This window comes from Pristiophorus japonicus, chromosome 7, assembly GCF_044704955.1.
Source record: "Pristiophorus japonicus isolate sPriJap1 chromosome 7, sPriJap1.hap1, whole genome shotgun sequence".
NCBI classification, from domain to species: Eukaryota; Metazoa; Chordata; class Chondrichthyes; family Pristiophoridae; genus Pristiophorus; species Pristiophorus japonicus.
The window spans coordinates 10,620,947-10,765,125 of NC_091983.1; the positions used below are offsets into that span (position 1 = coordinate 10,620,947).

Below are 144,179 nucleotides of genomic sequence, written 5' to 3' on the forward strand. Positions count from 1 at the left end.
AATGCTCCACCTCACACTCAACAAGCTCCCCGCTGGAGTGGAACTAAACTACAGAACCAGTGGGAACCTGTTCAACCTTCGTTGTCTCCAGGCCAGATCCAAGACTGTCCCAACCTCTGTCGTCGAACTACAGTACGCGGACGACGCTTGTGTCTGTGCACATTCAGAGACTGAACTCCAAGTCATAGTCCACATCTTCACTGAGGCATACGAAAGCATAGTCCTTACACTAAACATCCGTAAGACAAAGGTCCTCCACCAACCTGACTATGCCGCACAGCACTGTCCTCCAATGATCAAGATCCTCAGCGTGGCCCTGGACAACGTGGACCACTTTCCATACCTCGGGAGCATATTATCAGCAAGGGCAGACATCAACAATAAGATTCAAACCGCCTCCAGTGCGCCAGCGCAGCCTTCGGCCGCCTGAGGAAAAGAGTGTTCGAACATCAGGCCCTCAAATCTGCCACGAAGTTCATGGTCTACAGGGCTGTAGTGATACCTGCCCTCCTGTATGGCTCAGAGACGTGGACCATATACAGTAGACACCTCAAATTGCTGGAGAAATACCACCAACGATGTCTCCGCAAGATCTGCAAATCCCCTGGGAGGACAAATGCACCAACGTTAGTGTCCTCGATCAGGCTAACATCCCCAGCATTGAAGCACTGACCACACTCGACCAGCTCTGCTGGACGGGCCATATTGTTCGCATGCCTGACGCAAGACTCCCAAAGCAAGTGCTTTACTCTGAACTCCTACACAGCAAGCGAGCCCAAGATGGGCAGAGGAAATGTTTCAAGGGCACCCTCAAAGCCACCTTGATAAAATGCAACATCTCCACCGACACCTGGGAGTCCCTGGCCAAAGACCGCCCTAAGTGGAGGAAGTACATCCGGGAGGGCGCTGAGCACCTTGAGTCTCGTCGCTGAGAGCATGCAGAAACCAAGCGAAGGCAGCGGAAGGAGCGGCAGCAAACCAGTCCCACCCACCCTTTCCTTCAACGACTGTCTGTCCCACCTGTGACAGAGACTGTAATTCCCGTATTGGACTGTTCAGTCACATAAGAACTTACTTTTAGAGTGGAAGCAAGTCTTCCTCGATTTCGAGGGACTGCCTATGATGATGATGATGAGTTGGGAGATCTATAGATGGGATGCTAATCTTCAGAAATCTGTTGCAGTCATTTTTACCCAGAGATTAAAAATATGCAGTTTAATAAAATGACTGAATTTCAGCAGCATGTAATGCCAGTGTGAAATATCTCATTTAAAATATTATTTTCAGCATTAATGACATGATTAAAATTAACACAGTACAGTGAGTTGGCTCATATGAGTTTTCTGTGTTTGAGTCTCACCTCCCTTGGTGTAAATTTATTATCTGATTACAATCCCTCCAAAGCTCCTTAGGGACCTTTCCCTCCATTAAAGGCGCTATATAGAAGCAAGTTGTTGATGAATGTGAACTGGAGCTTGGAATGTTCTTTAGTATTAGTTAAAATTTGAAAAATACATTGAAAGATCAATGTGTGAAAGTAACCCTTTAGTTGTGAACTTATTCCTCTCGTGAGTTCCTACTAGATAGGATTTCTCTCAGTTTATTTTAAAAAGGGGATTGGCAAAATGATTTGCGACTTAAAAAAATTTAGCATTTCAATAAATAGAACAAATTCTTCACTTAGCAAAATAATTTAACTGAATTTAGTTTTGTAAATTACATTGGTGATAAAGCAGGACGCAAGGACAATTTGTAACATCACAGCATTAAAACTGATGGTTATACAAGGAACAAATTCAATATTCAAAGTGCCAGTTAAATATTGTTTACTTATGTATGTTTTAAATGAATTCTGTTCTCATTTGCACTTTCTATTCTTTAGTGGTGCACTTTTCAACGAGTGAAGATTTCCTCTATGCATTGGCTGTAGCAAAATACTTATAATCATCCATATCATTGACATATTAGGGTTGTTAGCAAAATTGAAGCCCATGGGATAAAGGGGGCAGTAGCAGCATGCATACAAAATTGGCTACGGGCTAAGGACTAGAAAACAGAGAGTTGTGGTCATTGGCTGTTTTTCAGTCTGTAGGGAAGTCTAATACAGTGGTGTTCCCCAGTGTTCAGTACTAGGACCACTGCTGTTTCTGATATACATTAGTAACTTGGACTTCGGGGTACAGGTCACAATTTTGAAATTTGCAGATGGCATGAAATTTGGAAGTGTATTAAACAAAGAAGAATATAGGCAGGCTGGTGGAATGGACGGTCATATGGCAGATGAAATTCAATGCAGAATACCTTTTGGTAGGAAGAATGGGCAGATACAATATAAGCTAAATGGTACAATTTTAAAGGGGGTGCATGAACCGAAAGACCTGGGGCTGTTTGTGCACAAATCTGTGAAGGTGCCAGGACAGATTAACAAAGCTGTTAATAAAGCATCTGGGATCCTGGGCTTTATAAATAGAGGCATAGAGTACAAAAGCCAGTAAGCTATGCTAAACCTAAACAAAACACTAGTTCAGCCCCAACTGGAGTATTATGCCCAATTCTGGGCACCACAGTTTATGAAGGACGTGAAGGCTTTGGAGATGGTACAGAAGAGATTTACTAGAATGGTTCCGGGGATGAGAGATTGCAGTAACGTGGATAGATTGGAGAAGCTGGGGCTGTTCTTGGAACAGAGAAGGCTAAGAGGAGATTTAATAAAGATGTTTAAAATCATGAAGGGTTTAGATAGAGTAAATAAAGAGAAACTGTTTCTGTTGGCTGAAGGGTTAATAACCAGAGGGCACAGATTTAAAGTGATTGGCTAAAGAACTAGAGGTGACATGAGGAGAAACTTTTTAATGAAATGAGTGGTTAGGATTTGGAATGTACTGCTTGATGGGGCAAATTCAGTAGTAGCCTTCAAAAGGTAATTGGATAAATACGTGAAGGAGAAAACATTTCAGGGATATGGGGAAAGAGCGAAGGAATGGAACTAACTGGATTGCTCTTCGAAGGAGCCAATGCAGACTCTATGGGCTGAATTACCTCCTTCTGTGCTGTACTATTCTATGATTCTAACAAGTCATTTGGTTCATCAAGTATTTTCCTGCCACCAACAATATTCAGTCGATTTGTTTTTGGGATGAGATATTAAAATTGCTTATGTTGTTCAGACGGATTAATAAGGGACAGTCAGGACGGATTTTTTAAAGGCAAATCGTGTCTGACTATGCTGATTGAAGTAGCGTGGGATGTGAGATTTTGCCCAGAATATTATTAAAGCGAGGTTCCTTCTCTCCAAATATCCAGACCTTGACATAATGGCCATCTTGATAGTTTAACTGCTGATCAATTTAGCCTGATGTTTCCTGTCTGAATGTACAAAGGAACAGGAGATGACTTGGATAATCTTAGATAGTTAATGTGACCTTGCTAATAGTTGCTAATGTGTTAGCTTTGGTGCCTCCATCATTCTGGCCAATCTGCTATTAACACCTTTTATGGGATGTTGCCTACTCCTCGATTGTAAAAAGAAATCAAAGACTTGCATTTATATTGCGCCTTTCATGACCACCGGATGCCTCAAAGCACTTTACAGCCAATTAAGTACATTTGGAATGTAGTCACTGTTATAATGTGGGAATAATGTTATATTGTCCTGAATAATCTTCAATATTGGCATATTATAATTGACCCTGAGATGTTATCATTAACTTTGATGGGACATCTGGCAAAGGAAATTCGAACACAAGACACGTGTAATCTAAATTTTGTAAGAGCTGCGACCTATTGGAGATTAAATAAAGCCACTAATGAGGTTTATAAACCAAAAAAGAGCACCAGATTTTTAAGAGTTTGTCTGATTCTCTCATGATCTGAGATGGTGGAATGGCAATATAGCATTATTGTATATATGCTTTTAAATGGCTGTTGTTGCTGCAAAATTTGTCCACGGACAAAAAGGTCACGCTGAAAGGAATTTGTGGGCCAGTCAGTACAAAAACATAAGAACATAAGAAACAGGAGCAGGAGTAGACCATTTGGCCCCTCGAGCCTGCTCCGCCATTTAATAAGATCATGGCTGATCTGATCATGGACTCAGCTCCACTTCCCTGCCTGGTCCCCATAACCCTTTATTCCCTTATTGTTCAAAAATCTGCGGATCTCCGCCTTAAATATATTCAATGACCCGCCTCCACAGCTCTCTGCGGCCGAGAATTCCACAGATATACAACCCTTTGAGAGAAGAAATTCCTCCTCATCTCAGTTTTAAATGGGCAGCCCCCGGCGGCAGTCCGAGAGGCGGGAGTTTGTGGCATTGGTGAGGCCTACAAAACGCCCAGCGGCAGCGAGAGGCGGCGGCAGTCAGAGGCGGGAGTTCGTGGCGTTGCTGAGGGCTACAAAAGGTGTGCTTGTACAGCTCCAGCCGGGAGAAAAAGCAAAAAAGAAGTAGAAAGAAATCAAAAGGTCACGTCACAGCCAAAGGGGTAAGTGATTGGTTGGTAATTGGTGAGTAGCTTTTCTTTTTATTTTGTATATCAGTAAGTAACCTGTTAACAGTGTTGTCGCCAAATTAAATGTATCTAAGGTTAAGTCATGGCAGGAGAGCTCGGGCACGTGATATACTCCTCCTGTACCATGTGGGAACTCAGGGACACTTCCGGTGTCCCTGACGACTACGTGTGCGAGAAGTGTATCCGCCTCCAGCTCCTGATGGACCGCGTTGCGGAATTGGAGCTGAGGGTGGATTCACTCTGGAGCATCCACGATGCTGAGAATGACGTGAGTAGCACGTGTAGCGAGTTGGTCTTACCGCAGGTGAAGGGTCCACAGCCAGATAGGAATGGAAGACCAGCAGGAAGAGCAGTGCAAGGAAGGTAGTGCAGGGGTCCCCTGCGGTCAACCCCCTGCAAAACAGATACACTGCTTTGAGTACTGTTGAGGGGGATGACTCATCAGGGGAGGGCAGCAGCAGCCAAGTTCATGGCACCGTGGCTGGCTCTGCTGCACAGGAAGGCAGGAAAAAGAGTGGGAGAGCGATAGTGATAGGGGATTCAATTGTAAGGGGAATAGATATGCGTTTCTGCGGCCGCAACCGAGACTCCAGGATGGTATGTTGCCTTCCTGGTGCAAGGGTCAAGGATGTCTCGGAGCGGGTGCAGGACATTCTGAAAAGGGAGGGTGAACGGCCAGTTGTCGTGGTGTACATTGGTACCAACGATATAGGTAAAAAAAGGGATGAGGTCCTACAAGACGAATTTAAGGAGCAAGGAGCTAAATTAAAAAGTAGGACATCAAAAGAAGTAATCTCGGGATTGCTGCCAGTACCACGTGCTAGTCAGAGTAGGAATCGCAGGATAACTCAGATGAATACGTGGCTTGAGTAGTGGTGCAGCAGGGAGAGATTCAAATTCCTGGGGCATTGGAACCGGTTCTGGGGGAGGTGGGACCAGTACAAACCGGACGGTCTGCACCTAGGCAGGACCGGAACCAATGTCCTAGGGGGAGTGTTTGCTAGTGCTGTTGGGGAGGAGTTAAACTAATATGGCAGGGGGATGGGAACCAATGCAGGGAGACAGAGGGAAACAAAAAGGAGACAAAGGCAAAAGACAGAAAGGAGATGAGGAAAAGTGGAGGGCAGAGAAACCCAAGGCAAAAGACAAAAAGGACCACAGTACAGCAAAATTCTAAAGGGTCAAAGTGTAATAAAAAGGCAAGCCTGAAAGCTCGGTGCCTCAATGCGAGGAGTATTCGGAACCCAGGAGAGGGCTCTGAGCTAGTTAGAGTGGGTGAGAGCTCAGATGAACAGGACCTCAAGAAAGAATGCAAAAGGCAGGAGGCAACAGAGCAGAGTAGCACTGGGGTAAGTGTAAACCACAAGGTGATAGGAAGGGACAATATGTATGAATATAAAGGGGCTGCAGGAGGGGTCAAAACTAAAAATCATGGTTTAAAAACTAGTATTAAAACACTCTACCTAAACGCATGCAGCATTCGAAATAAAGTAAATGAGTTGACGGCACAAATCATTACAAATGGGTATGATTTGGTGGCCATTACAGTAATGTGGTTGCAGGGTGGCCAAGACTGGGAATTAAACATACAGGGGTATCTGACAATTGGGAAAGATAGACAAGAAGGGAAAGGAGGTGGGGTAGCTCTGTTAATAAAGGATGATATCAGGGCAGTTGTGAGAGATGATATTGGCTCCACTGAACAAAATGTTGAATCATTGTGGGTGGAGATTAGAGATAGTAAGGGGAAAAAGTCACTGGTGGGCGTAGTTTATAGGCCCCCAAATAATAACTTCATGGTGGGGTGGACATAATCAAGGAAATAATGGAGGCATGTGAAAAAGGAACGGCAGTAATCATGAGGCATTTTAACCTACATATCGATTGGTCAAATCAAAGCGCACGTGGTAGCCTTGAGAAGGAATTCATAGAATGCATACGGGATTGTTTCTTAGAACAGTATGTTACAGAACCTACAAGGGAGCAAGCTATCTTAGATCTGGTCCTGTGTAATGAGACAGGAATAATAAACGATCTCCTCGTAAAAGATGCTCTCGGAAGGAGTGATCACAGTATGGTTGAATTTGTAATACAGATTGAGGGTGAGGAAGTAGTGTCTCAAACGAGCGTACTATGCTTAAACAAAGGGGACTACAGTGGATGAGGGCAGAGTTGGCTAAAGTAGACTGGGAACACAGACTAAACGGTGGCACAATTGAGGAACAGTGGAGGACTTTTAAGGAGCTCTTTCATAGTACTCAACAAAAATATATTCCAGTGAAAAAGAAGGGCGGTAAGAGAAGGGATAACCAAGGAAATAAAGGACAGTATCAAATTAAAAACCAATGCGTATAAGGTGGCCAAGGTTAGTGGGAAACTAGAAGATTGGGAAAATTTTAAACGACAGCAAAGAATGACTAAGAAAGCAATAAAGAAAGGAAAGATAGATTACGAAAGTAAACTTGCGCAAAACATAAAAACAGATAGTAAAAGCTTTTATCGATATATAAAACGGAAAAGAGTGACTAAAGTAAATGTTGGTCCCTTAGAAGATGAGAAGGGGGATTTAATAATGGGAAATGTGGAAATGGCTGAGACCATAAACAATTATTTTGCTTCGGTCTTCACAGTGGAAGACACAAAAACCATGCCAAAAATTGCTGGTCACGGGAATGTGGGAAGGGAGGACCTTGAGATAATCACTATCACTAGAGGGGTAGTGCTGGACAGGCTAATGGGACTCAAGGTAGACAAGTCCTCTGGTCCTGATGAAATGCATCCCTGGGTATTAAAAGAGATGGCGGAAGTTATAGGAGATGCATTCGTTATAATCTACCAAAATTCTCTGGACTCTGGGGAGGTACCAGCGGATTGGAAAGCAGCTAATGTTACGCTTCTGTTTAAAAAAAAAAGCGGCAGACAAAAGGCAGGTAACTATAGGCCGGTTAGTTTAACATCTGTAGTGGGGAAAATGCTTGAAGCTATCATAAAGGAAGAAATAGCGGGACATCTAAATAGGAATAGTGCAATCAAGCAGACGCAACATGGATTCATGAAGGGGAAATCATGTTTAACTAATTTACTGGAATTCTTTGAGGATATAACGAGCATGGTGGATAGAGGTGTACCGATGGATGTGGTGTATTTAGATTTCCAAAAGGCATTCGATAAGGCGCCACACAAAAGATTACTGCAGAAGATAAAGGTACGCGGAGTCAGAGGAAATGTATTAGCATAGATAGAGAATTGGCTGGCGAACAGAAAGCAGAAAGTCGGGATAAATGGATCCTTTTCAGGTTGGCAATCGGTGGTTAGTGGTGTGCCACAGGGATCGGTGCTGGTACCACAACTGTTTACAATATACATTGATGACCTGGAAGAGGGGACAGAGTGTAGTGTAACAAAATTTGCAGATGACACTAAGATTAGTGGGAAAGCGGGTTGTGTAGAGGACTCAGAGAGGCTGCAAAGAGATTTAGATAGGTTAAGCGAATGGGCTAAGGTTTGGCAGATGGAATACAATGTCGGAAAATGTGAGGTCATCCACCTTGGAAAAAAAAACAGTAAAAGGGAATATTATTTGAATGGGGAGAAATTACAACATGCTGCAGTGCAGAGGGACCTGGGGGTCCTTGTGCATGAAACTCTTTTTGGAGTTTATCTGCAAAACAAAAAACATTAAACCATGCCACCCGACCTGGGTGACACACCAGACATTTACAAGGCCCCCTTTTTTTTTCTTCTTTTTTTCTCTCCTTTTTTTTTGTGTTTTTCTTTTTTTGTTTTTTTTTGGGCACTAAAATCACAATTTTTCCCCAGTGCCCCCTATAAAAGGGAAGGGGGACACTAAAAGCACCGGCAATTAAATCAAATTAAACTTTTAAAAAATTTCACACGGCGAGTTAGCTGACCGCGGCAGGACCCGAACCTGCAATCTTCTGATAACATCACAGTTACAATCGAAGTCAGATGCCTTATCCATTAGGCCACACGGCCCCTAGAGAGAATTGAGAACATTGATTTAAAAGCATCACCCAAATAGGGACTTGAACCCTAGACCCTCAAATTAAAAGTCTGATGCTCTACCGACTGAGCTATCCAGGCTCTATTCCTTGTGCATGAATCCCAAAAGGTTAGTTTGCAGGTGCAGCAGGTAATCAGGAAGGCAAATGGAATGTTGGCCTTCATTGCGAGAGGGATGGAGTACAAAAGCAGGGAGGTCCTGCTGCAACTGTACAGGGTATTGGTGAGGTCGCACCTGGAGTACTGCGTGCAGTTTTGATCACCTTACTTAAGGAAGGATATACTAGCTTTGGAAGGGGTACAGAGACGATTCACTAGGCTGATTCCGGAGATGAGGGGGTTACCTTCGTTGGAGTTCAGAAGGATGAGGGGTGATCTTATAGAAACATTTAAAATAATGAAAGGGATGGACAAGATAGAGGCAGAGAGGTTGTTTCCACTGGTCGGGGAGACTAGAACTAGGGGGCACAGCCTCAAAATACGGGGGAGCCAATTTAAAACCGATTTGAGAAGGAATTTCTTCTCCCAGAGGGTTGTGAATCTGTGGAATTCTCTGCCCAAGGAAGCAGTTGAGGCTAGCTCATTGAATGTATTCAAATCACAGATAGATAGATTTTTAACCAATAAGGGAATTAAGGGTTACGGGGAGCGGGCGGGTAAGTGGAGCTGAGTCCACGGCCAGATCAGCCATGATCTTGCTGAATGGCGGAGCAGGCTAGAGGGGCTAGATAGCCTACTCCTGTTCCTAATTCTTATGTTCTTATGTTCTATTCTGAGACTATGTCTGCTAGTTTTAGTTTCCCCTATGAGGGCAAATATCCTCTCTGCATCCACCTTGATGAGCCCCCTCATTATCTTGTATGTTTCAATAAGATCACCTCTCATTGTTCTGAACTCCGATGAGTATAGGCTCAACCTATCTTCATAAGTCAACCCCCTCATCTCCAGAATCAACCTAGTGAACCTTCTCTGAACAGCCTCCAATGCAAGTATATCCTTCCTTAAATACGGAGACCAAAACTGCACGCAGTACTCAAGGTGTGGCCTTACCAGTTGTAGCAGGACTGCTCTGCTTTTATACTCAATCCCACTTGCAATAAAGGCCAACATTCCATTTGCCTTCCTGATTACTTGCTGTACCTGCATACTAACTTTTTGTGTTTCATGCACAAGAACCCCCAGGTCCCTCTGTATTGTAGCACTTTGTAATTTTTCTCTAATTAATTTGCTTTTCTATTTTTCCTGCCAAAGTGGATAACCTCACATTATACTCCATCTGCCAAATTTTTGCCCACTCACTTAGCCTGTCTATATCCCTTTGCAGATTATTTGTGTCCTCACAATTTGCTTTCCCACCCATCTTTGTATCATCAGCAAACTTGGCTACATTATCATCGGTCTCATCATCTAAGTCATTAATATAGATTGGAAATAGTTGAGAACCCAGCACCGATCCCTGCGGCACCCCTCAAGTTACTGTTTGCCAACCGAAAAATGATCCATTTATCCCAACTCACTTTTTTCTGTTAGTTAGCCAATCCTCTATCCATGCTAATATATTACCCCCAACCCCCTGAACTTTTATGTGGCATCTTATCGAATGCCTTCTGGAAATCCAAATACACCACATTCACTGGTTCCCCCTTATCCACCCTGCTCGTTACATCCTCAAAGAACTCCAGCAAATTTGTCAAACATGATTTCCCTTTCATAAAACCATGCTGACTCTGCTTGATTGAATCATGCTTTTTCAAATGTCCTGCTACTGCTTCCTTAATAATGGACTCCAGCATTTTCCCAACGACAGATGTTAAGCTAACTGGTTTAAAGTTTCCTGCTTTCTGTCTGCCTCCTTTTTTAAATAGGGGTATTACATTTGCGGTTTTCCAATCCACTGGAACCTCTCCAGAATCCAGGCAATTTTGGTAGATTAGAACCAATGCATCCATTTCTTTTAAGACCTTAGGATGCAAGCCATCAAGTCCAGTGGACTTGTCAGCCTTTAGTCCCATTATTTTACTGAGTACTTCATTAGTGATAGTGATTGTTTAAATGTTCCTCCCTCCCTATAGCCCCTTGATTATCCATTATTGGGATGCTTTTAGTGTCTTCTACTGTGAAGACCAATACAAAATATTTGTTCAAAGTCTCTGCCATTTCCTTGTTCCCCATTATTAATCCCCCAGTCTCATCCTCTAAGGGGCCAATGTTTATTTTAGCCACTCTTTTCCTTTTTATGTACCTATAGAAGCTCTTACTATCTGTTTTATATTTCATGCTAGTTTGCTCTCATAATCTATCTTCCCTCTCTATTATTTTTTTAGTCATTCTTTGCTGGCTTTTAAAAGTTTCTCAGTAGCCTTGGCCATTTTGTATGCCCTTGTTTTCAATTTAATACCATCCCTTATTTCCTTAGTTAGCCACGGATGGTTATCCCTTCTCTCACAATCTTTCCTTCTCTTTGCAACATATTTGTGTTCAGTTATGAAATATCTCCTTAAATCTCTGCCACTGCTCATCACCCATCCCACACTTTAATCTAATTTCCCAGTCCACTTTAGCCAACTGTGCCTTCATACCTTTGTAGTCTCCTTTACTTAAGCTTAGGACATTGGTTTGAGATCCAACTTTCTCACCCTCCAACTGAATTTGAAATTCAACCATGCTATGGTCACTCATTCCTAGAGGATCCTTTAATAGGAGATCATTTATTAACCCTGTCTTATTACACAGTACCAGATCTAAGATAGCCTGCTCCTGGGTTGGTTCCACAACGTACTGTTCAAAGGAATTATCCCAGGCACACTCTATGAATTCTTCCTCAAGGCTGCACTGGCCAATTTGCTTTGTCCAATCAATATGAAGGTTAAAATTGCCCATGATTATTGCCGTTCCTTTTTTATAAGCCTTCATTATTTCTTGACTTATACTCCGTCCAACAGTGTAGCTATTGTTAGGGGGCCTATAGACGACACCCACCAGCAACTTTTTCCCCTTATTAGTCCTTATCTCCACCCAAACTGATTTAACATCTTGATCTTCTGAGCCAATATCGTTTCTCACTAACGCACTGATCTCATGCTTTATTAAGAGAACTACCCCACCTCCTTTTCCTTTCTGTGTCCTTCTGAAAAATAATTAGTGGGAACATTGGTTGGCATTACTGGCTTTATTAGAGGGAAAGCTACTTTACTACTGATCAAAAGGATCATATAGTTAAAAGTTTAATTACTGCTAATTTTGTTCCAGCCTCATATCTTCAGCAACAGTAATTAGAAATGTACAGCTTAAATTTAGTTCTGTTGATAACATTTTAAAGAGATAAATATTTCAATTTTGTTGCTAAGGTATCTTGTATTCGTATTAATTTAGATATTACATATTTTTATGTGTTGCCTTCTTAATTGGATGCACACAACAATTGTTGGCACAATAGTCCCAAGAAATTATGGCATAGCATGTCACTGACGCCATATTTTCCTGGAATTTCTATGCTAGAATAATGGCATATGCCACAGATGTGCCATTACTATCTCACGTGTTTTCAGAAAAGTTCAGGCCTTACAATCAATTATCTCAAAAAGACGAGCCTTTCTGGATTCCAATCTTGCAAACTCCCTATTTCCTTAATGAATGTGATGCATATACATGCGTAATAATAGCTAAGTGATTCTAGACAATGTTAATTTGGTACCATCTTTTGGAAGTAACATTAAAACAAGCCCTATCTGCCTAGTTCAGATGGATGTAAAAGATCCTATATACTTTTCACAGAAGAACAGAGTGTTCTGGCCAACATTCATCTCTCAGCCATCTCTGGTCATTCATTGCATTGTTGTCAGTGCTGTGCACAAATTGTCTGCCATGTTTGCCTATGTAACAGTGACTGTACTTCAAAAGTAACTTGGTGGCTGTAAATTACTTTGGGATTTTCTGATATTGTGAAATGTGCATTATAAATGCAAGTTCTATCTATCTTTATCAGTTACAAAAGCAGATAGCTAAACTAGAACCAAAGATCTTTCGGATATGTACATTATTTACCCATATGTGCAATATTTCTCAGTGCATTGAATGAATTTGCCCTCCAGATGTCTGTATAAAGTTTGAGTACCAACAGGACAAATCACTACTGATTTTCATTTAAAATCTTTTCAGTCATTACCATATGTTCCACTTCCTCTTTCATGTCTTGTATATGGAACAATCCTAGACTATTGTCAATTTCTTAAGCATGTGAGACAAGGAAGCAGGAGGATGATCAAGGAAACCATTGCTACAGCAAAACACTTTCCATGTTAGAGGGCATATCGACCAAAAAAATAACTCCACATCAAGTGGGCATATCCAGAATGTTCATTCTTACAGATTTTTTCCCCTTTAATTGATCTTCAAGAACTTACATCGATTTACATATTTTGAGACCATTGTACATTTTGATAACACATTTGGATCAGATCTTAACTAGTAATATCTTTATTCTAGTTGCCATACCTAAGAGCGATATGGGCATATATAAGACTGTTTGTTTGGTTGGAGGGGGAAGTTGCTTTCCTACAGGTTGGCAAGTTTCAGTGTAATTTATATGCGTAGGTGTCTAAATCCAGAGAGAGTACCAGAGCAGGAATGTTAGTGCTAACTGGTGTCCACTGCGTGAGGCAGAAGGTTGTGGGTTCAAGTCCCACTCCAGGGACTTGAGCAAAGAACCAAAGGTCATTTGAGCACATAATCTAGTGCAGTACTGAGGGAGTGTTGCACTGTTGGAGGTGCCGTCTTTTCACGGCCAGATCAGCCATGATCTTGTTGAATGGCGGAGCAGGCTCGAGGGGCTAGATGGCCTACTCCTGTTCCTAATTCTTATGTTCTAACACACGGATGTACCTATAATTAGAGGTATAGGCTCCTGACTGGCAGCCCGTTTGGCATTGTAGTAACCGCCTCTAATCTCAAAACCATGATCTTAGATAATATCTATTGTCAGCAGTGAAGAGGGATATGGGTATGTAAGATGAAGGTGATTAGTCATTTTTTCAATCACTGCTGACATGACTTGTTAAATTTGTTCTGGATTTGGTGTTGGTCTTTGTAGTGAAGTGAGAGCAAGATCCATAGTTTGGAATGAGAGAAGACAATTGGCAAGGTCCTCATCCAATATATATCTTATATACTCATATCCCTAAACATGGACTTTATGCAGTTCATGTCTTACATACCCATATCCTTCTATCACTACTGACAATAGATATTAGTCAAGATCATGGTTTTGAGATTAGATCTGGTTTGTTTTCTTCCTGGATTAGCAATGGTGCTCGCACCACTTCATTATTTATTAAAGAAAAGGTTGCGTTGGATATGGGACAAAGAGCAACAGAATGCAAGCAACGCTTAAGCAGTAGTGCTCTTCTCGTCCATTATAATCTGACTTGTGAACTAAGACTATCATGTGATGTCGCTGGGTGTGGTGTGGGAACAGTGATCAGCCATGTTAAGAATGATGGGCAGGAAAAATCAGTTGCCTTTGCATCGCGTATGCTCAACAAAAGCAAACAAAATTATGCCCAGATTGAGAAAGAGGCTTTGGCAATTATATATGGTATTGAAAAATTTCACTGGTTTCTTTTGGGACACCAATTCACACTAGTAACCGATCACAAACCGTTACTAGCTATCCAAGCCCCAAAGGCAGCCGTTCCATCTATGGCAGCTTCCAGGATGCAAAGATGGGCTATTTTATTGTCTCAGTATGATTACAAAATCGAGTATTGCACGTTGAAGCAGAATGCAGTGGCGGATACCCTTTCAAGGTTGCCTCATGAAGATTCTGAAATTGGCCGCGAACAGTCCATCTTCACTCTAGATGTCGTTGATGAGGACTTTCCGGTCACCGCCTCTGTTATTGCAGAGCGCACACAGAAAGATGCCATGTTACAGCGGGCCCAAGAGCACACCCTGCGAGGGTGGTCTGAAGATCAGATGCATTTAGACGAGATGATAAAGCCCTTTTATCATAGTCAGCGTGAATTATCATGTGAGCAGGGATGTCTAAAATGGGTCCTGAGAGTAGTCGTTCCCAGTGCTCTATGGGCCAAAGTCTTGACGGAACTTCGCGGTGAGCATACTGGCATCGTCAAGCCTCTGTGGTGGTTGGTGTACAATGGCCAACCCACATTAAAAGAATCGACGCACAGGCACCTTCCACCTTCAATATGTAGTTCAGGACCTGGAATATCAGGTCCCTCATTGAAACACCTAAGAACTCATCCCTTTTTGGTGTGGAAGCGGGTCTGTGGAATACGATGGACTGCCTAATACTATACTATACTACTAATACTAAATTGTCGTGCTTTCAGGAGGGTGATCAAGTCAGAGTTCTCAGTCCGTCGAAAAGGGCAAATGGGACATTGGTACAATTATTCGGGTATATGGCACCAAGCAGTACTTGGCCAAAATTGGTGAATCATAGAAATTTACAGCAAGGAAGGAGGCCATTTCAGCCCATCGTGTGCACGCCAGCCGACTAAGAACTATCTAGCCGAATCCCACTATCCAGCTCTTAGTCCGTAGCCCTGTAGGTTACAGCACTTTAAGTGCACATCCAAGTATTTTTTAAACGTGATGAGGCTTTTTGCCTCTATCACCCTCTCAGACAGTGAGTTGCAGACCCCCACCGCCCTCTGGGTAAAGACATTTTATCTCATATCTTCTCTATATCTCCCTCCCAGTTACTTTAAATCAAGACCCCTGGTTGTTGACACTCTCTGCCAAGGGAAACAGGTACCTTCCTATCCACTCTATCCAGGCCCCTCATAATTTTATACACCTCAATCAGGTCTCCCCTCAGCTTCCTCTATTCCAAAGAAAACAGACCCAGTATCTCCAATCTTTCCTCATAGCCAAAATTCTCAACTCAAGGCAACATCTTATAAATCTCCTCTGCACCCTTTCCAGTGCAATCACATCTTTCCTGTAATGTGGTGACCAGAACTGCACACAGTACTCCAGCTGCAGCCGAACCAGTGTTTTACACAGTTCAAACATAACGCCCTTGCTCTTGTATTCTGTGCCTCGACTAATAAAAGCAAGTATTCCATATGCCTCCTTAACCACCTTATCTACCTTGCCTGCTACCTTCAGGGATCTGTGTACCTGCACTCCAAGGTCCCTTTGTTTCTCTACACTTTTCAGTGTTGTACCATTTAATGTGTATTTCCTTGCCTTGTTAGACCTCCCCAAATGCATTACCTCACACTTATCCGGATTGAATTCCATTTGCCACTGTTCAGTCCACCTGACCAGTACATTGATGGCCCTGAAATTCCGGTCAGAGGTTTTCTTCGGACAAATGCCTCCAACCCAAAACTTTTCTACCAATTTACCTGGTGGTCCAGGAGCCGCCTTCGATTCCGGTCGGAGGCCTTCTTTCCACGCGCATCGCAACGCGTTCCTGTCTTCGCGATACGGACGGGAAAGCTTGAGTCACGTGAGTCTGGGCAACCAATCACGGTACAGTATTCTCATTGATAGTAATGGGAACTCCGATTTCATTGAGAATAACCCCCCAAAACACCCAAACACAACAGAATAAATTAAAAAAAACACCATGTATTTAAAATTAATTGAAATTAAAGTTTATTAAATATTTTAGAAAAATGTTTGTATTTTATTTTCACTGTGTTTTAATAGGGTTTAAAATAAACTTACCTTAGCGGACAAGGTTTTTACTATAAAAATGTGTGTTTAATTTTTATGTGTTTTAAAACTCTGGCTGGTAAAAGTAAGCAATGCGTCTGCTTTTACCAGACGTAAGAGTTTGAAGGACATTCGCTGGGCAAGAGATGGGCAAATAGCTCAATCTCGCCCGCGCGAATGTCCTTCTCCCTGGGATGCGGAAGATCTGTCAAGAGATAACTTGACAGATTGGAAAAGCCAGTTTTCAGCGCATGCGCATTGCGTGCCGAAAACTGGCTTTTGCGAGGCCTCGTCGGGTCCGTACGCACTTCGTACAGACCTGGCAAGACTGGGATTTCAAGCCCAATATCTTAGAAACATAGAAAATAGGTGCAGGAGTAGGCCATTCGACCTTTCGAGCCTGCACCGCCATTCGGCCCTTCGAGCCTGCACCACCATTCAATATGATCATGGCTGATCATGCAACTTCAGTACCCCATTCCTGCTTTCTCTCCATACCCCTTGATCCCTTTAGTCGTAAGGGCCACATCTAACTCCCTTTTGAATATATCTAACGAACTGGCCTCAACAACTTTCTGTGGTAGAGAATTCCACAGGTTCACAACTCTGAGTGAAGAAGTTTCTCCTCATCTCAGTCCTAAATGACTTACCCCTTATCCTTAGACTGTAACCCCTGGTTCTGAACTTCCCAACATCGGGAACATTCTTCCTGCATCTAACCTGTCCAATCCTGTCAGAATTTTATATGTTTCTATGCAATTCCGTCTCATTCTTTTAAATTCCATTGTATATAAGCCTAGTCGATCCAGTCTTTCTTCATATGTCAGTCCTGTCATCCCGGGAATCAGTCTGGTGAACCTTCGCTGCACTCCCTCAATAGCAAGTCCTTCCTCAGATTAGGAGACCAAAACTGTACACAATATTCAAGGTGTGGCCTCACCAAGGTCCTGTACAACTGTAGTAAGACCTCCCTGCTCCTATACTCAAATCCTCTCGCTATGAAGGCCAACATGTCATTGGCCTTCACCGCCTGCCGTACCTGTATGCCAACTTTCAATGACTGATGTACCATGACACCCAGGTCTCGTTGCACTTCCCCTTTTACAAATCTGTCACCATTCAGATAATCTGTCTTCCAGTTTTTACCACCAAAGTGGATAAGCTCACATTTATCTACATTATACTGCATCTGCCATGTATTTGCCCATTCACCTAACCTGTCCAAGTCACTCTGCAGCCTCTTAGCATCCTCCTCACAGCTCACACCACCACCCAGTTTAGTGTCATCTGCAAACTTGGAGATATTACACTCAATTCCTTCATCTAAATCATTGATGTATATTGTAAAGAGCTGGGGCCCCAGCACTGAGCCCTGCGGCACTCCACTGCGTGCCATTCTGAAAAGGACCCATTTATCCCGACTCTCTGTTTCCTGTCTGCCAACCAGTTCTCTATCCACGTCAGTATATTATCCCCAGTACCATGTGCTTTGATTTTGAACACCAATCTCTTGTGTGCGACATTGTCAAAAGCCTTTTGAAAGTCCAAATACACCACATCCACTGGTTCTCCCTTGTCCACTTTACTAGTTACATCCTCAAAAAATTCCAGAAGATTTGTCAAGCATGATTTCCCCATCATAAATCCATGCTGACTTGGACCGATCCTGTCACTGCTTTCCAAATTCGCTGCTATTTCATCCTTAATAATTGATTCCAACATTTTCCCCATCACTGATATCAGGCTAACCAGTCTATAATTACCACCTTTTTCTCTCCCTCTCTTTTTAAAAAGTGGTGTTACATTAGCTACCCTCCAGTCCATAGGAACTGATCCCGAGTCGATAGACTGTTGGAAAATGATAACCAATGCATCTACTATTTTTAGGGCCACTTCCTTAAGTACTCTGGGATGCAGACTATCAGGCCCCGGGGATTTACCTGCCTTCAATCCCATCAATTTCCCTAACACAATTTCCCGCTAATAAGGATATCTTTTCATTCCTCCTTCTCACTAGACCCACTGTCCCCTAATACATTCGGAAGGTTATTTGTGTTTTCCTTCGTTAAGACAGAACCGAAGTATTTGTTCAATTGGTCTGCCATTTCTTTGTTCCCCATTATAAATTCACCAGAATCCGCCTGCAAGGAACCTACGTTTGTCTTCACTAATCTTTTTCTCTTCACATATTTATAGAAGCTTTTGCAGTCAGTTTTTATGTTCCCTGCAAACTTCCTCTCATACTCTATTTTACCCCTCTTAATTAAACCCTTAGTTCTCCTCTGTTGAATTCTAAATTTCTCCCAGTCCTCAGGTTTGTTGCTTTTTCTAGCCAATTTATATGCCTCTTCCTTGGCTTTAACACTATCCTTAATTTCCCTTGTTAGCCATAGTTGAGCCACCTTCCCTGTTTTATTTTTACTCCAGACAGGGATGTACAATTGCTATCAAGCCCCAGGGATTTATCGGCCTTCAATCCCATCAATTTCCCTAACACAATTTCCCGCCTAATAAGGATATCCTTCAGTTCCGCCTTCTCACTAGACCCTCGGTCCCCTAGTACTTTCGGAAGGTTATTTGTAAACATTCGTGTCATCTGCAAACTTATTTATTTCAGGAAGGTTCATGCGGATCAAATGTTGCTAGCGAGTGATAATTATGAGCCAGACATGAACATTGATCAGAATCAGTTGGCAGATCCAAGTACATCAATGGATAAAACGGTCACGCCATCCATATCCCCACCAACTCAGATGCAGCTGACTGAAGGCGGTTCTGCGGGTATGGGACAATCTCACAGACCACTCTGCATCTTCCGCGGGTGGAGGTGGAGTTGGGTTCAGTTGAGAAGATCAATGAGGAAACGCAAACCAACTCGACAGGATATTGATAACTAGGAATGTCAAGATCTTGGGAAGAAAGCTATCACGAAGATGTAAGGGTTCCAAGGAAACTCAAGAGGACAGGAAGATAGAGGTCAGGAATGCTGGGCTACATGCCCTGAAAACAGAAATTCCCCAAGACGGTCTCCGAAGTCAAATATGAATATAGAAAATGGGCATAACCAGCCAACTGCAAAGAAATGGAGGTCGGAGCAGGAGGAAGCTAAAAGTTTACAAGATACTCTGGCTCAGCAGTTGAATTGGTAAAATTGTAATCATGATGAGTAATCTTTTGAAATATTGTATAAATACTTTGCTTCTAAAAAAAAAAGGGGGAAGCAGTATAATGTATGCACCTGTGAGTATGCTTACAGGTTTGTAGAGCTGTTAAATTTATTTGGAAATTTGTAGATTCTAGTGCCCTTGCCAAAAGGGGGCACTTGATTTAATGTTCTACTTCAAATAGTTGTAGAGCTGTTGAGATGAGTGTGGATTAATCAGTCACGTGATGTTCATAAGACTCAATAAAACCCTAGCAGTTGAGTTCGGGGGAATCCACGATGAGGCAGGTGGTTGTGAACCTGGTGGATGAACTGGTAATGTGTAGTGTGATTGTTAAGCCTTTTGCTTATAAAACACCTAGTTCTTAATAGCAATGAGTTGCTATGAATTCTTAAGCAAAGAATCCATGAAGTAAATAGAGTACAGGTTGGTTAAAGGACTTAAAACGGAGAGTAGTAATAAACAGATCATTTTCAAGTTGGTAGGTTGTTACGAGTGGGTTGCTGCAAGGATCAGTGCTTGAGCCTCAGTAGTTTAAAATCTATATTAATGACTTAGATGAAAAGACCAAGTGTAATTTTTCCAAGTTTTCTAACAATAAAAGCTTGGTGGGAAAGTAAGCTGTGAGGAGGGCACAAAGGAGTCTGCAAAGGGATATAGACAGGTTAAGTGAATGGGCAAGAAGGTGGCGTAAAATGTTGGGAAATGTGAATATTTTTAAAGTGGTAAACTATTAAATGTTGCTGTTCAGAGGGATTTGATTGTCATTGTACATGAAATACAGGTGGTTAACATGCAGGTACAGCAAGCAATTAGGAAGGAAATGGTATGTTGGCCTTTATTGCAAGGGGGTTGGCGTACAAGAGTAAGGAAGTCTTGCTGCAATTGTACACAGCTTTGGTGAGATCACATCTGGAGTACTGTGTAAAGTTTTGTCTCTATACCTAAAGGAGGATATATTTGCCTTCAATGGTGCAACAAAGGTTCACTAGATTCCTGGGATGAGTGTTGTCCTATGAAGAGAGATTGAGTAGAATGGGCCTATACTCTGTGGAGTTTAGAAGAATGAGAGGTGATCGCATTGAAACATTCAAGATTCATAGAGGACTTGATAGGGTAGATGCTGAGAGGCTGTTTCCCCTGGCTGGAGAGTACAGAACTAAGGGCCATAGTCTCAGGATAAGGGGTCGGCCATTAACGCCAAATATGAGAAAACATTTCTTCACTCAGAAGGTTGTGAATCTTTGGAATTCTCTACCCGAGAGGGCTGTGGATGCTGCCATTTGGTATATTCAAGGCTGAGATCGATAGATTTTTGGACTCTAAAGGAATGAAGGGATATGGGGATCGGGCGGGAAAGTGGAGTTGAGGTCAAAGATCACCTGTGATCTTATTGAATGGCGGAGCAGGCTCGAGGGGCCATATGGCCTACTTGTGCTCCTATTTCATGTGTTATGCTCGTTTTCCTGGTGCTTGTACGATATGCTACCCCAGTAGCTACAGCTTGGGAGGTTGAAAGTGCTGAGCTTCCATTGAGGATACTTCAGATGGCCTGGGAGGGTGATCAGAAGTAGCTCTGGGCTGAGAGGGCCCGGCTACTGACTGCAGCATCTTAGCATGGACTGCAGCAGTCTAGGTCGGCTATGTTGAGGTCCCGGCAAAGGTTCTGGTGCGTGTCTGGCAGAGGAGCAGGCACAATATCATCCAGAGTGCAGGAGTGATGCAAACACTCTGGAAGCCCCTTTTGACAGTGGCCGCCACCTGAGCTTCCTTGCCAGCAGTGTGAGCGCCCATAGTAGCCCTATCAGCTGCCATGAAAGCTGGCAGATTTAAAATGTTTTATTTATTCATTCACTGGTGCTGGACATTGTCACATTTTGGGTTTTTGCTCTTTTGTTCGCAGAAAGGATTTTGGGATTGAAAGTGTTGTGATTTAAAACAAAGTAATTCACCCAAGTTTTTAAAAAAGTAGACAAAGGCTGCAAGGCATTGAAAATGTGCAGTAAAGCCAGATAGAAAGAAAGAAAAGACTTGCATTTATACAGTGCCTCTCAAAGCACTTTACTGCCAATGAAGTACTTTTGAAGTGTAGTCTCTATTGTAATGTGGGAAACACGGCAGCCAATTTGCACACAGCAAACTCCTAACAACAGCAATGTGACTGTAAAGTCCTGTCCCCTCAGTACAGATTCACACGAGCCATGTAGTGAAGTCAAGGTCACTCTGGATCTGCACCTTTTATTTCACAGCTCTGGAATGCTGCACTTGCCTGAGACCTGTGCTTATATACCTGTCTCTTGCAAGTGCACCCCCGGTGGTAAGGTATGATGGTGGTTACAGGTCATATCTTATTACAGTCATGTATAGCATGTTAGGATACAGTTATAGAAATAATGTAAGATACATGACATCACCCTCCCCCAAGGTCTTATAAGTTCAGTCTCTCAGGTGGTCTACGCTCTCGCGTGGAGCGTCTGAGTTGTGGTTCAGTTGTTTGCCTTGGTGTCTGTTTTTCTTTGGGTGTGGTTGCTGGTATCTCGCCTGGGCTGTCTGTTTCGATTGGTGTGATTGTTGTTGACTCGCCTGGGCTGTCTGTTGGGATTGCCCTTTCCTCAGGTTGTTCCCTCTGTCTGTCCACCAGGTGTGGTGCGAGTTCCACATTGTAGTCTGCCTCTGGTTCCGCAGTGCTGTTGGTAAATCTGCTTTTGACTTGGTCTACATGCCTCCGGCAGGTTTTGCCATTGTCCATTTGTACTACCAGTAGCCTGTTTCCTTCCTTGCCCGTTACTGTCCCTGCAAGCCATTTAGGACACCTGCCATAGTTTAGTACAAACACTTTATCCCCTATCTCATTCTATCTCCCCCTCGAATTTCTGTCATGGTACTCAGTCAGCTTACGGCGCTTTGTCTCAACGATTTTGTGCATGTCTGGGAGGATTAATGAGAGCCTTGTTTTTAAAGTCCTTTACATCAATAGTTGCACGGGAGGGATCCCAGTCAGTGAGTGCGGACGAGATCTGTATGCCAACAGCAGTCGCAACAGGCGACCCTGCAGCGTGGGACCTTGGATTTTAAGCATGCCTTGTTTAATGATTTGCACTGCTCTCTCCGCCTGGCCGTTGGAGGCCGGCTTGAACGGTGCCGTCTTGACGTGATTTATGGCGTGGTCAATTATAAAGTCTTGGAATTCTGCGCTGGTGAAACACGGACCATTGTCACTGACTAATATGTCACAGATTCCATGCGTTGCAAACATGGTTGCGAGGCTCTCCACAGTGGTGGAGGTTGTGCCCGAGTTCAAAATGATGCATTCGATCCACTTTGAAAATGCATCTACAACTACGAGGAACATTTTGCCCATGAATGGGCCCGCATAGTCTACGTGCCCCTGCGACCACGGTTTAGTAGGCCAGGGGCTCAGTGGAGCCTCCCTGGGGGCATTGCTGAGTTGGGCACAAGTGGTGCATCTTCGGATGCAGAGCTCCAAGTCCGCGTCAATACCAGGCCACCAGACGTGGGATCTGGCTATGGCCTTCATGAGAACGATCCCCGGGTGCTCGCGGTGGAGCTCCCAGACAAGTGCCTCTCTGCCTCGCAGAGGCATGACTACTCGGCTGCCCCACATCAGGCAGTCTGCTTGAAGTGACAGCTCATACATGCGCCTGTGAGAGGGTTTTAATTCCTCGGGGCAGGCATCGCGAGCCTCTGCCCAGTCACCGGTTAGGACACATCTTTTTACTAAGGATAACCTGGCTGGCTGTCCAGGCTCCGATTTGGCGAGCCGTCATGGGCGAACCTGTGGACTCAAAGGCATTGATTGCCATGACTATCTCACAGTTCTGTTCATCAGACCCTTCCGTGGTCGCCAGGGGTAGCCTGCTGAACGCGTCGGCACAGTTGTCTGTGCCTGGTCTGTGCCTTATGGTATAGTCGTAGGACGCCAGAATGAGTGCCCACCGTTGAATTCGCGCCGAGGCGTTGGCGTTTATTGCCTTGCTCTCGGATAGGAGGGACGTGAGGGGCTTGTGGTCGGTTTCTAACGTGAACTTGGCCCCGAAAAGGTATTGGTGCATCTTTTTGACACCGTACACGCACGCGAGCGCATCCTTCTCTACCATTCCGTACCCGCGCTCCGCCCGCGAAAGTGACCTGGAGGCATAAGCTATGGGTTGTAATTTGCCCGCCTTATTGACATATTGCAAAATGAACCCGACCCCATACGCTGACGCATCGCATGTGAGAACTAGCTTTTTACCTGGGTCAAAGAAAGTCAAAACGCTGTTGGAACACAGAAGATTGCGTGCCTTATTGAAGGCGCGTTCCTGGGCGTCCCCCCAAAACCAATCGCACCCCTTCCTGAGTAGCACGTGGAGAGGCTCCAGCAGCGTGCTTAAGTTCTGCATAAAGTTCCCAAAGTAATTGAGTAGCCCGAGAAAGGCGCGCAGTTCTGAGACATTCCGGGGCCTGGGTGCCAGGCGAATTGCTTCTGTTTTGGACTCTGTTGGGCGGATTCCATCAGCGGCAATCCTTCTGCCCAAAAATTCAACCTCTGGTGTGAGAAACAGGCACTTGGATTTCTTGACTCGTAGGCCTACCCGATCCATCCGCTTTAGTACTTCCTCCAAATTACGGAGATGGGAGTCGGTGTCCCTGCCCGTGATAAGTATGTTGTCTTGAAATACAACTGTCCCCGGGATGGACTTGAGCAGACTTTCCATGTTGCGCTGGAATATGGCAGCTGCCGACCTGATGCCAAATGGGCATCGATTGTACATGAAAAGGCCTCGATGTGTGTTGATGGTGGTGAGTAGCTTGGATTCCTCGGTCAATTCTTGCATCATATACGCAGATGTGAGGTCTAATTTTGAGAAAAGTTTACCTCCAGCCAATGTGGCAAATAAGTCCTCCGCTCTGGGCAGCGGGTACTGGTCCTGTAGGGAGACTCTGTTTATGGTAGATTTGTAGTCCCCACAGATGCGTACGGATCCATCAAGCTTCATGACTGGGATGATGGGACTTGCCCAGTCGCTAAATTCCACAGGTGATATAATGCCTTCCTGCAGAAGCCTGTTTAGTTCGTGGTCAATCTTTTCCCTCATCACATAGGGTACAGCTCTGGCCTTGTGATGGACCGGTCTAGCATCCTGTGTGATGTAGATTTTGACTTTGGCCCCTTTGAAAGTGCCCACACCTGGCTGAAAGAGATGTTCAAATTGCTTTATAATTGTTGAACAGGAGGTCCGTTCCTCTAATGACATGGCATGGACATCATCCCATTTCCAGTTTAGTTTTGCCAGCCAGCTTCTCCCCAGCAGTGCTGGGGGGTCTCCGGGGACAATCCACAGGGGAAGTCGGTTCACTGTCCCTTTTTGTGTGTGACAGAGAGCATGGCGCTGCCGAGGACTGGTACGATTTCTTTGGTTTAGGTCCTTAGTGTGGTGTCGACCCTTGTGAGTTTTGGTCTGTCTCTTTTATGCAGCCACAGTTGTTTAAATTGTTGATCGCCCATGAGAGATTGACTCTCTCCTGTATCCAGCTCCATGTTGACAGATATCCCGTTGAGTAGGACCCTCATCATTATAGGAGGCGTCCTGTCGTAGGAGCAGCGGCCATTGATTGTGTTGACCCGCTGTATATCGGTGTCCCGGGTACTGTCCCCACCATCTTCTGGTCCGCTTTCCGACCTATCCGATTCGTATACCAGCCGAGCTGCCGTTTTTTTGCACATGCGGGCCAAATGCCCTGTATATTCACAGTTCCTGCAAACAGCCTGCTGAAATCGACATTCCCTTGATGAATGCCCACCCCCACACCTCCAGCGCAGACTGCTTGCAAAGAATGAGCTGCATCTGGCTGATCTCTCTTGAGCTTCTCTCAGTTTGTAGTTGATTGCTCGCATTGTGGGTTGATGAGGTGTGAACGGCCGTTCCTGTGGCCCTTGATGGCTTCTGTTGCCACTGCTTGCTGTCGAAAGCATGTTCTGCCGGTTTTGTCTGTGTGTGGGGGTAGCAGCTTTTCTAATGCTGTGAACTCCTTGTTCCATTATTTCGTTAGTTGTCGTACCTGCATTGTAAATCAACCTCGTTTCTTCTTCCCCTACCAAGAATGTCTGTGCAACCAGTGCTGCTGCCTCTAAGGTCAGGTTCTTGGTCTCTATGAGCTTTTGGAATATGCCTGCGTAGCCTATTCCTTCAATGTAAAAGTCTCTCAGCATTTCTCTCCTCAGTTCATCAGAGAACTTACATAAACTAGCCAACCTCCGAAGTTCCGCCACGAAGTCGGGTATGCTCTGGCCCACACAGCGTCTGTAGTTGTAGAACCTGTGTCTGGCCATGTGTAGGCTGCTCGCTGGCTTCAGGTGGTCTCTTACCAGTGTGCTCAATTCTTCAAACGACTTGCTTGCTGGTTTCTCAGGTGCCAACAGATCTTTCATTAAAACGTATGTTTTCGAGCACAGCTGGTCAAGAGATGGGCTCTTCTCTTGTCTGCCGTATCGTCGCCTAACCAGTCTTTGGTTACAAAGCTGTGCTGGAGCCTTTCTATAAAGTCCTCCCAATTGTCTCCTACATTGTATTTTTCATCTGATCCGTTGTTCGCCATTCTGTGGATTCTGTAATCCCGTAACCCGTCGTCACTGTAAAGTCCTGTCCCCTCAGTACAGATTCACACGAGGCATGTAGTGAAGTCAAGGTCACTCTGGACCTGCACCTTTTTTTTCACAGCTCTGGAATGCTGTACTTGCCTGAGACCTGTGCTTATATACCTGTCTCTTGCAAGTGTACCCCCGGTGGTAAGGTATGCTGGTGTTTACAGGTCATATCTTATTGCAGTCATGTATAGCATGTTGAGATACAGTTATATATAATAATGTAAGATACATGACAATGACATGATAATCTGTTTTTGTTATGTTGATTGACCCCTGGTTCTAGGCCCCCCAGTCAGATCATCCCTGCATCTACCCTGTCAAGCCCTGTAAGAATTTTGTATGTTTCAATAGCACCTCTTATTCTTCTAAACTCTAGAGAATATAGGCCTAGTCTATTCAATCTCTCCTCATGGGACAATCCACCATCCCAGGAATTAGTCTGGTGAACCTTCATTGCACTGCCTCTATATGGCAAGTGCATCCTTCCTTAGATAAAGAGACCAAAAGTGTACACAATACTCCAGGTGTGGTCTCACCTGGGCCCTATATAATTGCAGTAAGACGTCTTTACTCTTAAACTCAAATCCTCTTGCATAAAGGTCAACATACCATGTGCTTTCTTAATTGCTTGCTGTACCTGCATATTAACTTTGTGATTCGTGTACAAGGTCACCCAGATCCCTCTGAACACCAACATTTCCCAATCTCTCACCATTTAAAAAATACTCTGCTTTTCTACTTCTGCTACCAAAGTAGATAACTTCACATTTCTCCACATTATATTCCATTTGCCATGTTCTTGCCCGCTCACTTAGCCTGTCTAAATCCCCTTGAATCCTATTTGCATCCTCCTCACAACTTGCATTCCCACCTAGCTTTGTATCATCAGCAAACTTTGATATATTACATTTGGTCCCATCAAAATTATTGATATAGATTGAACTGAAAAAGGATAAAACCCCTGTTTCGGATGAATTGTATCCACGCATTTTAAAAGAATCTAGGGAAGAGATCGCAAAGGCATTACTAGACATATTTAATCGTAAGAAAAAAGAACATAATACCTTTATTTAAGAAGGTGGATAGACCAGTCAGCTTAACATCGGTGGTAAGAAAAATAATGGGAGTCCCTACTAAACGAGAGAATAGAAGAACATCTAGAAACAAAAAGTATAATAATGAATAGTCAGCATGGATTTCAAGGGGGAAAATCTTGCTTGACCAACCTTATTGAATTTTTTGAAGAGATAACAGAAAAAGTTGGCAATGCAGTAGATGTAATTTATCTAGATTTTCAAAAGGCCTTCAATGAGGTATGCCATAATAGACTAATGAATAAGGTCATAGAATGGATACAGAGAGAATGTTTCCACTTGTGGGAAAGAGCATAGTTAGAGGCCATCAATATAAGATAATTACCAAGAAATTTAATAGGGAATTTAGAAGAAACTTCTTTAGCCAAAGAGTGGTGAGAATGTGGAACTCGCTACCACAGGGAGTGGTTGAAACAAATAGTATAGATGCATTTAAGGGGAGACTGGACAAGCTTATGAAGGAGAAGGGTATAGAAGGTTACGCTGATAAATTTAGAGGAGGAAAGACGGGAGGAGGCTTGAGTGGAGCATAAACGCTGGCATGGATTGGTTGGGCTGGATGACCTTTTGTGCCGTATATCCTGTGTAACTGTAATAGCTGAGGCCCAAGCACTGATTCCCGTGGTACCCCAATCTGAAAATGCCCCATTTATACCTACTCTGTTTTCTGTCCGTCAACCAATCCTCAAACCTTGCTGGTATATTACCCCCAATCCCATGAGCCCTAATTTTGTTTAATAATCTCTTGTGACACCTTATCGAATGCCTTCTGAAAATCCAAATAACCACATCCACTGCCGCCCCCCTCCCCATATCTATTCTGCTAGATATAACATTAAAAAAAACAGATTTGACAAACACTATTTCCCTTTCATAAATCCGTGTTGACTCTACCCAATCCTATTAGCCAGTGGCTCAGTTGGTTGCACACTCGCCTCTGAGTCAGTCTAATCCTATTATTATTTTCTAAGTGCCCAGATACCACGTCCTTAATAATAGTTTCTAGCATTTCCCCTACTACTGATGTCAAACTAACTGGTCTGTAATTCCCCATTTTCTCTCTGCCTCCTTCCTTAAATAGTGGGGTTACATTTGCTACCTTCCAATCCGAGGGAACCATTCTAGAATCTATGGAAGATGACAACCAATGCATCCACTATCTCTATACCCACCTCCTAAAAGCCTAGGATGTAGACCATCAGGTCCAGGGGATTTATCGGCTTTCAGTCCCATTAATTTCTCCAGTACTATTTTTCTACTAATACTAATTTCTTTCAATTCCTCATTCTCGCTAGACCCTTGGATTTCCACTATTTCCAGCAAGTTTTTTGCGTCTTCCATGAAGACAGAGACAATGTATTTGTTTAATTTCTCTGCCATTTCCTTAGTCCCCGTTATAATTTCTCCCATCTCACCCTCTAAGGGACCTACATTTACTTTTGCTAATCTTTTCCTTTTTACTCGTATTCTATTTTATCTTTCTTTATCAATTTCTTGGTCCTCCTTTGTTGAATTCTAAAATCCTCCCAATCCTCAGGCTTACTGCTCTTTTTGGCAATATTATAAGCCCCTTCCTTTGATATACTATTTTTAACTTAACTTGATGGTGGGGCCCTCAGGAGGTGGCCGAGATGGATCATCCAATCGGCACTTCTGGCTGAAGACGGTTGCGAACGCTTCAGCCTGGTCTTTTGCATTCACATCCTAGGCTCCGCCATCATTGAGAATGGGGATGTTAATGGAGCCACCTCCTCCCATTAGTTGTTTAATTGTTCACTACCATTTATGACTGGATGTGGCAAGACTGCAGAGTTTGGATCTGATCCATTGGTTGTAGGACGACTTAGCTCTGTTTAGCATGCATATAGATCTGCATTGCAGCTTCAACAGGTTGCCACTTCATTTTTTAGATACACCAGGTGCTGCTCTTAGCATGTTCTTCTACACCCCTCGTTGAACAAGGATTGGTTGTCTGGCTTGATGGAAATGCAAGAGTGAGGGATATGTTGGGCCATGTGGTTACAGATTGTGGTGGAATATAATTCTGCTGCTGCTGATGGCCCACAGCGCCTCATGGAGGCCCAATTTTGAGCTGCTAGATCTGTTATGAATCTAGCATATTTAGTACAGTGCTAGTGCCACACCACATGATGGGAGGGCATCCTCAGTGTGAAGACGGGATTTCTTCTCCACAAGGTCTATGCGCTGATCACTCCGACCAATACTGTCATGAACTGATCCATCTCCGATAGGTAGATTGGTAAGGATGAAGTCAAGTAGGTTTTTCCCCTCGTGTTGGTTCTCTTACCACCTGCCGCAAGCAGACTGGTAGCTATGTCCTTTGGGACTTGGCCAGTTCGGTCAATAGTGGTGCTACCGAACCACTCTTGGTGATGGACATTGAAGTCCTGCACCCAGAGTAAATTCTGTTTCCTTGCTTGCCTCCAATGCTTCTTCCAAGTACTGTTCAACATGGAGGAATATTGATTTATGTGCTGAAGGAGAGTGGTAAAAACATAGAAACATAGAAAATAGGTGCAGGAGTCGGCCATTCGAGCCTGCACCGCCATTCAATGAGTTCATGGCTGAACATGCAACTTCAGTACCCCATTCCTGCTTTCTCGCCATACCCCTTGATCCCCCTAGTAGTAAGGACTATATCTAACTCCTTTTTGAATATATTTAGTGAATTGGCCTCAACAACTTTCTGTGGTAGAGAATTCCACAGGTTCACCACTCTCTGGGTGAAGAAGTTTCTCCTCATCTCGGTCCTAAATGGCTTACCCCTTATCCTTAGACTGTGACCCCTGGTTCTGGACTTCCCCAACATTAATAAGAACATAAGAATTAGGAACAGGGGTAGGGCATCTAGCCCCTTGAGCCTGCTCCGCCACCCAACAAGATCATGGCTGATCTGGCCGTGGACTCAGCTCCACTTACCCGCCCGCTCCCCATAACCCTTAATTCCCTTATTGGTTAAAAATCTATCTATCTGTGACTTGAATACATTCAATGAGCTAGCCTCAACTGCTTCCTTGGGCAGAGAATTCCACAGATTCACAACCCTCTGGGAGAAGAAATTCCTTCTCAACTTGGTTTTAAATTGGCTCCCCCGTATTTTGAGGCTGTGCCCCTTAGTTTTAGTCTCCCCGATCAGTGGAAACAACCTCTCTGCCTCTATCCTGTCTATCCCCTTCATTATTTTAAATGTTTCTATAAGATCACCCCTCATCCTTCTGAACTCCAACGAGTAAAGACCCAGTCTACTCAATCTATCATCATAAAGTAAGCCCCTCATCTCCGGAATCAGCCTAGTGAATCATCTCTGTACCCCTTCCAAAGCTAATATATCATTCCTTAAGTAAGGTGACCAAAACTGCATGCAGTACTCCAGGTGCGGCCTCACCAATACCCTGTACAGTTGCAACAGAACCTCCCTGCTTTTGTACTCCATCCCTCTTGTAATGAAGGCCAACATTCCATTCGCCTTCCTGATTACCTGCTGCACCTGCAAACTAATTTTTTGGGATTCATGCACAAGGATTCGCTTTAGGAGAGGGGTGCGCCAGGGATGCCCCATGTCCGGCCAGTTATACGCCGTTTGCGTGGAGCCTTTCCTGCGCCTCTTGCGGACGAGGTTGACGGGACTGGCTCTGCAAGGGCCGGGCGTGGAGGTCGTCCTCTCGGCTTACGCCGATGACGTGCTCCTCGCGGTAGAGGATCCCGCTGACCTGCGGAGGATGCGTGAGTGCCAGGAGATTTACTCGGCCGCGTCCTCCGCCAGGATCAACTGGGAGAAATGTTCCGGACTCCTGGTGGGTCAGTGGCGGGTGGACTCCCTGCCGGAGGAGCTCAGGCCTTTTGCCTGGAGCACGACCCATCTCCTCTATCTGGGAGTCTACCTTAGCCCCGACAAGGGAGCCTGGCCGGCGAACTGGCAGGAGCTGGAGGCCAAGGTCACCGCTCGCCTAGGGCGCTGGATAGGACTGCTCCGAGTGCTGTCCTACAGAGGTCGAGCGCTCGTCATAAACCAGCTGGTGGCCGCAATGTTGTGGTACCGGCTGGTCACTTTGACCCCTCCTCCTGCGTTTGTCGCCAAGATACAGAAGAAGCTGGTGGACTTCTTCTGGAACAACAGGAAGCACTGGGTCTCTGCCGCGGTCTTGAGTCTCCCGCTTGAGGAGGGCGGTCAGTCGTTGGTGTGCGTCAGCGCCCAGCTCGCGACTTTCCGTCTTCAGACCCTGCAGAGATACCTTTACGTCGAGCCCCCTCCTAGGTGGTGCGCTCTGGCGAGGTATTTCTTCCGCCAGCAGCGCGACCTCAATTATGACACGCAGCTCCTGTTTGTGAACTTGGGGGGTGCCAGGACCGCCCTCCGGGAGCTGCCTGTCTTTTACAGGGAACTCATCAGGGTCTGGAACAAAGTCTCCACCAAGCGCAGCTCTCCGCCGGCTGGAGTGGCGGCCGTCCTGCAGGAGCCGCTGCTCGGGAATCCGTACCTCCACGACCAAGGTTTTAGGTGGCGGTTGGACGAGAGGGCTGTGGCTGGTGAGGTGACCAGGGTCAGGGACCTGCTCGATGGCGGAGGAGCGGGCTGGATGGCGCCAGACACGCTGGCGCGGCGCCTAAATTCTGCCAACGTCCGCCACGCGGCCGATGCCATCGAGTCGCTAAAAACAGCTCTGGGCCCTGACTCCGTTAGGTGCATCGAGGAGGCTCAAGCACGTGGGGAGATCCTGTCCGAACTGACCCCCGTCCGGACGGAATTCCTCATCGGCGCCAAACCCCGGAACCTCCCTCGGGGGCCGGCGCCTCACAACTTGAGCCACCTCGGGGAAATCCCCTCCGTGCCTTTCAGTTCCGCGCGGAGGGGTTTCCTGTACGGGCTGCTCCTGCACACCCTCAACTTTGCCATCCTCGCCAGCCGTCCGGACACGCCATGGCATACCATCTTGCCGTCCGGAGGAGGCGGGGGTCCCCGATGGAGGGCACTCTACACAGGGGTCCTCCCACTATTCATCGGGGACTTGGCCTGGAGGGTGGTGCACGGAGCAGTGCCGTGCAACAAATTTTTAAGCCGGTTCACGGACTCCCAGGCCGCCTGCAATTGCTGCGGTCTGGAAGAGTCCGTGTTCCATGTTTTTATGGAATGCACAAGGTTGCAGCCCCTGTTTTATTATTTGAAGGGGCTGCTCCTGAAATTCTGGCTGCACTTCAGTCCCACTCTCCTGATCTTTGGGCACCCTGTGCGGAGGGGAGCGGCTAGGTCCGAAGGCCTCCTCATAGGACTGCTCGTGGACACGGCCAAGGGTGCCATCAGCCGGTCCAGGCAGCGGGCGGTTGAGGGGGTCGTTCAACCTGACTGCCTGCCTCTCTTCCGCTCTTACATCCGGTCCAGGATGTCCTTGGAGATGGAGCACGCGGTGTCCACCGGTACGCTCGCGATCTTCCGCGAGAGGTGGGCACCGGAGGGACTGGAGTGCATCATCACGCCCGGCAACCAAATTTTAATTTGATTTTACGTTTTAAAGTTTAATTTGTTTTAATTGCCGGTGTTTTTAGTGTCCCCTTCCCTTTTATAGGGGGCACCGGAAAAAATTGTGATTTTAGTGCCCAAAAAAAAAAGAAGAAAAAAAAAGAAAAACACAAAAAAAAAGGAAAAAAGGGCCTTGTAAATGTCTGGTGTGTCACCCAGGTCGGGTGGCACAGTTTAATGTTTATGTTTTGCAGGTAGACTCTAAAAGAGTTTCATGCACAAGGACCCCCAGGTCCCTCTGCACCACAGCATGTTGTAATTTCTCCCCATTCATATAATATTCCATTTTACTGTTTTTTCCCCCAAGGTGGATGACTTCCCATTTTCCGACATTGTATTCCATCTGCCAAACCTTAGCCCATTCGCTTAATCTATCTAAATCTCTTTGCAGCCTCTCTTTGTCTTCTACACAACCCGCTTTCCCACTAATCTTTGTGTCATCTGCAAATTTTGTTACACTACACTCTGTCCCCTCTTCCAGGTCATCTATGTATATTGTAAACAGTTGTCCCAGCACCGATCCCTGTGGCACACCACTAACCACCGATTTCCAACCCGAAAAGGACCCATTTATCCTCACTCTCTGCTTTCTGTTAGCCAGCCAATTCTCAATCCATGCTAATACATTTCCTCTGACTCCACGTACCTTTATCTTCTGCAGTAACCTTTTGTGTGGCACCTTATCGAATACCTTTTGGAAATCTAAATACACCACATTTAGGTAGGTGGCACTCAGTAGGTTTCTTTGCCCATGTTTGACCTGATGCTATGAGACTTCATGGGATCCGGAGTCAATGTTGAGGACTCCCAGGGCCTCTCCTTCCCCACTGTGCCGCTTCTCTGGTGGGTCTGTCATGCCGGTGGGAAAGGACATAACCAGGGATGGAGATGGAGGAGTTTGTGACGTTGGCTGATTGGTATGATTGTCAGGTTTTTGCTTGACTAGTCTATGTGACAGCTCTCCCAATTTTGGAACATCCCCAGTGGTAGTAAGGAGGATTTTGGAGGGTCAACAGGGCTGGTTATGTTTTTAATGTCCTAATTTGATGCCTGTGTTGAAGCCAAGTGATCCGTCCAGTTTTATACAACTGAGTAGCTTGCTCGGTCATTTCAGATGGCACTTAAGAGTCAACCACATTGCTGTGGGTCTGGAGTCACGTGGCCAGACCGGCAGGTTTCCTTCCTAAAGGACATTAGTGAATCAGTTGGGTTTTTACAACATCAGATAGTTTCGTGGTCACCATTACTGATACTATCTTTTTATTCAAGATTTATTTAATTAACTGACTTCCAATTCCCATGATGGGATTTGATCTCATGCCTCTAGTCCAGTAACATAACCACAATGGTATCATACCTACCAGGGAGCAAGGATGCATACTGGGTATGCCACAGAGGACTCTGATGCAGACTTCAATGGGCCCAGGCTACTGAAGAATGCTCATGGGCATACACCGGGAATTATCATAAGACACTCCATCATGGTGACTCCACTGTACAGAACTGACCACTCGATCGACATTGGACAGACTATCCTCCAAGTTCTGCACAAAGCCAGTAGACAAGTTGAAGGTTGATTCCTTCATGTGCTCACATTGTGCGCAAGCTCGCTGGTAGGCTGCCCAGTGCACCAAGCAGTATGCCTGGGTCCTCAGTCTGCTCTCTGATAGGCTGCCCCTGAGCCTTCTGCAGCCAAGTCCTCTGCAGCATAACTAGCATGCATCCTTGCCCTCCCTCATGCTGGCACTTATCCTCTTGCTCCTGCAAACCTGAGTCACCACTTGCAGATCTCTCTTCTAATCCAGCCTCAAGTCTGCGTGGTTTCAGTATCTGAGCTGGTGCTTGCAAGAGTCCGATGAAGTGGTGGTGCATCTTTAGGCATACTGGGCTCCTCTTCCTCCACTAGCTGAGGGGCATCAACATTCTCAGCAGCTGAAATGGAAGTAAGGGACAAGGGTTGGCTTGTGGTGTGAGAGAGAGCAAAGAGAGAACTGGGTGGTGAAAGCATATGTAGCTGGTCCTGCAGAGTGTGGGTGAGGGAAAAGTCAGAAGGGACAAAAAGGATTAGGTATAAAGAGACTCTGCACGACGTCTCCTCCAGTGTTGCCAGTGGCCACTGCATCCATTATGCCCCTTCCCATTATGCTGTCTTCAAGGAGTGTGCAGTGTGTTACCTTGTATTGTGCACCTTCCCTTTAAGAGGTCCTGGACTCACGATATCACCCCTGCCCCCCCAATAGTTATGCTATTTGTGGAATACCACTTCTGTACCGTCAGTCATTGACCTAGTAATTGCAGGCGGAGACTTTCCGCAGGCGGATGCCTCCGACCTGAAATGTTTTTACGAAAGTACCTGGTGGTCCCGGAGGAGCATGAGATTCCAGTGGGGAGGCCTTCTTTTCCCACTCTGCGAAGCGCGCTCCCGTCCTCCAGGTTCCCATGCAGAAGGTGCAGTCACGTGTGACTGCTCAACCAATCGGGTAAAGTATTCCACAGCTTTCTCAATAGCAATGAGAACTTCGTTTCTACGAGTTCTCATTGCTATTAATGAGAAAAAAAACACACTAAACACCAATTAAAAACACCTCAATTAAAATTAATTGAAATTAAAGTTAATAAATGCCTTAAAAAAAAATCAGGAAAATATATTTTTTCTAAATTTTGTAATTAGGGTTAAAAATAAAATGTGTTTTTAAAATTTTGTTTATGTTTTAAATGTGTTTTAAAACTCTTAAGCCTGTAAAAGTAGGCTATGTGCCTGCTTTTATCAGACACAAGAGTTTTGAGCACGTTTGCTGGGCAAGATATGGGTAAATCCCGCAATCTTGCCCTTGCAAATATCCTCACTCCCGATATGCGTTGGATCGGTCAAGCTCCAGCTTGTCAGATCGGAAAAGCCGGTTTTCAGCGCATGCGCATTGTGCGCTAAAAAACGGCTTTTGCGATGCCTTCCCGGGTCCGTAGACACCCAGTACAGACTCGGGAGGCTGGGATTTCCAGGCCAATAACTTTGTTTTTCCTCCATAGATGCTGCCTGATCTGCTGAGTATTTCTAGCATTTTCTGTTTTTAATTCACATTTTCAGCATCTGCTGTACTTTGCTTTTGTATTGGAGTTCTAAGAGTATTTAGCAGACAAAAGTTTCTACCTTACTGTGTGAATGTTTAAAAATGTATAGAGACATTGAAGTTGAGAACGTGGGAATTGTATAGGGACAGTATAAGCTAACAAAGAATTCATGGAGGAATAGCCATGACATCTCAGACTCGAGACTGCGAAATATTACAACACTAACACATATTGAAACAAAACCCACAGCTTGCAGAAAAACCTCAAGGTCTTATTAAATCATGTTATTAACCTGAAACATTAACAGAAGGACTTTGTTTAAAATCAGACCATACTTAGGTCGGCTTATGAGTGGACAAAGGGAAAGAGGGATCAAAAGGGATAGGCTGGACTAGGATGTCACTCTAGCCCTATCTTGTTATCTTTTGCCGAAAATGTATAACCGTCGTCCCTTTGCAATGTAACGTCACTTTGTCCGTAGGAAGTGGGTGCGATCTATCAGGAAGCATTCCTTCTGTCTGATAAGGTCCACGATCGGGATTTACTTTTTAAATAAAAGCTTGCTTTGTTTAAAGCACAAACAGTATTCGTTTCAGTAATTTTGCTGAACCAGATTGAAGGAAAAGAATCCACATTTACAACTGATCCAGTGTTCCACCTTGGAATTTGCTGTGCACATTCTGTCTGATCAGTCATTACACACTTTTCATTGAGCTTTCAAATTTCTGTTAGAAGTCTGAGGTAGTAAAGAACAGGTAGTAAATAATTGGTTCAATGGTCAGTATCCATCCTGGCAGCGTACTGTTGGATGCATTATTTATTCATACATATATATTAGACTGCACTTATAGTTGTATACATTTGTGGGATTCATGCTAGTCTTAGATTAAGAAAATGTAATCAATATTCTGTAGACTAAAGGTGCTGTTTATTCATAATAAATTCTCGTCACCAGGAAACCCACCTTCTGATCAGTAATTTAATTAAAAGGACCATATCTAATAACCATTATATATCAGACATCAGAAATAAATTTTAAAATCTAATAATAAATGACTTACCACGAATAGTCTATTTAATTCCTTTATTTACAGACTGTTTGGAAGTTGTGGATGCTATTGGTTTCAGCATTTAAAATTTACACAATAAAAAATCATGAGCTGAAAATGCTTTGGTCACTTTTCTTTTTGAAGTCACAGAATTAGATACAATTAGATTATAATGAGTCTAGATCATTAGGTAATTTAACAATGGAGGCACTTTCAGGTCACATGATCAAGGTTAAAAAAGTACAAAAGGTCACAGGAGAAATGTTCAGTGATTGACTGCCCAGGATTGGACTACACCCTTCCCGAAAATGGTGAAAAAGAGAGCACCAAAGACATCAATCGCAGCAGCAATGTAGAATACGGTTCGCCATTCTGCAATTGTATGCTGTGGAGTAAAAGGTGAAAATAACATTGAACACTAAATTCTGACTTAAGAAAAACTCAAGCATTAGTCATTAGTGATGACAGTATTAGAGAAGACAGTAAGATGTCGTGTGTCCTAAATATTATAAATTAATTTTTTGTAAATGGTTTTATGATTTCATTACAAATAATGCAGAGGAAATCCTTTATTTGATAGTCTTGTGTATTGTCAAATAAGAGACATTTCTTTCAGGATAAACCTTGATATTCTATGCAGGACACAGCTCTACTCTCAATGCACAAGTGTGGTTTCCTCGTCATATTTGACATTTCAACCTGGTTATGAAGTTATTCAGAGGAGATTTTCAAAACCATTTCAATAACTGGCACCAAAATTGTAAAGCTACTTGCATAATCAGTTTTCTGAAGTAATATGTACATAAGTAATATGTACATTTGCTCATTACTATGACACAGAACAGGACATAATATTTTACTTATCCAGGTGTCCCTTCTAAACCCACTAGCATTTTAATAATTGAGCACGTTATTGCTTTCAAACAAGGAGATTTAGGCTGAAACAGTTGGTTGATGAGAAAGTTATCATGCAGTGTTTCTCACTTGGTAAGAATATATATAAACTTATACTTACATTGTACGTCAAGGTTTTGGCAACAACTGGTCCTACCATTCCTGGGATTGTGGCAAATGTGTTTGTGATTCCAAGTAAAATTCCTGCATACCTAGTAATCATTAAGCACCTTGTTTAACTTCCATAATAAACTTTTGTACAAAAACTACAAAAAAATTAAGAGCCCCCTGCCCTCAACGTCATCCCATGATATAATTGATGAATGGGAGGCTCCAGCACCAGTTTGGTTCTGCAGCTCAACCAACAGCAGTCACACTGGAATCTGACAGTGGCAATGAACATTGGAGCACTAAATGCAATGCGACTCAGAGTGGGAGGAAATGAACTTGTGTAAATCTCACCCTTCGGTCAGTTTCCAATCTAAACCATGCTGAACAGTGTGCAGGCCATTTTATCATCCTATATAGAGAGAACTGCTCAGAACTATAAATGTTTAAAATGCAGGAGGAGGCTATTTGGCACACCATAGCTGTGCCAGCTCTTTACTAAAATGCAGTCCAAAACAAATCCCACTGCCCCGTATCTTCCTCTGCTTCAATTATTTATCCAATTTTCATTAAAGAAATGTAATAGTCTTTGCCTCAACTACTCGCTGTGGCAAAGCATTCATGCTCCAACATCCATCTGTGTAAAGAAATTTCTTCTAACCTTTCTCTTCATTCTGTGACAACTGATGACCCTCGTTAGTTTCTCTTTGATCAGAGGAAATCATAGAATAATACAGCACAGAAGGAAGCCATTCAGCCCATTGTGTCTGAGCAATCCAGTTAGTCCCACTCCCAGGCTCTTTCCTCATATCCCTTCAATTTTTTCTCCAAGTATTTATCCAATTTCCTTTTGAAGGCTCTTATTGAATCTGTATCCACCATCCCATCGGGCATCCTAACCACTCATCGCCAATCATTCTGGTATTCGACCCTTTAGCCAATGAAACGTTTTTCTTTATTTACTCTATCTACACCTTCCATGATTTTAAACAACTATTCACCTCCTCTTCACCTTCTCTGCTCTTAACCTTATTCACTCTTAAAATTCTTTATTTTAAACTCTGAAGTGCATTAAATTACTGCCTTCACTGCACACAGTATCTATCTTAAGTCCTGCTGAAATCCATGAATGGATACCACACTGCAAGCAAGATATCAACTGCTTCAATAACCAAATACCATCAACTTTGTAACACAGCTAGGATGACTCTCTGATTGATTAATTCCCATTCACCATCAAACTACAAAGTATTTTCATTTAGCCTTACATGCAGGCACTAGAGTGAATGGCAGGAAAGCAAATTAGCTGATGGCAGCTCTTAAAAGTAAAAAGATTTTTAAGCAGTAAAATAGAAAAAAAGGCGCACATTTTATTACTACGCAAGGTTGGAATATAGATTGTATACACATATATCGTAATAAAGACCAAAAGGTTGCAGTTTCAGTCGAACAACTATCTATAACTGAACCCAATTACCAACACTGAACTTTCTTCAGTTCAAATGACTGCAGATTTGTACAGAGACAGAGAGGACAAAATTGAGGCTTCTGTATTTTGTTGAGAGCTGTACATTTAGCAGACAGAAGAAAATTATATCTTAAAACAGCACAAGACATCATTTCTAAATATTACAAGCAGAGCCTTGGAGGTTTGCCCAAACAATTCAATGATGAATCTGAAGTGCCAAGTGAAACCTGCCAGTCAATCCTTTTGATGTGCATACAATAATGGAGGTTAACTAATCAAACAATAGTAAAACAAAATTTGCCAAGACTAATTTTCAATTGAGTTCAAATGAGAAGCACCATTCACCAATTTATATGTTTAATATATTTAACACAGCAAAACATTCCAAGATGGTTCAGAAGAAGGAAAAAAAAATCAAACACCGATGATCATGAGAAATGTTCGGGGAGGTAACTGATGGTGAGGTTGAAGAGATGTTGAGAAGGATCTTGATGATGGGGAGAGATGAAGCCGGGTAGAGGAGTTTTGGGAGAGAATTTCAGAGAGCAGGATCGTGATGGCTTAAGGCCTTGCCAGCTATAAAGTGACGAGGGAATATACAATATAGTCCATAATGCAGAAGAAGAGGCTGAACTGAGAAATAGGGCTGGAGGGCATAGTAGAGGAAGGGTTGACATAGAGAAACTTATAGATGAGGACAAGAATTTTTAAATCAATGTGTTGGGGAACCAGGTGCCAGGGGAAGTTGCTAAAACTGGACTGGTCTTAGTACTGGATAGGATTGCAAAGTTCTGTGTGAGTTGGCGCTGTGTGGAGTGGAGCTTGGGAGGCTGTTGAGAGTTTAAGAAATAAAGCCTGGAGGAGTGCCAATGATGTGGTTCAGGATTTTGGTGTTGGGGACAAGGTATGGACTGAGGTGGCTGATATTGTGGTGTAATTAGACTTATTACATGTGGAATTTGCAACTCAGTTCAGGGTTGAACAAAACACCAAGTATGCATACTGAGCAAGCAGCTGGAGAAGGGATGGAACTGGGCGAGGGTGCATAGTTTCTATCTGATTCTGGATGGCTGTAGTCTTGCCAATGTTTAGCTACAGGAAGTTCTGACATATCTACAACTTAATGAAGGATAACCAACTGTGCTCTGTGTTGGGACCATTACCAGATCTAATTTGTATCAATGATTTGAATTCAGAAGCTTAATGTAAATTGGTCAAAATTGCAGATAACACCAAACTATGAGAGACAGTGCAATTGGCAGAGGTAGTCTAGAAATTACAGAAAAATTGTACAAAATATGCAAATTGGCAGAATAATAGCATGTGAAATCTAAAGCAGACAAGTATAAATGAACGGAAACAAGAAAATGGCTGACATTAAATACCTGGGACATATTCAACCAATATAGAGCAGCAATCAGCAAAACTAAAAGAATGGTAAACTATGTAGCCAACACAATAGAATACAAGTCAGAGAATGGCAGGCTACAAACTTATGATGCTCTGGTCAGACCACACCTCGAGTTATATGTCCACAAGGACCATTGAGGCTGATCCCTGGAGTTATGAGGAAAGGTGGAAGAAATTTGGACTTTTCAGCCTTGACAAGTGGCAACCAGTAACTAGTGGGGTGCCACAGGGATCAGTGCTGGGACCCCAATTATTCACAATCTATATTAACGACTTGGAAGAAGGGACTGAGTATAATGTAGTCAAGTTTGCCGATGATACAAAGATGGGAGGAAAAGCAATGTGGGAGGAGGACAGAAAAAATCTGCAAAAGGACATAGACAGGCTAAGTGAATAGGCAAAAATTTGGCAGATGGAGTATAATGTTGGAAAGTGTGAGGTCATGCACTTTGGCAGAAAAAAAAATCGAAGAGCAAGTTATTATTTAAATGGGGAAAGATTTCAAAGTGCCGCAGTACAGCGGGACCTGGGGGTACTTATGCATGAAACACAAAAGGATAGTATGCAGGTACAGCAAGTGATCAGGAAGGCCAATGAAATCTTGGCCTTTATTGCAAAGGGGATGGAGTATAAAAGCAGGAAAGTCTTACTACAACTATATAGGCCACACCTGGAATACTGCGTTCAGTTTTGGTTTCCATATTTACAAAAGGATATACTTGCTTTGGAGGCAGTTCAGAGAAGGTTCACAAGGTTGATTCCAGGGAAAGGTTGAGTAGGTTGGACCTCTACTCATTGGAATTCAGAAGAATGAGAGGTAATCTTATCGAAATGTATAAGATTATGAGGGGGCTTGACAAAGTGATGCAAAGAGGATGTTTCCACTGATGGGGGAGACTAGAACTAGAGGGCACGATCTTAGAATAAAGGGCCGCCCATTTAAAACTGAGATGAGAAGACATTTCTTCTGAGGGTTGTAAATCTGTGGAATTCGCTGCCTCAGAGAGCTGTGGAAGCTGGGACATTGAATAAATTTAAGACAGAAATAGACAGTTTCTTAACCCCTTATCCCCTTATCGTTTATGGAGTGCGGGCGGGGAAGTGGAGCCGAGTCCATGATCAGATCAGCCATGATCTTACTGAATGGCGGAGCAGCCTCGAGGGGCAGTATGGCCTACTCCTGTTCCTATTTCTTATGTTCTCATCTGTAATTATTTTGTGAATAGATTTACAAAGCAATAAGCTTTACTGTATCCAAAAAATTGCCAGTTTGCCAATTTGATTTGTACTTTCCTCCACCTCTGATCAATAAAGCAACGTTATGTAATAAATTGTAAAAGACTTTTGGCTGGAAATTCGCTAGGATACCGCCCCTCGTGAGGTTCGGAACGGGGGCGCTAAAGGATTAGTACCGGCATTCGCGCCGCTCGGCAATTTGTGTGCAGTACCGGTGGCGCAGAGTACCACCATCCGGGAGCGTCGTGCCAGTGTACAACACCCTTGGTATCGGCCTGCTTTCAAAATTTGTTTTGCGCTGAACCCACAGCGCCCCATAGTGACACCGTCAGAGAAAGCTGGCGTGCACAGCTGTCCCGACGGCGGTGATAGAAAGAATGAATACATGTAAATGTGATTGTTTTTTTTTAACTTTTTGCGATTTAACTTAATTTGGAGTGATTAATATGTTTTTTGTAATGATTTTTTTTGCCGGGAGGCCTCTCTTAGGGCGCTACGAAGCCAGCGCTTTAGATCCAGATATTCAGTTGCTCACCCGGCATAGCACCCTGAGATAAGTGTGGAACGCTTCCCTTAGTGCTCCACTCCACTGTCAGGGCACAGCTGCTGAATTTTCCGGCGCTAAATTTATCCACCGCCCGACATTAATGCCCCAAAAAAACCATCAAACTAATTTGAGCCCAAAGACTTTGAGAATGGTCATAGAATCATAGAATGGTTACAGCACAGGAGGCGGCCATTCGGCCCATCGAGCCCGTGCTGGCTCTCTGCAAGAGCACGTCATAAGAACTAGGAACAGGAGTAGGCCATCTAGCCCCTCGAGCCTGCTCCGCCAATCAATAAGATCATGGCTGATCTGGCCGTGGACTCAGCTCCACCTACCCGCTCGCTCCCCGTAACCCTTAATTCCCTTATTGGTTAAAAATCTATCTATCTGTGATTTGAATATATTCAATGAGCTAGCCTCAACTGCTTCCTTGGGCAGAGAATTCCACAGATTCACAACCCTCTGGGAGAAGAAATTCCTTCTCAACTCGGTTTTAAATTGGCTCCCCCGTATTTTGAGGCTGTGCCCCCTAGTTCTAGTCTCCCCAACCAGTGGAAACAACCTCTCCACCTCTATCCCTTTCATTATTTTAAATGTTTCTATAAGATCACCCCTCATCCTTCTGAACTCCAACGAGTAAAGACCCAGTCTACTCAATCTATCATCATAAGGTAACCCCCTCATCTCCGGAATCAGCCTAGTGAATCGTCTCTGTACCCCCTCCAAAGCCAGTATATCCTTCCTTAAGTAAGGTGACCAAAACTGCACGCAGTACTCCAGGTGCGGCCTTACCAATACCCTGTACAGTTGCAGCAGGACCTCCCTGCTTTTGTACTCCATCCCTCTCGCAATGAAGGCCATCATTCCATTCGCCTTCCTGATTACCTGCTGCACCTGCAAACTAACCTTTTGGGATTCATGCACAAGGACCCCCAGGTCCCTCTGCACCTCAGCATGTTGTAATTTCTCCCCATTCAAATCATATTCCCTTTTACTGTTTTTTTTCCCAAGGTGGATGACCTCACACTTTCCGACATTGTATTCCATCTGCCAAACCTTAGCCCATTTACTTAACCTATCCAAATCTCTTTGCAGCCTCTCTGTGTCCCCTACACAACCCGCTTTCCCACTAATCTTTGTGTCATCTGCAAATTTTGTTACACTACACTCTGTCCCCTCTTCCAGGTCATCTATGTATCTATGTAAACAGTTGTGGGCCCAGCACCGATCCCTGTGGCACACCACTAACCACCGATTTCCAACCCGAAAAGGATCCCGACTCTCTGCTTTCTGTTCGCCAGCCAATTCTCTATTCATGCTAATACATTTCCTCTGACTCCGCATTCCTCTATCTTCTGCAGTTACCTTTTGTGTGGCACCTTATCAAATGCCTTTTGGAAATCTAAATACACCACATCCATCGGTACACCTCTATCCACCATGCTCATTATATCCTCAAAGAATTCCAGTAAATTAGTTAAACATGATTTCCCCTTCATGAATCCATGCTGCGTCTGCTTGATTGCATTATTCCTATCTAGATGTCCCGCTATTTCTTCCTTAATAATAGTTTCAAGCATTTTCCCCACTACAGATGTTAAACTAACCGGCCTATAGTTACCTGCCTTTTGTCTGCCCCCTTTTTTAAACAGAGGCGTTACATTAGCTGCTTTCCAAACCGCTGGTACCTCCCCAGAGTCCAGAGAATTTTGGTAGATTATAACGAATGCATCTGCTATAACTTCCGCCATCTCTTTTAATACCCTGGGATGCATTTCATCAGGACCAGAGGACTTGTCTACCTTGAGTCCCATTAGCCTGTCCAGCACTACCTCCCTAGTGATGGTGATTGTCTCAAGGTCCTCCCTTCCCACATTCCCGTGACCAGCAATTTTTGGCATGGTTTTTGTGTCTTCCACTGTGAAGACCGAAGCAAAATAATTGTTTAAGGTCTCAGCCATTTCCACATTTCCCATTATTAAATCCCCCTTCTCATCTTCTAAGGGACCAACATTTACTTTAGTCACTCTCTTCCGTTTTATATATCGGTAAAAGCTTTTACTATCTGTTTTTATGTTTTGCGCAAGTTTACTTTCGTAATCTATCTTTCCTTTCTTTATTGCTTTCTTAGTCATTCTTTGCTGTCGTTTAAAATTTTCCCAATCTTCTAGTTTCCCACTAACCTTGGCCACCTTATGCGCATTGGTTTTTAATTTGATACTCTCCTTTATTTCCTTGGTTATCCGCGGCTGGTTATCCCTTCTCTTACCGCCCTTCTTTTTCACTGGAATATATTTTTGTTGAGCACTATGAAAGAGCTCATCTAGTATCTAGTATCACTTCATCTAGTATCACTCCTCTGTTCTATCCCTGTAACCCTGCAATTTTTTTCCCTTCGGGTAATTATCCAATTCCCTTTTGAGAGACTCGATTAAGTCTCCTCTACAACCCTTTCAGGCAGTGCATTCCAGATCCTAACCACTCCCTGTGTAAAAATGTTTTTCCTCGTGTCCTCTTTGGTTCTTTTGCCAATTACCTTAAATCTGTGTCCTCTGGTTCTCGACCCTTCCGCCAATGGGAACAGTTTCTCTCTATTTACTCTGTCTAGGCCCCTCATGATTTTGAACATCTCTGTCAAATCTCCTCTCAATCTTCTATGCTCTAAGGAGAACAACCCCAGCTTCTCCAGTCTGTCCACATAACTGAAGTCCCTCATCCCTGGAATCATTCTCGTAAATCTTTTCTGCACCCTTTCTCAGGCCTTGACATCCTTCCTAAAGTGCGGTGCCCAGAATTGGAAACAATATTTCGGTTGTGGCCGAACCAGTGTTTTATAAAGGTTCATCATAACTTCCTTGCTTTTGTACACTATGCCTCTATTAATGAAGCCCAGGATCTCGTATGATTCTTTAACTGCTTTCTACACCTGCCCTGCCACCTTCAACATTTGTGCACATATACCCCAGGTCTCTCTGTTCATGCATCTCTTTAGGATTGTACCCTTTAGTTTATATTGCCTTTCCTCGTTCTTCCCATCAGAGTTTCTGCGTTAAATTTCATCTGCCATGTGTCCACCCATTTCACCAGCCTGTCTGTGTGAAGTCTATCACTATCCTCCTCATTATTTACTATACTTCCAAGTTTTATGTCATCTACAAATTTTGAAGTTGTGCCCTGTACACCCAAGTCCAAGTCATTGATATATTCAAGAAAAGCAGTGGTCCCAGTACCAACCTCTGGGGAACACCTTACTCCAGACCAAAAAACAACCATTCACCACTACTCTCAGTTTCCTGTCACTTAACCAATTTCAAATCCATGCTGCCACAGTCCCTTTTATTCCATGGGCTTCAACTTTGCTGGCAAGCCTATTATGTGCCATATACACATCATCTACTGCATTGCCCTCATCAACCCTCTCTTATTACCTCATCAAAAAACTCAATCAAGTTAGTTAAACACGATTTTCCTTTAACAAAGCTTTCCTCAATTAATCCACACTTGTCCAGGTGACTCTTAACTTTATCCCCGATTATCGTTTCTAAATGCTTCCCAACTACTGAGGTTAAACTGACTAGCCTGTAGTTGCTGGGTTTATCCATGCATCCTTTTTTGAACAAGAGTGTAACATTTGCAATTCTCCAGTCCTCTGGCACCACCCCCGTATCTAAAGAGAATTGGAAGATTATGGCCAGTATTTTTTTTTATATTCATTCATGGGATGTGGGTGTCGCTGGCAGGATCAATATATATTGCTCATCCTTAACTGCTCTCGAAGGTGGTGGTGAGCCCCCACAGTCCATGTGGTGAAGGTACTCCCACAGTGCTGTTAGGAAGGGAGTTCCAGGATTTTGACCCAGCAACTATGAAGGAATGGCGATATACTTCCAAGTCAGGATAGTTTGTAACTTGGAGGGGAACTTGCAGGTGATGGTCTTCCCATGTGACTGCTGCCCTTATTCTTCCAGGTGGTAGAAGTTGCGGGTTTGGGAGGTGCTGCTGTGCATCTTGTAGATGGTACACCCTGCAGCTACTGTACACTGGTGGTGGAGGGAGTGAATGTGTAAGATGGTTGATAGGGTGCCAATCAAGCGGGTTGCTTTGTCCTGAATGGTTTCAAGCTTCTTGAGTGTTGTTGGAGCTGCACTCATCCAGACAAGTGGAAAGTATTCCATCAAACTCCTGACTTGTGCCTTGTAGATAGTGGAAAGGCTTTGGGGAGTCAAGAGGTGAGGCACTCACCGCAGAATACCCAGCCTCTGACCTGCTCTTGTTGCCACAGTATTTATGTGGCTAGTCTAGTTCAATTTCTAGTCAATGGTGACCCCCAGGATGTTGCCGTTGGGAGATTCGGCGATGGTAATGCCGTTGAATGTCAAGGGCATTCTTGGAGATAGTCATTGCCTGGTACTTTTGTGGTGCGAATATTACTTGCCACTTATCGGCCCAAATCTGGAAGTCGTCCAGGTCTTGCTGCATGGACTGCTTCATTATCTGAGGAGTTGCGAATGGCACTAAACATTGTGCAGTCATCAGCTAACATCCCCACTGCTGACCTTATGATGGAGGGAAGGTCATTGCTGAAGCAGCTAAAGATGGTTGGGCCAAGGACACTGCCCTGAGGAACTCCTGCAGCGATGGCCTGGGGCTGTGATGATTGACCTCAGACAATCACAGCCATCTTCCTTTGTGCTCGGTATGACTCCAGCTAGTGGATAGTTTTCACCCATTGACTTCAGTTTTATTAGGGTTCCTTGATGCCACACTTGGTCAAATGCGGCCTTGATGCCAAGGGCAGTCACTCTCGCCTCACCTTTGCAATTCAGTTCTTTTGTCCATGTTTGGACCAAGGCTGTAATAAGGTCGAGTGGTCCTGGCGGAACCCAAACTGAGCATTGGTGAGCAGGTTATTGGTGAGTAAGTGCCGCTTGATAGCGCTGTCGACAACAGCTTCCATCACTTTGTTGATAATTGAGAGTAGACTGATGGGGCGGTAATTGGCCGGATTGGATTTGTCCTGCTTTTTGTGGACAGGACATATCTGGGCAGTTTTTCACATTGTCAGATAGATGCCAGTGCTGTAGCTGTACTGGAACAGCTTGGCTAGAGGCATGGCTAGTTCTGGAGCACATCGTCAGCATGACAGCCGGGATGTTGTCGGGGGCCCATAGCCTTTGCTGTATCCAGTACTCTCAGCCATTTGTTGATATCACGTTTAGTGAATCGAATTGGCTAAAGACTGGCTTCTGTGATGGTGTGGACATCAGGAGGATGCTGATATGGATCATCCACTCGGCATTTCTGGCTGAAGAAGGTTGCAAACACTTCAGCCTGGTCTTTTGCATGGTCGTGCTGGGTTCTGACTTCATTGAGGACGGGGATATTCATGGAATCTCCTCCTCCCGTTAGATGTTTAATTGTCCACCACCATTCATAACTGGATGCGCGGCTGCAGAGCTTTGATCTGATCCGTTGATTGTGGGATCACTTAGCTCTGTCTATAGAATGCTGCCTCCGCTGTTTAGTAGTCCTGTGTTGCAGCTTCCCAAGTTGACACCTCATTTTTAGGTACTGCTCCTGCCATGCTCTTCTGCACTCCTTACTGAACCAGGCTTGGTGATAATCGTTGAGTAAGGAATATTCCAGGCCATGAGGTTACAGATTGTGATTGAATACAATTTTACTGTTGGCCCACAGCGCTCATGGATACTCAGTTTTGAGCTGCTTGATCTGTTCTGAATCTATCCCATTTAGCACAGTGGTAGTGCCACACAACACGATGGAGGGTGAAGATGGGACTTTGTCTCCACAAGGACTGTGCGGTGGTCACTGCTACCAGTGCTGTCCTGGACAGATACATTTGTGACAGGTAGATTGGTGAGGACAAAGTCAAGTAGGTTTTTCCCTCATGCCGTAGGCCCAGTCTGACAGCAAGGTCCTTCACGACTCGGCCAGTAGTGATGCTACTGAGCTACTCTGGGTGATGGACATTGAAGTCCCCATCCAGCGTACATTCTGTGCCCTGGATACTCAGTGCTTCTTCCAAGTGGTGTTCAACATGGAGGAGTACTGATTCATCAGCTGAGGGAGGGCGGTAGGTGGTAGTGGTAATCAGCAGGCGCTTTCCTTGCCCAGAAGCCATGAGACTTAACGGGGTCCAGAGTCAATGTTGAGGACTCCTAGGGTCACTCCCTCCCGACTGTATACCACTGTGCCGCCTCTCTGGTGAGTCTGTCCTGCCGATTGGGACAGAACTTGCCCAGGAATGGTGATGGAGGAGTCGAGGACAATGGCAGAAAGGTATGATTCTGTGAGTATGACTATGTCAGGCTATTGACAGAACACCAAAGGGCATTCCAACATTCCATAGACTTTGGGATCAGTTCCTATGGAGTGGAGGGTAGCCAATGTAACCCCACTTTTTAAAAAAGGAGGGAGAGAGAAAACAGGGAATTATAGACCGGTCAGCCTGACATCGGTAGTGGGTAAAATGATGGAATCTATTATTAAGGATGTCATTTGGAAAGAGGTGACATGATAGGTCCAAGTCAGCATGGATTTGTGAAAGGGAAATCATGCTTGACAAGTCTTCTGGAATTTTTTGAGGATGTTTCCAGTAGAGTGGACAAGGGGGAACCAGTTGATGTGGTGTATTTGGACTTTCAGAAGGCTTTCGACAAGGTCCCACACAAGAGATTAATGTGCAAAGTTAATGCACATGGGATTGGGGGTAGTGTACTGACGTGGATTGAGAACTGGTTGGCAGACAGGAAGCAAAGAGTAGTAGTAAATGGGTGCTTTTCAGAATGGCAGGCAGTGACTAGTGGGGTACCGCAAGGTTCTGTGCTGGGGTCCCAGCTGTTTACATTGTACATTAATGATTTAGACGAGGGAATTAAACGTAGTATCTCCAAATTTGCGGATGACACTAAGTTGGGTGGCAGTGTGAGCTGCGAGGAGGATGCTATGAGGCTGCAGAGTGACTTGGATAGGTTAGGTGAGTGGGCAAATGCATGACAGATGAAGTATAATGTGGATAAATGTGAGGTTATCCACTTTGGTGGTAAAAACAGAGAGACAGACTATTATCTGAATGGTGACAGATTAGGAAAAGGGGAGGTGCAGCGAGACCTGGGTGTCATGGTACATCAGTCATTGAAGGTTGGCATGCAGGTACAGCAGGCGGTTAAGAAAGCAAATGGCATGTTGGTCTTCATAGCGAGGGGATTTGAGTACAGGGGCAGGGAGGTGTTACTACAGTTGTACAGAGCCTTGGTGAGGCCACAACTGGAGTATTGTGTACACTTTTAGTCTCCTAACTTGAGGAAGGACATTCTTGCTATTGAGGGAGTGCAGCGAAGGTTCACCAGACTGATTCCCGGGATGGCGGGACTGACATATCAAGAAAGACTGGATCAACTGGGCTTGTATTCACTGGAGTTCAGAAGAATGAGAGGGGATCTCATAGAAACATTTAAAATTCTGACGGGTTTAGACATTTAGATGCAGGAAGAATGTTCCCAATGTTGGGGAAGTCCAGAACCAGGGGTCATAGTCTAAGGATAAGGGGTAAGCCAGTTACGACCGAGATGAGGAGAAACTTCTTCACCCAAAGAGTGGTGAACCTGTGAAATTCTCTACCACAGAAAGTTGTTGAGGCCAATTCACTAAATATATTCAAAAAGGAGTTAGATGTAGTCCTTACTACTAGGGGGATCAAGGGGTATGGCGAGAAAGCAGGAATAGGGTACTGAAGTTGCATGTTCAGCCATGAACTCATTGAATGGTGGTGCAGGCTCGAAGGGCCGAATGGCCTACTCCTGCACCTATTTTCTATGTTTCTATTGCTTGACTAGTCTGTGGGACAGCTCTCCCGATTTTGACACAAGTTTCCAGATGTTGGTGAGGAGGACTCTGCAGGGTCGACGGGGCTGAGTGTGCCGTTGTCGTGTCTGTAGCCAGTGCCGATGCTGGGAGGTCCATTCGGTTTTATTCTTGTTTTTCATTGCAGTTTGTTGTAACTGAGTGGCTTGCTAGGCCATTTCGGAGGGCAATTGAGTGTCAACCACATTGCTGTGGGTCTGGAGTCACAAATAGGCCAGACCAGGTAAGGATGACAGATTGGTACTAGCTTTTTAATCCAGATTTATTTCATTAACTAAATTTAAATTCCCCAGTTGCCGTGGTGGGATTTGAACTCGTGACTCTGGATTACTAGTCCAGTAACATTACCATTATGCTACCGTCCTCCGAGCTTTCCTCCTTTGCAGTGAAAAAAGAATGTATTTTAATAAGAAACAGGAAAAACTCAAACTGCTGAGAATAGAAAGGTTTCAAAGTGCTAACCTACGATGGCTCCTTAAGTTGAGTTTTGGAAGGTCACCATGTGATCTACTTTTAGGCATCCTGATCTTCAAAGAGATTGTGAAATTATCTCTGCATTGGCTCTGAATTGGAGCCCGGATTGGTCCCTGCATCCACCTGAAGAGGACAGCATCAATGCTTGTGAAGCAGTCTTGTAACAATGCCCTATTTCCTGTCTGCTACATGAAGGTAGGACAGATACCAGTTGCAGCTGGATTTTCTCTGAATCATCCTAGAAATCCAGAAGCTATGGGGCTGGTACAGCTACTTCTGTTGAAAACTGGGAAGACATTTTTTTCGTAGCTAGTTGAAATAGATGGTGGATATCTAGCTGCTGTATTGAAGAAAAACTGCCACCTTTGAGAGACATTTTGTGAATATCAAGGACAGTAACTAGAGACTGTATTTTATACTTGTGGCATATATTCTATAGTGGTAGGATCATCTGTCAGATTCTCTGATCCTTAAGTGCACAATAACTGAATGTCAGCCTAATGGTCACATAACCTGTTTCAGATAAAGTACCATGACCTTTTGTGCAAGAAGATGAGGCAACTCCAACTCAATTGGAACAGCAGGTTTCTTTTCTACCCACTGGATTTGAACCTTCTTATGTTAGTGTTCTCATGGGTAGTTGGGAAAATAAATATGATTTAATGTAAATGCCAACAAATTGAACATTGCTTTTGTATTAAATGAAGCAGAATAAATGTGTTTAAATAATTTAAAAGATGCCCAGCGCTGTGAGAGATTCATTGCACTACAAGTCATTGATTATTGCAGTCAGGGAAGATACTGCCAACAGGCTAAAGATAAAAGGAAATACAAGGGAGGAAGTCACCCAAGTCATTCCTGTACACCTTCAAATGTAAATTTCAGAACAACAGCAAACTATTGGAGGGTGGAGGAGAAAGCAATTTCTAAATTAGTTTTGTGCAGATTTCTCCATAGTAAAGGAGAGATTAAATAAAAACTTATGGAAGATTATTTTGTTTTTCGGCAGCAGAAGAGAGAAAACACAGATCAATAGTTTCAACTAGTTCACTTACGATGGGGCAATGTCCAAATGATTAATATTGAATCCAGACATGCTGAAGCCTCCCAACGCAGAAGATACCGTTACAAATAACACAGCCACTATATAGTTACAGCCTATATACCCAGTAGCAACCAGGAATATTGCAGGTCCGACCATACCTAAAACAAAACAGATTGTTATAATTCTTTGTTTTTACAATAATTACAGTAACGTTCCTTTTACAGGTGCTAGTGTTGTTGGCAGACACACCCGAGATTCTCCGCTACACTTCTTGAATAATGAATTAACCAATGGGATATAGTGGTGGGTGCCTTTAAGTATAGGTTTATGGCTCTAGTGGTAAGCTTGAAGGCATTAAGTGAAAGATACAAGGACTAACTCATCCAAATGTTGATCAATATCACTACCAAGCAGACTCCAGTTTTACCTTGGACAGTCCTTTAACGTACTTGTCCAAACAGTTATCCTTCATGGTCCTCTCAGGAAAGCAATAAAAAAGCCTCCTTCAGCCCAAGTGGTAGATCCAAGACCAAGCTGAGAGAAGGCTTTTTGGCAATAGAGGAAGGAAACGGCTGCACGGAGTAAATTGCTCGATATACATTGCTCCGTCACTGAGAACCTTTGAGGTTTGGCGTGATTTTTTTGCCAAAGTCCCTTACCTGAAGGCCTTGATTAAGTTGTTAGTGATGAGTTAGCCTGAATCAACAAGGTTGCTATAGTGCAAGCTGAACTACATAGGTTGTTCCACCACACTGAAGGCTGATAGAATTCAGAATTGAGATGATAGCTGCTGGAGGGTATTACCTAGAGTTTGGGTATATAGGGCCCAAGTTTCCACACGATAAAAAACGGGCGCCCCTCCGAGCTGGGCGCCCGTTTTTCGCGCCTAAAACGGCGCCTAAAAAAAAACGCGCTATTCTCGAGCGCCCTGCAGCTCCTTGTCTGCCTGGCGCGGCGCCCAGGGGGGCGGAGCCTACACTCGCGCCGATTTTGTAAGTGGGAGGGGGCGGGTACCATTTAAATTAGTTTTTTTCCTGCCGGCAACGCTGCGCGTTGGAGCGTTCGCACACGCGCAGTGTGAAGGAAACATTGCCACTCGGCCATTTTTGTAGTTCTTTGTAGCTGTTTAATTTTTGAACATTTTTTAATAAAAGCACATTGCCCTTCCATGATCAGCACTGAGGCTTCTTGCAGCAGTGAGAAGGTGCAGGAAGCCTCAGAAAGTTTCCCTCCCCACCCCCGCCCGCCGTCGGGAACAAACGGAACAGCTCCCCCCCCCTCCGGAACGAACGGAACGGCTCCCCCCCCGGCGGGAACGAATGGAACGGCTCCCCCCCCCTCCCTCCCCGCGGGAACGAACGGAACGGCTCCCCCCCCCTCCCTCCCCGCGGGAACGAACGGAACGCCTCCCCCTCCCCCCCCCCCCCGCGGGAACGAACGGAACGCCTCCCCCTCCCCCCCCCCGCGGGAACGAACGGAACGCCTCCCCCCCGCCCGCGGGAACGAACGATGGCTGAAGCACTTTCACACAGGTAGGAAGATGGTTTATTTAATCTTTTCTTTGCTTATAAATGTTTATTCAGATTGGATTTATTTGTATAATATTTGTAGAAGTACAAATAAGAATTTATTATAGAATTTAATGACTTCCCTTCCTCCCCCCCCCCCCCCCCCCCCACCTCGTTCTGGACGCCTAATTTGTAACCTGCGCCTGATTTTTTAATGTGTAGAACAGGTTTTTTTCAGTTCTATAAAAATCTTCACTTGCTCCATTCTAAGTTAGTTTGGAGTACGTTTTCACTGTGGAAACTTTCAAATCAGGTGTCAGTGGCCGGACACGCCCCCTTTTGAAGAAAAAATTCTGTTCCAAAGTGGAACTGTTCTACATGCCTAGAACTGCAGAAAAAAAAATGTGGAGAATTGCGATTTCTAAGATAGTCCGTTCTCCACCAGTTGCTCCTAAAAATCAGGCGCAAATCATGTGGAAACTTGGGCCCATATTCTCTATCCTATTGAATCCTTTTATCATTTTAAGTACCTTGATGAACCTGCATGTTAACTTTGTGTCTTGTGTACAAGGACACACAAATCCCTCAACACCAGCATTTAATAGTTTCTCATCATTTTAAAAATATTGTTTTTCTAATCTTTCTCCCAAAGTGTCTCACCCCACGTTATTCTCCATCTGCCATCTTCTTGCCCATTCACTTAAGCTGTCTATATCCCTTTGCAGATTCTTCTGCCACTCTGAATAGCTATCCTTTACTCCTGCTTTCTGTCTTGAAGGCAGGCAGCTCGCAATCCATTCTGTTACTTGACCCCTGACTCCACATTCTCTGACCTTATTCAGCAGTCTATATTGGGCACCTTATCGAAGGCCTTTTGAAAATCTAGATAAATTACATCTATTGTATTACCATTGTCTACTCTCTCTAAGGTTGGTCAAACAATACTTTACCCTTTTGAAAGCCATGCTGACTATTCATTATTATATTTTTGGTTTCTCGATGTTCTTCTATTTTCTCCTTTAGGAGGAATCCATTACTTTTCCTACCACTGATGTTAAGCTGACTGGTCTATAATTCCCTGGACACGTTCTACCCCCTTCTTAAATATGGATATTACGTTAGCTATCCGCCAGTCCTCTGGCACTACACCTTTTTATAACAAATTATTAAATGTGTGTAGTAAGGCCTCTGCTATCCCTTCCCTAGATTATTTTAAAATGCGTGGATGCAATCCATCCAGACCAGGAGTTTTATCCTCTTTGAGTTTGATTAATTTATTTAATATAATCCCTATTTAATTTTAAATGCACTTATCTTATTACTAATCTAATTATCTAATGTAATGTCCACCTGTTCCATCTCCCTTGTAAATACTGAAGCGAAATAATTATTTAATATTTCTGCCATCTTTCTACCGTTACCTGTAGCATTATCTTGTCTATTCCTTAAATGGCCCTATTCCCATCCCAAGCGTACTTTTTTATGATGTTTATTTCTACTCTATTTTCTGTCCTTTAATCAATCCTCTATCCATATATTACCCCCAACCCCATGAGCCCTTATCTTGTGAAATGGTCTTTCGTGTGGCACCTATTGAATGCCTTTTGAAAATCCAAATATATTATATTTACTGGTTCCCCTTTATCTATCCTGCTAGTTACATCCTCATAAAAACTCAATACATTTGTCAAATGCGGTTTCCCTTTCATAAAACGATGTTGACACTGTCCAATAGTATGATTTCCCTGTTACTACTTCCTTAATAATGGATTCCAGCATTTTCTCCAATGACTGATGTCAGGCTAACTGGCCTATAATTTGCTGTTTCGCTCTTCCCCCCCCCTTTCTTGAATAATGGTATTTCATTTACTACATTCCAATCCACTGAGACTATTCCAGAATCCAGGGAATTTTGGAAGATCACAACCAATGCATTCACTATCACTGCAGCCACCTCTTTCAAAAACCTAGGATGTAGGCCGCCAGGTCCAGGTGAATTTGACGGCTTTTAGTCTAGTTAATTTCCAGTACTTTTTCTTCACTAATATTAATTACTTTAACTTCCTCGCTCTCATTAGAGTCTTGGTTCCCCACTATTTTTGGTATGTTTTTTGTGTCTTCTACTGTGAAGACAGATACAAAATATTTGTTTAACTTCTCTGCCATTTCCTTATTCTCCATTATAATTTCTCCTGTCTCTTCTAAGGGACCCATGTTAACTTTTGCTAATCTCTTCCTTTTTACATACTTGTAGAAGCTCTTGCAATCTGTTTTTATATTTCTTGCTAGTATACTCTCATTTTATTTTCTCCCTCTATCAATTTTTGGTCATCCTTTTTAGTTAGCTACGGATAGATCACTTTTCCTGTGGAGTTTTTATTTCTCAATTAAATGTATATTCGTTGAGAATTATGAGATATTTCTTTAAATGTTCATAATTGCTTATCCAACATCATACCTTTTAATCTAATTTTCCAATCATAGAAATTTACAACACGAAAGGAGGCCATTTTGGCTGGTGTCTGCGCCGGCCAAAGAGCTACCCAGCCGATTCTCACTTTCCAGCTCTTGGTCCATAGCCCTATTGTGCACATCCAAGTACTTATAAAATGTGGTGAGGGTTTCTGCCTCTACCACCCTTTCAGGCAGTGAGTTCCAGACCCCCACCACCCCTGGTTGAAGAGATTTCCCCACAAAACCTTCTACCAATTACTTTAAATCTACGCCCCTGTGATCACTGGATCATTTTCTTCGGACAGTAAGCAGCCCTTTCACAGATACTGTGAATCAGAATCTACCTTAGCCAATATGTCCCTCATACCTATGTAATTAGCTTTATTTAAGCTTAATACTTTAGTTTCGGACTTAATCACTCTCGAACTCAATGTGAAATTCTATCATATTATGATCACTCTTCCCCAGAGGATGCCTTATTATGAGATTACTAATTAACCCTGTCTCATTAAACCAGCCAAGATTTAAAATAGCCTCTTCCCTGGTGGTTTCACAACATATTGTTCGATACAACCTTTTTTGATTTGTACTCTATCCTTCTGCTAATGCAACCCAAGGGGCAGGAAACACTAGTTGGAGTTGTGTACAGATCACCAAACAGTAGTAGTAAGGTTGGGGGCAGCATCAAACAAGAAATTAGGGATGCATGCAATAAAGGTACAGCAGTTATCATGGGTGACTTCAATCTACATATTGATTGGGCTAACCAAACTGGTAGCAGTGCGGTGGAAGAGGATTTCCTGGAGTGTATTAGGGATGGTTTTCTAGACCAATATGTCGAGGAACCAACCAGGGAGCTGGCCATCCTAGACTGGGTGATGTGTAATGAGAAAGGACGAATTAGCAATCTTGTTGTGCGAGACCCCTTGGAGAAGAGTGACCATAACATGGTAGAATTCTTTATTAGGATAGAGAGTGACACAGTTAATTCAGAAACTAGGGTCCTGAACTTAAGGAAAGGTAACTCTGATGGTTTGAGGCGCGAATTGGCTAGAATAGACTGGCAAATGATACTTAAAGGGTTGACGGTGGATAGGCAATGGCAGAGATTTAAAGATCACATGAATGAACTTCAGCAATTGTACATCCCTATCTGGAGTAAAAATAAAACGGGGAAGGTAGCTCAACCGTGGCTAACAAGGGAAATTAAGGACAGTGTTAAATCCAAGGAAGAGGCATATAAATTGGCCAGAAAAAGCAGCAAACCTGAGGACTGGAAGAAATTTACAATTCAGCAGAGGAGGACAAAGGGTTTAATTAAGAGGGGGAAAATAGAGTACGAGAAGAAGCTTGCCGGGAACATAAAAACTGACTGCAAAAGCTACTATAGATGTGCGAAGAGAAAAAGATTAGTGAAGTCAAACGTAGGTCCCTTGCAGTCGGATTCAGGCGAATTTATAATGGGGAACAAAGAAATGGCAGACCAACTGAACAAATATTTTGGTTCTGTCTTCACGAAGGAAGACATAAATAACCTTCCGGAAGTACTAGGGAACCGAGGGTCTAGTGAGAAGGAGGAACTGAAGGATATCCTTATTCGGCGGGAAATTGTGTTCGGAAAATTGATGGGGTTGAAGGCCGATAAATCCCCGGGACCTGATAGTCTGCATCCCAGATCACTTAAGGAAGTGGCCCTAGAAATAGTGGATGCATTGGTGATCATTTTCCAACAGTCTATTGACTCTGGATCAGTTCCTATGGACTGGAGGGTAGCTAATCCAACACCACTTTTTAAAAAGGGAGGGAGAGAGAAAGCGGGTAATTATAGACCGGTTAGCCTGACGTCAGTGGTGGGAAAAATGTTGGAATCAATTATTAAGGATGAAATAGCAGCGCATTTGGAAAGCAGTGACAGGATAGGTCCAAGTCAGCATGGATTTATGAAGGGGAAATCATGCTTGACAAATCTTCTGGAATTTTTTGAGGATGTAACTAGTAGAGTGGACAAGGGAGAACCAGAAGATGTGGTGTATTTGGACTTTCAAAAAGCTTTTGACAAGGTCCCACACAAGAGATTGGTGTGCAAAATCAAAGCACATGGTATTGGGGGTAATATACTGACGTGGATAGAGAACTGGTTGGCAGACAGGAAGCAGAGAGTCGGGATAAACGGGTCCTTTTCAGAATGGCAGGCAGTGACTAGTGGAGTGTCGCAGAGCTCAGTGCTGGGACCACAGCTCTTTACAATATACATCAATGATTTAGATGAAGGAATTGAGTGTAATATCTCCAAGTTTGCAGATGACACTAAACTGGGTGGCGGTGTGAGCTGTGAAGGGGATGCTAAGAGGCTGCAGGGTGACTTGGACAGGTTAGGTGAGTGGGCAAATGCATGGCAGATGCAGTATAATGTGGATAAATGAGAGGTTATCCACTTTGGGGGCAAAAACGCGAAGACAGAATATCATCTGAATGGCGGCAGATTCGGAAAAGGGGAGGTGCAACGAGACCTGGGTGTCATGGTTCATCAATAATTGAAAGTTGGCATACAGGCGGTGAAGAAGGCAAATGGTATGTTGGCCTTCATAGCTAGGGTATTTGAGTATAGGAGCAGGGAGGTCTTACTGCAGTTGTACCGGGCCTTGGTGAGGCCTCACCTGGAATATTGTGTTCAGTTTTGGTCTCCTAATCTGAGTTCTTGCTATTGAGGGTGTGCAGTGAAGGTTCACCAGACTGATTCCCGGGATGGCTGGATTGACACATGAGGAGAGACAGGATCAACTGGGCCTTTATACATTGGAGTTTAGGAGGATGAGAAGGGATCTCATAGAAACATACAAGATTCTGACGGGACGGGACAGGTTAGATGCGGATAGAATGTTCCCGATGTTGGGGAAGTCCAGAACCAGGGGACACAGTCTTAGGATAAGGGGTAGGCCATTTAGGACTGAGATGAGGAGAAACTTCTTCACTCAGAGAGTTGTTAACCTGTGGAATTCCCTGCCGCAGAGAGTTGTTGATGCCAGTTCATTGGATATATTCAAGAGGGAGTTAGATATGGTCCTTACGGTTAAGGGGATCAAGGGGTATGGAGAGAAAGCAGGAAAGGGGTACTGAGGGAATGATCAGCCATGATCTTATTGAATGGTGGTGCAGGCTCAAAGGGCCGAATGGCCTACTCTTGCACCTATTTTCTATGTTTCTATGTAACCCACTACTTATTTATTTTATTTAAAAAGGAGAAAAAAACTTAGCCAAACACTGGTTAAAGGTTTGATTGATGTACCCACAATAACACGAGCTCTTCCTGGATTAGCATACTGTGTCACTCTTCTATTTGCACATTCTCCGTTATTTGGTTCCTTATTTTCCAGGATAATATTTTTCTACAGGCCTACACTGAACTACACCTCCACTTATTGCCCAATCATCTTAAAGATCCATCGAAAGATGTTGTTGTTCTTCATTTACTCTGCCTCCTATTTTTGTATTGTCTGCAAATTTAGAAATGTTGCTAATATCCTATTTTAAGCCAGTTATCTATCCAACACCATCCTTTGCTTCATTTTGCAATCTTTAATTTGCCCATTAACTGTCAATTTGGGAACTTTCTGAAAACCCATCCATGTATCAACAATGACTAAGTCTTTAAATAAAAAACTCAAGCAGCTTAATAAAATCTCTAATTTCAATTTTTTTCGTTAATGCCCATCTGGTTGATCAGTTTTAGTCTCTCCTCTGCCAATTCTGGTTTATCGGAGTCCCAATTGCTGTTTTTAATATTCTTAACCAACATGTTTGCACTGTCAGCACTTTCTACAGCAGCTTTTAAGAATTGTCTTCAGCTGTAAGACAGAAATTCAAAACACCTTACCTATTACGGTGCACATTTTACGAACAGTAGATATAGTCAAATTGTGTATTTTTATCAGGTAATCAGCAATCAACCCAGCACTGATCATCATCATCCAACAGAAGAGATACGGTAGTGCTGATAAAAAGCCATTCTACATAAACAGAGTGATTAGTTATATTGCAGTACATCAAACACAAGAGTACAAGTACGTAACAAGCAATAATATTCATCCAGAGACCGTGCAGAATTTGCCCATGAATGAACTTTACCCTAAACAGTCTTCCAAGGGAGACTATCCTCAAGTAAAGCCTCAGAAATGTTATCCCAATAATCTATCAAGTGAAACTCTGTACAGTAACCCAAATTACACTGCTCAACTCTGACTGAGATAATATTGAGGATGTAACGAGCAGGGTGGATGGGGGTGGGGAAACCAGTGGATGTGGTGTATTTGGATTACCAGAAGGCATTCGATAAGGTGCCACATAAAAGGTTACTGCACAAGATAAGAGCTCACGGGGTTGGGGATAATATATCAGCATGGATGGAGGATTGGCTAACTAACAGAAAACAGAGGGTTGGGAAAAATGGGTCATTTTCCGGTTAGCAAACAGTAATTAGTGGGGTACTACAGGGATCGGTGCTGGGTCCTCAACTATTTACAATCTATATTAATGACTTGGATGAAGGGACCGAGTGTAATGTAGCCAGATTTGCTAATGATACAAAGATTGGTGGGAAAGCAAGTTGTGAGGAGGACACAAAAAATCTGCAAAGGGATATAGACACGCTAAGTGAGTAGGCAAACATTTAGCAGATGGAGTATAATGTAGGAAAGTGTTAGGTTATCCATTTTGGCAAAAAAAAAGCAAATTATTTAAAGAGAGAAAAATTACAAAGTGCTGCAGTACAGAGGGGCCTGGGGGGTCCTTGTGCATGAAACAGAAAATGTTAGTATGTAGGTATAGCAAGTAATTAGGAAGGCAAATGGAATGTTGGCCTTTATTGCAAGGGGGATAGAGTATAAAAGCAGAGAAGACCTGCTACAACTGTACAGGGTATTGGTAAGGCCACACCTAGAGTACTGCATAGTTTTGGCCTCCTTATTTAAGAAAGGATATACTTGCATCAGAGGCTGTTCAGAGAAGGTTCACTAGGTTGATTCCGGAGATGAGGGGGTTGACTTAGGAAGATAGGTTCAGTAAGTTGGGCCTATATTCATTGGAGTTCAGAAAAATTAGAGGTAATCTTATTGAAACATATAAGATAATGAGGGGGCTCGACAAGATAGATACAGAAAGGATGTTTCCACTCATAGGGGAATCTAGAACTCGGGGGCATAGTTTCAGAATAAGGGGTCGCCCATTCAAAACTGAGATGAGGAAGAATTTCTTCTTTGAGGGTTGGAAATCTGTGGCATTCTCTACTCCAGAGAGCTGTGGAGGCTGAATATATTTAAGGCGGAGATATGACCGATTTTTGAGTGATATGGGAATAAAGGGTTATGGGGAGCAGGCAGGGAAGTGGAGCTGATTCCATGATCAGATCAGCCATGATCTTATTAAATGGTGGAGCAGGCTCGAGGGGCCAAATGGCCCACTCCTGCTCCTATTTTTTATGTTCTTACAACAACTTGCATTTATATAGCACCTTTTAACGTCGCAAAACATCCTAAGGCACTTTACAAGAGTGTTATCAATCAAAATTTGAACCACAGGAGATATCTGGACAGGCGACCAAAAGCTTGGTCAAAAGATAGGTTTTAAGGACGAGAGAGGGGGATAGAGGTGTTCAGGGAGGGAATTCCAAAGCTTAGGGCCTAGGCAGCTGAAAGCACGGCCGCCAATGGTGGAGCGATTGAGCAATTAAAATAAGCGATGCAGAAGATGCCAAAATTGGAGGAGCACCGAGATCTTGAAGGCTTGTAGGGATGGAAGAGATTAGTGTTCGGGAGGGTGAGGCCATGGAGGAATTTGAAAACAAGGATGAGAATTTTAAAATTGAGGTGTTGCCAGACCAGCAGTCAGTATAGGTCAGCAAGCACAGGGGTGTTTGGTGAACGGGACCTGGCGCGAGTTAAGGACATGGGCAGCAGAGTTTTATGTGGAGATGTACTCCACGTGATACAAAAACATTATCAGGTTGTATGAAGTACTATCTTTGGGTATCTTTATAACCTAGTTTAAAATGATTAATTAATGAAGCATCAACTACTTTTGCTCGGTGTCTATTTGACATATCACATGTGTGTGGGGGAGATTTTTCCAACCTCCCTTACTCATCCTCCAGTCCCATGATAAGTTAAGTAGATTGCTTACATCTGCATTAGTCATTTTAAAGATGTAAATCATGTATGCTCACAATCTTATTGAAACCCAGCTGAGTTCTGGGAGCCTTCATTGGAGTCTCGAGTCCTACAATCATCCTCATTGCTCTTCCCTGAACACTTTTCTACTCTAGTGCAGTTTAGGAGGGCAGACTTCCCAAAATGGTTCATAATATTTTACCAGGAGAACGTTGCCTGCAATTTAAAAAGGTCTGAACCAGCCAAGTTTAAATAACTAGTAGGTTACATTTTTTTCATAACCGAGTATTGATGGTTCTCACTTAAACTGTATACTGCCCATTTGTGTACTTTATAATATAAACTAGTTGCCTTGTTTAAGTACATTGCTATTTCATGCCACCTTCTGTAAAGAGAGCGCACTTCATGTGGCAGCATCCATTATATTTCAGTAGCTGGCATATGGAAGGGATCTGTGTTACGATCACTGGAATTGGTTAACTCGATACAGGGCAGTAAAAGGTGCACAACAGACCATAGGGGACCTGAGGTCTGCTTACAAGACTGACTGATGACACTGAACCAGAGAGAATAACTGGTGCAAAACTGAAAAATTCTGACCGGGAATAGAAGCTTATAATTTCTAAGTTGGTATTGAAATGATCTTAGTCAAATAGATAAATATGAGAGTTTATTACTGACAGTGAAGTTCGTGGTGATAAGATTAGCTTTAGTGACAGCGTAGTGTAGAAATCATTTTAACAATATCTGCCATAGATTATCTCTTTTTCAAAGCATGGCATAACTTTTAAATGACCAGGTGTAGATGATTTACTTACACTGTAGTTTTTCACTGTTTTCTCCCAAATTTAGCAAAAACACACAATGAATTTAAGCTATAATAACCTTTTCAGACTTACCTCTTTTATGTCAAATTGTAGAATTTCTTTCATGTACGTTGGCAGCAGTGTTAATAGTGTATAAAAAGTCCAGTTGTAGCAAAAATGAGGAACGATTATAGCCCAGAGTGGCAAAGATTTCCATATAGGGCCCCAGGGCACATCATTCTTAAAAGAATGCTACAGAAATAAACAAAACAAAACTGAGAAGTTATTAAAATTGAAGGAGAAAACAACCTAAATACCATTTAAATGCATGCAATAACACCATAACTGAGAGTGCTACAAAAATCTAGAACTAAATGTTATTCTTGACTGGGATTTGTACGAAGTTTTTATATTAAGTTTAGACACTGCTGGCGTTTTTTTTTAAATGTTGCTTTGAGTTGTAACATAGGAATAAAAGTGAGCTCCTAACAGAAAAAGAACAGTTGAATAGAAATAAATCATTTTTCCCCACTTCATGATAATAAGCACAAGAGTCTCAGTTCGGTCTTACCAAGATTGTTCAACTACTAACTCGGGCCAAAAAATGTTTGGCCAGTCCACTTTAGTGCTTGGGATCAATAGCCATCAAACTCTCTCTCTCTAAAGGGGCAACACAGCATCAAAGTCATGTTCTGGAAGGCAGCTTAATTGGAAATGTAATTCATGTACCTTGATAAATTGCCCAGGTATGTCTTGTCTACAAGAAGCAGGAGAAGTGCAACCCGGCCTATACCCAATCATCATCAGTGATGGAAGTTGTCGTCAACAATGCTCTCAAGCACTGTTTCCCCCCGCCCCCCTCCTCCCCAAGCTGCATGGCTGACCGCGCAGTCCCGCTAGTGCATGCTCCAGTGCGCAGGCGCTCTTTTCAATCGCATCTCACAGACGTGTTCTTTCGGCCTGTAGGAGAGGGTTTTGGCGCCTACGCACTAGACCCATCTTAGCACCTGTGCACTCACCCCCATTACAGGCCTGACCCTGAGCCCCAAGGTACTGAATGCAACCCCACGGTATCCCAGTGCCGCACATGCACATCACCCAACAGTTGCAGCCTTGCAGCGCGGACATATTTTCTTCTGGGGGAGGGGGGAGAGAGAGAAAATGAGAGAGGGAGAGAGAGACTGGGGGAGGGGAGAGAGAGAGAGAGAGACCAGGGGAGGGGAGAGAGAGAGACCGGGGGAGAGGAAAGGAAGAGAGAGAGAAACTGGGGAGGGGGAAGAAAGAGAGAAAGAAAGTGAGAGAGACTGAGGAAGAGGAGAGAGAGAGAGAGAGAGAGAGAGAGAGAGAGAGACCGGGGGAGGGAGAAGGAAGAGCGAGAGAGAGCCTGGGGGAGGGGGAAGAGAGAGAGAGAGAGAGAGAGAGACTGGTGGAGGGGGTTGGGGGGAGAGAGAGAGAGAGAGAGACTGGTGGAGAGGGGTGTTATATATGTATACTTGTATTTACTCTGTACAGCCATCAGAGGGCTCATCCCCTGGAGTTCCAAGGGATCCAATAATCCCTTCGGAGCACAGGTATTTAAGGAGGCTTCACAGGTTGGAGAGGCACTCTGGAGACCTGCAATAAAAGACTAAGGGCACACTTTACTTTGAGTTCACAGTATTCAGTCTGACTCTTTCTCCATACACAACAACTGGCGACGAGATACAGATAGCGAACCCAAAGATGCAGAGAACAATGGGCATCCTGGATAAATTCTCGGAGGGACATAATTGGGAAACTTTTGTGGAGAAACTCGACTCGTGACCAATGAGCTAGATGGGGAAGAGAGCACTGCCAAACGAAGGGCGATCCTCCTCACTGTGTGTGGGGCACCAACGTATGGCCTCATGAAGAATCTGCTCACTCCAGCAAAACCCATGGAGAAATCATATGACTATTTATGCACACTGGTCCAAGAGCATTTGAACCCGAAAGAAAGCGTTCTGATGGCGAGGTACCGGTTTTACACTTACAAAAGGTCTGAAGGCCAGGAAGTGGCGAGTTATGTCGCCGAGCTAAGAAGCCTTGCAGGACATTGCGAATTTGAAGGACATTTGGAGCACATGCTCAGAGACTTTTTCGTGCTTGGCAATGGCTACGAAACCATACTTCGCAAACTTTTGATTGTAGAGACCCCAACCTTGAGTAAGGCCATAGCGATAGCCCAGGCATTTATTGCCACCAGTGACAATACTAACCAAATCTCTCAGCACACAAGTACTGCTACAAGTACTGTGAACAAAGTGATGTTGTTTTCGAATCGTAACGTACAGGGCAGGTCACACATACCTGCAGCTACATGTCCGCAGATGTCTGAGTCCACCATCAAGGGTGATGAATGCAAGGCCATGAACACCTTGTTGGCGTTGCGGGGGTGATCATCGTTTCCATTCATGCCGATTCAAAGTGTACGTTTGCAAGGGCTGTGGAACAATGGGACACCTCCAACGAGTGTGCAGGCGAGCTGCAAAGCCTGTTAAACCTGCGAACCACCATGTTGCAGAGGAGGCCAGATCCACCAAGGATCATGATGAATCAGAGCCTCAGATCAAGGAGGCAGACGTACATGGGGTGCACACATTCACCACGAATTGTCCCCCGATAATGCTGAATGTTGAACTAAATAGACTCCTGGTGTCAATGGAGCTGGACACGGGCGCGAGCCAGTCCATCATGGGCAAAAAGACTTTCGAAAGATTGTGGTGCAACAAGGCCTCAAGGCCAGACTTAACTCCAGTTCGCACGAAACTAAGAATTTACATGAAAGAATTGATTCCTGTAATTGGCAATGCTACCGTAAAACTCTCCTACGATGGAGCGGTGCACAAGCAACCACTCTGAGTGGTACCGGGCGATGGTCCTACACTGCTCGGCAGGAGCTGGCTGGGAAAGATACGCTGGAACTGGGACAACGTCCGAGCGCTATCGCCCACTGACGACACTTCGTGTGCCCAGGTCTTAAACAAATTTCCTTTGCTGTTCGAACCAGGCATCGGAAAATTCCAAGGAGCAAAAGTGCAGATCCACCTAATTCCGGGGGCGCGACCTATCCATCTCAAGGCGAGAGCAGTACCGTACATGATGAGAAAGGGTAGAGATCGAGCTAGACCGGCTGCAAAGAGAGGGCATCATTTCCCTGATCGAGTCCTATTGTCCCAGCCCTCAAGGGAGACGGCACCGTCAGAATCTGTGGCGATTACAAAGTAACTATCAATCGTTTCTCCCTGCAGGACCAATATCCCCCTACCAAAGGTCGATGACCTCTTTGCAACGCTGGCGGGAGGAAAAACGTTCACGAAGCTGGACTTGACCTCAGCCTACATGACGCAGTAACTGGAGGAATCATCGAAGGCCCTCACCTGCATCAACACGCACAAAGGTCTTTTTGTTTATAACAGATGCCCGTTTGGAATCCGATCGGCAGTGGCAATATTCCAGAGAAACATGGAAAGTTTACTGTGGTCTTCCAGGACGACATCTTGGTTACAGGTCGGAACACAGTCGAGCATCTGCAGAACCTGGAGGAGGTTCTTAGTTGATTCAACCACGTAGGGCTCAGGTTAAAATGCTCGAAGTGCGTTTGCCTGGCGCCTGAAGTGGAGTTCCTGGGAAGGAGGATTGGGCGGACGGCCTCAGGCCTACCAATGCGAAACGGAGGCAATCTAGAACGCACCGAGGCCACAGAACGTGACGAACCTGCGGTCGTTTCTGGGACTCCTGAACTACTTGGTTAACTTCTTACTGGGTCTCAGCACACTGTTAGAACCACTGCATGTCTTACTACGAAAAGGGGATGAATGGGTTTGGGGCAAAAGCCAAGAAAATGCCTTTGTAAAAGTGAGAAAATTGTTATGCTCAAACAAATTGCTTGCGTTGTATGATCCATGTCAGTGTTTGGTACTAGCATGTGATGCGTCGTCATCTGGACTCGGGTATGTCTTGCAACAAGCTAATGATTTCGGGAAACTGCAACCGGTTGCTTATGCATCCAGGAGTCTGTCTAAGGCTGAGAGTGCCTACAGCATGATTGAGAAAGAAGCGTTAGCATGTGTCTATGGGGTAAAGAAAATGCATCAATATCTGTTTGGACTAAAATTCAAATTGGAAACTGACCATAAGCCACTTGTATCCCTGTTCTCCGAGAATAAAGGGATAAATACCAACGCATCGGCCCGCATTCAGAGATGGGCGCTCACGTTGTCCGCATACAACTACGTCATCCGCCACAGGCCAGGCACAGAAAACTGCGCCGATGCTCTCAGTAGGTTGCCATTGTCATTGGGGGTGGAAATGGCACAGCCTGCAGATCTAGCCATGGTTATGGAAGCATTTGAGAGTGAGCAATCACCTGTCACTGCCCGGCAGATCAAAACCTAGACAAGCCAGGACCCCTAGTCAAAAGCTGTGTGCTTCACGGGAGCTGGTCCAGTGTCCCAGTGGAAATGCAGGAAGAGATAAAGCTGTTCCAGCGGCGCAAAGATGAAATGTCTATACAGGCAGAATGCCTTCTGTGGGGCAGTTGAGTAGTAGTCCCCAAGAAGGGCAGAGACACCTTCATCAATGACCTCCACAGTACCCACCCAGGCATTGTAATGATGAAAGCGATAGCCAGATCCCACGTGTGGTGGCCCGGTATTGATGCGGACTTAAGAGTCCTGCGTTCACAGATGTAATACATGCTCGCAGTTAAGCAATGTACCCAGGAAGGTGTCGCTAAGTTTATGGTCTTGGCCCTCCAAACCGTGGTCTAGGGTACACGTCGATATGCAGGCCCGTTATTGGGTAAAATGTTCCTTTTGGTTGTAGACGCGTACTCCAAGTGGATTGAATGCGAGATAATGTCGGCTAGCACGTCCGCTGCCACTACTGAAAGCCTGCGGGCCATGTTTGCCACACACGGTCTACCCAATGTCCTGGTTAGCGACAACGGGCCATATTTTACCAGTGCTGAGTTCAAAGAATTCATGACCCGTAATGGGATCAAACATGTCACATCTGCCCGGTTTAAACCAGCGTCCAATGGTCAGGCAGAGAGAGCAGTGCAAACCATCAAGCAAGGCTCGAAGAGGGTAACGGAAGGCTCACTGCAGATTTGTCTATCCCGAGTCCTGCTTAGCTACCGCACGAGACCCCACTCACTCACTGGGAATCCACCTACTGAACTGCTCATGAAAAGAGCACTTAAGACAAGGCTCTCGTTAGTTCACCCTGATCTACATGAACAGGTAGAGAGCAGGCGGCTTCAACAAAGTGCATACCATGATAGCATAAATGTGTCACGCGAGATTGAAATCAATGATCCTGTATTTGTATTAAATTATGGACAAGGTCCCAAGTGGCTTCCCAGCACTGACTGGCCAAAGAGGGGAGCAGGGTGTTTCGGGTCAAACTTTCAAATGGACTCATTCACCGGAAACACTTGGACCAAATCAAACTCAGATTCGTGGACTATCCTGAGCAGCCCACTTTGTACCTTTTTTGATCCCCCAACATACACACCAGTGGCAACCGGCATCACGGTTGACCACGAAGCAGGGCCCAACACACCAGACAGCCCAGCAAGACCAGCTGCACAGCAGCTCAGTGAAGGACCAACAAATGACTCAACAACACCAGCTTTCACACCGAGACGATCAACCAGGGCAAGAAGGGCCCCAGATCGACTCACATTGTGAATAGTTACACTATTGACTTGGGCGGAGGGGGGTTATATATGTATACTTGTATTTATTCTGTACAGCCACCAGAGGGCACATCCCCTGGAGTCCCAAGGGATCCCATAATCCCTTGTGTGCACAGGTATTTAAGGAGGCTTCACAGGTTGGAGGGGCACTCTGGAGATCTGCAATAAAAGACACTTTACTTTGATCTCACAGTGTTCAGTCTCTTTCTCTTTCTCCCCCTGTTGTGTATGGAGAGAGAGCGAGCGAGTGCAAAAGGAGGGGGAAGAGAAAGGCAGGGGTGGAAAGGAGGGGGAAGAGAGAGGTGGGGGGGGAGGGGAAGGAGGACAAAGAGAAATGCGGGGGGAAAGGAGGGGGAGAGCGAGCGAGCGACGGGGGAGAGCGAGTGAGCGAGCGGAGCGACGGGGGAGAGCGAGCGAGCGAGCGGAGCGACGGGGGAGAGCGAGCGAGCGACGGGGGAGAGCGAGCGACGGGGGAGAGCGAGCGAGCGAGCGACGGGGGAGAGCGAGCGACGGGGGAGAGCGAGCGAGCGAGCGGAGCGACGGGGGAGAGCGAGCGAGCGAGCGACGGGGGAGAGCGAGCGAGCGGAGCGACGGGGGAGAGGACGGGGGAGAGCGAGCGACGGGGGAGAGCGAGCGAGCGGAGCGACGGGGGAGAGCGAGCGAGCGGAGCGACGGGGGAGAGCGAGCGACGGGGGAGAGCGAGCGAGCGGAGCGACGGGGGAGAGCGAGCGACGGGGGAGAGCGAGCGAGCGAGCGGAGCGACTGGGGAGAGCGAGCGAGCGAGCGGAGCGACGGGGAGAGCGAGCGAGCGAGCGGAGCGACGGGGGAGAGCGAGCGAGCGAGCGGAGCGACGGGGGAGAGCGAGCGGAGCGACGGGGGAGAGCGAGCGAGCGAGCGGAGCGACGGGGGAGAGCGAGCGAGCGAGCGGAGCGACGGGGGAGAGCGAGCGAGCGAGCGGAGCGACGGGGGAGAGCGAGCGAGCGAGCGGAGCGACGGGGGAGAGCGAGCGAGCGAGCGGAGCGACGGGAGGAGAGCGAGCGAGCGACGGGAGGAGAGCGAGCGAGCGACGGGAGGAGAGCGAGCGAGCGACGGGAGGAGAGCGAGCGAGCGACGGGAGGAGAGCGAGCGAGCGACGGGAGGAGAGCGAGCGAGCGACGGGAGGAGAGCGAGCGAGCGACGGGAGGAGAGCGAGCGAGCGACGGGAGGAGAGCGAGCGAGCGACGGGAGGAGAGCGAGCGACGGGAGGAGAGCGAGCGACGGGAGGAGGGAGAGCGAGCGACGGGATGAGGGAGAGCGAGCGACGGGAGAAGGGAGAGCGAGCGACGGGAGAAGGGAGAGCGAGCGACGGGAGGAGAGCGAGCGACGGGAGGAGAGCGAGCGACGGGAGGAGGGAGAGCGAGCGACGGGAGGAGGGAGAGCGGAGGAGGGAGAGCGAGCGACGGGAGAAGGGAGAGCGAGCGACGGGAGGAGGGAGAGCGAGCGACGGGAGGAGGGAGAGCGAGCGACGGGAGGAGGGAGAGCGAGCGACGGGAGGAGGGAGAGCGAGCGACGGGGAAGAGAGAGCGAGAGAGAGAGAGACGTGGGAAGAGGGAGAGAGAGAGAAAGCGGGGGAAGTGGGAGAGTGAACGGGGGCGAGAGAAAGCGGGGGAAGGGGGCGAGAGAAAGGGGGGAAGGGGAGAGAAGAAGTGGGGGAAGTGGGAGAGAGGAAGTGGGGAGAGGGGAAGCGGGGGAGGGGGAGAGAGGAAGTGGGAAGAGGGGAGAGAGGAAGTGGGGAGAGGGGAAGGGGACGCGGGGGAAGGGGACGCGGGGGAAGGGGACGCGGGGGAAGGGGACGCGGGGGAAGGGGACGCGGGGGAAGGGGACGCGGGGGAAGGGGACGCGGGGGAAGGGGACGCGGGGGAAGGGGACGCGGGGGAAGGGGACGCGGGGGAAGGGGACGCGGGGGAAGGGGACGCGGGGGAAGGAAGAGAGGAAGTGGGGAGAGGGGAAGGGGAAGCAGGGGAAGGGGAAGCGGGGGAAGGGGAAGCGGGGGAAGGGGAAGCGGGGGAAGGGGACGCGGGGGAAGGAAGAGAGGAAGCGGGGGAAGGGGAGAGAGGAAGCGGGGGAAGGGGGAGAGAGGAAGCGGGGGAAGGGGGAGAGAGGAAGCGGGGGAAGGGGAGAGAGAATATGGGGGAAGGGGAGAGAGGAAGTGGGGGAAGGGGAGAGAGGAAGTGGGGGACGGGGAGAGAGGAAGCGGGGGAAGGGGAGAGAGGAAGCGGAGGGATCGGGAGGGAGGAGGAGAGAGAGAGAGAAAGAGAAGGAGAGAGATGGGGAGGAGAGAGAAGAGAGAAAGAGACACTGGGGTTGTGTGGGGTGGGGGAAGAGTGAGACTGGGGGAGGGAGTTTGTACGATGAACTAAAAGTTTTAAATTAATTCTACCATAAACAAAACTTGCAGAATGGGCATGTAAATGACAAATTAACTTCAATACAGACAAGTGTGAGGTGGTAAATTTTGGTAGGTGGTAAATTTTGGTAGGAGGAATAAGGAGGCAACCTACTCCTTGGAAAATAATCTAAATGTGGTAGAGATGCAAAGGGATCTAGGATTATAGCTTAACAAATCATTAAAAGTTGCAACGTAGTTTTAAAAATCCATAAAATTGCAAATAAAGCACTGGGGTTCATTTCTAGAGGAATAGAATTCAAAACTTATGTTAAACCTGTGTGGAAACTTGTCTGATTGTCTCGTGATTTGAGACAGTGGGTGGCAATATGGCATTATTGTATGTAGACTTTTAAGTGGTTGTTGTTGTAAAAGTTGCCCACGGACGAAAAGGTCATGTTCAAAGACTCACTCAGTACCAAAAAAAAAGGGAACATTGCTCTCAAGTGGTACTTACTCACCAATAACCTGCTCTGATATGTTTCAGTTCCACCAAGCCCACCTAGCACCAGGCTCCATTAGAAACAAAAGAGCTTAATTCCACAGATGAGGTGAGAGCGACTGCCCTGGACATCAAGCCAGTACAAAGGAAGATGGTTGTGGTTGTTGGAGGCCAATCATCTCAGCCCCAGAACATCAATGCAAGAGTTCCTCAGGGCAGCATCCTAGTCCTAACTATCTTCAGCTGCTTCATCAATGACCTTACCTCCATCATAAAGTTAGAAGTGGGGCTGTTTGCTGCATTGTACAGTGTTCAGCTCCATTCGCAATTCCTCAGATAATGAAACAGTCCATTGCAACACACAGAAAGCCCTGGACAACATCCAGACTTCGGCTGATGAAGCAAGTAACATTCGCGCCAGGCAACGACCATCTCCAAAAACAGTGACTAACCACCTCCCCTTCACATTGAGCGGCATTACCATCGCCGAATGCCTCATCATCAACATCCTGGGGTCGACATTTGCCAGAAACTCAATTGGACCAGCCACATAAATGCTGTGACTAGAGGCTGGGTATCCTGCGGCAATTGGCTCACCAACTGACTCCCAAAAGCCTCTCCGCAATCTACAAGTCAGGAGTGTGAAAGAATACTTACAACTTGCCTGGATGAGTGTAGCTGCAACACTCAAGAAGCTCAACACCATCCAGGATAAAGCAGCCCACTTGATCGGCAGCCAATCCACCACCTTAAGAACCCACTCCCTCCAGCACTGGCGCACCATGTACTACCTACAAGATGCACTGCAGCAACTAGCCAAGGATTTTTTGACAGCACATCTCAAACCCACGACTTCCACCACCTAGAAAGCCAAGCCACAATCCATTCCGACTTGAACACATATTGCTGTTCCTTCATTGTCACTGGGTCAAAATCCTGGACCTCCCTTCTTAATAGCACTGTGGGAATCCCTTCATCATACAAACTGTGGCGGTTCAAGAAGACAGCTCAGCTCACCACCAGCTCAAGGGGAACTAGGGATGAGCAATAATGAGTGCGTGTACGTATATATTACACACACACACACACACACACAGGGACAAAATGTAATCAAAAAGGCTAATGGAATGTTGGCCTTCATCTCTAGAAGATTGGAATTGAGAAGTGAGGAAGTGATGTCTCAGCTGCACAGAGCCTTGGTCAGACCCCATCTGGAGTATTGCATTGTTTTGGATATTGCAGCTCAGGAAATATATATTGACCTTGGAATCGGTACAGCACAGATTCACCAGAATTATAGCAGGGCTTAGAGAGCTAAATTATGAGGACAGGTTGCATAAATTTGGCTTGTATTTCCTTGAGTTAGAAGGTTCATAGGTGATCTAATTGAGGTGGTTATTTGATAGGGCAGATACAGAAACTATTGGTTATTCTATTTGGAGAGTTAAGAAACAAGAGAGGTGCCATTATACTACTAGGTGTATTCTATAGGCCACTAACTAGTGGGACGGATATAAAGGAGCAAATTTGCAGGGTAATTAGAGAGGTACAAGAATTATAGTGTTAATGGGGGACTTCAATTATCCTAATATAGACTGGGATAGTAATAGTATAAAGGGCAAAGAGGGGGAAGAATTTCTGAAGTATGTTCAGAACTTTCTTAATCAGTATGTTTCTGGCACAACGAGGAAGGAGGCATTGCTGGATCTGGTTCTGGGGAATGATGTGGGGTCAAGTGGAGCAAGTGTCAGTAAAGGAACATTTGGGGGACAGCGATCATAGTATCATAAGGTTTAGATTAGCTGTGGAAAAGGACAGGGAGCAATCTAGAGTAAAAATACTTAATTGGAGGAGGGCCAATTTCAGTGGGTTGAGAACAGATCTGGCCTGGGTAAATTGGAATCAAAGATTGGTAGGCAAAACTGTAATTGAACAATGGTCTGCCTTTAATGAGATGGTTCGGGTACAGTTGAGGTACAATGAGGGGGCAACTAAAGCCAGAGCTCCGTGGATGACGAAAGAGATGGAGAGTAAAATGAAGCAGAAAAAGCAGGCATATGACACGTCAGGTTGAGAATACAAGTGAGAACCAGACTGAATATAGAAAGTTCAGAGGGGAAATGAAAAAGTAAATGAGAGAACGAGAATAGACTGGCAGCTAACGTAAAAGGGAATCCAAAAGTCTTCTATAGGCATATAAGTAGTAAACGGCTAGTGGGGTCGATTCGGGACCAAAAAGGTCACCTACGTATGGAGGCAGAGGGTATGGCTGAGGTAGTAAATGAGTGCTTTGCATCTGTCTTTACAAAAGAAGATGGTGCCAAAGTCAGTGAAAGAGGAGATAGTCGAGATACTGGATGGGCTAAAAATTGATGAAGAGCTGGTACTAGAAAGGCTGGCTGTACTTAAAGTAGATAAGTCACCAGGTCCGGATGGTGTTGCATCCTTGGATGCTGAGGGAAGCAAAGGTGGAAATTGCAGATGTACTGGCCATAATCTTCCAACCCTCCTTAGATACAGCTTGGTGCCAGAAGACTGGAAAATTGCAATTGTTACATCCTTGTTCAAAAAATGATGCAAGGATAAACCCAACAACTACAGGCCAGTCAGTTTAACCTCGGTGGTGGAGAAGCTTTTAGAAATGATAATCCAGGACAAAATTCTCACTTGGACAAGCGTGGATTAATTAACGTAAGCCTTAAAGCATTATGTTGAACTAACTTGATTGAGTTTTTTGATGAGGGTTATAAGGGCAATGCGCTTGGTGTGGTGTACTAAAAAGGTGTTAGATAAAGTGCCACATAATAGGCTTGCCAGCAAAGTTGAAGCCCATGGAATAAAAGGGACAGTGGCAGCATAGATCCGAAATTGGCTAAGTGACAGGAAACAGAGTAGTGGTGAAATTGTTTTTCAGACTGGAAGGTATACAGTGTTCTTCCCCCGGGGGTCAGTTCTGGGACCACTGCTTTTCTTGATATTATGTAATATATACATGGGTGTGTACAGGGCACAATTTCAAAATTTGCAGATGACAAAACTTGGAAGTATAGTGAACAGTGTGGAGACTAGTGATAAGACTTCAAGAGGACATAGACAGGCTAGTGGAATGGGCAAATACATGGCAGATGAAATTTAACTCAGAAAATAACGAGGAAAGGCAATATAAACTAAATAGGACAATTCTAAAGGGAGTGCAGGAACAGAGAGACCTGGGGGTTTGTGTGCACAAATCATTGAAAGTGGCAGGGCAGCTTGAGGAAGCAGTTAAAAAAGCATATGGGATCCTGGGCTTTATAAATAGAGGCAGAGTACAAAAGCAAGGAAGCTGTGATGAATCTTTATAAAACACTGGTTCGGCCTCAATCAGAGTACTGTGTCAAATTCTGGGCACCACACTTTTGGGAAGGATATCAAGGCCTTAGAGAGGGTGCAGAAAAGATCGAAAAGAATGCGAGTCTCCAGTTATGTGAACAAACTGGAGAAGCTGGGGTTGTTCACCTTAGAGCGGAGAAAGTTGAGAGGAGATTTGATAGAGGTGTTCGAAATCATGACAGTAGATAGAGAGAAACTGTTCCCATTGGTGGAAGGGTCGAGAACCAGAGGACATAGATTTAAGGTGATTGGCAAAAGAACCAAAGGCGACATGAGGAAAACCTTTTTTACGCAGCAAGTGCTTATGATCAGAAATGCACTGCTTGAAAGGGTGGTGGAGGTAAATTCAATCATGGCTTTCAAAAGGGAATTGGATAAGTACTTAAGGAAAAGAATTTGCAGGGCTACAGGGAAAGGGTGGGGAATGGGACTCGCTGAAGTGCTCTTGCGCTGTATCCATTCTATGATTCTATCTCCTCTGGTGGGGGAATACAGAACAAGACGCAAATAATGTTAAAATTGGAGCTCTGTCATTTTCGGGGTGATGTCAGGAAATATTTCATAAGAAAATAAGAAATAGGAGCAGGAGTAGGTCATTTGGCCCCTTGATCCGGCTCTGCCATTCAAAAAGATCATGGCTGATCTGATCTTCGGCTCAGCTCCACTTCCCCGCTCCTCATAACCCTTCACTCCTTTATCTTTCAAAAATCTGTATATCTCCACCTTAAATATATTCAATGACCCAGCCTCCACAGCTCTTTGAGGCAGAGAATTCCACAGATTTACAATCCTCAGAAGAAATTCCTCCTCATCTCCGTTCTAAATGGGCGCGCCTTATTCTGAAACTATGCCTCTTAGTTCTAGATTCCCGCACGAGGGGAAATATCCTCTCTGCATCTACCTTGTCGAGCCTCCTCAGTATCTTGTATGTTTCAATAAGATCACCTCTCATTCTTCTAAACTCAAATGAGTATAGGCTCAACCTGCTCAACCTTTCTTCATCTCAGGAATCAACCTAGTGAACCCTCTCTAAACTGCCTCCAATGCAAGTATATCCCTCCTTAAATAAGGAGCTAAAACTGTACACACTACTCTAGATGTGGTCTCACCAATACCCTGTACAGTTGTAGCAGGACTTCCCTGCTTTTATAATCCATCCCCCTTGCAATAAAGGCCAACATTCCATTTGCCTTCCTGATTATTTGCTGTACCTGCATGCTAACTTTTTGTGTTTCATGCACAAGGACCCCCCAGGTCCTTCTGTACTGCAGTATTTTGTAATTTCCATTTAAATAATAATTTGCTTTTTTATTTTTCCTGCCAAAGTGGATAACCTCTCATTTTCCCACATTATATTCCATCTGCCAAATGTTTGCTCACTAACTTAGCCTGTCTATATATCCCTTTGCAGATCATTTGTGTCCTCCTCACAACTTGCTTTCCCACCCATCTTTGTATCAGCAAACTTGGCTACATTACACTCAGTCCCTTCATCCAAGTCATTAATTTAGATTGTAAATAGTTGAGGCCCCAGCTCCGATCCCTGTGGCACCCCACTAGTTACTATTTGCCAACCGGAAAATTACCCATTTATCCTAACTCTCTGTTTTCTGTTAGTTAGCTAATCCGCTATACATGCTAATATATTACCCCCAACCCAGTGAGCTTTTATCTTGTTCAGTAACCTTTTATGTGGCACCTTATCGAATGCCTTCTGGAAATCTAAATACCTGTACACCACATCCACTGATTCCCCCTTATCCACCCTACTCGTTACATCCTCAAAGAACTCCAGCAATTTTGTCAAACATGATTTCCCTTTCATAAAATCATGCTGACTCTGCTAGACTGTATTATGCTTTTCCAAATGTTCTGCTACTGCTTCCTTAATAATGGACTCCAGCATTTTCCCAATGGCAGATGTTAGGCTAACTGGTCTATAGTTTCTTGCTTTCTGTCTGCCTCCTTTTTTAAATAGAGCGTTACATTTGTGGTTTTCCAATCTGCTGGGACCTCTCCAGAATTCAGGGAATTTTGGTAGATTACAACCAATGCATCCACTATTGCTGCAGCCACTTCGTTTAAGACCTTAGGATGCAAGCCATCAGGTCCAGGGGACTTGTCCACCTTTAGTCCCATTATTTTACTGAGTACTTTTTCTTTAGTGATAGTGATTGTTTCAAATTTCTCCCTCCCTATTAGCCCCTTGATTATCCATTATTGGGATGTTTTTAGTGTCTTCACCGTGAAGACCGATACAAAATATTTGTTTAAAGTCTCTGCCATTTCCCTGTTCCCCATTATTAATTCCCCAGTCTCATCCTCTAAGGGACCAACATTTACTTTAGCTTCTCGCTTCCTTTTTATGTACCTGTAGAAACTCTTACTATCTGTTTTTACATTTCGTGCTAGTTTACTCTCATAATCTATCTTCCCTCTATTATTATTTTTTTAGTCGTCCTTTGCTGGTTTTTAAAAAATTCCCAATCCTCTGGCCTCCTACTAATCTTGGTCACTTTGTATGCCATTGTTTTCAATTTGATGCCATCTTTTACTTCCTTAGTTAGCCACTGATGGTTTTCCCTTCTCAAAGTTTTTCCTTCTCACTGGAATATATTTTTGTTGAGAGTTGTGAAATATCTCCTTAAATGTCTGCCATTGCTTATCAACCGGCTCACACTTTAATGTATTTTCCAAGCCCACTTTGCCTACATACCTTTCTAATTACCTTTATTTAAGATCAGGACACTGGTTTGAGATCCAACTATCTCACCCTCCAACTGAATTTGAAATTTAACCATGCTATAATCACTCTTTCCTAGAGGATCCTTTACTATGAGATCACTTTTTAATCCTGTCTCATTACACAGTACCAGATCTAATATAGCCTGCTCCCTGGTTGGTTCCGCAACATACTGTTGAAGGCAACAATCCCGAATACACTCTATGAACTCTTCAAGGCTACCCTGGCCAATTTGCTTTGTCCAATCAATATGAAGATTAAAATCACCCATGATTATTGCCGTACCTTTCTTACAAGCCTCCATTATTTCTTGATTTATACTCTGTCCAACAGTGTAGCTACTGTTAGGGGACTTGTAGCCTATGCCCATCAGTGCCTTCTTGCTCTTTGACTTTTTAAATTTCTTCCCCCCACTATTTAGGTTAAAACCCTCTCTACAGCCCTAGTTATTCGATTCGCCAGAACACTAGTCCCAGCATGGTTCACACAAAGGGTATTGGAAATCTCTTCCCAAAATGCTGTGAATGCTGGGTCATTTGAACTGTTCAAGACTGAGAACGAGAGAGTTTTGTTGGATAAGGATATCAAGGGATATGGAACAAGGGCAGGTAAATGGAGTTGAGGAACAGATCAGCCATGATCCAATTGAACGGTGTAACAGGCTTGAGGAACCAAATGGTCTACTCCATATGTTTCTATATAATCAAAGGAGTAGACTGTATTGTCTTTGTAAGTTTTAAAAGTAGAATTCAAATATTTTCCTATTTTGGGATAGGTGCACAAAGCCCTAAGATGCAGACAAAGAATTTAGCGATTTGATGGCTATCATCATTTTTTTTAGTATGGCATTTGAGGTCAAAATGCTCAGCTTGTGTCAACTATCCCGTATGGCAGCACACATCCTACCTGGCCACGAAGTGAAAAAATGATATACTCTCGCTCAGCATTAGATATAGTTCTGTGAGTTTCTGGTGTGTCACTAGCCAGCCAGAACCAAAGCAGACACCAGGCCACTCCAAATGCACCTGATGAAAAAAAAATCTATTAGTGTGAAACAGTATGCATCAAAAACAATTTATAATCTGTTAAGATATTAAAAAATTTACACCTGCACACACCAATTTGTAACTTCTTCAAACTTGCCACATTGGAATTGCACCCTTCCTCCAGTGGACATGCTGTAACATCACAACTAGTGGAATGGTGCAATTACAAGGTGACATATTTATACAAGTAATGTTCATTATAAATGTGGACATATGGGGCCCAAGTTTCCATACGATAAAAAACGGGCGCCCCTCCGAGCTGGGCGCCCGTTTTTCGCGCCTAAAACGGCGCCGGAAAAAAAACTCGCGATTCTGGAGAGCCCTGCAGCTCCTTGTCTGTTTGGCGTGGTGCCCAGGGGGGCGGAGCCTACACTCGCGCCGATTTTGTAAGTGGGAGGGGGCGGGTACTATTCAAATTAGTTTTTTTCCTGCCGGCAACGCTGCGCGTTGGAGCGTTCGCGCACGCGCAGTGTGAAGGAAACATTGGCACTCGGCCATTTTTGTCGTTCTTTGTAGCTGTTTAGTTTTTGAACATTTTTTAATAAAAGCACATTGCCATCAGCACATCAGCACTGAGAAGGCTGCAGGAAGCCTCAGAAAGTTGAGGCAGCCGTTTCCCGACGACCCCTCACTTTTGCCGTTGGGAAATGGCTCCTCAATTTCTGAGGCTTCCTGCAGCCTTCTGTCTCCTTCCCTCCCTCCGTCTGGAACGGCTCCCCCCCCCCCCCCCACCGCGTTCGGTCGGTTGGGTCCCTCCCCGCCATCTGGAACGGCTTCCCTGCGTTCGGTCGGTCCCCTCCCTCCCGCCCGCCGTCTGGAACGGCTTCCTCCCCCCCCCCCCCCCCCCACCCCCTGCGTTCGGTCGGTTGGGTCCCTCCCCGCCGTCTGGAACGGCTTCCCTACGTTCGGTTGGTCGGTCGGTTCCCTCCCTCCCTCCCTCCTGCCCGCCGCCTTCGGGAACGGCTGCCTCGTTTTGAGAGGCTTGCTGCAGCATTCTCCGTGCCTGAAGCACTTTCACACAGGTAGGAAGATGGTTTATTTAATCTTTTCTTTGCTTATAAATTTTTATTCAGGTTGATTTATTTGTATAAGTATAAATAAGGATTTATTGTAGAATTTAATGACTTCCCTTCTCCCCTCCCCCCCACCTCGTTCTGGACGCCTAATTTGTAGCCTGATTTTTTAATGTGTAGAACAGGTTTTTTCAGTTCTACAAAAATCTTCACTTGCTCCATTCTAAGTTAGTTTGGAGTACGTTTTCACTGTGGAAACTTTCAAATCAGGCGTCAGTGGCCGGACACGCCCCCTTTTGAAGAAAAAATTCTGTTCCAAAGTGGAACTGTTCTACCTGACTAGAACTGCAGAAAAAAAAATGTGAGAATTGTGATTTCTAAGATAGTCCGTTCTCCACCAGTTGCTCCTAAAAATCAGGCGCAAATCATGTGGAAACTTGGGCCCATGAATTTATAATGGAAATAGAAATATAAGGCCATATTTATGACTTTAAAATGGGCACTAAATTACCTCTGTGTATCCCCCACCCGGTTCAATTACCCTCCGCCCTCGAACTACTTTCAAGTAAAGACTACACTGACTCTCGCTGTGCCATGTTATGGGAGAATGACTTGTGTTAATATAAATCTTGTTGAGTAACTGGTATATTCTGTTTAGTAATACATGAAGTTGATAACGTGCCAATTTCATCCATCCATTAGAACAAAGTTGTGTGCCCGGTGTGTATCTGTAGGGCATGGGCAAATGTATACAGGGCCAAAAAGATCTTGCTTGGCTCAAATCTTCCATTGTTTTAAAAAAAATGAATCATTACTTTCTGTTAAGTAAAGCAGGTATATTGGTTCAAATGGCCCATTGATGAAAGAACCACCAAGTATCTTTGGTATAAAAAAATTACATTCATTAGCTACCACTAAACAGGAAAATCATAAACGGTGCCAATCACTCAAAACATTTTTTAAACTCCTGAATGGTTGTTTCAGTTTCTCAGCCATCTCACTATGTACATAAAACTAAAAAATAACCTAATGAACACAGAAACATTAAATTAACCATACCTATAAAGTTCCTCATGCTTTATTGAAAATCCCACCTCACAGGCCTTCATTCTTGTGGGCCCACAAGGCTCAAGTTATTCACCTTCCTGGAACTTGTACTGTTCACCTTGGACTTCCTTCCTGATATTTTTTGGGCCTCCAAGAATGCTCAATCTTGGTGCTAATAAATTTAGAAAGAAATATTTTGTTCCTCTCTCCCAGTTGCCCAACTCTTTTGCAAACATGGACACCAAGAAAACTGTAAAGCTCTTTTTTCTGAAACATACGAACGTATGAAAATGACAGACAAGAGACCAGCTGGCCTGTCTCATTATGTCATGGTGTAACATAAACACACCATCCTCTCCCCCAACCAGCGAGCCAAACTGGGAGGCAAAAAAAATCTAAAGGCATACTTAGGGAAAGAAAAACTTTGGAAATTCCTCTCCCCCCCCCCCTCAAGCAATCAAAGTACTAGGACACCACAGTGACGACGAGTCACATTCTCTCCCCACCCCCACCCCGTACCCACCTACCTTCTAAACATTGTGATTTTTCCTACAGTTAGGACCATGTCCAACTCTCTTTTGAATGATTGCAGTGAAACAGCACTCACTGCATGAGCTGACAATATTCTATAGGTTGACAACACTCTGAAAAGAAATAATTCCTGAAATCAAATCCAGTTCTCTGCTTACATAACTTATACTATGTGAAACCATGCAAGGATCGCTGGTCCCGGATGCATGGAGCAACCCAAAGGTCAATCTGGGTGTGTTCAGGGCAACATTTTAGTGACTCAAAATTACCTTGCAACTAGCTGGATTTTTTCTGCGAGTAAACCTGCAAAGCTGCAAATGTGTAGGCAACCATTCATTAGTGAAATGATAAGACAAACCATTGCTGTCGAGAAAACAGTACCAAACACTGAAATTAAACAGCCAGAGGGAAATCTGCAAATAGAATCAGAAGTCCAGAGATATACTTTATGAAATACAAGTGACATGGCTCTTAAGATGAATTCTTTTGAACTTTCAGGGGACCTCATAGAAACGTTTAAAATTCTGACGGGTTTGGACAGGTTGGATGCAGGAAGAATGTTCCCAATGTTGGGGAAGTCCAGAACCAGGGGTCACAGTCTAAGGATAAGGGGTAAGCCATTTAGGACCGAGATAAGGAGAAACTTCTTCACCCAGAGAGTGGTGAACCTGTGGAATTCTCTACCACAGAAAGTAGTTGAGGCCAATTCACTAAATATATTCAAAAGGGAGTTAGATGAAGTCCTTACTACTCGGGGGATCAAGGGGTATGGCGTGAAAGCAGGAAGGGGGTACTGAAGTTTCATGTTCAGCCATGAACTCATTGAATGGCGGTGCAGGCTAGAAGGGCTGAATGGCCTGCTCCTGCACCTATTTTCTATGTTTCTATGTTTCCCATTTAACAGCTCTAGGGCTGGATTTTCGTTTTTTTGCATTTTCCAGGTGAAAATCACGGCGAAATCAAACATTTAGCGCCGAGTTAGCATGAGCGCCAGAGCGGCAACTTTCGCCAAATGGAAGTTCACGCCGAGTGTTAGCGCTAACTCCAGCATTGTATCACACAACTTGTGCGCTGGAGCTGAAAGTTCAGGCGCTTAAAAAAAAAAAGTCGGCCGTTTTGCGCAAATGTTTTTTTTTCTTCCCACGCTTCTGGTCTGAATGCAAATGCAGGGCGCAGCCGTGTGCATGCGCAGTACACCCAGGGTTGAATCGGCCATTTGAAAATTGGATTTTGATCATGGAGGATGAGAAGTTGAGACAGTATGCCAGGCGATTTAGCCACGAGGCTAATGAATCTCTAAGTGGGAGCTGTGGAGAGAAGATGGTAGGAGTTACATCGCAGGGGTGGATCTAGACCCCTGCCATCCATTTTTAAACGCATATGGAGGGAAATATCTGAGGAGGTCTCCTCCTTAGACAGTGGTCAGAAGTGGCACACAGTGCCGAAAAAAGTTCAATGATCTTTTGAGAATCGTTACAGTACAATTTTTAATTCATGCACTCCTTCATTACTTCAATTATAAATCTGACACTATTTGTTCTTCTGTTTTGGTGCCTGTCAGCAGTATGTGGGTGTTCTTATGCTGTTACTGTCTCTCAGCACTCTGTGGGATGCCTCCTAAAATGTATGACACATAGGTAGGCTTAGTTTGGCACCCTATTTGCCACGAATGATCTTTACACGATATTAAAATTGCTTTCTGAGAGCTCATAAGATGTCTCTGCACTTCAATGTCCTCCTGATGAATCACCTGCACCTTCCAAGGCCATTAAACAGAGGACTGTATTACATTCAGACAGTATGGTATAAGTGCTTTACTGCTTATGTCAGTGCCACAAGAGCAGATAGACCCTCTTGTAAGCATTCCCATTTTCATCTTTGTAGGCAAAGAAGTCATACAATTGCGGACAGGCGGCGGTCTGCCTCAGACCCTGCCACTCAAGGACATTGAGGAGCGAGTGGCAGGCCTCATCGGCGTCTCAAGTCGGGCAACTGCCACTGAGGCTGCTGACCCCCTCTTGGATACTGAGGGTAAGTCCTGCACACTCTCTGGGCTGGGTTGGGGCAATGTCATGCAGTATCTGTGGACTAGGGTTGGGGCAATGGCATGCAGTGTCTGTGGACTAGATATAATGGAGTAGCGGCAGGCCTTCAAATGAACCTGTGCTATGCGACCTTCCTCATGTCACCCTGCCCCCTTCCCTGCTGCTAACCACTCATCTGTTGCTTTCTACTTCCAGATGACCAGCCACAGCCGCAGCATCCCTCAAAGCAACACTCCACATCAGGCCTTCGTGTGGAGGAGGAGGAGGAGGAGGAGGAAGAAGAGGACAAGTTTACAGATCAGCCGACTCCGGGGTAGATGCAATCCACCCCTCTTTTACCACTGGCACTCACCTCGTCTGCGGACGATGACATAACTTTCTCGGGGACTAGTAGCGTGCAGCAACGCAGTGCTGGGGTCAAATCCCGTGTGCTATCTCTCCGGAGGGCGAGTCTGCTGACAGACCTGGAACGTGGAATGTCCAGGGAGAGCATCCAGCTCGCCCGTCAGCTCCTGGACGTCTTGGGTAGGATTCCCACGACCATCGAGAGTCTCACTGCGACCATTACGGAGGTAGGGTCGCAGATTGTCGGTGCGAGCTGTGAAACCTGTGAGGCCATCAATGCCCACACAAGGTTGGTGGCCTCCACGCAGTGACACTGAGTCCCGGCGAATGTGGCGCGAAGCCTTGGGGAATATGGCGCATCACAGGCACAAGCTCTGCTTCAACTTGGGCAGGTGATGCAGTCCATAAACCTTCCCCACCATGCTCTCTGCATTCCCCAGGGTCACAGGCAACCACCCCGGGCCATGAGCTGGTCCAGTGCGTCCCCATTGTCTCTCCCCCCACAACACAGCAGCACTCTGACATTGCTGCATGCCATCTTGGTAGCAGCACTTGGGTTCGGAGCAGCAGGCAATGGAGGGGGGTAAGGTCAGGGGGGGGGGGGGGGGGGAGGGGTTGTGGGGAGAGGAAAGAAAGCCTGTGGTAAAAGATAGTGGGGCAGGGGTTGCTGCTTTTATGTTGATGATGCTGGATGCATCCTATGTTTTATTACTATGTTCTGATTTATGTGGCTCATAATGTTGTTGAATTATCACACTGCTGGATACAGCTAATTTATGTTATTTTATTAAAGTTTACTAAGTTGACAATTCTTTTGTTCACCTTAACCATATCTGTATAGTGTCTGATTTGCAGAATAAAAGAGGGAATAGTCAACATGATGGGATAGTGGCCAGGCAATGGTCAAAAGTGGCGTTCACTCTTCAAAGCGTTCAATTATAAGCTGCTGACTTAAGCCTTTTGCAGCGGCGAAATTTCCACGATGTCTCCCCTGTGGTTGTGGTGGGGGTGGTGGTGGCATGGGTTCCTCGCAAGCTTGTCTTCCTCCTCCTCCCCCCCACCCCTCTCTCCTAAGGTGGTCCTGCAATCCCCATTGGCGAATCCTGTCCCTTCATGATGGATAAGTTGTGTAGCATGCAGCACACCACAATGAACTCAGCGACCTGCTGAGGGGAGTATTGCAGGCAACCTCCAAAGTGGTCCAGGCATCGGAAGCACTGCTTGAGCACTCCAACTGTTTGTTCAACGATGTTGCATGTGGCTGCATGGCTCTCATTATAGCGATGCTCTGCTTCTGTCTGAGGATTCCGGAGGAGGGTCATGAGCCAGCTGGCGAGGCTATAATCTTTGTCTCCGAGCATCCAGCTCAGGCCTTGTGGTTGACACTGGAACATGAGTGAGACACTGCTCTCACGCAAGATGAAAGCATCATGGATGCTCCCTAGATATTAGGTATTGACTGCCATGATGTGCTGAGTATGGTCCCAGACGATCTATATGTTCATGCAGTGGAATCCCTTTCGGTTTCAGTAAACCTCTGGATTCTCTAAAGGTGCTCGCAGGGCGATGTGTATAGAGTCAAGGGAACCCTGAACCTTGGAGAAGCCAGCAAAACCTACAGCCCTCTTTGGATCTCCTTGGTCATTGAGAAGTTTATGAAGTCCATTCTGTGTGCGTACAGTGCAGTAGTCACCTGGCGAATGCAGTAATGTGTAGCGTGCTGCGAGATGGAGCATATGTTCCCCACTGATGCCTGAAAGGAGCCGGAGGCATAGAAGGTAAGTGCCACAGTCATCTTCACCTCGACGGGCAGTGCAGTCCTGTTGCCGCAGGTAGACTGTAGGTCTGCCTGTATGAGCCGGCATATCTCTGTGACCAGCACTTTTTGGAAGCGCAGCCTTCTAACACACTGTGCCTCAGAGAGCTGCAGGTATGAGCGATGTTCCCTATAAACTTGTAGGGGGTAAGGCCTCCTCCCCATGCGACCTCTTCGATTACTTTGAAAATGATCATCAAGAAGCCTTCTTCCATCCCGATAGTTTTATGGTCACTTTTGCTTACACTAGCTTTTTATTTCATGATTTTTAAAAAAGTATTAAACTGAATTCAAATTCTCAAACTTCCATGGTGTGTTTTAAACTCTTGTTCTCTGGATTAATAGTCTAATAACATAACCACCACACTACCATATACATTTTTCCACTGCAGATACCTATTAATTCATTTTAAATGGCAGCATTTAAACTGAGGCTTTGGAAAATATGCTATTTGGGTGAGAGGGGAGCGACCTATCAAAAGCCCAGCGGGAGATCGAGAGCCAGCGGCAGTTGGTGAGAGGGGAGCGACCTATCAAAAGCCCAGCGGGAGATCGAGAGCCAGCGGCAGTTGGTGAGAGGCGGGAGCGACCTGTCAAAAGCCCAGCGGGAGATCGAGAGCCAGCGGCAGTTGGTGAGAGGCGGGAGCGACCTGTCAAAAGCCCAGCGGGAGATCGAGAGCCAGCGGCAGTTGGTGAGAGGCGGGAGCGACCTGTCAAAAGCCCAGCGGGAGATCGAGAGCCAGCGGCAGTTGGTGAGAGGCGGGAGCGACCTGTCAAAAGCCCAGCGGGAGATCGAGAGCCAGCAGCAGTTGGTGAGAGGGGAGCGACCTATCAAAAGCCCAGCGGGAGATTGAGAGCCAGCGGCAGTTGGTGAGAGGGGAGCGGCCTATAAAGGCCCAGCGGGAGATCGAGAGCCAGCGGCAGTTGGTGAGAGGGGAGCGGCCTATAAAGGCGACCGGTGCAGCTACAGTGGGAGAGAAAGCAAAATAGAAGTAGAAGGGAATCAAAAAGTGACGTCACAGCCAATGGGGTAAGTGATTGGCTGGTGATTGGTGAGTAGCTTTTCTTTTTATTTTTTATATCAGTAAGTGAACTTTAGCATTGTTACTACCAATTTAAGTGTATCTAAGGGTTAAGACATGGCAGGAGAGCTCGGTCACGTGATATGCTCCTCCTGTACCATGTGGGAACTCGGGGACACTTCCTGTGTCCCTGGGCGCTACGTGTGTGGGAAGTGTATCCGCCTCGAGCTCTTGATGGTCCGCGTTGCGGAATTGGAGCTGAGGGTGGATTCACTCTGGAGCATCCACGATGCTGAGAATGACGTGAGTATCACGTGTAGTGAGTTGGTCTTACCGCAGGAGAAGGATCCACAGCCAGATAGGGAATGGAAGACCAGCAGGAAGAGTAGTGCAAGAAAGATAGTGCAGGGGTCCCCTGTGGTCATCCCCCTGCAAAACAGATACACTGCTTTGAGTACTGTTGGGGGGGATGAATCATCAGGGGAGGGCAGCAGCAGCCAAGTTCATGGCACTGTGGCTGGCTCTGCTGCACAGGAGGGCAGGAAAAAGATTGGGAGCACGATAGTGATAGGGGATTCGATGGTGAGGGGAATAGATAGGCGTTTCTGCGGCCGCAACCGAGACTCCAGGATGGTATGTTGCCTCCCTAGTGCAAGGGTCAAGGATGTCTCGGAGCGGGTGCAGGACATTCTGAAATGGGAGGGAGAACAGCCAGTTGTCGTGGTGCACATTGGTACCAACGACATAGGTAAAAAAAGGGATGAGGTCCTACGAAAAGAATTTAAGGAGCTAGGAGCTAAATTAAAAAGTAGGACCTCAAAAGTAGTAATCTCGGGATTGCTACCAGTACCACGTGCTAGTCTGAGTAGGAATCGCAGGATAGCACAGATGAATACGTGGCTTGAGCAGTGGTGCAGCAGGGAGGGATTCAAATTCCTGGGGCATTGGAACCGGTTCTGGGGGAGGTGGGACCAGTACAAACCGGACGGTCTGCACCTGGCCAGGACCGGAACCAATGTCCTAGGGGGAGTGTTTGCTAGTGCTGTTGGGGAGGAGTTCAACTAATATTGCAGGGGGATGGGAACCAATGCAGGGAGACAGAGGGAGACAAAAATGAGGCAAAAGCAAAAGACAGAAAGGAGATGAGGAAAAGTGGAGGGCAGAGAAACCCAAGGCAAAGAACAAAAAGGGCCACTGTACAGCAAAATTCTAAAAGGACAAAGGGTGTTAAAAAAGCAAGCCTGAACGCTTTGTGTCTTAATGCAAGGAGTATCCGCAATAAGGTGGATGAATTAACTGTGCAAATAGACGTTAACAAATATGATGTGATTGGGATTACGGAGACGTGGCTCCAGGATGATCAGGGCTGGGAACTCAACATCCAGGGGTATTCAACATTCAGGAAGGATAGAAAAAAAGGAAAAGGAGGTGGGGTAGCATTGCTGGTTAAAGAGGAGATTAATGCAATAGTTAGGAAAGACATTAGCTTGGATGATGTGGAATCTATATGGGTAGAGCTGCAGAACACTAAAGGGCAAAAAACGTTAGTGGGAGTTGTGTACAGACCTCCAAACAGTAGTAGTGATGTTGGGGAGGGCATCAAACAGGAAATTAGGAGTGCATGCAATAAAGGTGCAGCAGTTATAATGGGTAACTTTAATATGCACATAGATTGGGCTAGCCAAACTGGAAGCAATACGGTGGAGGAGGATTTCCTGGAGTGCATAAGGGATGGTTTTCTAGACCAATATGTCGACGAAACAACTAGGGGGGAGGCCATCTTAGACTGGGTGTTGTGTAATGAGAGGGGATTAATTAACAATCTCATTGTGCGAGGCCCCTTGGGGAAGAGTGACCATAATATGGTGGAATTCTGCATTAGGATGGAAAATTAAACAGTTAATTCAGAGACCATGGTCCAGAACTTAAAGAAGGGTAACTTTGAAGGTATGAGGCGTGAATTGGCTAAGATAGATTGGCGAATGATACTTAAGGGGTTGACTGTGGATGGGCAATGGCAGACATTTAGAGACCGCATGGATGAATTACAACAATTGTACATTCCTGTCTGGCATAAAAAGAAAAAAGGGAAGGTGGCTCAACCGTGGCTATCTAGGGAAATCAGGGATAGTATTAAAGCCAAGGAAGTGGCATACAAATTGGCCAGAAATAGCAGCGAACCTGGGGACTGGGAGAAATTTAGAACTCAGCAGAGGAGGACAAAGGGTTTGATTAGGGCAGGGAAAATGGAGTACGAGAAGAAGCTTGCAGGGAACATTAAGGCGGATTGCAAAAGTTTCTATAGGTATGTAAAGAGAAAAAGGTTAGTAAAGACAAACGTAGGTCCCCTGCAGTCAGAATCAGGGGAAGTCATAACAGGGAACAAAGAAATGGCAGACCAATTGAACAAGTACTTTGGTTCAGTATTCACTAAGGAGGACACAAACAACCTTCCGGATATAAAAGGGGTCAGAGGGTCTAGTAAGGAGGAGGAACTGAGGGAAATCTTTATTAGTCGGGAAATTGTGTTGGGGAAATTGATGGGATTGAAGGCCGATAAATCCCCAGGGCCTGATGGACTGCATCCCAGAGTACTTAAGGAGGTGGCCTTGGAAATAGCGGGTGCATTGACAGTCATTTTCCAACATTCCATTGACTCTGGATCAGTTCCTATCGAGTGGAGGGTAGCCAATGTAACCCCACTTTTTAAAAAAGGAGGGAGAGAGAAAGCAGGGAATTATAGACCGGTCAGCCTGACCTCAGTAGTGGGTAAAATGATGGAATCAATTATTAAGGATGTCATAGCAGCGCATTTGGAAAATGGTGACATGATAGGTCCAAGTCAGCATGGATTTGTGAAAGGGAGATCATGCTTGACAAATCTTCTAGAATTTTTTGAGGATGTTTCCAGTAAAGTGGACAAAGGAGAACCAGTTGATGTGGTATATTTGGACTTTCAGAAGGCTTTCGACAAGGTCCCACACAGGAGATTAATGTGCAAAGTTAAAGCACATGGGATTGGGGGTAGTGTGCTGACGTGGATTGAGAACTGGTTGTCAGATAGGAAGCAAAGAGTAGGAGTAAATGGGTACGTTTCAGAATGGCAGGCAGTGACTAGTGGGGTACCGCAAGGTTCTGTGCTGGGGCCCCAGCTGTTTACATTGTACATTAATGATTTAGACGAGGGGATTAAATGTAGTATCTCCAAATTTGCGGATGACACTAAGTTGGGTGGCAGTGTGAGCTGCGAGGAGGATGCTATGAGGCTGCAGAGTGACTTGGATAGGTTAGGTGAGTGGGCAAATGCGTGGCAGATGAAGTATAATGTGGATAAATGTGAAGTTATCTACTTTGGTCATAAAAACAGAGAGACAGACTATTATCTGAATGGTGACAGATTAGGAAGGGGGAAGGTGCAGCAAGACCTGGGTGTCATGGTACATCAGTCATTGAAGGTTGGCATGCAGGTACAGCAGGCGGTTAAGAAAGCAAATGGCATGTTGGCCTTCATAGCGAGGGGATTTGAGTACAGGGGCAGGGAGGTGTTGCTACAGTTGTATAGGGCCTTGGTGAGGCCACACCTGGAGTATTGTGTACAGTTTTGGTCTCCTAACTTGAGGAAGGACGTTCTTGCTATTGAGGGAGTGCAGCGAAGATTCACCAGACTGATTCCCGGGATGGTGGGACTGACCCATCAAGAAAGACTGGATCAACTGGGCTTGTATTCACTGGAGTTCAGAAGAGTGAGAGGGGACCTCATAGAAACGTTTAAAATTCTGACGGGTTTGGACAGGTTGGATGCAGGAAGAATGTTCCCAATGTTGGGGAAGTCCAGAACCAGGGGTCACAGTCTAAGGATAAGGGGTAAGCCATTTAGGACCGAGATGAGGAGAAACTTCTTCACCCAGAGAGTGGTGAACCTGTGGAATTCTCTACCACAGAAAGTAGTTGAGGCCAATTCACTAAATATATTCAAAAGGGAGTTAGATGAAGTCCTTACTACTCCGGGGATCAAGGGGTATGGCGAGAAAGCAGGAAGGGGGTACTGAAGTTTCATGTTCAGCCATGAACTCATTGAATGGTGGTGCAGGCTAGAAGGGCTGAATGGCCTGCTCCTGCACCTATTTTCTATGTTTCTATTTTATTTAAGAATGTATTTTAAAAATGTTAGGTAAATTATCAAACTAAAAATATAGAAAGACAAAACTAAAAATATGTACATTATCATGTCTCAGTAACCTTTTTATTGGTGTTACACGAAAAAAAGCACCAATTATTTGTCTTTAAAAGTTGTGGCTCAATTTTCTGCTGAATGTTGTCAATACAATTAAGAGAATGAGACTTCTAATCAAACTGAAGATACAAAAAAAAGGCTGCAGAATTCTATGCACTATCACAGAACGTTTTTACATATGACCTTTCCCCTATGATTTTAACTATATTTACTGCAAACAATACATACTGCTCCCGTATTCAAAAAAGCATAGCCTTGTAATTACTGGTGTATTCTCCAATCAAAATGCGTCACAAGAGGGTTTGCATTTCCATCAGGGATTTGGTTCGTTGGGTCTCCATAATAAATTTATCCTAGGTCATTGCATAGAGCTATTCAGACCGGGCAGGTCCCAAGTGTGACTCCTAGAGCTGGCTGTTTTCAGCAGGGGCCGCAAAATGACATTATAATTAGTCTAAGTGTCCAAGGGAAAGGGGAAAGATCCCGGCTTCTGATTGCTCTTCAATGAGTCCTGCTGGGTAACATGCAATGAGATCAGCAATAAATGCAACTAACTGATGACATTTTACATGCAGATTAGCCTGTTTACTGATAATTCCACAGAACTTCCTTCCACTTATATGAGTTTTGATAGGTGAACAGGGAAAATAAAATACTTTCCAGGGCATGTCACTAGCCAGTCAAATGCAAATGTCAGTATCAGCTTGGGCTAAGTGGTATGGGAGGAAGGAAGAAAGTAAAGAAATAAAATATCGGAGCGAGATTAAATTGCATGTAGCTGCTTTACAATTACAATTATAAAACCTTACCAAATATGTAGAACACATATGACCAATCCATGTAATAGCAAATTATTCCAGACAATGGAAGGGAAACAACTGTTCCAAATTGGGCACCTAAAAAGTAGTAAGACTCAAGATTTAGAAACTGCTTTACTGCATGACAAGTATTCAGGGTACCAGATGTATACCTACATTTAAACTGGCATTTAACTTCAGTAGTTCAAATAAACAGTCTATCAAGGTTTATACAATGTGAGCGAACATCAACCCCAAAGGTCTTACCTTCACACAGTATGAGCTGGACAGAACATGTCCTTGTCATCAGCTACAGATTATACTATACTGCAGAAAATGGCACTACAAAAAATTCAAAACTCTGTGAATGCCATCATAACTCAAGAACAAATACTACTACAAAAAGGCAAAAACCAGAAACAAAAAATTACATTTTAATTTACAAACACATACAACATGTGGGACTGAATCTAGTAATGAATACTGTTTGAATTTATAGAGTTGACTAGATATTAACAAAACAAACATCTGAGGCTATTAAAGAGACTGTCTCAGCGTTAGGACCCCATTTTAAATACAAGCCTTTACAGAAGAAATATGGTCAACATTACAAATTTAATGTTTTGTGATTTTATTTGTATTTAAACATAAAGGGCATGAAACTGTTCCATTTTACAGCTCCGTTAGCACCAAGAGGGGAGGGACGCTAACAGGGCTCAATGGCGTTATCGCCCAGGAGAGCAGTGGGGGGGGGGGGGCAATAGCACCTCTGGGGAAACTGTCCCAGAGGTTTGGGGGGGGCGCTGTGCCGGCAGCACTGGGATGGTGCACACCTGGCAATGACATCATCGGCATGCCCCCAACCCTTTACTGCCCTGACCCCTTTGCGCCATGGGGCACGAAGCTGGCGGACCTCCGCCGCTGGGGCACTCCTTAAAGGGTGGCCTTTAGCACCCTGGGCTGCCATTTTATTTTGTTGGTCCGACTCTTGTGCCGGCTCGATAATGGTGGTCCTTGCATTGATCAGGCCACCATCATACAGCCCGGCACTGCAGTTTGAGTGCAGGACTGCTCGCCCGGTCGATCGCGTCCCTGGTGCCCCAGTGGCCGGCCATTAAAGGGTCTGTACAGTGCGCAGCGGCCCTCCCCTTTAAATGAAGGGGAAGGGCGTTGTAACACGTCAGCGCCAGGTGGAGCATTTTTGTAGCGCCCCTCCAAGGAAGCGGCGTGCCGGAGAGGCCCAATTCCGGGTCGGGGGCGGGACTTCCGGGCCTAGCGATAAAAGTCCCAGCTCCAGAAGGTTTCCGTCCCCAATCGGGGAGAGGGGTAATTTCACCCCCTAAGTGTCAATACGATCAGGAGTATTGGTCTAAAAAAGGTTAATAAGCGTGACAATTAATATGAAATTGATACTGACACCATTTTCTTAATGATTTCATTATTACTAATGTTAATTATGCTCTCAGTGTCACCTTCAGGAAGTTCAGCACTTGCATTATTTTCAGCACAATGTATAAGCACACATTTTAACTGGAATGAACTCACCTGCATATGATAAACTGACGAGTGTGCTCCGTTCTAGAGGTGGAGCCCATTTAGCCCACATTGCATGCATGGCAGGGAAAGTCACACCCTATTATATAATCACAGCAAACACAAGAAAAACCTTTTAAACTACTGATAGCCAGTGGGGAGAAAATGAATCCATTGTCTTAAGGCTCGCCACAAATTTCATTCGCTTGCAAGCAATTCCATCCCCCTCACTGGCCCCCGTCAGGCTGAACCAGACTGTTCGCAACTTCGGCATTCGATTTGACCGAGCTGAGCTTCTGACCCCATATCCTCCCCATCACTAAGGCAGTCTACTTACACCTCTAATATTGCTCATCTCCGCTCCTGCCTCAGCTCATCTGCTGCTGAAACTCTCAGTGATACTTTTGTTACCTCCAGACTCAACTATTCCAATATTCTCTTTGCCCCTCCCTATCTCTATGCCCTTCTGCATCGTGATCGGGGCCCAGGAAAGGCGCGAGTTCGGGGCCAGGGGCAGCACAGGCCAGCCACGGTGCGATATGTGTGCACACTAGGTCTGTGCAGCAGAGCTGGTCTCCAGTCGTCTTGGGTAATCCTTGCCACTGGACCAAGACCTAGCTCTGTCAAGCCCGTGTGGTGGCTGGTGGGCAACGGCCACCACACATTAAAAACAAATCCACGCACAGGCATCTTCCACCTTTCAGGATGTAGTTCGGGTCCTTCATTGAAACACCTGTGAACGCATCCTTTTTTGGCATGGAAGCAAGTCATCCTCATTTCGAGGGACCGCCTATGATGATGGTGAACCTTCAACAGCTTTCCGAGAACTCTACGTTGGTCGAACTGTGGCCTCTTGTGCATCCTCCAGCCCACCACTGGCAGCTATACCTTTGGCTGTCTAGGCCCTAACCTCTGTAATTCCCTCCCGAAGCCCCTCGCTCCTTTAAGGTAGTCCTTAAAATCTACCTCTTTGACCTGTCCCAATGTCTCCTTTTTTGTGTTGGTCACATTTTGTCTGATTACTGTCCTGTGAAGCATCTTGGAATGTTTTACTACACTAAAGATGCTACATAAATACAAGTTGTTGTTTCAATAACATAGAAATCAGAGGATTTTTTTTTACACAATGTATATTTACACATCTACTGATCAATATTTATTAGGAATGCTGAAGAAAGTAACTCGCCCTCATTTATAAAATGAATTCTACATTGTAATATTTCTAATTAAATCTTTTTGAAATTATAATTCTTCAATGCTTTAATAAATTGACAAATTTTGTGGTGGAAGGAGCTCATTCTGCACTTCCTATATGAAAGTTTAATTAAACAGCAAATGAACAAAAAGAATTCTCTGGATTAAGAGCAAAGTACATTGGAAGCGTTTAGGGATGATGTAATAGATTCCATTATTTATGTTTCTCAGTTACATTTCAGGTTGCTCACCAAGGGCAGCCTGGAAGCAGGTGCTTTGTATAGATGACTAGTGAGGAGATGGTGCATTGAGAGCCGGACACTCTTTGATATTATCACTGAAGTAGAACATTATAACGTCACAATGGGGAGAGATCGCTTTACAAAACGCAGACCTCCAGTTGTAAAACATAAATATGGTAATCAGGGCTGCCCAAGGCACACCGCAGTAAGTGTTAAAATAATTTCTATCATTCAGGAGGATGCACTTCCCTTTAAGATGATACGTCGATGAACTTTATCTCCTTCTCCAGAAATATTTTATATCAATATGATCTTTTCAACCCAGTTATATTTAATTTGCACCATAATGGTCCCATTATTGACAGTAGGTGCACAAGAAGCTAGAAATCCTTAAGTGGACCGTTCCCAATCTAATAACTACAAAAAAATTCAAAACTATTCACATTTAAAAAAAACAGTTTTGTTTTGTAACAAAATTACAATTATTGCCAATTTGATTTCCTTCCCAACAAAGATGCTATATTTTCTAGGAATCACATAAGCCAGATCAATCAAAATCAATAAGTAAATCTTTATCTGTATAAGAGACCACAGATTTTAATGTTTCAATTATGTAAAAAGCTTAAACATATATAGAAATGGTTAGAACATACCTCTCCCAGACCTTCAATAACCCTCAGTACAATTACGTAGTAAGCACCCAGTGCTGCTGCTGGTGGAGTTAACAATGTTAAAAATGAAGTTCCCAGTATGCCAAAGCCAAGTAACAGCTTCCCTCCAAATCGACCAGCCAGATAACCACCAGGAATCTGAGTAATGATATAACCATAGAAGAAAGCACTAAGGATCCACCCCTGTGTATCCGAATCCCAGTTATATACCTTGCCCTGTTGGAGACAATTTAAAAACTTTATATTAAAATAAAATATTAAAATAAGACATCATCCCACAAAATTATGGCTATTCATGGCTAAAATACAGATTATGGCCTCAGGATTTTTTTTTAAGTGCACAAGTTGTAAAACATTTAAATTTCCACTAATAACAAACAAATATCTGATTAATATACCGGCACATCATTCAGAAGGAATAGCACATCCATCCACCATGCGTGGAACATCTGCATTTCTGTTCAATTTTATTGATGTGGGTTACACTGCAAAGCTCCATTTATTACCATCGCTAGGTGCCCTGAGAAGATGATGGTGGACCTTCCTAAACCGTTGCAGTCCTTGTGCTAATGGTGCCATAATGCGGTTAGCTAGGGAATTCCAGGATTTTGACCCAGCGACGATGAAGGAACAACATGTCCCAGTCAGGACAGTGTGTGACTTGGGACAGGAACTCTGTGTTTCTATAACGTTGCTGCTTTTGTCCTTAGTGGTAAAGGATACAGGGGAGGGAGGTGCTGTCTGGAGGAGGCCAATTCTGATTAGCTAACATTAGCTCACTAGTTTCTAAATCATTCTGCTGGGAATAAAATCAGTTGTACTGCCTGCGAAGACACTCTGAAGCCTATTGTCATAGCGACTGGAGGAAGTCAGTACAGGTATACCGAAATACAGGAAAGTAGGCTTTAAAATGGGTTCTTCAGGTGCTTGTTAAGGGTGATACCAACAATGCCTCCACAAGATCCTACAAATCCCCTGGGAGGACAGATGCACCAACATTAGTGTCCTTGACCAAGCCAACAACCCCAGCATTGAAGCACTGACCACACTTGATCAGCTCCGCTGGGCAGGCCACATCGTTCGCATGCCAGACATGAGACTCCCAAAGCAAGTGCTCTACTCAGAACTCCTTCATGGCAAACGAGCCAAAGGTGGGCAGAGGAAACGTTACAGGGACACCCTGAAAGCCTCCCTGAAAAAATGCAACATCCCCACCGACACCTGGTAGTCCCTGGCCAAAGACCATCCTAAGTGGAGGAAGTGCATCCAGGAGGGCGCTGAGCACCTCGAGTCTCATTGCCGAGAGCATGCAGAAATCAATCGCAGGCAGCGGAAGGAGCATGCGGCAAACCTGTCCCACCCACCCCTTCCCTCAACGACTATCTGTCCCACCTGTGACAGGGACTGTGGTTCTCATATTGGACTGTTCAGCCACCTAAGCACTCATTTTTAAGAGTGGAAACAAGTCTTCCTCGATTCCTGGGGACTGCCTATGATGATGGTAAGTATCATACATGCTATCAGTGGGGATGCTTCAAACTTATTGAAGTAGCCTCGAGGTAGCATAATGATCATTGAGATTTGAAACTGTTTAAGTTGTCATTGAAAATGGAGCTGAAAGTAAAATAAATTTGCTGTGTTACATGGAGTAGGACGGAAAATATACAGTGAACTCCATCTAAGTCACTGCTTAGCAAAGTCACATAGTAAGCAAAATAGAGGGTAGAGCTGCAAAGGGATTTTGGGGTACAAATTCACAAATCATTAAAATTAGCAACGCAGGTTAACCAAGCTATAAAATTGAAAACAAAGCAATGGGGTTCATTTCTAGAGGAATAGAATTTAAAAGCAGAGAAATGATGTTAACCTTGCTGGGACCACACTTGGAGTACTAAAAGAACGACTTGCTTTTATACTGTGAACAGTTCTGGTCTCCATATTACAGAAATGATATAGAATTATTGGAGAAAGTGCAAAAAAGATTTACAAGGATGATACCAGAACTGAGAGGTTATAACCATGAGGAAAGGCTAAACAAGCTAGGCTCTTCTAGAAAAAAGACTGGAGGGTAACCTGATAGAGGACTTTAAAATTATGATAGGGTAGACATAGTGAAAATGTTTCCATTTGTGGGAGAAACAGAAATTAGGGGCCATAAATATAAAATAGTTACCAATAAATCCAATAAGGAATCAGGAGAAATTCCTTTACTCAGAGTGGCGAGAATGTGGAGCTCGCTACCACACGGGATAGTTGAGACAAAAAGCATAGAAGTAATAGAAAGGTATGTTGATAGGGCGAGTTGAAGTAATGGGTCTCTAGGTTTTATTTCCTATGTTCTTACTGTGGGAGGATACTTTATGGAGCATAAACACCAACACAGACCTTTTGGGCCGAATGGCCCGTTTCTGTGCTGTAAAATTCTCTGCGCTGGAATGGATTGAGGACGACTGCTCGGAGTTTCCTCAAAGTAGTAAGAAAGAAAACCTAGAGGCCCAATAGTTCTTTTAAAATAGGTGGAAAATGAGGAAACATTGCGGATTCCCAGCTTTGGCAACATCCCAGCATAGGGTAGGATGTGATTGGAGGTTCCGAGTCATGTAGAGCAGCAGGTGCCTCTTAGGGTCACACAGTCCTGATGCCAAGTTGCAGATTAATTAATTGCAGTTGGAAAAAGGCAGACACTGAGTGAATCTGAGGTGAGTTGCTGAGAAGAGGATACACACTGTGGTGTCACTAACAGCCTGCATCCCCTTCACCTGCTGCTCTATGCATTGTCCCTTCTTCTCGTTTTCTCCTATTTTAATAGAACTATTGGACCTCTAGATTTTCTTTCTTATTCCTTTGAGGAAATTCCTGCCCACTTAGTTGGCAACTGCTCAGGTGGTACTGTTCAAATCAGAAACTCACCACGGGAGCAATTACAGGCAAAACTTTGGTACGGTTACAGCCCTTGAAAAAGACTGGATGAGAATCAGTGTCAAGTGTTTTATTTATACCCACTGCACCTTCTTCTGTAGGAGCGCTCTCAAAAAACCCAATACAATTGCCTATCTCTGAAACGTGAACAATATTCTGGGGTGGTGGGGGTGGAGGAAATTAAGTACTTTTATATTTGAAACGCACCCAGAAACAAGTTAGAAAGATCTTCTGGTTCAAAGGAAGTATTTGACTTCGAACCCAAGCAATATTGAGATTCAGATATATTATTTTTAGCATCAGCAGTAGTCTTTAGGACCTGGGAGCCTATCGATCCCAATCCAATGAATGATGCAACACACAGCTGAAGCGAACTTACATAAATTATTCAACAACTGTGTTTTCAAACATTAAGCTCGATCCATGAGGAAATACCTTTCCCCAATTTTCATAGAACTGTGTTACTTTCTCCCTGGTTAAACAAGATGATGTAGAATCTAGCTTGAAAGATGCTTTTGAAATGAATTGGGTGCATGGCTGAGTACAACATTTTACTATGACTGATTTGGAAGGCTGTGTCTTTGGATTCCTCCCAAGAGAATAGTCCAGGAGTGTTGTTCTGCATCAGAGCTGTCTGATCCTAATTTGTATAACTGTTGCAGTCAAAGCAGTTTTGGTACTGACACCCTTACTGAAGTGTTTATACTATTCAAAATAATATTTAAGTACACTACACTGAGCTCCAAACTATGAAATTCCTGTAGTGGGATTCCAAATGAGCTGCATCAAGCAACACCAAATGAGTCTGCAGTGTAAATCTCATTATACATGCACTGAAATATTCATCTGGAACTGCAAAAATACACTCCTATGAGAGTGTTACTGCCAAAACTATTTTGATTGCCAAAGTTGCATAACAGAATCTGATGACTCTAAAGCTTCCTATTCGGAGAACATCTGTGACACTGCTACTGATGCTTCTCCCCAAATTCCCACAGAAAATATTGAAATGTTGCCCCGATATTTCACCACCCACCCTCCCCATTCCCCAAAGTGAATGATAGGGCTGTATTAAGGAATGTACAAATAATGAAGAACGCACCTTCTAAGATCACAGCAGGTGGTTCTGTTTTGAAGGTTTGCTGATGCGCTGAGCTGGAGCAGCAGCTGTGGCATACTGTGACATACGGAATGGATTCCTTATATGCCCCAAGCTCTGGAACTTCCTAGCTAAACCTCTCCGCCTCTCTACTCCTTCAAGACGCTCCTTAAAACCTACCTCTTTGACCAAGCTTTTGGTCACCTGCACTAATTTCTACTTATGTGACCTGGTGTCAAATTTTTAGCGCCTAATACTCCTGTGAAGTGCCTTGGAATGTTTCACTACGTTAAAGATGCTATATAAATGAAAGTTGTTGTTGTTGCATTAGAGGACCCCACAGTACAACCTGAAGGATCAAACGTTCATTGCAAACAGTGGACAACCAATTGTCATTCATGCAATAAATATGTAATAAAATGTCTGAAGATTAAATACCCAACCTTGTGAGGAGGTACTACAGAAGCTTCTAGAAGTTTTCCAGTGCTGTTACAGAACACACCCCATCTGAGTCACTAGTGTGGTTGTGTAAAGGAGGTAGCACTAGTTCCTCTGGTAGTAAAGACTCGACTCAAGAAATGGTTTTGCTTTGTGTCAGGAGACAAAGCACCATCAGTGGAAATCATAAAATAACTGCCAGACGCAGAAATCATAGATGTATTTTCTTTAAAGTGGCAATAGTGAATTTTGAACAACTGCGCACATGCAGTCATTTCAGTTGCTGCTACTAATGTTCTGAATTCTGTCCCACAAGAATTCAAAGCTTAAGTTCAGAACTTAAACAAATTGCAAAAGTGTCCAATAGGAATACAGCCATAGGCCTCTACATGGAGCAGGAGCAGCTTATGCCAGAACATTACAATACTATATTGTGAAGCATTTAGATATACAAAATAGGTTACCTAAATATCCATTGTAAACAATTTCTGTGCTAAAAGGTTTGTTAATGACTAACTTTTACCAATACATACCACCACAGTACTGAGAAATATTATCTTACCTTTTTCACATCATTTTGTTGAGTAGAATTGGAATGTGGTGGACATGCCTCAACACTCCCGTTCATGGATAAAGTTGCATTATTATCCAACATCTCGACCATTGCAACGCTCAAGTTCACACGCAGTGCATAGACAACAAAAAATCCCCAAAAGGCCAAAATCGCCAGGTTGTATCGAGCAGAGCAGCAAGCGGACACTGTTGAGAAAATGTTGAGAATAGTTGTTGGAAGAATATATATAAATCTTACATGGCATACCATCTCAAATTTGGAGAGCCGAGTCTGAGATTTAGGCAGAAATTTGAAATGGATGCATACATACAAATTAATTAATTAGTGGGCTGTCCATCTTTTCGTCATTCATTTTAAATTCTACTTTTTTCTGGATTCTTTTCTCGCTCCTTCAGTACCTGCATGTTTTTTTTAAACTGTTAAGGCCACACAGCCATTAGGAGAATAGGTTGAGAACAATGGAGGATAATAACAGACATTACAGTGAAACCCATCTCATTAGTAACACTTTTAGGATTGAAATCTGCAATCCCAGATTGAGGTCTGTGTTATATATGCAGACTATAAATATACTCTGTGTAGTCACTGTATAGTTGCATAAGATGGAGACTTGTTTACCTGATGTACTATCAATAAGGTATACACATGCTGGCACCAATTGGTGGACACTGGAGTTTCCTGTCCTGCCCTGGTGGCAGGGGCTGTATAAAAGGGGAGCCACCATGTGGTTGCCTCACTCTGGAGTTACGAGTAAAGGACCAAGGTCACTACAGCTTGAGTACAACACATTGCCTCGTGGAGTCATTCACAAGTACACGACAGACATAATAGTCTGATTACTTTCTGAGGCTATGAAAGTACAACACGTACACGTTGATTCTAACTTGCACAACTTTGACAGTGAAGCTAGTTTTGGCACACACATTAAAGCTAATGTTTTTAATATTTGAATGAACAGACTGATACATCACACTGGGTTTTAATCATGCAAATCCTGTATTTGAATTTACCATGAAGACAGAGTGGATTTTCTGGATTCAGAACGAGGTGTTCAGGCCAAATTCAACATTAAGAGTGACTAATCTGATGTAGCAAAATGTCTTGGTCATGGGCTCAATTTTCCCCAGTTATCTGCGCCGTTTTTTTGGCATGCGCCACTTTTTTTGACATAAATTAAAATATCCAAGTTTCCCCAAAGTTTCTGCACCAGCGTAACTCAGTTAGGTATGATGTTTTTAGATTAGTATTTTTTTGTGACATAGGGGGCGTGGCGTAACCTGATGTCTGCATCAGTTTTTCACATTTGAGCAAGTTTGGCCAACTTACATTTTTCCGAGGACTGCGTATGTGACCACGCCCAAAAAATCTTCTGGGCACTTAAGAAAAACCAGCGCACATTAAAAAATTAGCACAGAAAGACGCCGTTGTTTTAGGCAAAGTTTTGGAGGGAGTCAAGGTAGAGAATATGCATCATGAAGCTTAATTTTTTCAAAGTCAAAGGGAGAAAATGGAAGTCTTAATGCAATTCTTTAATTTCTGATAAGTACCACGCCACCACTGAACATCTCACTGGGCTCGAGGGTCAGAGCATCGGCCGGCAGAATTGCTTTCTCGCCTGGACACAGGAGCTCGGCTTCAAAAGAAGCCCGGGGGGGATGGGGCCGACCCTGTGTCTGGGTGAAGGAGCGATTCTGCTGGCCGACGCTCGAGCCCGGTGAGGAGACGTTTAGGTCAGTGGTGGGGTCATGCATTGAAAAACATCAAAAATTAAAGAATTCCATTAGACTTCGTTGCCCCAAATGTCTTCAATGAATGCCTAGCTACCCGTTCTAAGCAAGCCTATTGCGCATGCGCAAACCAGGGCGTGGGCCATACTAGGGCGTCGACCTTGGAGAGAGAGAGAGGAAAGAAGGTTTGAGAACATAAAAACATAAGAAATAGGAGCAGGAGTAGACCATACGGCCCCTCAAGCCTGCTCCATCATTTAATACGATCATGGCTGATCCGATCATGGACTCAGGTCCACTTCCCTGCCCGCTTTCCATAACCCATTATTCCTTTTTCATTTCAGAAACTGTCTATTTCTGTCTTAAATTTATTCAACGTCCCAGCCTCCACAGCTCTCTGAGGCAGCGAATTCCACAGATCCACAACCCTCAGAGAAGTAATTTCTCCTCATCTCTGTTTTAAATGGGTGGCCCCTTATTCTAAGATTATGCCCTCTAGTTCTAGTCTCCCCTATCAGTGAAACATCCTCTCTGCATCCACCTTGTCAAGCTCCCTCATAATCTTATATGCTTCGATAAGATCACCTCTCATTCTTCTGAATTCCAATGAGTAGAGGCCCAACCTCCTCATAAGTCAACCCCCTCATCCGCAGAATCAACATAGTGAACCTTCTCTGAACTGTCTCCAAAGCAAGTAAATCTTTCGTAAATATGGAAACCAAAACTGCACGCAGTATTCCAGGTGTGGCCTCACCAATACCCTGTATAGCTGCAGCAAAACTTCGCTGCTTTTATACTCCATCTCCTTTGCAATAAAGGCCAAGATTCCATTGGCCTTCCTGATCACTTGCTGTACCTGCACACTAACCTTTTGTGTTTCATGCACAAGTACCCCCAGGTCCCTCTGTAGTGCAGCACTTTGCAATCTTTCTCCATTTAAATAATAACATGCTCTTTGATTTTTTTCTGCTCAAGTGCATTACCTCACACTTTCCAACATTATACTCCATCTGCCAAATTTTTGCCCACTTACTTAGCCTGTCTATTTTGCAGATTGTGTGTGTCCTCCTCACACATTGCTTTTCCTCCCATCTTTGTATCGTCGGCAAACTTGGCTACGTTACACTCAGTACAAGTCGTTAATATAGATTGTAAATAGTTGGGGTCTCAGCACTGATCCCTGCGGCACCCCACTGGTTACTGATTGCCAACCCGAGAATGAACCATTTATCCCGACTCTGTTTTCTGTTCGTTCGCCAATCCTCTATCCATGCTAATATATTACCCCCGACCCCGTGAACTTTTATCTTGTGCAGTAACCTTTTATGTAGCACCAAATGCCTTCTGGAAGTCAAAATACACTACATCCACTCTGTTCGTTACATCCTCAAAGTCTAGCAAATTTGTCAAGCATGACTTCCCCTTCATAAATCCATGCTGACTCTGCCTGACCGAATTTTGCTTTTCCAAATGTCCTGCTACTGCTTCTTTAATAATGGACTCCAACATCTTCCCAACCACAGATGTTAGGCTGACTGGTCTATAGTTTCCTGCTTTTTGTCTGCCTCCTTTTTTAAATAAGGGCGTTACATTTGCAGTTTTCCAATCTGCTGGGACCTCCTCAGAATCCAGGGAAGTGCTTTGTCCTGCTGTTTTGAGCTTCTTGCAAAGCTACAATTTAATTATGGGGGCAATATTGACAATGCCATACCTCATGCAAGCCTTCTGCATGATGGTACTGCGGAGGAGATAATTGATTCGACGTCATCGCATGAGGAACCTCCAAGCACGTAGCCATACCCACTTCAGGTATCTCGAGACAGGCGTTCATACCTGCACCTGAGTGATGCAGACTGCGAGAAGACTGAGTTTCCGCAAAGAAGTTGTAACCGAGATCTGTGCATTCATAAAAGCAGACCTGCACCCTAGAAGCATCAGGAAGACTGCTTTGTCAGTTCAAGTAAAGCTGAACTTTCATTTTATGCATTTGGATCATTCCAGGCCACAACTGGGGATGTGTGTGCGCCGTTTTTCAACCTGCCCCAGAGGAATGACTAAAGTTCCCCATGACCGCCCAGGCAAGGTGTGACAGGGCTGTGGGCTTCCCCAGGACTGCTGGTTTCTCAAAGGTACAGGGTTGCACTGATTGTACCCACATCGCATTTGGAGGATTCCGAGATGTACAAGAACAGAAAAGGCTTCCATTCGTGAATACGCGACTCGTCTGTGACGACATGCGTCACATCACGGCAGTTAATGCGAGATACCCTGGGAGCACCCATAATGCATTCATCCTATGCGAGAGCGCTATATCTGCCATGTTTCAGCAGCAGCCAAAAGGCAGAGCTGGCTGCTGGGAGACAAAGGGTACAGCCTCGCCACTTGGCTCATGATCCCCCCTACGCGTAACCCGGACGGAAGCTGACCGGGAATTCAACATGTCGCACATTGTGACGCGCAGCATAATAGAGAGGACCATTGGCATCTTGAAGCAGCGTTTCCGATGCCTGGACCATTCCGGCGGCTACTTGCAATACTCCCGAAATTGTCGGTCAATCACTGTTGTGTGCTGAATGCTGCATAACTTAGCATCACAAGGCAGCAGCAGCTGGTAGTAGAAGACCCACCTGCAATGAGAAACATAGAAAATAGGTGCAGGAGTAAGCCATTCGGTCCTTCGAGCCTCCATCACCATTCAATATGATCATGGCTGTCATGCAACTTCAGTACCCCATTCCTGCTTTCTCTCCATACCAGCTTTCTCTCCATACCAGCTTTCTCTCCATACCCCTTGATTCCTTTAGCCATAAGGGCCACATCTAGCTCCCTTTTGAATATATCTAACAAACTGGCCTCAACAACTTTGTGTGGCCGAGAATTCCACAGGCTCACAATTTTCTGAGTGAAGAAGTTTCTCCTCATCTTGGTCCTAAATGGCTTACCCCTTATCCTTAGACTGTGACCCCCTGGTTCTGGACTTCCCCAACATCGGGAACCTTCTTCCTGCATCTAACCTGTCCAATCCTGCCAGAATTTTATATGTTTCTGAGACCTCCTCTCATTCTTCTAAATTCCACTGAATATAAGCCTAGTCGGTCCAGTCTTTCTTCATATGTCAGTCCTGCCATCCCCGGAATCAGTCTGGTGAACCTTCACTGCACTCCCTCAATAGTAAGAATGTCCTTCCTCAGATTAGGAGACCAAAACTGTACACGATATTCAAGGTGTGGCCTCACCAAGGCCCTGTACAACTGCAGTCAGACCTCCCTGCTCCTATATTCAAATCCTCTCGCTATGAAGGCCAACATACCATTTGCCTTCTTCAGCCTGCTGTACCTGCATGCCAACTTTCAATGACTGATGTACCATGACACCTCCTCTTTTTCTAATCTGTTACTTATTTAGATAATATTCTGCCTTCCTGTTTTTGCCACTAAAGTGGATAACCTCACATTTATCTACAATATACTGCATCTGTCATGCATTTGCCCACTCACCTAACCTGTCCGAGTCACCCTGCAGCCTCTTAGCATCCTCCTCACAGATCACACTGCCACCCAGCTTAGTGTCATCTGCAAACTTGGAGATATTACATTCAATTCCTTCGTCTAAATTATTAATGTATATTGTAAGTAGCTGGGGTCCCAGCACTGAACCCTGCGGCACCCCACTAGTCACTGCCTGCCATTCTGAAAAGGACCCGTTTATTCCTATTCTTTGTTTCCTGTCTGCCAACTAGTTCTCTATCCACGTCAATACATTACCCCCAATACCATGTGCTTTAATTTTGCACACTGATCTCTTGTGTGGGACCTTGTTAAAAGCCTTTTGAAAGTCCAAATACACCACATCCACTGGTTCTCCCTTGTCTACTCTAATAGTTACATCCCCAAAAAATTCCAGAAGATTTGTCAAGCATGATTTCCCTTTCATAAATCCATGCTGACTTGGACCGATCCTGTCACTGCTTTCCAAATGCGCTGCTATTTCATCTTTAATAATTGATTTCAACATTTTCCCCCACTACCGATGTCAGGCTAACCGGTCTATAATTCCCTGTTTTCTCTCCCTCCTTTTTTTTTTTTTAAAAAATGGGGTTACATTAGCTACCCTCCAATCCATAGGAAGTGAGAGTGGCTGATGAGGAGGAACATGCAGATGATGAGGAGGAGGAAGCCATGCACCCGAACCCGGAGCATGACGGCGCAGCAGGGCGGATTGTGCCCCTTTAACGATTGCTCGAGCCTTGCACCAACAGCTCATCCGTGAACGCTTTGCTGCCTGAAGGCTCAGCGGCAACCATTCCAAATGGACCATGTTTACTGTTTGGACCTATTCCGTAATGTGTTGTGTTAATGGAACAAACAATGGAAATGAATCAGTTGTAATTTAAAATATATTTTATTCAAAAGTTTAACACTTGTTTGTACTTAACTTTAATAAAAATATTCTTGTATCAAACTTTGAAGTTTTCAGTTAAGATCACTTACAAACTTTTAAACTTGTAAATTTACTTCACATAAAAAAAACCTTTTGAGACCAGTTCCAACAGTAACAACAGCAGCAAAGAAAGATCTCTCCTGCACCTTATTCTCAGACCGCCCACTGCGCTTGGTCTTGGTGACTTCACCCCTGCCCGCAGGCAGTGGCGCAGCGTTTCTCGGGTTGGTACCAAGCTTATTCTTTCGAGCATCTCGGGTAATGCGCACTTCTTGATGGGGGGCATGAGCAGGCGGTAATGTGGAAGGCCCGGCTTGGGCCTCCTCAGAAGCTGGTCTGGGGATTGGAGTGAGAGTGGCTGTTGATTCCGTCAATAGCCACGGGCTCTAGGCAGGTTGCCTTATTGCAGAAGCTAACTCCAACATTCCCTTCCTCATGTGCCCTGATAGTGCCTCAACTACCTGCGGCCTTCCTTCCCTTATGTTCACTGACAGTATATCAGCTACCTGCAACATTCCCTCCCTCATGTGCCCAGGCAGTCTTCCCATTTCTCGTGAGTGTTGTTATTTCTCTCGACAGTCCCGATACCTCATCACCCACCCCAATGATGGTGTCCAGGAGTGATCGTATAAGGTCAATGCTCTCCGCACTCATTGCCATCATCTGAACCACATCTGTTACACCCTGCACCTCAGGAGAACGCCGTCGAGCTCTCCTTCCCCTCCTCAGCCTGGGTGTGGCTCACTGCATCCCACTGGGACCAGCAGCCTCGGACGGCGGGGTCCTGGGTGTGGCTCACTGCACCCCACTGGAACCCGCAGCCTCGGATTGTGAAATCATGGAATGTCCCAACACTCGTACCACTCAGGAAAGAGGCTGGCAGCTCAATGGGAGACACCTGCACCTCCTCCAGAGTGAGTACAACAGTGGGGGCTTCATTCTCCCCCCCCATGCTCTTGGTCTGGAAGGTGGAATTGGAAGATGTTCTCCCCTTCAGGCTCGTCCACGTCTGAATCTTCTTCTGCATCGGCTTCAGCCTTGTCAAGTTCTGCAAAATATAACAGAACAGACAAATGGTTAGCAGCAGAGGAGGGGGCAGGGTGGCATGAGTAGGCTCACACAGCAGACAGCAGGTTCATTTGAAGGACCACGATGAATTATAGCAGATTGCATCAACCGAAGCGTAGCTGACGGAGACATCCCCATGAACCGAAGCATGGCTAGCCCGCGCAGTACACATTTAGCAAAGCCAGACTGTGGAATTTGCAGGACTTAGCTTCTCCCTCGAGTGTGGGCACGGCTTGTGCAGTGGTGGTTGCTTTTCTCCAGGCAGGACCCATCAAAGCAGCGACCCTGTCTTCCAAGGGTATCAGTGGGTGCAGATTTACCAGGCCTCCTCCTGTTCGAGTTCTCTCTCTTTTGTTGTGTGCCACCTTCCTCTGCAAAGATGAAAATATAACTTTTTTGAGAGTGTGCCTTTCTACTGGGTGGGACATACAGATGGTCACATTTACAATTGTAATTCCAGTGAATAAATGAAAATATTACTTACACTAACTACTTGACCAAAGTCCTGCCACTTCATTTTGCACTGGCATCCAGACCTCGGGGTGGTCATCATTGCACAGTAATCTTCTGCAAGTTGGTTCCAGCGTTTCTTCATTTCTTTTGGTGAAACTTTTTGGTGACCTCTGCTGGTGTCCAGCTCGTGCCATCTGGCCTCAATTACAGTAATCAGTGCCTGCACTTCCTCTTGAGAAATTCTTGGCCCTTGAACCGCATTGCATATTGCAGCTCTGATTTTTCCACTGAGAATTAAAGTTCTCACACAGCACTCAAAGTTCTCACACACATCTGGCTCTTTAAAAATGGCCGAATGTAGACTGGGAGGTGTACTGGGCATGTGTGTTCATAGCAATCACGTCAAAAACGTCATTTTTTTTTCACGCATGCGCAGAAGTGGGGGGGGGGGGGGGGGGGGAATAAAGGATAGGTTGCACGGCGCCAATTTCAAAAATTAGATCGGGGAAACTTGCAAGTTATTTTTTTGGAGTAGTCGGGGCCAAAATAAACGGGCGTAACTCTTGAAAAACACCAAAAAACAGGATTGGGGAAAATTGAGCCCATGGTGTTAGAGGATAGTTTTATAAGGTTTTTAAACAGTGAGGTCAAGAGTAATAGATTTATTAATCACAAGGACATGAAATAGTACTTAATCATACACTTCATATTTATAACCACACCTGATGTCAGCTTGATTGGGAATTCAAACACGTTATACTGAGCTCAGCACTGTCTTAGGCCTTTACAAATCCAAATAGTATAAGCTACCACGTTTTATACATTTTTCTCATCCCTTTTGTGACAATCCACCACTTCCATACAGTATTAAATGATTATAAAATAGTTAAAATACAACTTCATAAGGAGAATTTAATTGAACTTGTCACTTGTCAATAACTTTAGTTAGTAAACAGATTTTCTTAATGAGCTTCTTTATTGTTGGGCTAATGAGATCAGCACAACTCTTAATTATCTTATCAATAGTTTAGCTGTTGTTACATATATTTGCTATTCCAAGTGAAAGTTTTAATTATAAGTCTGTCTTTGATTCCGTAACATTCAGTACCCATCAATCACTTGATTCGACATAAACCCGAATTGAAAATCCTGATGTATACCCAGATATTTTCCTTTTGCAGAATGGCTTTCCTGCTCGTTATCAAATGGTGCAGGAACTGAGAGACTTGGGGGTTCACATGTAAAAAATGTTTGAAGGTGGCAAGACAAGTTGATACAGCTGTTATAAAAGTATACAAAATCCTTGGCGTTATAAATAGTGGAATGGAGTACGAAAGCAAGGAGCCTTTATAAATCACTGTATCGGCCCCAGCTGCAGTATTGTGTCGAATTCTGGCCACCACACTTTCGGAAGGATGTCAAGGCCTTGGAAATGCAGAGGAGATTTACTAGAATGGTACCAGGGATATAGGACTTCATTTATGTGGAGAGACTAGAGAAGCTGGGATTGTTCTCCTTATGAGAGATTTAATAGATGTTCAAAATCATGAACAGGTTTGACAGAGTAAACAAGGAGAAACTGTTTCCACTGGCAGGAGGGCCAGTAACCGGATACAGATTTAAGGTAATTGGCAAAAGAATCAGAGGGAAATTCAGGATATTTTTTATGCAGCGAGTTCTAATAATCTGGAACGCATTGCCTGAAATGGTGGTGGAATCAGATTCCATAGTAAGTTTCAAAAGGGAATTGGATAAATACTTATAGGGGAGAAATCTGTATGGCTATGGGGAATGAGCAGGGGAGATAGACTAATTGGACAGCTCTTTCAAAAGAGATGGCAGAGGCAAAATGGGGCAAATGGCCGCTTCACAACATTTTATTTTACAAAATCCTTGTGAGCAAACTCCTGCATTCTTTTAAGAGGAGACTCGATTACGTTTTAGAGAATCCTATATATTGCTCCCAAATGAGTGGCAAAGAATTGGACAGGTAGCACCCTCAGCCCTAGAAAGAATTAAACTCTTGCCATCCTCTTGTCACAGCGCTGACTCTGTCAAACAACCCGAAGGTCCGGGGGCAGGGGGGGGGGGGGGGGGTGCAGTCTGTAATCTCAGGGACAAGGGAGTGAGTGGAGGGCCAGTCTGTATACCAGGGCCCAATGAGTGAGTGAGTGGTTGGGGGGGGGGGGCCGATCTGTAACCCCAGGGCCCAGTGGGGGGGGCGGTGGTCTTTAACACCAGGGCCAAGTGAGTGGGGGGGGGGGTCTATAACCCCAAGGCCCAGTGAGTGAGGGGGGGGTCTGTAACCCCAGGGCCCAGTGAGTGAGCAGCAGGGGGGTCTGTAACCCACGGCCCAGTGAAGGGGGGGTGGGGGTCTGTATCCCCAGGGCCCAGTGAAGGGGTGGGGGGTCTGTTTCCCCAGGGCCCAGTGAAGGGGTGGGGGGGTTGTATCCCCAGGGCCCAGTGAAGGGGGGGTGGGGGGTCTGTAACCCCAGGGCGCAGTGAAGGGGGGGGTCTGTATCCCCAGGGCCCGGGGGGGGGGGGGGGGGGAGGGGTCCGTATCCCCAGGGCCCAGTGAAGGGGGGGGGAGGGGTCCGTATCCCCAGGGCCCAGTGGGGGGAGGGGTCCGTATCCCCAGGGCCCAGTGAAGGGGGGGGGGGGGTCTGTATCCCCAGGGCCCAGTGAAGGGGGGGGGGGGGAGTCTGTATCCCCAGGGCCCAGTGAGGGGGGGTGGGGGAGTCTGTATCCCCCAGGGCCCAGTGAAGGGGAGGGGAGGGGAGGGGAGGGGAGGGGAGGGGAGGGGAGGGGAGGGGAGGGGAGGGGAGGGGAGGGGAGGGGAGGGGAGGGGAGGGGAGGGGAGGGGAGGGGATCTGTATACCCAGGGCCCAGTAAAGGGCGGGGGGAGGTCTGTATACCCAGGGCCCAGTGAAGGGGAAGGGGGAGGGGGGAAGGGGGAAGGGGGAGGGGGGAAGGGGGAGGGGGGAAGGGGGAGGGGGGAAGGGGGAGGGGGGGAGGGGGAAGGGGGAGGGGGGAAGGGGGAGGGGGGGAGGGGGAAGGGGGAGGAGGGGGAAGGGGGAGGGGGGGAAGGGGGAGGGGGGGAGGGGGAAGGGGGAGGGGGGGAGGGGGAAGGGGGGGAGGGGGAAGGGGGAGGGGGGGAGGGGGAAGGGGGAGGGGGGGAGGGGGAGGGGGGGAAGGGGGGAGGGGGAAGGGGGGAGGGGGGAAAGGGGGAGGGGGGGAGGGGGAAGGGGGGGAAAGGGGGAGGGGGGGAGGGGGGGAGGGGGAGGGGGGGAGGGGGGAGGGGGAAGGGGGGGGAGGGGGAAGGGGGGGAGGGGGAAGGGGGGAAGGGGGGGAGGGGGGGAGGGGGGGAAGGGGGGAGGGGGGAAGGGGGGGGGAGGGGGGAGGGGGGGGGGAGGGGGGGGGGGAGGGGGGGAGGGGGGGAGGGGGGGAGGGGGGGAGGGGGGAAGGGGGGGAGGGGGGGAGGGGGGAAGGGGGGAAGGGGGGAAGGGGGAGAGGGGAAGGGGGAGGGGGAGGGGGGAGGGGGGAGTCTGTATCCCCAGGGCCCAGTGAAAGGGGGGGGGTCTGTATCCCCCAGGGCCCAGTGGAGTGGAGGGGAGGGGAGGAGATCTGTATACCCAGGGCCCAGTAAAGAGGGGGTGGGGGGGGTCTTATCCCCAGGGCCCAGTGAAGGGGGGGGTGGGGGGGGGGGGTCTGTATCCCCAGGGCCCAGTGAAGGGGGGGTGGGGGGGGTCTGTATCCCCAGGGCCCAGTGAAGGGGGGGGTGGGGGGGGGTCTGTATCCCCAGGGCCCAGTGAAGGGGGGGTGGTCTGTATCCCCAGGGCCCAGTGAAGGGGGTGTGGGGGGGGGGTCTGTATCCCCAGGGCCCAGTGAAAGGGGGGGGGTCTGTATCCCCCAGGGCCCAGGGGAGGGGAGGAGATCTGTATACCCAGGGCCCAGTAAAGAGGGGGTGGGGGGGGTCTTATCCCCAGGGCCCAGTGAAGGGGGGGGTCTGTATCCCCAGGGCCCAGTGAAGGGGGGGTGGGGGGGGTCTGTATCCCCAGGGCCCAGTGAAGTGGGGGTGGGGGGGGGTCTGTATCCCCAGGGCCCAGTGAAGGGGGGGGTCTGTATCCCCAGGGCCCAGTGAAGGGGGGGTGGGGGGGGGGGGGTCTGTATCCCCAGGGCCCAGTGAAGTGGGGGTGGGGGGGGGGGGGTCTGTATCCCCAGGGCCCAGTGAAGGGGGGGTGGGGGGGGGGGGTCTGTATCCCCAGGGCCCAGTGAAGGGGGGGTGGGGGGGGGGGTCTGTATCCCCAGGGCCCAGTGAAGGGGGGGGGGGGGGTTGGGGGGGTCTGTATCCCCAGGGCCCAGTGAAGGGGGGGTGGGTCTGTATCCCCAGGGCCCAGTGAAGGGGGGGGGGGGTTGGGGGAGTCTGTATCCCCAGGGCCCAGTGAAGGGGGGGGGGGGTTGGGGGAGTCTGTATCCCCAGGGCCCAGTGAAGGGGGGGGGGGGGGGGGTTGGGGGGGTCTGTATCCCCAGGGCCCGGGGTGGGGGGGGGGGGTCTGTATCCCCAGGGCCCAGTGAAGGGGGGGGGGCTCTCTCACGCACCTTTCCTCCGCTGCCTGCTCAGTAGCGGCTGGTTGTCCTCCTCGCCCGATCCCTCCATTGTGCCGGCCCGAGCGCTTCACTCCACAGCCGGACCTGCCTTCCCGTCACGCGCAGTCACCGCTTCCGTCTCCATGGCTTCCAACCGCGGAAGCGCACGGCGGAGTCTGCGCAGAAGGAAACTCACCCGTGGCATTTCACCAGCTATGTACACAGTGACTGTACAGACAGCACTACACCTGTCTCCAACTGTACACACCGACTGTATACAGACAGCACTACACCTGTCTCCAACTGTACACACCGACTGTGTACAGACAGCACTACACCTGTCTCCAACTGTACACACTGACTGTATACAGACAGCACTACACCTGTCTCCAACTGTACACACCGACTGTGTACAGACAGCACTACACCTGTCTCCAACTGTACACACCGACTGTGTACAGACAGCACTACACCTGTCTCCAACTGTACACACTGACTGTATACAGACAGCACTACACCTGTCTCCAACTGTACACACCGACTGTGTACAGACAGCACTACACCTGTCTCCAACTGTACACACCGACTGTGTACAGAGAGCACGACACCTGTCTCTAACTGTACACACTGATTGTGTACAGGCAGCAGTACAGTTGTCTCTAACTGTACACACCGACTGTGTACAGGCAGCACTACACCTGTCTCTAACTGTACACACCGACTGTGTACAGAGAGCACGACACCTGTCTCTAACTGTACACACTGATTGTGTACAGGCAGCAGTACAGTTGTCTCTAACTGTACACACCGACTGTGTACAGGCAGCACTACACCTGTCTCTAACTGTACACACTAACTGTGTACAGACAGCACTATACTTGTCTCTAACTGTACACACCGACTGTATACAGACAGCACTACACCTGTCTCCAACTGTACACACCGACTGTGTACAGACAGCACTACACCTGTCTCCAACTGTACACACCGACTGTGTACAGAGAGCACTACACTTGTCTCTAACTGTGCATACGGACTGTAGAGACAGCACTACATTAGTCTCTAACTGTACACACTGACTGTGTACAGACAGCACGACACCTGTCTCTAACTGTACACACTGATTGTGTACAGGCAGCAGTACAGTTGTCTCTAACTGTACACACCGACTGTGTACAGGCAGCACTACACCTGTCTCTAACTGTACACACTAACTGTGTACAGACAGCACTATACTTGTCTCTAACTGTACACACCGACTGTATACAGACAGCACTACACCTGTCTCCAACTGTACACACCGACTGTGTACAGACAGCACTACACCTGTCTCCAACTGTACACACTGACTGTATACAGACAGCACTACACCTGTCTCCAACTGTACACACCGACTGTGTACAGACAGCACTACACCTGTCTCCAACTGCACACACCGACTGTGTACAGACAGTACTACACCTGTCTCCAACTGTACACACCGACTGTGTACAGACAGCACTACACCTGTCTCCAACTGTACACACTGACTGTATACAGACAGCACTACACCTGTCTCCAACTGTACACACCGACTGTGTACAGACAGCACTACACCTGTCTCCAACTGTACACACCGACTGTGTACAGACAGCACTACACCTGTCTCCAACTGTACACACTGACTGTATACAGACAGCACTACACCTGTCTCCAACTGTACACACCGACTGTGTACAGACAGCACTACACCTGTCTCCAACTGTACACACCGACTGTGTACAGAGAGCACTACACTTGTCTCTAACTGTGCATACGGACTGTAGAGACAGCACTACATTGGTCTCTAACTGTACACACTGACTGTATACAGACAGCACTACACTAGTCTCTAACTGTACACACCGACTGTGTACAGAGAGCACGACACCTGTCTCTAACTGTACACACTGATTGTGTACAGGCAGCAGTACAGTTGTCTCTAACTGTACACACCGACTGTGTACAGGCAGCACTACACCTGTCTCTAACTGTACACACTAACTGTGTACAGACAGCACTATACTTGTCTCTAACTGTACACACCGACTGTGTACAGGCAGCACTACAGTTGTCTCTAACTGTACACACTGTACAGAGAGCATGACACCTGTCTCTAACTGTACACACTGACTGTACAGACAGCACTACACTTGACTCTAACTGTACACACTGACTGTACAGAGAGCACTACACTTGTCTCTAACTGTACACACTGTGTACAGACAGCACTACACTTGTCTCTAACTACACACTGACTGTATACAGACAGCACTACACTTGTCTCTAATTGTACACACTGACTGTGTACAGAGAGCACTTCACTTGTCTCTAACTGTACACACTGATTGTGTACAGACAGCACTACACCTGTCTTTAACTGTGTACACTGATTGTGTACAGAGAGCACTTCACTTGTCTCTAACTGTACTGTAAAGTCCTGTCCCCTCAGTACAAATTCACACGAGGCATGTAATGAAGTCAAGGTCACTCTGGACCTGCACCTTTATTTCACAGCTCTGGAATGCTGCACTTGCCTGAGACCTGTCCTTATATACCTGTCTCTTGCAAGTGCACCCCTGGTGGTAAGGTATGCTGGTGGTTACAGGTCATATCTTATTACAGTCATGTATAGCATGTTAGGATACAGTTATATAAAGTAATGTAAGATACATGACATCACCCTCCCCCAAGGTCTTATTGTCTTTATAGGTTCAGTCTCTCAGGTGATCTACGCTCTCGTTGTTCCCTCTGTCTGTCCACCAGGTGTGGTGAGAGTTCCACATTGTAGTCTGCCTCTGGTTCCGCAGTGATGTTGGTAAATCTGTTTTTGACGTGGTCTACATGCCTCCGGCAGGTTTTGCCATTGTCCATTTCTACTGCCAGTAGCCTGTTTCCTTCCTTGCCCGTTACTGTCCCTGCAAGCCATTTGGGACCCCTGCCATAGTTTAGTACAAACACTTTGTCCCCTATCTCATTCCATCTCCCCCTCGAATTTCTGTCATGGTACTCAGTCAGCTTACGGCGCTTTGCCTCAATGATTTCGTGCATGTCTGGGAGGATTAATGAGAGCCTTGTTTTTAAAGTCCTTTTCATCAACAGTTGCGCGGGGGGGTATCCCAGTCAGTGAGTGCGGATGAGATCTGTATGCCAACAGCAGTCACGGCAGGCGACCCTGCAGCGTGGTTACGGCATTACAGAATCTACAGAATGGCGAACAACGGATCAGATGAAAAGTACAATGCGGGAGACAATTGGGAGGACTTTATAGAAAGGCTCCAGCAAAGCTTTGTAAGCAAAGACTGGTTAGGCGACGATAAGGCAGACAAGAGAAGAGTCCATCTCTTGACCAGCTGTGGCTCGAAAACATACGCTTTAATGAAGGATCTGTTGGCACCCAAGAAACCAGCAAGCAAGTCGTTTGAAGAATTGAGCACACTGGTAAGAGATCACCTGAAGCCAGCGAGCAGCCTACACATGGCCAGACACAGGTTCTACAACTACAGACGCTGTGTGGGCCAGAGCTTCCCGACTTCGTGGCGGAACTTCGGAGGTTAGCTAGTTTATGTGAGTTCTCCGATGAACTGAGGAGAGAAATGATGAGAGACTTTTTCATTGAAGGAATAGGCCACGCAGGCATATTCCGAAAGCTCATAGAGACCAAGAACCTGACCTTAGAGGCAGCAGCACTGGTTGCACAGACATTCTTGGTAGGGGAAGAAGAAACGAGGTTGATTTACAATGCAGGTACGACAACTAACGAAATATCGGAACAAGAAGTTGACAACACTAAACAAGCTGCTACCCCCACACACAGACAAAACTGGGAGAACAGGCTCTCGACAGCAGGCAGAAGCCATCAAGGGCCACAGGAATGGCCGTTCACAACTCATCAACCCACAATGCGAGCAATCAACTACAAACTGAGAGAAGCTCAAGAGAGATCAGCCAGACGCAGCTCATTCTTTGGGAACACTTTGAAAAATGGAACAGGTCTGTGCTGGAGGTGTGGGGGTGGGCACTCATCAAGGAGATGTCGATTTAAGCAGGCTGTTTGCAGGAACTGTATATATACAGGGCATTTGGCCCGCATGTGCAAAGAAACGGCAGCTCGGCTGGTATACGAATCGGATGGGTCGGAAAGCGGACCAGAAGATGGTGGGGACAGTACCCGGGACACCGATGTACAGCGGGTCAACACGATCAATGGCCACTGCTCCTACAACAGGACGCCTCCTATAATGATGAGGGTCCTACTCAACGGGATATCTGTCAATATGGAGCTGGATACGGGAGCGAGTCAATCTCTCATGGGCGCTCAACAATTTGAACAACTGTGGCCGCATAAAAGAGACAGACCAAAACTCACAAGGGTCGACACCAAACTAAGGACCTAAACCAAAGAAATCGTACCAGTCCACGGCAGCGCCATGCTCTTTATCACACACAAAGGGACAGTGAACCGACTTCCCCTGTGGATTGTCCCCGGAGACCCCCAGCACTGCTGAGGAGAAGCTGGCTGGCAAAACTAAACTGGAAATGGGATGATGTCCATGCCATGTCATTAGAGGAACGGACCTCCTGTTCAACAATTATAAAGCAATTTGAACATCTCTTTCAGCCAGGTGTGGGCACTTTCAAAGGGGCCAAAGTCAAAATCTACATCACACAGGATCCTAGACCGGTCCATCACAAGGCCAGAGCTGTACCCTATGTGATGAGGGAAAAGATTGAACACGAACTAGACAAGCTTCTGCGGGAAGGCATTATATCACCTGTGGAATTTAGCGACTGGGCAAGTCCCACCGTCCCAGTCATGAAGCCTGATGGATCCGTACGAATCTGTGGGGACTACAAATCTACCATAAACAGAGTCTCCCTACAGGACCAGTAGCCGCTGCCCAGAGCGGAGGACTTATTTGCCACATTGGCTGGAGGTAAACTTTTCTCAAAATTTGACCTCACATCTGCGTATATAACGCAAGAATTGACCGAGGAATCCAAGCTACTCACCACCATCAACACACATCAAGACCTTTTCATGTACAATCGATACCCATTCGGCATCAGGTCGGCAGCTGCCATATTCCAGCGCAACATGGAGAGTCTGCTCAAGTCCATCCCGGGGACGGTTGTATTTTAAGAAGACATACTTATCACGTACACACTTTACTGTGTACAGAGAGCACTACACCTGTCTCTAACTGTACACACTGCACTGTGTACAGAGGGCACTACACTTGTCTCTAACTGTACACTCTGACTGTGTACAGAGAGCACTAAACCCGTCTCTAACTGTACATACTGCGCTGTGTACAGAGAGCACTACACCTGTCTCTAACTGTACACACTAACTGTGTACCTAGAGCACTACACCTGTCTCTAACTGTACACACTGACTGTGTACAGAGAGCACGACACCTGTCTCTAACTGTACACACTGACTGTGTACAGAGAGCACGACACCTGTCTCTAACTGTACACACTGACTGTGAGGAAAGTGCACTACACTTGTCTCTAACTGTACACATTGCACTGTGTACAGAGAGCACTACACCTGTCTCTAACTGTACACACTAACTGTGTACAGAGAGTACTACACCTGTCTCTAACTGTACACACTGTGAGGAAAGTGCACTACATTTGTCTCTAACTGTACACACTGTACTGTGAGCTGAGAGCACTACACCTGTCTCTAACTGTACACACTTACTGTGTACAGAGAGCACTACACTTGTCTCTAACTGTACGCACTATGTACAGAGAGCACTACACTTGTCTCTAACTGTACCTGTTATGTATTTAACCCTTTGTAGCTTGCATTACACCTGACCACCAGAGGGCCCAACTGTTGGAGTCCCAAGGGATCCCAGTATATAAGCAGACCACCCACGAGGTACCTGCATTCTGGAACCTTAATAAAGGAGCTAAGGTCACACTTGCTCATTACACACAGTACTCAATCTCACCATTTATTATGAGTGTAACATTTGGCGACGAGGTAACGAACAACTGCGCAAAAATGCAAAGAACAGTCGACATCCTGGAGAAGTTCTCAGAAGGGAACGATTGGGAGACCTTCGTGGAGAGACTCGACCAATACTTTGTGGCCAACGAGCTGGAAGGGAACGAGAACAGCACCAAACAAAGGGCGATCCTCCTAACTGTGGGGCAACATAGAAACATAGAAAATAGGCGCAGGAATAGGTCATTCGGCCATTCGAGCCTGCACCACCATTCAATAAGATCATGGCTGATCATTCACCTCAGTAGCCCTTTCCTGCTTTGTCTCCATACCCTTTGATCCCTTTAGCCGTCAGGCCCATATCTAACCCCCATTTGAATATATCCAATGAACTGGCATCAACAACTCTCTGTGGTAGAGAATTCCACAGGTTAACAACTCTCTGAGTGAAGAAGTTTCTCCTCATCTCGGTTCTAAATGGCCTACCCCTTATCCTTAGACTGTGTCCCCTGGTTCTGGACTTCCCCAACATCGGGAACATTTTCCTGCATCTAACCTGTCCAGTCCCATCAGAATTTTATATTCTTCTATGAGATCCCCTCTCATTCTTCTAAACTCCAGTGAATACAGGCCCAGTCGATACAATCTCTCCTCGTATGTCAGTCTTGCCATCCCGGAATCAGTTTGGTGAACCTTCGCTGCACTCCCTCAATAGCAAGAACATCGTTCCTCAGATTAGGAGACCAAAACTGAACACAATATTCCAGGTAAGGCCTCACCAAGGCCCTGTACAACTGCAGTAAGACCTCCCTGCTCCTATACTCAAATCCCCTAGCTATGAAGGTCAACATACCATTTGCCTTCTTCACCACCTGCTGTACCTGCATGCCAACTTTCAATGACTGATGTACCATGACACCCAGGTCTTGTTGTACCTCCAATTTCTCTAATCTGCCGCCATTCAGACAATATTCTCTCTTCATGTTTTTGCCACCAAAGTTGATAACCTCACAGTTATCCACATTATACTGCATCTGCCATGCATTTGCCCACTCACCTAATCCATCCAAGTCACCCTGCAGCCTCTTAGTATCCTCCTCACAGCTCACACCGCCACCCAGCTTAGTGTCATCTGCAAATTTGAAGATGTTACACTCAATTCCTTCATCTAAATCATTGATGTATATTGTAAATAGCTGGGGTCCCAGCACTGAGCCCTGCGGCACGCCACTAGTCACTGTCTGCCATTCTGAAAAGGACCCATTTATCCCTACTCTCTGCTTCCTGTCTGCCAACCAGTTCTTTATCCATGTCAAAACATTACCCCCAATACCATGTACTTTAATTTTGCACACTAATCTCTTGTGTGGGACCTTGTCAAAAGCCTTTTGAAAGTCCAAATACACCACATCCACTGGTTCTCCCTTGTCCACTCTACTAGTTACATCTTCAAAATTTTTTTATAAGATTTGTCAAGCATAATGTCTCTTTCATAAATTCATGTTGACTTGGACCGATCCTGTCACTGCTTTCCAAATGCGCTGCTATTTCATCTTTAATAACTGATTCCAACGTTTTCCCCACTACTGATGTCAGGCTAACCGGTCTATAATTCCGCGTTTTCTCTCTCCCTCCTTTTTTAAAAAGTGGTGTTACATTAGCTACCCTCCAGTCCATAGGAACTGATCCAGAGTTGATAGACTGTTGGAAAATGATCACCAATGCATCCATTATTTCTAGGACCACTTCCTTTAGTACTCTGGGATGCAGACTATCATGCCCTGGGGATTTATCGGCCTTCAATCCCATCAATTTCCCGAAAACAATTTCCTGACCGATAAGGATTTAACCTATGGCCTCATGAAGACTCTCCTGGTCCCGGCAAAACCAACAGAGAAATCCTACGAAGAATTGTGTACGCTGGTCCAGGAGCACTAAATCCTAAGGAAAGCGTTTTGTTGGCGAGATATCGGTTCTACACCTGTCAACGATTGGAGAGCCTGGAAGTGGTGAGCTGTGTTGCGCACTATGGCGCCTCGCAGGACATTGTGAGTTTGTGGGATTCTTAGAACAAATGCTCAGAGACTTTTTTGTACTGGGCATCGGACATGAGACAATCCTTCGCAAACTGTTGACTGTAGAAACTCCGAATCTGAGTAAAACCATAACGATAGCCCAGGCATTTATGTCCATCAGCGATAACACCAAACAGATTTCGCAGAATAAAGAAGTTTCGGCCAGTACTATGCATAAAGTAACGTCGGTTTTGAGCAGAAATGTACATGGCAGAACGTACACACCTGCTGCTGTGGCCCGACCCCAATTGACCCAGAGTCCGCCATCATCTGTTAATGCTAGGCAGTTAACACCCTGTTGGCGCTGCGGAGGTGATCATCGGCCCCATCAATGCCGCTTTAAGTACTATGCGTGCAATGGTTGCAGAACAATGGGACACCTCCAATGAATGTGCAGGCGAGCTGCAAACCCTGCAAACCGCTACGTTGCAGAGGAAGATCGATCCACAGTGGATCAGACTGAGTTGGAAACTTATACGGAGGAGGTAGAAGTGTGCGGGGTATACACGTTCACGACGAAATGCCCACCAATAATGTTGAAAGTTGAACTGAACGTCATTCTAGTATCTATGGAGCTGGACACGGGGGCAAGTCAGTCCATAATGAGTAAAAAGGCCTTCGACAGGCTGTGGGGAAATAAGGCACACAGGGCCAAGCTCAGCCCCATTCACACTAAACTAAGGACTTACACCAAGGAACTAATACCTGTAATTGGCAATGCTGAAGTCTAAGTCTCCTATGATGGAGCAGTACACGAACTCCCGCTGTGGATTGTGCCAGGGGATGGCCCCACGTTGTTTGGCAGAACCTGGCTGGGGAAAATCCGCTGGAACTGGAACGACATCCGAGCGCTTTCAGCCGTCGATGACGCCTCATGTACCCAGGTTCTAAGCAAGTTCCCATCGTTATTCGAGCCAGGCATTGGAAGCTTCTCAGGGGCGAAAGTGCAGATCTATTTGGTTCCCGGTACGCGACCCATCCACCACAAGGCACGGGCGGTACCGTACATGATGCGTGAGAAAGTGAAAATTGAGCTGGACAGGCAGCAACGTGAAGGCATTATCGCGCCGGTGGAATTCAACGACTGGGCCAATCCGATTGTCCCGGTACTTAAAGTGGACGGTCCGGTTAGAATTTGCGGGGACTGTAAAGTATCGCTTAACCGTTTTTCGCTGCAGGACCAGTACCTGCTACCCAAGGCAGACGACCTATTTGCGACCCTGGTTGGAGGGAAGACACTCACCAAGTTGGACCTGACCTCGGCCTACATGACGCAGGAGCTGGAGGAGTCTTTGAAAGACCTCACCTGCATCAACACGCATCAAGGTCTGTTTATCTACAACCGGTGCCCGTTCGAGATTTGGTCGACCGCAGCAATCTTCCAGCGGACATGGCGATCTTCCTGCTAAAGTCGGTTCCTCGCACCGTGGTCTTCCAGGACGACATATTGGTTACAGGTCGGGACACCATGGAGCACGTGAAGAATCTGGAAGAGGTTCTTAGTCGGTTGGATCGCGTGGGGCTCAGGTTGAAACGCTCGAAATGTGTTTTCCTGGCACAGGATGTCGAATTCTTCGCAACAGACGGCATCAGACCCACCGACGCCAAGACGGAGGCCATCAAGAACGCACCACGACCACAGAATGTGACGGAGCTGCGGTCGTTCCTGGGACTCCTTAACTATTTCGGTAATTTCCTACCTTCTAGAACCCCTACATGCCCTAATGTGCAAGGGAGACGACTGGATATGGGGGAATTCACAAGAGGCTGCCTTTAAGAAAGCCAGAAACTTATTGTGTTCTAACAAACTGCTTGTCCTGTATAACCCATGTAAACGATTAGTGTTAGCTTGCGATGCGTCGTCATACGGAGTCGGGTGTGTGTTACAACAGGCTAATGATTCGGAGATTTTGCAACCGATTGCGTATGCATCCAGGAGTTTGTCCAAGGCCGAAAGGGCCTACAGCATGGTTGAAAAAGAGGCTCTAGTGTGCGTTTACGGGGTAAAAAAAATGCACCAGTAGTTATTTGGCCTCAAGTTCGAGCTTGAAACTGACCACAAGCCGTTCATAGCGCTCTTCTCTGAGAGCAAAGGGATTAATACTAATGCCTCTGCCCGCATCCAAAGATAGGCGCTCATGCTGTTGGCTACAACTATGTAATCCGCCACAGACCGGGCACAGAGAACTGCGCTGATACTCTCAGTCGGCTATCATTGCCCACTACCGGGGTGGAAATGGCACAGCCAGCAGACTTGCTCCTGGTCATGGAGGCATTTGAGAACGAGAAGTCCCCCGTTACAGCCCTCCAGATCAGGACCTGGACCAGCCAGGATACTTTACTGTCCTTGGCAAAAAACTGTGTCCTCCATGGGAGCTGGTCCAGTGTCCCAGTGGAGATGCAGGAAGCGATTAAGCCGTTCCACAGACGCAAAGACGAGTTGTCCCTGCAGGCGGACTGTCTTTTGTGGGGCAATCGCGTGGTCTTGCCCAAGAAGGGCAGAGACACAATTATTTGCAAACTGCACAACACCCACCCAGGCATCGTAATGATGAAAGCCATAACCAGATCCCACTTGTGGTGGCCTGGCATTGACTCAGATTTAGAGTCATGCGTGCACCAGTGCAACACTTGCTTTCAGTTGAGCAATGCACCCAGAGAGACACCACTAAGTTTGTGGTCCTGGCCACCCAAACCGTGGTTGAGGATCCATGTAGACTATGCGGGTCCATTCCTAGGCAAAATGTTTTTGGTTGTCGTGGACACTTACTCAAAGTGGATTGAATGTGCAATAATGCCTGTAAGCACATCCACGGCCACCATTGAAAGCCTACGAGCCATGTTTGCCATGCATGGCTTGCCTGATGTCCTAGTCAGTGACAATGGGCCGTGCTTCACCAGTGCTAAATTCAAGGAATTCTGACCCGCAACGGGATCAAACATGTCACATCTGCCCTGTTCAAGCCCGCATCCAATGACCAGACAGAACTAGCAGTTAAGACCATCAAGCAAAGCTTGAAACGTGTGTCGGAAGGCTCCCTGCAGACCCGGTTGTCCCGAGTGCTGCTCAGCTACCGCACCAGACCCCACTCACTCACCGGGATTCCCCCAGCTTAGCTGCTCATGAAAAGGGCATTAAAACAAGGCTCTCTCTCTTGTCTATCCTGATCTCCATGATCACATGGAGGGCAAGCGGCATCAACAAAGTGTGTACCATGACCGCGCAAATTTGTCACACGATATTGTGATCAATGATCCTGTGTTTGTGCTCAATTATGGACATGGTCCCAAATGGCTTGCTGGCATGGTCATAACCAAAGAAGGGAGTAGGGTGTTTCAGGTCAAACTGACCAATGGACAAACGCACAGAAAACATTTGGACCAAATCAAATTGCGGTTCACCAACAGCTACGAACAACCCAAAGGGGACACCACCAACTTTGACCTTCCAACACACACACAAATGGCAACTGACATCATAGTTGACCACGAAACCGAACTCATCATCCCCAGCAGCCCGGAAAGGCCGGCTGCCCAACAGCCCAGTGAAGAACTGACCAACCCAACCACACCAGCATTTGTACTGTGACAATCGACAAGGGAGCGCAAAGCCCCAGATCGTCCTACCTTGTAAATAAATGTACTGTTGACTTCACAGGGGAGTGATGTTATGTATTTAACCCTTTGTAGCTTGCATTACACCTGACCACCAGAGGGCCCACAGTATATAAGCAGGCCACCCACGAGGTACCTGCACTCTGGAATCTTAATAAAGGAGCTAAGGTCACACTTGCTCATTACACACAGTACTCAGTCTCACCATTTATTATGAGTGTAACAGTACACACTAGACTGTGTACAGAGAGCACTACACTTGTCTCTAACGGTACACCCGACTGTGAGCAGCGAGCACGACACTTGTTTCTAATTGTCATCATTACTGTCATAGGCAGTCCCTCGGAATCGAGGAAGACTTGCTTCTACTCCTGAAGTGAGTTCTTTGGTGGCAGAACAATCCAATACGAGAGCCACAGACTCTGTCACAGGTGGGACAGACAGTCGCCGAGGGAAGGGGTGGGTGGGACTGGTTTGATGCACACTCCTTCCGCTGCCTGCGCTTGACCTCTTCTCGCTCTCGGCATTGAGACTCGAGGTGCTCAGCGCCCTCCCGGATGCACTTTCTCCACTTAGGGCGGTCTTTGGCCAGGGATTCCTAGCTGTCAGTGGTGATGTCACACTTTATCAGGGAGACTTTGAGAGTATCCTTATTACGTTTCCGCTGCCCACCTTTGGCTCGTTTGCCATGAAGGAGCTCCGCATAAAGCAGTTGCTTTGGGGGTTTCATGTATGGCATGCGAACTGTAGTGTATGGAGAAAGAGTCAGACTGAACACTGTGAGCTCAAAGTAAAGTGTGACTTTGGTCTTTTATTGCAGGTCTCCAGAGTGCCTCTCCAACCTGTGAAGCCTCTTTATATACCTGTGCTCCCAAGGGATTATGGGATCCCTTGGGACTCCAGGGGATGAGCCTTCTGGTGGCTGTACAGAGTAAATGCAAGTATACCTATAGAGCAACACTCCCCGCCCCCCCCCCCCTGCAAAGTCAATAGTGTAACTATTTACAATGTGAGTCGATCTGGGGCCCTTCTTGCCCTGGTTGATCGTCTCAGTGTGAAAGCTGGTGTTGTTGAATCATTTGTTGGGCCCTTGCTGGGCTGCTGTACAGCTGGCCTTGCTGGGCTGCCTGGTGTGTTGGGCCCTGCTGAGCTGCTGTGGATGATGGTTTCTGCTTCGTGGTCAACCATGGTGCCGGTTGCCACTGGTGTGTATGTTGGGGGATCAAAAAAGTTAGGGTCCAAGGTGGGTTTCTCAGGATAGTCCATGAATCTGAGTTTGATTTGGTCCAAGTGTTTCTGGTGAATGAGCCCATTTGAAAGTTTGACCCGAAACACCGTGCTCCCCCCTTTGGCCACTGATAAGTCCTTACTATACAGTATAAATGCACACGAGGCCCATACTTGAGAGAAGGTCACTCTGTGACCAGTTACCTTTATTACCAAGACCAAAAGTGATGAAGGTGGGTAGAGCTTCCCCTTTTATACCTGAAAGTCCAGGTTAGGAGTGTCTCCCACAAGTTCTCCCCCTGTGGTCAGTGTTCTCAAGGTATACAACTTAGGTCAGCTTATACATGGGTTACAATGATAGTTGAATACATGACATCACCTTCCCCCCAAAGTCTTATTGGGATCACAGGTTGAGTCTCTCTGGTGGTTTACGCTCCCTTGTAGAGTGCCTGAGTTGGGGCTCCGGTTGTTGGGCGCTGGCCTGAGTGTCTGCTGTTTGCGGTGCCTCAGGCCTGTCCGGACTGCCCACAGTGATTGGGCTCTCCTCCACTTGGTTCTGGTGTTCGGTCACCTGTGGTGAAGTAAACTCTACGTCGTGTTCTTCCTCTGATTCTTCTATGGGGTTGCTGAACCTCCTTTTAGTTTGATCCATGTGTTTGCAGCAGATTTGTCCATTGGTAAGTTTAACTACCAAAACTCTATTCCCCTCTTTGGCAATCACAGTGCCTGCAAGCCATTTGGGCCCTGCAGTGTAATTAAGGACAAAAACAGGGTCATTGACATCAATACACCGCGCCCTCGCATTCCTGTCATGGTAGTCACATTGTGACTGACGCCTGCTCTCAACAATTTCTTTCATAGTAGGGTGTATTAGGGATAACCTGGTTTTGAGCGTCCTTTTCATTAGCAGCTCTGCGGGTGGAACCCCTGTGAGCGAGTGTGGTCGGGATCTATTGGCCAACAGGAGGCATGATAAGCGGCTTTGTAGGGAACCCCCTTGGATTCTGAGCAATCCCTGTTTGATTATCTGTACTGCTCGATCCGCCTGGCCGTTTGAGGCCGACTTGAACGGTGCCGTTCTGACATGGTTGATTCCATTGCCTGCCATGAACTCCTGGTATTCAGTGCTTGTGAAGCACGGGTCATTGTCACTGACCAAGACATCCGGTAGACCATGGGCGGCGAACATTGCCCGTAGACTTTCTACCGTGGCAGAGGCTGTGCTTGAATTTAAAATGGCACACTCAATCCATTTGGAGTAGGCGTCTACTACAACCAAAAACATTTTTCCCATGAAAGGACCTGCGTAGTCCACATGGATGCGTGACCATGGCTTGGCGGGCCAGGACCAGGGGCTAAGGGGGAGTTTCCCTGGGTGCGTTGCCCAGCTGAGCACACGTGTTGCACCTGCGAACACAAAGTTCCAGGTCTGCATCTATCCCTGGTCACCAACGTGTGACCTGGCAATTGCCTTCATCATGACAATGCCCGGGTGCTCATTGTGAAGTTCTCTGATAAACACATGTCTGCTCGTCTGGGGCATGACTACTCGGTTTCTCCACAGTAGGCAATCAGTCTGAATCGAGAGTTCATCCTTGCACCAATGAAACAGTTTAAATTCCTCAGGGCATGCCCCGTACATGGCTGCCCAGTCCCCATTCAGGACACGTTTCTTAACTCAAGACAGGAGCGGGTCTTTATTTGTCCAGACTTTAATCTGACGGGCTGTCAAGGTGAGCCTTCACTTTCGAAAGCTTCAACAGCCATGACCATCTCAGCATCATGCTCAGTTGCCCCCTCAGTGGTGGCTATTGGGAGCCCGCTGAGTGCATCGGCGCAGTTTTCAGTGCCCGGTCTGTGCCGAATGGTATAGTCATAGGCGGCTAACGTGAGTGCCCACCTCTGTATGTGGGCCGATGCATTCGCATTTATGGCCTTGTTGTCGGCCAAAAGGGACGTTAGGGGTTTGTGATCTGTCTCCAGCTCAAATTTCCTGCCAAACAGGTACTGGTGCATTTTTTTACTGCATATACACATGCTAGTGCTTCCTTTTCTACTATCCCATAGCCCCTTTCTGCTTGGGACAGACTTCTGGAGGCATAAGCTACCGGCTGTAACTGACCTTTGGCATTCACATGCTGCAACACACACCCGACCCCATAGGACGAAGCATCGCACGTTAAAACAAGTTTCTTATACGGGTCATATAACGTTAACAGTTTGTTGGAGCATAACAAATTGCGCGCTCTATCAAAAGCCTTTTCCTGGTTGTCCCCCCAGACCCAATCGCGACCTTTGCGAAGGAGCACGTGTAGCAGCTCTAACAGCATGCTCAATTTGGGAAGAAAGTTAGCAAAATAATTCAGTAGGCCCAGGAATGAACGCAGCTCCGTCGTGTTACAGGGTCTGGGTGCTCTCTGGATTGCTTCCGTTTTTGACGCAGTAGGTCTGATTCCGTCTGCTGCTACCCTCCTCCCCAGGAATTCTACCTCTGGAGCTAAGAAGACGCACTTCACCTTTTTCAGTTGCAGCCCTCCCCGGTCCAGTCTGCGTAGCACCTCCTCCAGGTTGTGGAGGCGTTCTTCAGTATGGCGACCTGTGATGAGGATGTCATGTTGAAAAACCACTATCCTTGGAATCGACTTGAGGAGGCTTTCCATATTTCGCGGCCGAATGAATCCCGAATGGATATCTGTTATATTCAAACAACCCCTTGTGTGTCGTGATGGTGGTCAGCTTCTTCGACTCACTCGCCAGCTCCTGGGTCATGTAAGCTGAGGTCAGGTCCAATTTTGAAAAAAGTTTGCCACCGGATAGCGTCGCAAAGAGATCCTCCGCTCTCGGTTGCGGTTACTGGTCTTGGAGTGACACCCGATTGATGGTGGGCTTGTAATCGCCACATATCCTGACCGACCCATCCGCCTTGAGCACCGGCACAATCGGGCTCGCCCAGTCACTGAATTCGACTGGCAAGGTGATGCCTTCCCTCAGCAGGCGGTCCAATTTGCATTCTATCTTTTCCCGCATCACGTATGGCACCGCTCTTGCCTTGTGGTGTATTGGCCTGGCGTCCAGGTTTATGTGAATCACTACCTTGGTCCCCATGAAAGTGCCGATGCCGGGTTGAAATAATGAGTCAAATTTGTCCAGGACCTGTGAGCACGATACTCGCTCCACAGAAGAAATTGCATTGACATTGCCCCATTTCCAGTTCATGACAGCAAGCCAACTCCTCCCCAGTAATGCGGGACCATCCCCCGGGACAATGCAGAGTGGCAACCTGTGCTCCGAATCTTTGTGGGTCACGACTAATTTTGGCCTCCTGGCCTTGGACACCCACAACCTTTCGAACTGTTTGATACTCATCAAGGACTGGCTAGCCCCCGTGTCTAGCTCCATTAATACTGGGATGCCATTGAGGAGCACTTTCATCATTATCAGTGGTGTCCTGGTATATGAACTGTATATGTGCTCCACATGAACTCGCTGAACTTCAGCTTCCAGCGATTTCCCCCAATATTCATTTGACCTCGTAGGGCTTACATCAGGCCCGTCCTCCTCGTACATCAACCTGGCTGCAGGCTTCCTGCACATACGCGTCAAGTGACCACTGACTTTGCAGTTTCTACAGGTATATTGCTGATACCTGCAAGCTCTGGCTTGGTGTTTGCCTCCACACCTCCAGCATGAGCTGGAGGCCCCATTGTTGGAAACAAAAGGTCCATTATCAGTCGATCGTCTCTGACTGTCTCTGTAACTGTCCTTTAGCGCACCATTAACAAGTGTTGATGGCCCCATTACTGGCCGCATTGCCCATTGCGATGGCATGAATCACCGTTCAGCAAGCAATTGTCTCTGTTGAATTCCCGCTTTGGGTTCGACTACATGCTGGGGCATGTCCGATTGCTCTTGTCTGCCTAGAGAACTGTGTGCCACGTTAACAATGTTGACTCCCTGGTCGTTTGCCACATTTGAGCCAAGATTTTTGTCATACATCATTCTGATCCCTTCCTCCCCTGAGATAAATGTCTGGACTATCAGAGCCACCGCTTCCAAGGTCAAGTCTTTGGTCTCAATCAGTTTCCTGAAAACCCCAGTGTGCCTGATGCCCTCAATAAAAAATTCTCGCAGCATCTCCGCTCTGCATGCATCTGGGAACTTACATAGGCTCGCCAGTCGCTGGAGATCTGCCACGAAGTCTGGAACGCTTTGCCCTTCTCGCCACCAGTGCGTGTAAAACCGGTGTCTCGCCATGTGCATGCTGCTCGCCGGTTTAAGGTGTTCCCCGATCAACTTACTAAGCTCTTCGAACGTCTTGTCCGCCGACTTCTCTGACGCTTGAAGGTCCTTCATCAGGGAGTACGTCCTGGATCCACAAACCGTCAGGAGATGAGCCCTGCGTTTGTCGGCCGAATCCTGTCCCAACCATTCCTTAGTGACAAAACTTTGCTGTAGTCTCTCAATAAGGTCGTCCCAATCATCACCAACACAGTACCTCTCTTCTGTGTTGCTAGTGGCCATGCTCGCGTGGTTTAAATCCCAGTTTCTCGTTGCCAATGATAAGTCCTTACTATACAATATAAATGCACACGAGGCCCATACTTGAAAGAAGGTCACTCTGTGACCAGTTACCTTTATTACCAAGACCTCAAGTGATGAAGGTGGGTAGAGCTTCCCTTTTTATACCTGAAAGTCCAGGTTAGGAGTGTCTCCCACAAGTTCACCCCTTGTGGTCAATGTTCTCAAGGTGTACAACTTAGGTCAGCTTGTACGTGGGTTACAATGATAGCTGAATACATGACAGCCACAACAGTGCCGGGAAGCCACTTGGGACCTTGTCCATTATTTAAAACAAATACAGGATCATTGATTTCAATCTCGCGGGACACATTTGCGCTATCATGGTATGCACTTTGTTGAAGCCGACTGCTCTCTCCCTGTTCATGTAGATCAGGGTGAACTAACGAGAGCCTTGTCTTAAGTGCTCTTTTCAAGAGCAATTCAGCAGGTGGGATCCCAGTGAGCGAATGGGGTCTCGTGCGGTAACTAAGCAGGACTCGGGATAGGCGAGTCTGCAGTGAGCATTCAGTTACCCTCTTCAAGCCTTGCTTGATGGTTTGCATTGCGCTCTCTGCCTGACCATTGGACACTGGTTTAAACGGGGCAGATGTGACATGTTTGATCCCGTTGCGGGTCATGAATTCTTTGCTCAGCACTAGTGAAACATGGCCCGTTGTCGCTCACCAGGACATCAGGTAAGCCGTGTGTGGCAAACAGGGCCTGCAGGCTTTCAGTGATGGCAGCGGACGTGCTAGCCGACATTATCTCACATTCAATCCACTTGGAGTACGTGCCTACAACCACAAGGAACATTTTACCCAAGAATGGGCCTGCATAGTCGACATGTACCCTAGACCACGGTTTGGAGGGCCACGACCATAACCTTAGTGGCGCCTCCCTGGGTACATTGCTTAACTGCGACACACCGTACAGTGACACACCCGTATAGTGAGGACCGTACAGTGACACACCGTACAGTGACACACCGTACACACGGTACAGTGACACACCATAGAGTGACACACCATACAGTGACACACCATAGAGTGACACACCGCACAGTGACACACCGTACAGTGAACACCGTACAGTGACACACCGTAGAGTGACACACTGTACAGTTGCACTCCGTACAGTGAACACCGTACACACCGTACAGTGACACACCATAGAGTGACACACCGTACACACCGCACAGTGACACACCGTACAGTGAGGACCGTACAGTGACACACCGTACAGTGAACACCGTACAGTGACACACCGTAGAGTGACACACTGTACAGTTGCACTCCGTACAGTGAACACCGTACACACTGTACAGTGACACACCGTACAGTGACACACCATACAGTGACACACTGTACACACCGTACAGTAACACACCGTACACACCGTACAGTAATATACCATACACACCGCACAGTGACACACCGTACAGTTGCACTCCGTACAGTAAACACCGCACACACCGTATAGTGACACACCGTACAGTGACACACCATACAGTGAGGACCGTGCAGTGACACACCGTACAGTGACACACAATACACATCATACAGTAACACACTGCACAGTGACACACCGTACACCGTACATTGACACACTGCACAGTGACACACCATACAGTGACACACCCGTATAGTGAGGACCGTACAGTGACACACCGTACAGTGACACACCGTACACACCGTACAGTGACACCATAGAGTGACACACCATGCAGTGACACACCGTACACACCGCACAGTGACACACCGTACAGTGACACACCATAGAGTGACACACCATACAGTGACACACCGTACACACCGCACAGTGACACACCGTACAGTGAGGACCGTACAGTGACACACCGTACAGTGAACACCGTATAGTGACACACCGTAGAGTGACACACTGTACAGTTGCACTCCGTACAGTGAACACCGTACACACCGTACAGTGACACCATAGAGTGACACACCATACAGTGACACACCGTACACACTGCACAGTGACACACCGTATAGTGAGGACTGTACAGTGATACACCGTACAGTGAACACCGTACAGTGACACACCGTAGAGTGACACACTGTACAGTTGCACTCCGTACAGTGAACACCGTACACACCGTACAGTGACACACCGTACAGTGACACACTGTACACACCATACAGTAACACACCGTACACACCGTACAGTAATATACCATACACACCGTACAGTGACACACCGTACACACTGTACAGTGACACACCGTACACACCGCACAGTGACACACCGTACAGTTGCACTCCGTACAGTAAACACCGTACACACCGTACAGTGACACCGTACAGTGACACACCGTACACACCGCACAGTGACACACCGTACACACCATACAGTGACACACCGTACAGTGACACACCGTACAGTGAGGACCGTACAGTGACACACCGTACAGTGACACCGTACATTGACACACTGTACAGTGACACACCGTACAGTGACACACCGTACACAACGTACAGTGACACACCGTACAGTGACACACAATACACATCATACAGTAACACACCGCACAGTGACACACCGTACACACCGTACATTGACACACTGTACAGTGACACACCAAACAGTGACACACCGTACACACCGTACAGTGACACACCGTACACACCGTACATTGATACACTGTACAGTGACACACCGTACAGTCCATGCAGTGACACACGTACATACCGTACAGTGACACACCGTACAGTGACACACCCGTACAGTGAGGACCGTACAGTGATACACCGTACAGTGACACACAGTACACACCGGACAGTGACACACCGTACAGTTGCACTCCGTACGGTGAACACCGTACACACCGTACAGTGACACACCGTACAGTGACACACCATACAGTAACACACCGTACACACCGCACAGTAACACACCGTACACACCATATAGTGACACACCGTACAGTGACACACCATACAGTGAACACACCGTAGAGTAACACACCGTACAGTGACACACAATACACACCGCACAGTAACACACTGCACAGTGACACACTGTACACACCGTACATTGACACACTGTACAGTGACACACCGTACAGTGACTCACTGTACACAACGTACAGTGACACACCATACACACCGTACAGTAACACACCGCACAGTGACACACATACAGTGACACACCGTACAGTGACACACCGTACACACTGCACAGTGACACACCGTACAGTGACACACCGTACAGTGACACACAATACACATCATACAGTAACACACCGCACAGTGACACACCGTACACACCGTACATTGACACACTGTACAGTGACACACCAAACAGTGACACACCGTACACACTGTACAGTGACACACCGTACACACCGTACATTGATACACTGTACAGTGACACACCGTACAGTCCATGCAGTGACACACGTACATACCGTACAGTGACACACCATACAGTGACACACCGTACACACTGTACAGTGACACACCGTACACACCGCACAGTGACACACCGTACAGTGACACACCCGTACAGTGAGGACCGTACAGTGATACACCGTACAGTGACTCACCGTACAGTGACACACCGTACACACTGCACAGTGACACACCGTACAGTGACACACCGTACAGTGACACAGAACCATGATATGTTTCATGTGAGGATGGTGTGTGACTTAGAGGGGAACTTGTAGGTGATGGTATCCCTATGTGCCTGCTGTCCTTGTCCTTCCAGGTGATAGAGGTTGTTAGTTTGGGAGATGCTGCCGAAGAAGCCTTGGCGAGTTGCTGCAGTGCATCTTGTAGATGGTGCACACTGCAGCCACGGTGCGCCGGTGGTGGAGGGAGTGAGTGTTTAAGGTGGTGGATGGGGTGCCAATTAAGTGGGCAGCTTTGTCCTGGATGGTGTCGAGCTTCTTGAGTGTTGTTGGAGCTGCACTCATCCAGGCAAGTGGAGTATTCCATCACACTCCTGACTTGTGCCTTGTAGATGGGGGAAAGGCTTTGAGGAGTCAGGAGGTGAGACACTCACCGCAGAATACCCAGCCTCTGACCTGCTCTTGTAGTCACAGTATTATGTGGCAAGTCCAGTTAAGTTTATGGTCATTGGTGACCCCCTAGGATGTTGATGGTGGGGGATTTGGCGATGGTAATGCCGTTGAATGTCAAGGGGAGGTGGTTAGACTCTCTCTTGTTGGAGATAGTCATTGCCTGGCACTTGTGTGGCGCGAATGTTTTTTGGCACTTATTAGCCAGATCTTGCTGCATTTGGGCATGCTTCATTATCTGAGGAGTTGCAAATGGAACTGAACACTGTGCAATCATTTAATATGGAAGGAAGGTCATTGACTAAGCAGCTGAAGGGGGGTTGGACCTAGAACACTGACCTGAGGAACTCCTGCAGCAATGTCCTCGGCTGTGATGATTGACCTCCAACAACTATAACCATCTTCCTTTGTGCTGGGTATGACTTTAGCCAGTGGAGAGTTTTCCCCCTGATTCCCATTGACTTCAGTTTTACTCGGGCTCCTTGATGCTACACCACGGTCAAATGCTGCCTTGATGTCAAAGGCAGTCACTCTCACCTCACCTCTGGAATTCAGCTCTTTTGTCCATGTTTGGACCAAGGCTGTAATAAGGTCGCGTAGTCCTTGCGGAACCCAAACTGAGCATCGATGAGCAGGTTATTGGTGAGTAAGTACCGCTTGATAGCACTGTTGATGCACCTTCCATCACTTTGCTGATGATTAAGAGTAGGCTGTTGGGGCGGTAATTGGCCGATTGGATTTGTCCTGCTTTATGTGGACAGGACATACCTGGGGCAGTTTTCCACATTGTCGGGTAGATGCCAGTGTTGTAGCTGCACTGGAACAGCTTGGCTAGAGGCATGGCTAGTTCTGGAGCACAAGTCTTCAGCACCACAGCCGGGATGTTGTTGGGACCCATAGCCTTGGCTTTATCCATTGCACTCAACTGTTTCTTGATGGTTGCAACTTATCTTTTGCACTCGTGCCTGGGCTCCATCATCATTGAGGATGGGGATGTTCATGGAGCCTCCTCCTCTCGTTAGTTGTTTAATTGTCCACCACAATTCACAACTGAAAGTGGCAGGACGGCAGAGCTTTGTAATGATGGAGGAAAACTTTTCTGGGAGGGCATCCCATTTTCGACTGTGCGTTGAAATTTGCTGTGCGTTCACCCTATAGCGCCCCATAATGCGCTGTAGTGGAACTGCCTGTAAAACCAGGCCGTCAAAGCTGTCCCGGCAGCGGTGTGTGATGGAATTGGTGAATGAGATACATTTGATTTTTATGATGTAGCTTACTGGGGGTGATTAAGGTATTGGGAATGTTTGATGTGTTTTTAGTTGCGATTTTCTTTTGCCACAGAAGCCTCTCTTAGGGCACTCTGAAGCCGGCTCTTGAGCAACGGATTTTCAGTTGGTCAGCCGGCTTTATGCTCTAAAGGAGGTGTGTAACGCCTCCCTTAGCGCTCCGCCCCACACTCAGGGCCCAGCTGATGAATCTTGCTAACTGAGGAACAAACATGTCTTGGGCATTATAATTACCGCCCCACCATGAATAACGCCGCAAAATGGACGATAACGAAAATCCAGCCCACAACCTCTAGAAATTAACCCTAGTGCTTGGTTTGCTATGTCTTTGGCCTTGCTAACCTGTGTCGCAACTGTTAGTGATTTGTGTATATGTACTCCGAGATCCCTTTCTTCCTCTACCCCACCAAGACTCACACCCTCCAAGTAAAAGTGACCTCCCTATTCTTCCTATTAAAATGTAATACCTCACATTTATCTGTGTTGATCTTCATTTGCCAATTATATTCCCATTCTGCAAGTTTATTAATATTCTCCTGTAATTTGTTTCAGTCCTCCTCGTTATTGACTATCCCCCCAGTTTGGTGTCATCCTCAAATTTAGAAATTGTGTTTTTGATTCCAAAGTCTAAATCAGTAATGTAAATTGTGAACAACAGTGGTCCCAGCACTGATCCTTGTGGACCACCACGACCCACCTGCTGCCATTGTGAATAAGTACCTTTTACCTCTACTCTCTGCTTTCTGTCTTGAAGCCAGCTAGCTATCCAATCTGCTACTTGTCCCCTGACTCCGCATTCTCTGATCTTGTTCATCAGTCTATTACGGGGTACCTTACCAAAAGCCTTTTGAAAATCTAGATAAATTACATCTACTGCATTACCATTCTCTACTCTCTCTGTTAACTCTTCAAAAAATTCAATGAGGTTGATCAAGCAAGACTTTGCCCTTTTGAAATCCATGCTGGCTATTCATTACTATATTTTTAGTTTTTAGCTAGGGCTAGTGTTATGTATGTAACCATGTAATACTTGCCACCAGAGGGCGCGACTGTTGGAGTCCTAATGGTCACCTGCACACACGTGCAGGGCCAGTATAAAAGGTTGGTTCCCATGTTGTTTAGGCACTCTGGAGTTGTAATAAAGAAGACTAAGGTCACGCTAAGTTTAGCTCACAGTACTTAGCCTCGTGGAGTTCTTCTATACACAACAGCTAGAATTTGCAATGGCTTACCACCCAGTTTCTGGGTGGTATTGGCCATTGTGGCCGGTCATCAGGTGAGCGAAAATTTCCTTACCTGAGTTATGCTGGCGGTTTCAAGATACTGCTGGGGAGCAGACCGCTGGCGTGCACCATTCTCAGATCGCCCTGTCGCAATACTTGGCTGAGCAGTGACCCATAGGTAAGTTTTTTTTAAAACGTCCACGAGGATCAGCGGAGCCGGGCGATAGGTGAGTAGTTCTTCAAGAAAAAGGTTAGTACTTGTTTTTTTAATAATTATTTAAAAAAATGTGTTGTTGTGATTTAGTTTTTTGGGGCCCAATTTTTCCCAACCCCTTTTTTCGGTGCACATACCCTAAATGCGGCAACTTTGCACGCTGGAAACGGCGCTGAAAAAAGTGGCCCCATCCTGCCCACTCTGCCAAGTCTCCGGTGTCCCAGCGTGGTGTAAATAGTGCAGTGGGGGGGGCGGAGCAACAGCTTAGCGCAGAAAACACTGCCGGCAGCTGCGCGCATGCGCAGTGAAGTCTGCGCGCATGCGCAGTGAAGCCTGCGCGCATGCTCTTCGCCCTCCCAGCGTGTCCTGCAGGCTGTGAGCAGGATCCGATGCTCGCAGCCCCTATCCCCGGTCAAAGGGACGCCCCAATGTTCTCCGCACCCTATCCCCGGCCGAGTGACCTCCCGCACCGGCCGGCCGGCCCGCTCACTTCCCGGGCCGAGGTAGGACTGGAGTTTTATTTTTTATTTATTGATGGTTTTGCTTTGTTTAGTGAGGAGAGTTTTGATTGGGGGGGGGGGGGTGGAGGAGTAGAGTTTTGATGGAGCGGGGTGGGGCTTTAAAATAAAATCTTATTTCTGGCATAAAGGTAGGACTTCTATTTTTTATTTGTTATTGATTGATTGCTTATTACTTTTTGTGCTTTGTTTAGTGCTTTGTAAGTCTTGGTGCTTTAAATGTACTAACCTGCGCCGAATTCTTAACTGCCCGCAATGTTTTTCAGAGCTGGCCATATACGCTGATGTAAGTCGATATGGAGTAAGTTTTAGATGGCCAAAGTGGCATAAATGGCCAAAACTGGTGTAAGTGTCTGGGAATGCCCCCTTTTGAAAAAAAAACTCAACTAAAAAAAATCGTACCTAACTGAGTTACTCTGGAGCAAGTTTATTGGGGAAAATGGCGTTTTTTAACTTCCGCCAGAAATACCAACTTACTCCAAAAAAGTTGGAGCAAGTCATGGCCAAAATTGGGCCCATAGTGTCTTGGGAATGTTTTTTTGATCTTTTAGTTGATGTTTTTTGAAAAATTATTTTTATTATTTCTGGTGTAAACAGCAGACACAGGAGTTTGTATCAGTGTCATATCAGCATTCAAAGACGAAGATGGCATCATTTATAGGTTCGGGCGACTGCCCCATGGGTCAGGCGGCTGGGAGTTCGAGGTGCAGACTGTGATGTATTTGCAGCCATGCTCTGTACCATGCATTGTATCATGTAATTACATGTAACAGCCAACAGATGGGGAAAGCCTGGGAGGCACACGTTACTGCACCTCGAGCTGCCTCCCTGTATAAAGCAGGCTCCCCCTGCAGGTTTCACTTTTGGAGTTCACATTAAACCTAAAGGTCACAAGGTAATCAGCCCCGTCTCACTGGGGTGTCGGGGGTCCGGGGGTGGGATCGAGGGTCTGGGGGCAGGATCTGGGGGGGTGTCGATGTCACGGGCGGGCTGGGGTGTCACAGGTAGTGTAGGAGTTGGGGGAACTTCTGGCTTGCAAGCTAAGAATTCCGACGACATCCGAGTCAAAGTTTACACCATACAAAGTGGGGGAGGGGCAGAGGGGGAGGGGCAGAGGGGGAGGGGAAGTGGGGGAAGGGAGGATGGAATGGGGCAGGGGCAGATGGGGAGCAGGGGAGGGGAGGATGGAGTGGGGGAGAGGGGAGGGGAGGGGGAGAGGGGAAGGGGAGGGGAGAAAGGGAGAGGAGATGGGGAGCGGGGAGGAGAGGATGGCGTTCGGGAGGGGGAGAGGGGATTGGAGGAGGGGGGGAATGGAGTGGGGGAGGGGGATTGGGGAGAGGGGAGGTTGGAGTGGGGGAGGGGGAGATGGGGAGGGCGGAGAGATGGAGTGGGGGATGGAGTCGAGGAGTGGTGGAGGGGAGGGGGATGGGGGAAGTGGGGAGGATGGAGGGGGAGATGGAGAAGAGGTAAGTGGGGGAGAGGGGAGGATGGAGGGAGAGATGGGGAGGGGGAGGGGTGGATGGAGGCGGAGATGGGGATGGGGAAGTGGGGGAGGGGGAGAAGGGAGGATGGAGGGGGAGATGGGGAGAGGTGGAGGGGTGATTGGAGGGGGAGATGGGGACGGGGGAATGTGTCACTGTATGGTGTGTTAGGCCCAACCCGCAGCCTCGGGGTAAATCTTTATGATTTTTTAATTTTTCGCCCATTTTGTTTACGATCCGCCGAATTGACCCTAAATTACATTTTTGCGCTTAGAATGGGGAATGGGAGTGCAAGGCCCATGTTTTTCGCTCAGTGGATTTTTTTGGGGGAGGCGGGGGAGAATTTTCCCGGAGATAATCTTCCCAGTCTTAGCAGTCTTTTAGGTGACGATCGGGTGCTGGTGGCTGATAGGAAATTCTAGGCCTAGATGTTCTTCTATTTTCTCCTTCAGTAGGGATTCCATTATTTTTCCTATCACCGATGTTAAGCTAACTGATCTATAATTCCCAGTTCTGACAAAATGTTAACCCTGTTTTTCTCTCCACAGATTTGGCCTGACCCACTGAGATTTTTGTTTCAGATTCCAGCATCCGCAGTATTTTGCTTTTGTATAATTCCCTGGACATGTTCTCGCCCCATTCTTCAATATAGGCATTGCATTAGCTATCTGCCAGTCCTCTGGCACTACATCTTTTTCTAACGAATTATCAAATATGTGTCATAATGCCTCTGCTATCTCTTCCCTAGATTATTTTAAAATGCGTGGTAAATACCGAAGCAAAATAATTATTGAATATTTCTGCCATCTCTCTATATTTGCTTGCGATATTATCCTGTCTATCCCTGTCAGTTCTGAATCTATCCCATTAAGCAGAGTGATAGTGCCACACAACACGATGGAGGATGTCCTCAGAGTGAAGACGGGATTTAGTCTCCACAAGGACTTTGCAGTGGTCACTGCTACCAATGCTATCATGGACAGATGCATCTGCGACAGGTAAATTGGTGAGTACGAAGGCAAGTAGGTTTTTCCCTCGTGTTGGTTCTCTCACCATCTGCCGCAGTCCTTGTCTGACAGCGATATCCTTCAGGCCTCGGCCAGCTCAGTCAGTAGTGATGCCACCGAGCCACTCTTGGTGATGGACATTGAAGTCCCTCACCCAGAGTACATTCTGTGCCCTGTGCTTCTTCCAAGTGGTGTTCAACATGGAGGAGTATTGATTCATCACCTGAGGGAGGGTGGTAGGTGGTAATCAGCAGGATTATCCAGGGATGGTGATGAGGAGTTTCGGATATTGGCTGAAAGGTATGATTCTGTGAGTCATCATCATCATAGGCGGTCCCTTGTATCGATGATTGTTGTGTATGAAGAAAGAGTCAGACTGAATACTGTGAGCTCAAAGTAAAGTGTGCAGATGACACTAAGCTGGGTGGCGGTGTGAGCTGTGAGGGGGACGCTAAGAGGCTGCAGGGTGACTTGCACAGGTTAGGTGAGTGGGCAAATGCATGGCAGATGCAATATAATGTGGATAAATGTGAGGTTATCCATTTTGGGGGCAAAAACACGAAGGCAGAATATTATCTGAATGGTGACAGATTAGGAAAAGGGGAGGTGCAACGAGACCTGGGTGTCATGGTTCATCAGTCATTGAAGGTTGGCATGTAGGTACAGCAGGCGGTGAGGAAGGCAAATGGTATGTTGGCCTTCATAGCTAGGGGATTTGAGTATAGGAGCAGGGAGGTCTTACTGCAGTTGTATAGGGCCTTGGTGAGGCCTCACCTGGAATATTGTGTTCAGTTTTGGTCTCCTAATCTGAGGAAGGACGTTCTTGCTATTGAGTGAGTACAGCGAAGGTTCACCAGACTAATTCCAGGGATGGCTGGACTGTCATATGAGGAGAGACTGGATAAACTGGGCCTTTATTCACTGGAGTTTAGAAGGATGAGAGGGGATCTCATAGAAACGTATAAGATTCTGACGGGACGGGACAGGTTAGATGCGGGTAGAATGTTTCCGATGTTGGGGAAGTCCAGAACCAGAGGACATAATCTTAGGATAAGGGATAGGCCATTTAGGACTGAGATGAGGAGAAACTTCTTCAATCAGAGAGTTGTTAACCTGTGGAATTCCCTGCCGCAGAGAGTTGTTGATGCCAGTTCATTTGATATATTCAAGAGGGAATTAGATATGGCCCTTACAGCTAAGGGGATCAAGGGGTATGGAGAGAAAGCAGGAAAGGGGTACTGAGGGAATAATCAGCCATGATCTTATTGAATGGTGGTGCAGGCTCGAAGGGCCGAATAGCCTACTCCTGCACCTATTTTCTATGTTTCTATGTTTCTATGTGACCGTTGTCTTTTATCGCAGATCTCCAGAGTGCCTCTCCAACCTGTGAGGCCTTCTTAAATATCTGTGCCCCCAAGGGATTAAGGGACCCTTGGGACTCCAGGGGATGAGCCTTCTGGTAGCTGTACAGAGTATATACAAGTTTACATATATAACAACATTCCCCCCTCCAAAGTCAACAGTGTAACTATTTACAAGGTGAGTCGATCTGGGGCCTTTCTAGCCCTGGTTGATTGTCTCGGGGCAATTGCTGGTATTGGTGAGTCGTCCGTTGGGCCCTCGCTGGGCTGCTGTGCAGCTGGCCTTTCTGGGCTGCCTGGTATTGTGAGTCCTGCTGGGCTACTGTGGATGATGCGTTCTGCATCGTGGTCAACCGCTGTGTCGGTTGCCACTGGTGTGTATGTTGGGGGGTCAAAGAAGGTAGGGTCCAAATTGGGTTGCTCAGGATAGTCCGTGAATCTGAGTTTGATTTGGTCCAAAAGTTTCTGGTGAATGAGTCCATTTGAAAGTTTGACCCTAAACACCCTGTTCCCCTCTTTGGCCACAACAGTGCAGGGAAGCCACTTGGGACCTTGTCCATAATTCATTACAAATACAGGATCGTTGATTTCAATCTCGCATGACATAATTGCACTATCATGATAGGTTCTTTGTTGAAGCCGCCTGCTCCCTACCTGTTCATGTATATCAGGGTGAACTAACGAGAGCCTTGTCTTAAGTGCTCTTTTCACGAGCAGTTCAGCAGGTGGGATCCCAGTGAGCAAATGGGGTCTCGTGCGGTAGCTAAGCAGGACTCGGGATAGGCGAGTCTGCAGTGAGCCTTCAGTTACCCTCTTCAACCCCTGCTTGATGGTTTGCACTGCTCTCTCTGCCTGACCATTGGATGCTGGTTTAAACGGGGCAGATGTAACATGTTTGATCCCGTTAAGGGTCATGAATTCTTTGAACTCAGCACTAGTAAAGCATGGCCCGTTGTTGCTCACCAGGACATCGGCAGGCCGTGCATGGCAAACATGGCCCGCAGGCTTTCAGTGGTGGCAGCGGACGTGCTTGCCGACATTATCTCACATTCAATCCGTTTGGAGTACGCATCTATAACCAGAAGGAACATTTTACCAAAGAACGGGCCTGCATAGTTGACATGTACCCTAGACCACGGTTTGGAGGGCCAAGACCATAAACTTAGTGGCGCCTCCTTGGGTGCAATGCGAGCATGTGTTACATCTGTGAACGCAGGACTCTATGTCCGCATCGATACCGGGCCACCACACGTGGGATCTGGCTATCGCTTTCATCATTACGATGCCTGGGTGAGTACTGTGGAGGTCACTGATGAAGGTGTCTGCCCTTCTTGGGAACCACTACCCAATTATCCCACAGAAGGCAGTCTGCCTGTATAGACATTTCATCGTTGCACCACTGGAACAACTTTATCTCTTCCTGCATTTCCATTGGGACACTGAACCAGCTCCCGTGAAGCACACAGTTTTTGACTAGGGACAAGAAGGGATCCTGACTTGTCCAGGTTTTAATCTGCCAGGCTGTGACGGGTGATTGCTCACTCTCAAATGCTTCCATAACCATGACTAAATCTGCGGGCTGCGCCATTTCCACCCCCGTGGTGGACAATGGCAGCCTACTGAGAGCATCAGCACAGTTTTCTGTGCCTGGCCTGTGGCAGATGGCGTAGTTATATGCGGCAATGTAAGCGCCCACCTCTGGATGCGGGCCGATGCATTAGTATTTATCCCCTTACTCTCGGAAAACAGGGATATTAGTGGCTTATGGTCAGTTTCCAATTCAAATTTTAGCCCAAACAGATATTGATGCATTTTCTTTACCCCATAGACACATGCTAACGCTTCTTTTTCAATCATGCTGGAGGCTCTCTCAGCCTTAGACAGACTCCTGGATGCATAAGCAACCGGTTGCAATTTCCCAAAATCATTAGGATGCTTGATCCCGATGCCATATGAAGACGCATTACATGCTAGTACCAAACGCTTACATGGGTCATACAACACAAGCAATTTGTTTGAGCATAACAATTTTCTAGCTTTTACAAAGGCATTTTCTTGGCATGCAGTGGTTCTAACAGTGTGCTGAGACCCGGTAAGAAGTTACCAAAGTAGTTCAGGAATCCTAGAAACAACCACAGCTCTGTCACGTTCAGTGGTCTCGGTGCGTTCTTGATTGCCTCAGTCTTCGAATCGGTGGGCCTGATGCCATCCTCCGCGATCCTCCTCCCCAGGAACTCCACTTCAGGCACCATGAAAACACACTTCGAGCGTTTTAACCTGAGCCCCACGCGGTTGAGTCGACTAAGAACCCCCTCCAGGTTCTGCAGATGCTTGACTGTGTCCCGACCTGTCACCAAGATGTCGTCCTGGAAGACCACGGTGCGCGGGACTGACTTCAGTAAGCTTTCCATGTTTCTCTGGAATATCGCCACTGTTGATCGAATTCTAAACGGGCATCTGTTATAAATGAAGCGACTTTTGTTCATGTTGATGCAGGTGAGACCCTTCAATGATTCCTCCAGCTCCTGCATCATGTAGGCTGAAGTCAAATCCAGCTTCGTGAACGTCTTTCCTCCCGCCAGCGTTGCAAAAGAGCTCGTCGGCCTTTGGTAGTGGGTATTGATCCTGCAGGGAGAAACGATTGATAGTTACTTTGTAATCGCCACAGATTCTGACGGTGCCATCTCCCTTGAGGACTGGGACAATTGCACCGGCCCCTCATTGAATTCGATCGGTGAAATGATGCCCTCTCTTTGCAGCCGGTCTAGCTCAATCTCTACCCTTTCTCTCATCATGTACGGTACTGCTCTCGCCTTGTGATGGATGGGTCGCGCCCCCGGAATTAGGCGGATCTGCACTTTTGCTCCTTGGACTTTCCCGATGCCTGGTTCGAACAGCGAAGGGAACTTGTTTAAGACCTGGGCACACGAAGTGTCGTCAGCGGGCGATAGCACTCAGACATCGTCCCAGTTCCAGCGTATCTTTCCCAGCCAGCTCCTGCCGAGCAGTGTGGGACCATCGCCCGGTACCACCCAGAGTGGTAGCTGGTGCACCGCTCCATTGTAGGAAACCTTTGCAGTAGCACTGCCGATTATGGGAATCAGTTCCTTTGTATATGTTCTTAATTTTGTGCGAATTGGAGTTAAGACTGGCCTTGAGGCCTTGCTGCACCATAATTTTTCGAAAGTCTTTTTGCTCATGATGGACTGGCTCGTGCCCGTGTCCAGCTCCATTAACACCGGGAGTCCACCTAGTTCAACGTTCAG

The 144,179-nt window shown here is 46.1% G+C and overlaps 1 protein-coding gene and 2 non-coding genes across 3 annotated transcripts; all 3 read right to left on the minus strand.

Annotated features, from left to right (window-relative positions):
• Window positions 1–8,415: 8,415 nt before the first annotated feature.
• Window positions 8,416–8,504, minus strand: trnar-ucg (transfer RNA arginine (anticodon UCG)). Its single transcript is given in 2 exon segments — window positions 8,416–8,451; window positions 8,468–8,504. It is a non-coding gene; the product is annotated as a tRNA-Arg (tRNA).
• Window positions 8,505–8,539: 35 nt separating this feature from the next.
• On the minus strand, window positions 8,540–8,612 carry trnak-uuu (transfer RNA lysine (anticodon UUU)). Its single transcript has one exon. It is a non-coding gene; the product is annotated as a tRNA-Lys (tRNA).
• Window positions 8,613–36,818: 28,206 nt separating this feature from the next.
• Window positions 36,819–112,474, minus strand: slc17a5 (solute carrier family 17 member 5). Its single transcript, XM_070884786.1, has 11 exons — window positions 112,334–112,474; window positions 100,035–100,231; window positions 94,999–95,232; window positions 92,922–93,009; window positions 91,389–91,475; window positions 78,387–78,505; window positions 62,870–63,028; window positions 59,684–59,816; window positions 51,858–52,005; window positions 37,797–37,887; window positions 36,819–37,166 (listed from the first exon to the last, which is right to left on the minus strand). The coding sequence occupies exons 1-11, from the start codon at window positions 112,389–112,391 to the stop codon at window positions 37,047–37,049; spliced, it is 1,434 nt and encodes a 477-aa protein (XP_070740887.1). The 5' UTR covers window positions 112,392–112,474; the 3' UTR covers window positions 36,819–37,046.
• Window positions 112,475–144,179: the final 31,705 nt, after the last annotated feature.

Excerpts from the sequence above, each read along its gene's own strand:
- slc17a5 (XM_070884786.1), bottom strand. The coding sequence starts at position 112,391 with ATGGAGGGATCGGGCGAGGAGGACAACCAGCCGCTACTGAGCAGGCAG. Across the intron at positions 91,476-92,921 it reads CGTCAGTTTATCATATGCAG|GTGCCCAATTTGGAACAGTT; the intron begins GTGAGTTCATTC and ends ACTACTTTTTAG. Across the intron at positions 59,817-62,869 it reads TACAATTTGACATAAAAGAG|AATGGCTTTTTATCAGCACT; the intron begins GTAAGTCTGAAA and ends CTGTTTATGTAG.